The following is a 144,179-nucleotide window of genomic DNA, read 5'->3' as shown; positions in this document are numbered from 1 at the left end:
CATGGTTGTGGGTTGGGAGTTCTTCTTGCTTTGGTGATGTATGGTGTTATCGCTTCAGTTGTGCGCATGTTGTATCTGGTGGAGTTTGTCATTCTTCGTGATGTTGGTAGGTTGTTCAGTGTAGATGGTTTTGGCGTCGCGTTGTTTCGATCTGGTGAGTAGGTCTCAGTGAGGTATGGAGTTAGGTAAAGGGATTTGTCTCTTCTTTCAGTGTTGGTCCGATCTTTGAACCTGTCTGTGGGGGTGTGTTCTGTTGTTGCGGTTCTTAGTTGAAGTTTCGGGGTGTTTGTTCTTTCTTCTCTTCTTTCCCTCTGGGTGGGTCGTTTGCGCGGCATTGTACGATTCTGAGTTGTTTTAGTTTAGTTGTTGTCTTGGTCGGGGTGTAAGGGTGGAGTTAAGGGTTGTATAGTTATGTAGTTGGGTTCTAACAGTGGCTCTCTTTAGTCTCCGTCTCCCTTAGCGACAATGCAGATTTGGGCACGGCGGCCCTGCTAGGTTTGAGACACCTGTATAGTGTGGGAGTGGCCTATCAGTGCAGTTTGGAGAACAGACAATGCACTTTGGGCACGGCGGCCCAGCTAAATTTGAGGCAACTGTATAGAGGGGGAGGGGCCTATCAATGCAGTTTGGGGGACAGACAATGTAATTTGGGCGCGGTGGCACTGCTAAGTTTGAGACACATGTATAGTGGGAGAAAAGCCTATCAGTGTAGTCTGGAGAACAGGCAATGCAATTTGGGCACGGCGGCCCTGCTAGGTTTGAGACACCTGTATAGTGTGGGGTGGCCTATCAGTGCAGTTTGGAGAACAGAAAAATACACTTTGGGCACGGCCGCCCTGCTAAGTTTGAGACATCTGTACGGTGTGGGAGAGGCCTATCAGTGCAGTTTGGAGAACAGACAATACACTTTGGGCACGGCGGCCCAGCTAAATTTGAGACAACTGTATAGAGGGAGAGAGGCCTATCAATGCAGTTTGGAGAACAAACAATGCAATTTGGGCACGGTGGCCCTACTAAGTTTGAGACACCTGTATAGTGGGAGAAGAAGCCTATCAATGCAGTTTGGAGAATAGACAATACACTTTGGGCACGGCGGCCCAGCTAAATTTGAGACAACTGTATAGAGGGAGAGAGGCCTATCAATGTAGTTTGGAGAACAGACAATACACTTTGGGCACGGCGGCCCTGCTAGGTTTGAGACACCTGTATAGTGGGAGAAAAGCCTATCAATGCAGTTTGGAGAACAGACAATACACTTTGGGCACGGCGGCCCTGCTAAGTTTGAGACACCTGTATAGTGGGAGAAAAGCCTATCAATGCAGTTTGGAGAACAGACAATACACTTTGGGCACGGCGGCCCTGCTAAGTTTGAGACACCTGTATAGTGGGAGAAAAGCCTATCAATGCAGTTTGGAGAATAGACAATACACTTTGGGCACGGCGGCCCTGCTAAATTTGAGACACCTGTATAGTGGGAGAAAAGCCTATCAATGCAGTTTGGAGAACAGACAATACACTTTGGGCACGGCGGCCCTGCTAAGTTTGAGACACCTGTATAGTGGGAGAAAGGCCTATCAATGCAGTTTGGAGAATAGACAATACACTTTGGGCACGGCGGCCCTGCTAAGTTTGAGACACCTGTATAGTGGGAGAAAAGCCTATCAATGCAGTTTGGAGAACAGACAATACACTTTGGGCACGGCGGCCATGCTAAGTTTGAGACACCTGTGTAGTGGGAGAAAAAGCCTATCAATGCAGTTTGGAGAATAGACAATACACTTTGGGCACGGCGGCCCTGCTAAGTTTGAGACACCTGTATAGTGGGAGAAAAGCCTATCAATGCAGTTTGGAGAATAGACAGTACACTTTGGGCACGGCGGCCCTTCTATCAAATGCAATTTCACTTTTTGTTTGGTGAATAGCGTTTTTGGAGTTATTTGAAGCTGTGACAAATTTCTCATTGTTGACAGAGGATGTTTATTTTTACGTAGGCTTTTTAGACATTTAGTGAACCAGGTATTAAGATGAGCTGTCTGTTTGGCTTTGCACATTTTTAGCGGGGCAACTTTATCAACTGCCTGAGAAGATTTTTTTTTATGTAACTATACCATTGCCATCGGGGTTAAACTGTCAAGGTTAGGAGGGGCTGATAATACGATGGAGTAGGGGTAGTATCTTTTCTTCTATCATATTGTGTTTATTTCTGGTGAGGGCTGGAGGGGCCATACTGTGGCCAGGTTTTGCAGTAGGCTATTCATGGATAGTAAAAGTGATCAGCATAGTATTTGTAAGAATCTTGGTATTACAGTTAAGATTGGCAATTCAATCAAGCGTTCAGCCTTTGTTGTGAGTTGGGTTTGTAATGTGGTTCAGGAAACCTAGTTCTGTGATCTTATTAGCTAAGGTTAAGGCATCGTTATCTTTGGGGTCATTGAGACCTAGATTAAAGTCTCAAAGTAGGATGATTTCTGATCCTGGTTTGACATTATTGGTGAGGAGCTGGGTCATCTCTTCATCCAAGGATGATACTGTACATGGAGGTCTGTATTGAAGATGTATGTAGATTGAATTAACTGAGAGGGGTAGTTTCAAGGAAAGGATTTCCACTGAGGTGAATAATTGGTGGTTGAATATTTCTCTTACACCCATTTGTTTTTTAGTAATGAGTGCTACTCCACCTCATCAAGCATTTTCTCTGTCTGTTCTAAGGATCATTTAGTCATATGGTTTGGCCAGTGATAGAGCTGGACCGGCTGCAGCATGCAACCAAGTTTTGTTGCTTAGGATAAGATCAGTAACCTCAAGCGCATGTGCTGTGAGGGATCTCGCATTAATGAGAGCCCCATATATAACAGTTAACGCAGACTTGGGTATTTCCCTGTTGGTAATCAGAGATTAGAGTGTACACGCCGCTTGCTAGCAACATGGGTGCAAGTTGCATTGGTATTGGAGCGGGACGTGAGGGGTCTGTTGTAATTTTGAGTCCTAGGTTTAGTAGGATGCTTGTGGGGGATAGTACTTCTTGATCTTAGTCTAGTGTTCTAGTGGACAAGGTATGTTAGGCGTGGGCCCGGTCGCACACTTTTTCTGTGTTGTGCTTGTTGGACAGTGCTGTGAACTGGGCGACGATCACACTGGCAATCCACAGGACCTGTGTATGATGAATCGGCTGCAAGGAGTGATAACACTGCCCAGTGAGTGCAGAGTCAGCGATAGGTGGCACAAGCAACAGGACAGGGGGAGCTAAACAACCACCAGCACTGTGTCTGCACCCTACACTTCTGCCTCTCTATGCCCAGCCTAGTCTGGCTCAAAATGTTTCGTTATGCTGTCATTACCCTCTCTGTGTTGACACTGCCGGCTTGTATTGGTTCATAAACTGTGTGTGCACAGCCACTGGCTTCACCACCTGTGCCCTCCCTACCTGTCCATGACCCACCCCACATCTTACAAATGTTTTCTGAAAGCTGCCTTATTCCTGCTGTCCTGGTGGACCCCTGTCAATAGTACAGTTCACGGGACTGGTATTTCGTTCTATCCAGATCTGCTCATGCTGCTGGCAAATTAAGATCTCTGCACCAGGCATTCTTTGTAAGGGATTAACATCTTAAAGCGAGTAAACCCTTGCTGGAGAAATGAGAGTGGCCTTTTATCAAAATACATTGTAAGGATTGTTAGTAACCCACTTGTGTTTTTGATACTAAAAGTCCCTCTTTTAAGGTCTGGCTAGGAAGAATAAAGTAACGAAAGTGACACTCTAGTGAATCGGTAGTATGAATGTTTGCTGCACTTTTTCTGCCAAATTGCATTTTTGCAGAATGGATTCGTGCAGAATGTTCCACTTTTTTTACCACAAAGAGGGGGTGATCAACGCCCCCTGCCACCCACCACTTCACTCCTTCCCGTCTTACCATGGGCCTCATAATAAGGTTGGTGGTTGGACCAAAAACAGGGGTAATGCAATGGTAACTGCATCATGACTGAATTACCTCCACATTTTTGCCCTGTCGATCTTTGTTTTGGAGGTAAGGAGGAGGAAAAATCTCCAGCAAAATGCTGGAGGTAATTCAGCCAACTTACCACCAATAAACAGCCACTTCAACTGAATTACTGCCGGTGGTAATTCCACCAAAATCCCCATGGAGTCCTATGGACCCTATAAATGTGGAATAACGCCACCGTACAGCCGGACCAAGTGGCCCATTAATATCCCTTACACATCTCTTACCCATACTTACTATCTGCAGGTTTGTGGCAAAAAAGTGGAAAACAATTCAGCAAAAATGACATTTGGCAAAACTGGTGTATACCACTGAATCTTCTGCTATGAAGGGATCTCTTGTTTATCAATAATACCCAAGCGTTCTGTCTTATCAAAAAGTGTGATAAGCACACCCAGGATTGTAATGGTCCATGAAGTACTTGCGGTGCTCCCTCCGTTTGATTTTGGTGCCATGAAGATGGCCGATTTGCGTGCACTTTTAGCAACGTAGGTCCTTGATCGCAAAGGATATGTGTGTATCATTTCCTTATTATTGTGAAGAGAAAATTTATGAGTGCCTGATGTTTTTTTATTGGTGTTATGTAAACGGGTGATAGAATGCGTGACACTGGGGGGCCCTGAGGAATGTCAGATGATTAAACCCATGACTCTGGGCTGGGGTCATCTCTAGAAAACCATTGAGCACATTTTTTTTCTTCAGAAACGGACCATTCCAATGCAAGGCAATGTACTTTACTATCATTTGACTTCTTAATAGGTTTATGAAGCATTGATGGTCTACTGTATTCAAGGCAGCAGCCATGTCCAGCATCACCACCAGTAAGTGCTGGCTACCGATCTGTCACTGTAAGCAACTCATCCATGTGTTTCCAACAGAAACCTTGGTCATGTGAAGGTGGTGAAAACCATGTGACCCTGGATGATGCCTGGGAGCCTTCTCTTAATGATGATGGATTGGCAGAGTTCCCAAACTCACTCTCTCAATAGCACTCACGATTGTGGCAGGGATGTCAATTAATGCCAGGGGTAGCGGATATGGCATCACGCAGCCGTACACAGGCTTAATTGTGACCCCCAGTGAAATCACAGGAATTGATCATGCAACATGACATTTGGCCATGATCTCAGGATGTGACACCACAAATCTACAAAAAATAAGGTTCTGATTAATAAAATACCAAATAGTACTAATGCGAATACAGGTCTCTTTGGTTTTAACTGTAAATCAACTGAGGTTCTGCCTCGATGCGTCTTAATAACAATGGCATACCAAGCAGGACACTCACTGACCAGGGAACTGCCTACACATTTCTGCATAGTCTCACATGTCCACATGCTGCCATATTATGCTAAGTGCAGGCTGTAGTGCCCTGGTAGGGTCATCATATGCCATGTTAAGCCTCATATGCCACGTCTAGTCATCTTATGAAACCTGACAAGTGCCTAACATCAGCGTCAATTGCACATGTATTCCCATACTATGCAGTTAAATGCTGCTATGCCAGGAATAGCCTAAATATGCCACTGCTAATGAGGTGTGGTTGTCCGGTATTAAAATGATTCTCTGGGGAGAGTACGGCAAACGTTGCCATGTGATAATCGTATGCCGTTTTAAGCCTTATTTTCCCAGGCATGCCCTTTTTACCACTGGGCCGCCAGACCCTAGAAGCAGTGACAGATTTAAAACAAAGTTAGCCTGTAGAAAAGATTTCGGAAAGGGCTCAGGGCCTGGACGAGGGACATAAGATGGCACTGGGTCCTGAAGTAAGCCAATGTCAGATGGACTACAGCGTGACAATGTGGTATTTTTCAGGAAATTGTTTTTCTAGGTGCAAATCAAACTCAATTACATTGAAGTGATTTGCCCAGTATCACACTATTTGATCAAGTGTTGAAGCTGGGATTTGAACTGAGATGTACTGGCTAGTCAGACCCATTTCCTCTAATCTGCTGTTTAGTTTTACACCAAAGGTTGTCTGTCTTTCATTCAGCTGATTTGAAAAGTACAACATCACAAGCTATAGTCCCAGGTTTTCTAGGAAGGGGTGATGTGGTCTGTTTTCAGTGAAGAGGGGAAGATTCCAGGATGGATGGATGAGTTGACATTGTCCAGGATGCATATCAGTGTTTCTTGTAATTAGAGGTTTGATGATGGAGAATGGGAAATCATCCACAGCAGATGTTGCCTTGAGTGAGGTTATGATGTTGGCAAGCTCTTCTAGAATCAGTGGCTTAAAGCCTTGCCATGTGGAAACAATAAATGGGTGGGCAGTGTATGTAGGGTCATGTTTTAAGATCAATGTTATGTTTGCTTGTATCTTCTTTGGTAGTGAATGATAACTATTGGTTTATTTCCTGAGCGTGGGAAAGCACCCTTGTCAAACACCTTTATGAGTCATGATCGTTTTAATAAAGTTCCCTCCAGAATCTAGTCTCACTGGTATCCGGGAATTAGAAATAGAAGGAAAGAGAGAACTAGCACCTAACCAGAGACATTCCTTATTTGGAAGTGAATCATTCCCTAAAGGGAATTACCTCTATCCAGTCTACCGCTGGAGCTTTACATACCTGATTGTACTGTTCAGGGTGGGATCTGGAAGGGAAATGTTCAAACCACTTTGGTTTAATAAAACTGTGGTGCGACACGCAATATAACGGCCTACATGGATGGCATCTGGTCTATTGCATGAGAATCACATTTAGCCATTATCGGATATGTTGTCAGTTGAAATGCTATAATCAGTACACAATTTCCTGGGACCCACACAATCTGAGTTCAAGGTCACTTAAAACTATGCCTAAATCAGCATCAAATGTATACAGCATTCTATCTACATCTACCAGCCAACATATGAATCGCAGAACAGAGTAAGTATGGAATAAATGCAGTGATGAGAGTATTCTGTCATCTTTCTGGCCTACCATCTGAGAAAAAAGTCTTGCAATGCTGAATGGGGCGCCCTTAACCACTTACTGTATAACTTCTTCACTTTGAGATTTTGGGAGTCTATTTGGCCACTAATCCTACATGCATGTAAAATTAAAACACTGCTGAATATCATGTCAATCCTGTGTGCTCTCACTTTCATGGAAACAGCGCCCAGCGGACACGATTTGATACATTGATTGCCAAAGCCTTTACAATGATCACCTCAAACTGTGATCAGGGACTGCAGGTGCATCGGAGGACTATGATGAACCAGTGGGGAAATGGATGAACGACTTAGAGGGATTCACTCCTGAAGCGTCGAAAGGTACTTTTCCCAGGAAAGTTCAAAGCCACAAAAAGTCACTTTTATTGCTAAGGTTTCTTTTTTTGTCATTTCATACTTTTCCTGTGAAATACTGTGTTTTGGGAGCGGGGCTACGTTGCTGCTGGAGTATTAGAGGGGGGTATGCTGTTGTTTTGTTCATATAACAATGCAATAAACTGTCTCTTTTCATTGTTACTTTTCCAAATGATGTTGTGTCTGCTCAGATCCATCCACACCTGGTATTGGAATTACATGATGAGGTTCTGATTAGATTCAAGCAGTCCATGGGACAAAACCAATCCACTTTACCATGGACATGTGGACCAGTTCATTTGCCTTCCTCTTTCAGCCCAGAGGAGTCTCATCTGGGTGTGAGGGCTGGCAGGTGTATGTAATTCAGCAGCAGGCACATGTGTGCATGCAGTAGTTTCAGGGCAGAAGTTACATGGGAGCTGACATCTGGGAGAAGGTAGAGGCACAGTGATTCTTTTTAGCTCTGTTGGGTACAAGCCTGATGAGAATGAGCCATTGCAGAGTGGTGCTATGTAGGGCCTAGTAGGGATCTTTTCTTTTTCCCAAGCTGAAGTAAGCGTGAAGGCTTTGAATGTAGGGGGCGTGATGCTGGGGATGAGCTATGGGGTTTATCGAAGGATTGATTGAATTTGTTTAGTGTTCTGGAATTTCTTAATATCTGTTTGGAAAGCTAGAGCTATATTATCAGGACAATCCCGTGTAGGGGTGGGGTTGTTTTTCAAGGTTTCAGGGTTGGTGATTTTGTAGAATATTTTTAAGAGATCAGCTGTTTGGGAATCGAGCTCCAGTGAAAGTGGATTGAGAAACGTATTTGTTTTTTCTCTATTTGCCTTCCGTTTTTGCAAGTGCATGTTTATCAAGGTTAAGATCACAGTCAGACCATTTGTTGGATCTTTTTTCTAGAGACTTGAGTTAATGTTGTTATTATGCGAACGAGGGTGTCAAGTGAGGTGGCAATTACATGGTAAATGTTTTGCAAGATGTCTGTGCGGGTGGTGAGGGACTGTATGATGGAGTTGGAGGAAGATTTTGTTGATGTTTTGGCAGGTGATGTTTCATTGATCTGAAGAACATTTTCTGGGCTCTGCATTATTTTGTGTGCGAGATGGATGGAGTGTTGTGCGACCAGGTGTTAGCAAGGAGGTAAGGGTTGGTCACTCCATGCTAGTGCAGTCCAAGTTGCTTTGGGGAGAGGGAGGCTTGAAGATGAGATAATGTCAATAGAATACCATTTCTGGCATGAGAGCCTTGAAAGCGGAGGTCCATGTTATGGGCAGAGAGGCTGTTGTGGAAGGAGTGTGGTGTAGTGTAGTTGTGATCATTTAGTTTGATGTTGATATCGGCTAGTACAAGGAATTCATGTGTGCTGGTGGAGATGTTGGAAAGAGTCCCATTCAATTTGGGAGTGTGGGTTGGGGCCGGAAGATGTGTTGCTTATGACAATTGTTAGGGCAATTGTTTGGATGGTGGTGACACTAAGTGCGGTGCAAACCTTGTGGTATGGGAGAGCTATGCCTCTGCCTTTTTTAAGTCTCTTGTTGAGTGTTTTAACATTGAAGTCATTTGGAAGAAGAGATTTAAGAGTTGTCATGTAATTGTTTGTAAACCATATTACTGTTGTGGCCAATTCATCTAGATTAAAGTCTTCTATAAGAACCCAGGTGTGTGGTACGAATTTCATTGCTGATCTAGCATTGATTAAACAAATGTGAATTTGGCCTCGTATTTTGTTCGCGAGTGTAGTGAATGTAGAGAAGTTATGGTCTGGTGAGTAGTGTGGAGTTGTACTGTTTATGTGGCATTGGTTGTGAACTGAGTGGTGGGGCTCTTGTGCAATTTTAAAATGGGTGATAATGGGGTGGTACTGTGTAGTGCAGTGTTGTGGTGAAGCATGGCTTGTGGTATTGTGTGTTTGGGGGTGTTGTGCTGAATTTGATATATTCTATATCTGGATGTGGAGTGATTGATGGTGAATAATGAGATTGGTACTGGTTGGGTAGGGTGTAAGCTTTGTTGTTTTATATTTGTGTATTGTCTGTTTTTAGTACTTTTTGTTTGGGCTTATTGTAAAGACTGGAGGGGGGTAACTGTACTCATGCTCTCTATATAGCAGAGTCGTAGCACAGAGCACCCCAGCCAAGATTTTCTAAGTTATAAAAAGTGGCGAGCAATCAAGGCTTAGCTCTCAGGAGGTGATGCGGGCTGGTTCTTAAGTACAGTTTAGTCCCAAAGCACCCACAAAGGAATGTCCACACTATGTTATTGAAAACACAGTCTTTATATAAATAAGGTTCAAGTTATATACACAATCACAATAAAACTTTGTACTCTGGCAATACTATAACGGCAAATATATACAGGTCTACGTGGTTCAAATCTTAACTATTGATTCCTTTGAAATGGGCCCACAGCTAACAGCCCCAAATAGCATACGAATCAGATTGTAAGATGATTCAACGATAGACTACAGAAAGAAAGCAAGTTAAATCAAGCAATGGCAGAACAGTCTATCCCACTACCATGAGACAGTTCTGTGTGAGGATCCCCCTACCTGTGCAACCTATAAATAAAGCGTATTCGACAAGCCCAGTCCAATTATGCTCAATATAGTCTCGATTCTTCCTAAAAGGTTCCATGACCCCAAAGTACCTGGTTTCGTAGAGTTATTCGATGAGTGGTCGACAGCCCTTCTTGAGTGTACTCCCTTTAAGGCAGTGTTAAGATGGATTTCTGAACTCTGTCCTGGAGGGGCAGAGGTTCAGAAGGCCAGCCTAGTTTCTTGGAACAGGCTAACCTCTGGACAAGCCAGACCAATCAGGGTAGCGATCGCGGCGGTCAAGACTAGGTCTCAAGAGGGGTGAGGGTGACTGAAAGCCCGCAATGAGCACACTAAGCAAGGACACTTACAAATTCCTCCAAGCAGGTGTTATATTAAAAATATAGACACATTTATTACAAGGCCTTTGTAACATTGACCGTAGCGAGAAATCACAATAAAACTCAAGTAAACCAACACATACCAATCAAATCCAATATATATACAAATACAAACGAGTCTAATGAGTTAGACGCACGAAATGTGTAGACCACCTAGATGGGGAGGAAAACAGGCAGTGCGAATAATAATTAGACCCAGTCCGCCTTCAGAGGCACCTAACTAAAAGGAAGTCCGAGCTCTACGAAGAGTGGAGCCTTGTGCTCAAAAGTACCTGCACACGCGGGTGCCAACGGGCAAAAGGGGAGTCTCCTCGAGGGAATCAGGCAGTTCAGTTCGGTGAACAAATGAAGATGAACAGAGCTCCGTGACTCAAGCGCAGCCTCCACTTGTGGACAGAAGCAGAGCGCGAGTACGGAAAGGCGTGCTGTTTGACACAGCGGGGAAAAGCTATGGGCTACTGCAGTAGGGCGACCAGTTCCTAGCGATGCTACTCACTGGTCCCCGATGCATGCAGACCCAGGCTTCTCCGCGTCTGTTTCAGTGCTGGCAGGTTCAGATACGAGCAGGGGACGTCTCGGCGTCGTGTAGATTCCGCAGCAGCAGAAGTTAGAGTTGAGGATGTCCCAAACGCAGTGAACCCGCACAGTTTGTTACCACAGCAGGGCAACGGAGTGACCGTGTGTATTTCAGCCCAATGTACGCTACTCACTTCAGACCTGGGAATGCCAAGTGTACGAATCGTGTGAGAGTGACAAGGACTCGTAATACAACACAACCTGACGGCGGTTACAGAGCAAGACTCCTGACTAGGCTGGTCAGTCTGCTGGATGGCCCAGAGACACTTCCGAAGGCTTACGTGCAGGAGATGATGAAGATGCCGAGAATAGTTGTTCCCACTATTTCAAAGGGTCGAAGTACCAGTACAGGCCTTCTCGTTCGATCAGAGGTAGAAAGGGTTTCACCAAGCGACAGCAGTGCAGAGGAGCAGTCCTGCAGTGGGTCACCAGCGATTCCTCGGTTCAGCCTCGTAGTTGCATGATACTTGGCTCCTGTATTCCTTCGTTCGTGAGAACTCAGGAGATCGACATGGTATTGGTGTTTCCAGCCTCCTCTTATCCACGGTTCCCTTCGCGCCAAAACGGAGGGGACCCAATGGGAGATCTGGTCACAAAACACTCACACCATACGTGGACCTATCACGGACCACGGTGGTCCCAGGCATTCACGACACACTAGACTCTCTGGCACCCAGGATGTGTATTGGGACCAGACATCCCAGCCCACATCCTGGAGGCACACACAAGGCCTGTAGAAGCCCGCGAAAGCATCTGTGTTTCCCAGGAAAGTACATGCCCAAATAAGGAAGGCCCGGTTTCGGTTCGACCTGGGGAAGGTGAAGGGGGCAAGACGGTCAGCTGACAGGACAAAGAGCCTTGTGGTCTGGCCATTTTGGGAGCCAGGCCATCATTTTGGGCTAAGCGCGAGAAACGCGCTTAAACACCAAAAGGAGCTCAAAAACACAAAGAAACGATTGCTGCCACCAGTCTCTTCCGTGATTCACTTGCACCGTTCATTAACAATCCAAAGAGAGTATCTAGGGCCTGTAGAAGACTAGAGACCCAAGAGAGCAGTAACTTATCTTACCGTGCCCCCTTGTGCCATGTTGCGCGAAAGCTGCAACATGATAAAAGAACTACGGAAAACAACGTTTGCCGGTACTGACTGTCTTAAGGGCATGTCAGTTTCCCCGTAAGAATGGAGCGAAAGCCCAGAGGAGTGTGGCAGAAGGCTGCACTTCTCTGGCAAAGTCTAGATCATGGTGAAAACAACAGCAAAAAGTTTAGGGGTTGCCACATGGAAGGAAAATTACCCACAATTAAGAAATCTTTCCTAACAGGCAGGAGCCACAGGTCGTCGAGAGTCAGTGAAGAAAAGGGTGAACACTGTCGTTGTGGCAGCAGCTTTGGTTCTTGCGGTAGTCATTGACTATCAGTCAAAAACGTCCTGAAAGCTGAGGCATGTGGTGCACCTTGAAGATGAGAGTTTGTTGCTGCAAAGAGATAATTAAGAACTTTGGCCCCACAAGGGCGTCGAGTTGTAAGCGTTTCTGCGGTCTTTGGGTGGCGGGAAACCCAGCAGCAGATTTTCCTCGGTTGTCAGTGGCCTTGACTTTCTCCAGCGGCACAAAGCGGTCGTCGGGGATGAGCGAGGGAGTTCTTGTTTCAAATGTCTTAGGCACTGCGGGTACAGTCTTCGACGGAGGTCGTTGACGGTGATGGACTTCAATGTCCGGGCGCTTCGCTTTGTGATTCCGCGGTGGTCCCCTTCTCCGGTCGGCAGCCTTTGAAGGGTCTGACGTCCAGGGAGCTTTGGCAAAGATCAGCTGGTGCACAATGGTCCCTGGTAGCTCGGGAAGAGGTCTCCTAGCCAGGTCCTCTCTTGGATCAGTTCCTTGACACTCACACAGCTTTCAGATTAGCAAAGGACAGCAGCAGCAATTCTTCTTCTTCTTACAGCGTGATCAAGTATCAACTTCAGCTTCTGAACGATTTCCATCAGTGAGAGGTCCCCAGATATACTGTTGATCTCCAATTAACTTTGCTGGGTCACACTCAGGCAACCAATCACTCAGAAGGGCATTCAGGCAGGCAGGCAGCCAATCAGCCTCACAGGGCATTCAGGCCATTCTTCTCTGCCCAGACACAACACGCAATGTGGATTCGGACAAGCACTCTGCCATTCAGCACTCCACACTGCATTCATAGTAGTTTCAGGCAGGGCTGTCTCAGTCATTGTGTCAACCACCAGATACTAGACACCCATAACATGAAATGCGTATTCATCACACACTCCATTCACCCAGGTCCCATCCCACAGGCGTACCCACAACATACAGTCATTGGGAAGGAACCAGCCAGTCTGGCCTGGACTTCCCCCAATACCATATATGGAACTTCCACCCAACAGTCAGTCAGGGGGAAGGGACAGAGTCAGGGCTTCAAGGGACTTTGGAAAAAATGAGGTAACAGGCGACAGAAAACAAGAGGCCACAGGGGCCATCATGTTTCCTATTAGGAATCAACTGATTCCAATGGCAGGGCCTCGGTATCCCAAAATGGAGGATACTCAGAGCACCTGTCAAATTCAGCATGGAGCTGCCACCAGCCCATACCCTGCTCTATGGGCCACACACAGGTGCCCAAAAACATACACTAGGAGTACAGGGTTGTACTCCCACCCCTGGGTGCCAGAAGGGTATCCCAAGGGTCTGTTCACCATGACCAAAAAAGAGGAAGTGCTGCACTGCCAGAACATGCACGAAAAAGGACTACAGGACAAGGACAAGGAGGCCTGTTCCTCCAATGCATTTCCAGCATCACACTTATTGTGATTGTTGGAGAAAATTAATGGAATGGGAGTTGTTTGAATTAGTGAGTGTAGTTTTGGGTAGATTGTGATAACATCTGAGTATAGTTGAAATGGAACAGAAGGGTATCTCAGAAGCAGGATATACAGACAAAACAAACCCTATATGTGCATATCCACCTCAGAATTGTAAATTGTGACAGAATTTGACACTGACTCTGCCCTGAGTAATCTTCACCTCTCTATAACCAACACCCTTGATATCTTTGCTCCTGTCATGAGGATCCGCATGATGCCTGGCTCCAAGTTCAACTGCTGGTATGACTCCAACCTTGCCTCTCTGAAGCGCAAGTACAAAGTTGCTGAGCAGAAGTGGCGGGCTTCAGGCACATCCTCTGACAGACTGTCCTGCAGCCTGCTACAAAGGCAATACAGACTCTCCATCTGTTCGAAGAAGAGGGCCCATATCCAAGCCTGCATCTCTGGGGCCACTAACAACACAGCAAACTGTTTAAATTCTGCAACAAACTCGCCAATCCTACTGCAGTCTCCACTTCTTCCCTGCCATCCCTGAGCCTCTCTAATTCACCGGCTTCCGACTTCTTAACAAAAACTCAGGACATCCTGTCCTCACACTCCTCTACTCCCTTCCTGCCTCCCAACCCCCTGCCCCGCAGCTCTCAGGACTCCCTTCCCCCATACTCTCCTCTTTCTCTGCCATAGCACCGCATGAGGTTTCTAGTCCTCTCTATGAAAGTCTCCTCCAAACACGTGCTCCCCTGCTCCTCCAGAACTATCAAGGACAACATTGCCTTCCTTCCGCAAGCCATGGCCGATTTCTATAATCACTCCTTTGCCACTGGCTCCTTCCCACTAATCCTCAAGCGTTCCCCAGGCCTCCTGCCTGACTAACTGTTAGGCAAGATTGTATGCAGTACCCTTTGGGTGCACTACAACAACCCTGACTTCCTGGCAATAGCAACCAAACCTTTGGTATAAGTCTGTACTACACAGGTTGGTAGTGTGATGAGCAGCCAGGCTTATCTCAAGAGGGGTCAATGTGAGCTGTAGGGGAGTTACACAGAGATTCACAGTGACAAGTATTCAAATACACTCCTACACACAAGGTTTCTTGATTAAACAATTATTGATTTAACAGTCAGTTAGAGTAAGCCTTCTTCAGAAGGGGGCAATATAATAGTAACACACAAATACACTCCAAAATCCACACTCTTAATATTTCTGAACCAATAAGTACCCTTTTGGGATGGCACACAGACACTTCCTACACCCTCAGGTGACTTTAGTAACTAGGACACTGTGGACATTAATATAACACAGTTTGCATTTAGAATCAGACTTAAGAGTTTGGCAAAGAAAAAGGTTATTAGAACAGAACAAGAGATCACACACATATTCTGAAGCAGGTAAGTACTTTTTTTTATTTTCTTTCTTTTATTTGATTTAATTGTACAAAACTATTTTTACAAACGAAGAAGAAATGAAGAAAAAGAAAAGTCCAAAAATCAATCCTCCTAAAGAAGTACTTTTGGTAACCCCCAATGCAAAGTTAATTAACCCCCTCCTGAAAGGAAGACAAAACACAATGTCAGAGGGAAGAAGAGCCATTCAGTGAGCCAGGCTACGCCAAAGTTAATTGGGCAAAACTCTAGGTGAGCTAAAGCACTTCTTGCAGGTAAGTAAAAGTAATGCACAATGTTTTAGAAGTCTTTCTAGAGAAGAAAAATTCAAAGCAGGGCCACAAGCTGTTTAGGCTTGTGAATTAAAGAAGCTATCAGCAACTCTATAGAGCAACCACAACAGGTCTCACCAACAGAGAACAAGTGCAGTTACACAACAAGAGGTACGTTCTCTGAGACTGTACAGTACCTTTAGGTTGAAGAAAAAGGGCAGCAGATGACTTCAGTTCCTGTGCAGCTCTGCAGATCCTGTTGTTCCTGGGCCTCAGTCGTGGGGACAAAGGGGAAGATGTCTGGGGAATCCTGCACTGCAATGGATGGTCACCGACCGCAACCGGCAATCTTCAGACAAGTGGCACTTCAGTGTTTCTGCTCCTTACATCTACCGCAATTAGCAACACCGCGGTTCCTGGTTGTTGAGATGGGCTTTCCTTGCATCTGGGGTCCAGCACTCTGTTGAGGTGAATCAGGCTCGGTCAGTCCTGCTTCCTGGGAGTCCGGAGGATCTTCCTGGAGCTCTTGGCCAGCTTAAAAGCAATGCACACAATCTGGTGTTCCTCTCCCTGCCTATTTGGTTCCGACAGCAACTGCAGTGGAATTTCAACCAGCTCCAAGTGGATGTCCAGGTGGATTACTTTGGAGTTGATTGTTCCCACCAACTCAAAGGGAGAAGTTGTCTTTGCAGGGGCTTCTCTGTCGATACGAATTTGGAGTTTCAGCACAGCAGCAGGGCTTCACCGGGCAAACCAACAGTCCAGGAGTTGCAGCAGCCATCTCCTTCAAGTTCTTCTTCGGATTCCTTCGCCCAGTGGTCGACTCTGCTTTCCAAGTCAAAAAGCCTTTTATGCAGGTTTCTCCCATTCATCCCAGCCCAGCTGTCAGTCAACCAGCAGGGTGGCTGTCCTTACCCAATCACCTAAGAGTACATTGCTGTCTCCTAGGAGATTAAGCACAGGGAGTTGTGGGCACCTCCCTCGCTTCCTTCCCCCGCCAGACACCCTGGAGCCAGAGGGGGGCTTCACTCATGAATCCCAAACAAGACAAAAGGAAAAAAGGGACCAAACATGGTTTGGCGCGCAGAGTAAATCTGAAGAAGGACCTTTCCACCAAGAAATGGCTAAAAAAGAAGACTAGGCCACTTTGACAAAAATGGTACCCTTGGGTGCTTCACTGCAGCTGCTAATGCAGCCCATGGTAAAGGCACATGACGGTAGTTAAAAGTAAACTACTGCCACCAGCCATTCATCGAGGAAAGGGTAACATAAAAATGTTACATGAGAAGCTAGACAAAGGGGATACTAAGTATCCCCTCAAGCACCCGATTGTAAGATAGTGTGTGCTGGGTCTAGAAAGTTACAAGCGTAAGTAAAGTCAATTTCACTTCATTGCTCTTGGAAACAGTAGTTTATCCAAGAGAAGGTATTTAAAGCTTTGGGAAATCTGAAAGACTTCCCTTTGTCACTGCACTGAAGGTTCTGTGTGACACAATGCAAAAGATGATGCCTATGGAGTTTGTCAGACTCCACAACCAAAAGAAACACACAGTTCAAAATCACATTAAAATACATGAGAGAGTGGGAAAAAAAGGGTCTCACTCTCTCCAGGCAAGAAATTAAAGTCCTAGAGTCCAGAAAAAGAGCTGGGGGTCTCTAAGGTAGAAAGAAATTAGCACATTTCTGAGAATTCTCCCCAACACTACTGCCCTATCTCCATTACCGCCTTCCTGGGCAAACTCCTGGAGAAGCTGGTCATCTCCCAACTGATCCAGCACACTGAATATGTTGGTTGTCTCCACGACCATCATTCTGGCTTCAGAGCAGCCACAGGAAAGGAAACTGCTCTACTGAACGCACGTGATGACCTGCTCTCAAATCTCGATTCCATCCGTTCTTATCCTCCTGTATCTTTCCTCTGCCTTCGACATGGTCCATCTTGCCACCCTGGCAAATTGACTCTGTGACATCCATGGTATCACAGGCCTGCCACTGGACTGGTTGACCTCATTCCTCTCTGACCGACCTTCCCAGGTACAACTGGGGCCTTTTCTCTCCCCTATCCCACTCTCCACCTGCAGCGTCCCTCAAGGCTCTATCCTCTTGCAGTGGCTCTACAACATCTACCTTGCCCCTCTGGCCCACCTGATCTCTTCCTTCTTGCCTCACTCCCAGTGTTATGCAGATGACATGCCACTCTCCTTCAAGCTGCCCTCTAATGCCTCCTCTTCCTCCTCTCTCATCCCTGACTGCCTGACTGTTATTCATGCATTGAGTGCTGCCAATAATCTCTGCCTTAATGCCAGTAAGACTGAGATCGTTCTCATTGGGACCCCAGCCCCTTCCTTCCCTCCTACCCTCTGGCCGTCCTCTATGGGTCCCCTCCCCTCACCCTCTTGTCAGGTAAATAACATTGATGTCACCTTTGACTCCTCTCTCGCCCTCTCTCCTCACATCATGGACCTTGCTAAGAAGTCCCGCTATCAGCTGGGCCTCCTCTTGCCCCAAAAACTCTATGTCTTCAGAGCGCTGATCCTCTCTTGGCTGGACTACTACAACAGCCTCTTCCTCATACTCCCTTTTTCCTTCCTTCACCCCCTTCAACTAATCCAGAATAGTACTGCAAGACCTATCCTTGGCCTCAAGCCCAGGGACTGCATCTCTCCAGCCCTAACATTTCTTCACTGGCTGCTGGTTGCTGCTAGGATCAAGTTCAAGTTCCTCTGCATCATCATCAAGGCTTTCTGGGGCCTCAGACCCTGCTACATCCAACTCTCTCTCCCTAAATATCTTCCTGATAGAGCTCTTGGTCCTGTAGTTCCATCTCTCTGCAGATCAGATGCTTCTTTAAGCACACAGTTGGGGTTTGTCCTCTGGAATGGTCTCCCTGCCCCTCTCAGGCTTGAGCTGGATCTCCTTAAGTTCCTGAAGCTCCTCAAGACCCTACTTTTTCTTTCTACAGAGCACCAGACCCCCCTGCCCAGTCCACCCTCCTCCTCCCTCTTAGCATGGGACCCTCACCCCCTGCACCCCATGCAATCCCTGGCACTTGCCCTCCTAGCCCTCCTGGCCTCCCCTTAACACACGCTTAGCCGCTGTCTCCCTCTGCCCCTCCTCCTAGGCCCCATATCACTTGCACTCTTCCCCTCTTTACCCTGCACTTCTCCTCCCACCATAACACTACGTAATACACGCTGACCGGCACTCCCACCTCCCACCACACTTCTTGTTACTGCACTTGCATGATCCGAATGTCACAATGCCTAGTAGGACCATTATTGTTATCTTTCTCCCTTCTCCCCCCCTTTTTTTGTCTTGTCGTGCCTTGAAACACCATTTTTTGTGTAGGTGCCATACAAATGTCCAATAAATATATGTCTAACACAGCGAAAATCTGAAAAATATTCCTCACAATTAAAAAGATATCTAATTGAGCTTTTTTACAAAAAGAATACAGTATCACCCTACACAACATGTGTGATGTTGCACATCAACCTACAGGCACATTAATTTAAAAAAAACGATTGGTCCGATTTTTACATTGATGACAAAACATATTTCTACAAATATCCAATAATACACATGACAAAACTACAAATTAATGCATTCCATGTCCAAACGTGAACAGAAACATGATCCTACATGTTTCAATCTCATTTCTGGTGTGGGATTTCTATCAGGGGCAGAACATTTGATGGTGATTTCAAATAATCTAGAGAGAAAAATGAAAGCGAGGGAATAAACTAAAATAAAGTTTCTGATGAAGATTATTGATGAAAATAATGGTAAAAACATGACTTATGTTTGCTGTAAGGACCCAGCCCTAAATTGGCTTATTTAAATGTTTTTGAAGTACTTTCTAGTTTGTGCCTGGCAATAAGTAGGGGTAGGTGAACTAGGGGAAAAGAGAAAGAAGGACATTGGGCCTCATTCTGAGTATGCCAGTATCCTGGCGGTACAACCGCCAGGATACCAGCATTTGGTAATTACCTTTACTGGCACACGGTATGGCGTCATTCCAGCCGGATTACTAGTGCCGGAAGGACAGTGTAAATCTGCATTCATGGATTCCCATTGGACTCCAGGAGGGGATATGCTGTCATTACCCCCACTGGCAATGCCAGTGGCGGTAATTAGTTTTTTTTTTTGCTGGTAGGGTGCTTGCCTTACCTCCAGCTTTTAGTTTTAGCTGGGTGTAACCTGGGTGCCCCACCGGCAAACCCGTAGTGGGGCGGGCCAGTAAAGTGCTGGTATCCACGAATACCGGCACCTTTTTTTCCGCGCTGCCCAATATTTGTTCACACTTCTTTTTAAAGGTATCTCAATTTTGGGATAACTCAAGATCAGCATTCACTCACCTAAACAAGTCACTTCTTCTCTTGTGTGTATTTGCCACCTCAAATCAGTGTGTTCCAATTAACTCACTTGGCACCTGTGATCTGTATGCACATCGGGAAGTCTGGGGGCCTCATTACGACCCAGGCGGTAAGTTACCGCCTGGGTCGTACCTTTACCACCATGGCGTAAACTAAGTTTACGCCATGGTGGTTGGCGGACTTACCGCCCCATTCCGAGGTTGGCGGGGCGGTAAGTCCCCAATCCCCATTTACCCTTCCCCATTCCCATTTTTGCCCCATAGGGCATAATGGGAGTGGGGAAGGCGTTAATTACGCCACCGTAAATTACGGTGGCGTAATTAACATCAAGGTCCCTTAGCGCCATGGATTTTAACACCTGGGTGTTAAAACCTCCATGGCGCTAAGGGACCTCGGAATCAGGCGGTAAGGGTCGGCGCTGTTTACGCCGCCGTAAACCCCTTACCGCCTGAGTCGTAATGAGGCCCTGGGAGTTGTAGTCTATTTTCATTACATTTCTATTTGGCTCTGTCTCAGTAAGGAGACTGCACACTTCAACACTGCGCTGTCTAGTAACAGCTACTCACAGGTAGCTACCCACTGAGACACAGCCAAATAGAAATGCAAAGGAAAATAGACTACAACTCCCAGACTTCCTCTGCATTCACTCAATAAGCATGCATTGTGCATGCAGATCACAGGCGCAAAAGAATCTTTGCTAATGACCCGTTCTTCACAATAACAAACACTCCCTCTATGCCATCGGGCCTTTACTCACTGCTAGAGCACAGATGGAAGCCCCAGCCAGGAATATAATGTTGCAGTTATTAATTAAACATTTCAAGCAATTAGCATCCGAAGAACATCGCATAACGTGTCTGCAGCTCACAGCCCACAGCAGGGCTTGGGCTCGGCATAGGAGCAGGGCCTGCGAGCAGGCATTGTGTACACATCAATACAGTGTGCACTTAAACAACACTGCAAGCACAAGGGGCTGGGGAAGAGGCCCTCATCTCGATTTCCATTTAAGCCAGAGAAAGTTAGGGTGTGATTAGTACGCTTGAACTGTACGTGTATTACTATGGGATAGCAGTACGAGAGAGAGGGGCATTTTCTCTGCCACTGTCGATTCATTGGGCGCAAGTGTAGAAGAAGCTTAAACGTGCACGTCTTATGCTAGACAGCAGAGAGTGAAGCAAACCTTGTGCTGGCATTGCACATGAAGCAGAAAATGGTGTGTGAAAGAAGTTGTGTAGCCTTGGACCCATCCTTGGCAGTTAAATACTGAAGCGCTCTTGTGTCGCTGCAATCCTCCATCTGCCTGACTGCATGTCTACAGTGGGTAAGCATCTCAAAACGTGCAATCTAGTTTTATGCTCTTGTGACTCTTTCTGCTCGCCCCTACCAGCTGAGAATCTGCCAGCACAGTCATTCTGCGAGGCCCTACCTTGCACCTGTGTGCCTGCACTTTGAGGGGGGAGAGGAGGGATATGCAGTGGGGCGTGCACCCCATTCTAGCTTCAGATCCGAGCAATTGAAGAGACTCTGGAATGTGGAGAGCTGGCACGAACATTCTGCAATCTGGGTGAAAAACCGTGGTTACGTATGAGATTCCACACACAACCTGTGCAAATATTTCCATTTGCCGGTCTAGGCAAGGTGCCAAAGAAATCACAAACATGCAGACTGTGAAAAGATGCTGAATCCTTTCACAAGGCCAAGCATTTTTATGTTTTTATGTTGAAAAATGCTCTGCTCTCCAGCAGCAATCCCAGTAGCATGATTGTTGCCGCGAGAGCAAATAATTAACTTTTACAACTGAAACTGATTCAGCTTACAAAATGGTTGCGCCCAAGTGGCTGAAAATGAAGACTTTAACGGTCTCATTCGAAATGATTTCCCATAGGATCTTTTTTTTTAAACCATGCCAATGTATTTATTTTTAATTATTATGGACAACCTTTTTAAAACATAACATTTTTGAGTGAACTACCTCTTTAGGAAGTTCCTTGATGCGGGTTTACTGAGATCTAGAAGAGTTGACTTCCTGATGTGCCAAATTGGCACAATGGCACATTTGCCGCCATGCTATGTAATATTGAGAGAACCAGTGAAAGAGAACACAAATTACATAAAGTGAACAATTAATGTTGCCGAATTCAGGGGAAATTTCTGAGATGAAGAAGAGGTGATTTCAAATTTGGCAGCAACAGTGGGCATGGTCGAATGAAATATTGTGTAAAGTAAGGAGGAACTACATACTTATAATATCACAGGATTATTTTTATATATTTACAAAAAAATAAGAAAAGGGGTGAATCATTCAGTGATGTAAGTCAATAAATAAGTAATATCAGACAAATGCCAAATAGACTGCATGGAACAATTGCTTCCAAACAAAAATGTAACTCAAAAAGAAGAACTCATTCAGTCCTGTAATGTAACTCTTAGTTTTGAAAATAAGTCATTGCTCCAAAATGAAAAAAGACGATCTTCAACATTTGGATCCAACGTCATTGTTAGAATGGTCCACCTCATATTTTCCTTTGCGTGTCCTCTTAACAGGAAATGCTTGACCACTGGTGCATTAAAGTTCTTGGTGCGAATACAATTGTGATGTTTTGTGAGTCGAGTTTCTGTGCTTCCCATTGTCATGCCATACATATAATGGGGACAGAAGTATGTCTTGGGCATAGCCACATACCATGTCAGTAGAGAACTTCCAGCAAGCAGAGAGTGTATACTGTTTGGGCTTCATCAAGGGTATGCCCAAGCCTCAATACAATCAGGTAACATCTGTGAGTAAAGCAGGCAAGAGAAGTGTGCCGGATGCATGACTGTGGAAGATTCCATGTGTGCTACCCTCAACACATTGGACACCGCAGACAGTGACAGTGAGACTGTGCCACAGGCCATGGTCTGGGCAGAGTGCAAACCAGCTATGGTCACTGTACTTGAGCATGCTTACAGTGTTGTCTAGGAAAGCCCATGGGTATGACTAAAGATTGGTGAAATCACTGTGACCAGTGTTACACACTGCAGAGCTCATCTTCATTTTGGCGTAATGTAAAAGGAAGGTGTGCAATCCTTGAATAAGGCTTTAATGCCTTCCATTCATGCCACAACACATTTTCATTCATTTGCATGGTGGAGAGAGGGGGTGGGCGGAACACAACTTGCAGTGCAAACGTAGCGGCTCCCCATCGTCAAATTACACTTAGGACCATAATGAGCTCCTGAGTGTATTATATTGCGAAGTATAAACAAATCACTGAACAAAAAGGTGTAGGAAAAGTATGAGTGCAGTAACAGCGAGGCCAACTATAGCGTGTGTTGATGTTGGATACCAGCATTGTGTTGTTGGTGTGTAATAAAGACAGAAATTGATTATGTATACCTCATATTCGTTTTTTTACAGACTAGTCTACAGGCCTGTGTACATGGGCCAAAGTGCAGGTTTTCATTGACACAGTAGGTTCATTAAATACCCTAAGCCAACAGCTCCCTCTAGCAGTAGCAACAGGTGAAGCTACTGCATCGGACAAACATACAGGGACAAACATACATCTGGCCTTTTATTATATTGTTAGATTACTATGACCATTTCACTGTACAGTTTGATTCAAAATATGGTTTCATAAATGAAAAACAAACTAAACCTTGTTCTATGAAAAGTATTACTTACGTGCCAGTAGTGCAATGTATACCCATAAGTATATATTGTATTATTGCACAGTTTTTTTTCATCACCCAACTCAGTTAAGAATGTCAAACAACTGGTTAGCACAGAATGTATTACATCTCAAATAATAAATGCATATCAGAGTTTATGTGTGTTGGTGTCCATTAAAACATGTCAGGGTTTGGCTGACATTCACAAACCACTAAGGATTTGACCTTGTAGTTTTTCATCATATAACTAAAACGGCCAATGACATTATAGTACCTTAACATGATTTAAATACACAGAATTGAACTGAAAGGAAATAAATACCCAATAAAAGGAAGACTTGAGAACATAAGTCAGGAAAGACAATATTTGAAAGCATTTTTATTAAATGAAGATACAGTGCAAAGTAGTTCACAAAACCTTAACATCATCATAAAATAGGCAATAATATGGAATGCCTATAGAATCAGGTGCAAGATTTGCTGGTTGGCGCACAGAGAATTTAGGAAACCAGAATTTGGGATCCCTGGATATTTATTATTTACTGGGCAAATGGCCACTAATCCCACCCTTCACAAGAGACAGTTTATTGGAAAACTATCAAGTGAATTATATATCAGGTAATGCTAATGAAAACAGATCTTAGCTCAGCTACATATATTCAAGATGTGTAAAGTCCCAAACTGGGCATATTCAAACAATTTGAGACACCTAATCTGGGCAAAATATGAAGAACAGACTCATTAGCAACAGCAGTGGTATAGCTAGAAATATTTTCACTTTATTTATATTTTGCAGTGACTGGCACTTTAAGGGCGGAACGCTGTGAGATGATCTTCCAACACCGAACTGGGTCTCGAAAGCAAGTTGTGTATTAGTGTTGGGAGAACACTAATGTATGCAAGACGGCTGATCAGCACATCATTTGCAGTGGCACACAATCCCCTCAAGATGTGCAGGTGTTATTACCCAATTTGATCGAATAATATTTATCGAATGGTACATCTGACTGAATTCGACCAGTACCATTCGATCGATTTGATTGAATTAAATTGGGTAATGAATGCCAAACATGGGCAGTGGGGGTTGCGGGGGTATCCCCCGCTCCTCATGTTCAGTATTTTTGGCCTTGTGGGTTCCTGAAGATTGGAGGCGGGCAACAAAAAAAAAAGAAAAAACAAAAGGGGCCATTGTGCTGTCGAATCCGTCCCGCGTTAGAGGGACGGAACTGACACTGCAGGGTCAGGAGAGGCAGCGGATGTGGAAAAGGTAAGAGGGGGTGGAGGGATCTATAGTGGGGTGGGGGACATAGATTGGGTTAGTTTGGCTGCAGTAAAATTGTAGTCACAGCAAAATTGACTATGGTCAATTCCACCAAAAACAATTATCCCACGGTCAAACAACACAGATCCATGCAGGTCACCTTTGTGAATAAGGTGACAAGATAATTCCCTAAAACACGGAAACCTCAAACCTGACAACATGCACCATTAAACTAAACACAAGCACACACAGAGCACCCAGCCACAACCATAGATCAACACCACATGACGGCTACCAACCAGAAAATTCGCCATGGCTCAGTGACAGTTTTTTCCAAACTGAACTTGCCAACAGCACATCAAAGCTCCCTTGCTCTTCTCCCTCTCAATCACACTAAAAACCCCTCAAACCCTCTTCCTTTATAGATCTGCCAGAGCACCAAGAGACCACACATGTGCTAGCAGTGCACGGTACAAGACCACATAACATAACATATAAAAAAAGTGCATGCACTGCACAATTTGTGATGCCAGATTTTTTCAGAATTGGGCCCATGTTGTTCATTTTAGCACTCGTTTTGATTAATTTCTCTCTTTACTTGTGTTCCCGCATGAGATGCTGGGTCTGCATGGGAACAGTAAAGATGTTTAGAGGACTGCCATTAAGAATTACTTGATATCTTCATATTCTCAATGAAAATATGTACTAAAACATGAGATTTGGTTAGTGAAGTTAGGTTTGGTTGCTTCGCAGTAATTTCCTGTCGGAGCAGGAATCTGGGTCTGATGGCACCCCCACTCAGGATATAAATGGATGCACTTTGGATGGTAGAGAAGGAGGTTGTATCCTTCTGACCGCTCTGCCAGAGTGAGGTTCTTCCTAACACACATTTCATATTGTCTTCCAGCTGCAGATGCCCTTTGCATGTGGCGCACACATCATGTTCTGCTGCTGGTTCCCGGAGACACCACCTTCAAGGATGCACTGGTTAGGGTTAGACGCACACGGCGCCTCAGCACAACGGATGATCTAGCGCAGAGAAGGAGACAAAATAGGAGCTTTTTAACACAGTGAAATAAGAATCGCTCTGTAGGAACGGCAAAGAAATTAATTTTCATAATTATTCTTCGACTGAAAAATAAGATTGCTGTCTATGATGAAGTGGGGCTATATCGTAGGTATAACAAGACTTTCCATATTCACCAGGCCATTATTTACCTCAAGCTTCCTCCCTTATTTTTTACTATGTGTGTCTTTATAGCTTTTGCAGTGCAAAGCTCCATCCATATAACAAGTGGAGGTTAAATTATTTCCCATGCGTGAAAATTTTCCGTAGCCTCAAAAAGATGCCTGGGAATTGCAAAGGGGGAGAGAAGGTGAGCGGTGGTATGCTTGCATTCTCACCACCCTTGTGCAAGAATACAAAGAAGGGTCTTCAGTAAAAACGTGTTGTGCACAATTGTCCCCCATTGGGCTGCAGCATCGTGAACTACTACTGTCCCACATGCATTTCAATCCCTCAAACAGGCAAGCAAATGCATTTTTACAAACGAAAACGTATTGAAAAATACATGATTGGCAGGACTGTACTAATATTTGACTTTAATCTTGTACTAAAACATGATATTTTTCTGACTCATTTCTACCCCTTAACATGCGGTATTTAGAAAATAGATTTCCAATATGTTGCATGGGATAAATACTTCAAATCTCGGTTGCTACAGGAGGCATTTAACATCCCACCTGCTTTTGAAAATACGAGCATCCTCACACTGAGCCCCTTCAGTCTGTACTGAGCAATGAGCAGCTTCAGTAAAGATTCTACTCAGGATGGATTTGATTTGCTTAATCTGCTGGTTCAGCTCTCATGACGCACTTCTTTTGCCCTTCCCACTGACATGCCTGCTCTTAGGCATGTCCCTCTTCCCATTCCTCCTGACTTCATCTACCCCGTTCACTTCCCTTTTCCAATTATTTCTCTTTTTTGTTCAACAATGGATAGTGTTTTCAGGCACACTCACCTCACATCCACACCCTTTGGCATAGGCGTTCTGCATGCCTGCAATCTGCTTGGCGGGCATCTCACTTAGGAGCTTGACAAAGCTGCATAGGCCCAAAGACGCGTGACCATCACTGCTGGAAACTGCAAAGCAAAAAAAAAGGTCAAATATTCCACTAGCATCAGCCATCAAGCCTGTACATATTGCACTATCTCGTGAGAAATGTTCACATAATCTCTTCAATTTACTACGTCAGGGTTAGGCAACCTGTCACCCTCCAGATGTTTTGGCCCAAAACACCCTTCAACCGACTAACTATGCTTGCAGTGCCTGTTGGGAATTGTAGGCCAAACCTTCTGGAGGGCGACATGTTGCTTATCTGCCACCAACAGTACTTTGCTGCTGTATAAAATGCTGAGCCCGACTCTGGCACTGTCCTGGTGTAAAACACTCCGCTGCCCTTGATATAGGTTTGCGCTATAAATAATAAAATAAAAATATAATTAGAGAAGGTGCATATTCATGTTTTGCGAAAACCCATTGTGTAAGACATTTTTCAATGGTTAGAACTGTACAGACCCACTCTATGGGAAGAAGCCTGTTTGTAGCAGTAAATGGGTGGAATTCCGAATGTGTCTGTTTTTGGTTCCTGTCTAATGCTTCACTGACATCTGCTTAGACAGAAGACTAATGTAATAGGAGATAGGGCTATTAGGTGCAACAGACAATTTAGCCATTGTTGTTCTATGTGCCTTCACTGCATCTTTCAGGCTTCGGCCACCCTGCATATGTTTGGCATACCTAATGTCTCCCTGCCTTGTCTGCTTTTCCCAAAGCAGTTTCAGCGACAGAGATTGAGGGATTGAGGAAGGTGACAGGCGGGGCAGGCAAAAGCCGGAACATGGTGCTCCTCCCCAACAGGATGGGGGCAGGGAGGTGCCCCAGATCTGGTGATCCGCCAAGAGTCAGGCATAAGGGACAGGAATCCAGGGAATTGTTCTCCTGTAGGCATCCACATTGGGAGTCTCTTTTTCCTCCTGCTCACCACATCCTGGTGTGATGAGGATAACGGGAGAAACAGGTTTAGCATTCCTTGCTGAATGGCTTGCACAATGCCCTCTCCTTTCATAAAATCATGGAGCAAGGTTACATACTGCAAGTTAGTCTCCAAATCCATGTCATTGCACTGACCTATGGATGCTAAAGCTTTTTGCTCCTGTCTCTGCAAAGAAATGTGAAAACAACTGTGGAGAAAACCACTGTGTTCCGGCTCCCCTGAAAAGTGGCGTTTCTATGGCAAAGTGTTCACACAGAGGGAAACCACAAAGAGGGAGAGAGAGCAGTGTGCAGTTGGCAGGCCGGTGGCCAGCATGTATTGATAGGCTGCTGGCGGGCTGGCAAGTGGAGGGAAAGCTGTGCAGTGGGCAGAAGCAAGGCGGAGGGGCCGTTGCATGGGTCACATGCAGAAGTAGAAAGCAATTGCGGTTTGAACCCTTCCAACTCGCACCAGGTATCAGGAATGAGAATGAGAGCGTGTTCTCTCTTAGTAATAACTCAGAAATACATCACTGGTTGTGATGTCCAACAAGTATTTTAATTGCATAGCCGATACTCATTTCGACCCTCAGGGGTCATTTTCAAGGCAATTTGGTTATGAAGCTGGACAGCTGTTCCTGAGCTGGGTTTAGGGATGTCCCCAGTTATATGGCAGGTGGTTATACCACAAGGTTTGTGGATGCTGTATCGCCTGAAGGGCCATATGAGGCACGATCAGATCGCCGGGGAGTGGGGAGTGGGAACTTGCTGCCTCCTACCCTGTGTGGCTATGCACATAACAAAAGGAGAAATATGTATTGGAAATGCTGTTTGGCTCTGAAGACTACATCATTACCCAGAACCCTCAGCAGCACTTCTGTGTGCCATTGATTTTATAAAAAGACATGCTATGCCCTTCCCGGTTGCAGGTGATTGACGATCACAGCAAGGGCAGGACACGAATTTCTTCACTTGCACATTTTTTACACTTCCAGCATCTGAGACACATGGCTTTGACCTGCCTCTTCCATGGGTTCAGCATTTGCACATCAGTGCTGCAAGAGGGTGCCCAAGTGCGCTTCCCCACTTCCTGGCATTATATCCACCACAGCACGGAGTGGAGTCCAAGAAGAAATGGCATGGAACGAGTCTCTGCTTGCATTAGCCGTCTCACTCAGGGCCAACCATGCAAACCTCGCCTGAAGGCAACCAGCCGGGAAATCTGCACTATGTGTTCCTTGGCCCAAAGATAAGTAACCACCAGGGGTCAAATCATCAAAGATTTGCACGGGAGCAAAAAAGTGGAGCAAATGAATTTAGCACCAATTTGTCTGCTCTGATAATAAAGAATGGAGCAAAAAGGTATAGCCCCAATTGTTATTATCTCAGCATGTTTTCACCGGGGGAAATCGGCACACGCTGTTTAATTTGCTATGTTTGCTGCGTAGCATTGAAAGAAATGTAGTAGACACCTTTGGTTGCATTTTATGCAGCAAATATAGTGCAAAAACAGCCTGATTAAAGTTTGCCCTAGTGCACACGATTTTAGATAATACGGATGTGACGAAATCTGCTTGCTCCATTTTGCATTATCAAAGCATCTGCTCACTGTTTAGCACCAGTGCAAATCTTTGATAATCTGGCCTCAGTCTGCAAACGTAAAAGGGTAACAATAGCACGGTGAACCATACAACAGTGTGTGTTTATTTCTTGTCATAGATTATTAAATCCAGGACTCGCTTTTAAAGGAACAGGTGGTGTTTAAAGTCAATTAGATAAAACAAGGCGAACCGACTAATTTATGAACTGCTCAAAGGACCGCACTTCTGCCATGTATTGTTTGTAACACGTCATCATCATAATTACTTTATTTCGGTATGTAACCATAAAAGTACATAAAGAAGCTGTGCATAAAATGAAATCATTAAAGCATACAATTAATATACATGTCCTTAACCATCCACAAAACAATGGGCACATCTTTCTCACTACAAGTGCAAATCCTGATCATTATAAAATTGATAAGATTCTGCTACATAAATTAATATTAGTTTTACTTTTCATTTGTGCTACATTTTCCATATAAACAAAATAATTACACTCGTGATGTATACCTAAAAAACTACAGTAGACTCGCTATGCTGAGGGCTAATAATTGCTAGATTTTCTCTCCTCCAGGCCTTATCCAGATAGTAACAAACAGCAAAAGGAGATTTATTGCATTTGCCCTTTGACACAAGTCTTCTCTTTTAATCAAGCATTGAATACCTCTATTTAATAGGCAATTTTTCAAATTTCTACATCTGATGTCACTGTGCTGTGGACATAAAAAGAGAAAATGTTGTAGGAATTCCAGTTTTCAGGACAAAAAGGGCATGTATCTGCCAGGTTCTTGGGCCACCTGGCTTTGACTTTGGCTATAGGATGTACCAAAATACAGAAAAAGAAAATCCTGAACACAAAATGCTGAATTTCAAAGTGAGCATATCCTCAAAATGATATGATATGTGTGGGGATTGGGTGGGTTGGGGTAATATAACATATGACAGAAGTATGGGGGCTGTAGGGGGTCTCCCCCTGCATTTAATTGCAGTGCCACGTGTGGGGAGAAATAAATCGACATTTTCTTCTGGATTTATTTTCATAGTAATCACACAGATCCTAGTATATCTAGGCACATTTTTAAAACTAAAGGTCTCTTGAATGGGCTCTCGATATGTCACAGGTAATCTTCCATTAAATGTTTTTTTTTAAAAGAAATATCTGTATCCCATAGATGAATCCAAACATTTGGTTATATATTGGCCTATTAGAAAGTCCATGGGTGCGTCGATAACAGTTTGTCTGGTATTCCCATTAATGACCTCTGGTGAAAACCAGTGATATTCTCGTTTGAGAAAATGGAGATTCATTTAAATGTGTCTAAGCCATTTACAGGAAAGAACATTCTGGTAAGAAAGGATATTTTTTAGACCAGCCCTGAATTTTGAGGAGTCCCAAGACCAGATGCATATAGGTTTGAAAGCAATCTGGTTGCTGATGCATGTCACACTGTTAAGATGGATTTCTGAACTCTGTCCTGGAGGGGCAGAGGTTCAGAAGGCCAGCCTAGTGTCTTGGAACAGAGTAACCTCTGGACAAGCCAGACCAATCAAGGTAGCGATCGCAGCGGTCAAGACTAGGTCTCAAGAGGGGTGAGGGTGACAGAAAGCCCGCAATGAGCACACAAAGCAGGGACACTTACAAATCACTCCAAGCAGGTGTTATATTAAAAATATAGACACATTTATTACAAGGCCTCTGTAACATTGACCATAGTAAAGAATCACGGTAAAACTCAAGTAAACCAACACATCACAATCAAATACAATATATATACAATACCGAAGGGTCTAAAGAGTTAGAAGCACGAAATATACAGACCACCTAGATGGGGAGGAAAACAGGCAGTGCAAGTAATCGTTAGACCCAGTTCGCCTTCAGAGGACACCTAACTAGAAGGAAGTCCGAGCCCTACGAAGAGTGGAGCCTTGTGCTCAAAAGTACCTGCACACGCTGGTGCCAACGGGCCAAGGGGAGTTTCTTCAAGGAAATGAGGCAGTTCAGAGCGGTGAACAAAGGAGTGCGAACAGATCTCCGCTACTCAAGTGTGGCCTCCACTTGTGGGCAGAAGCAGAGCGCAAGTGCGAAAAAGGCGTGCTGTTTAACACAGCGAGGAAAAGCTACAGGCTACTGCAGGAGGGCGACCGGTTCCTAGTGTTGCTACTCACCGGTCCCCGATGCAGGCAGACCCAGGCTTCTCCGTGTCAGTTTCAGTGCTGGCAGGTTCAGATACAAGCAGGGGGCGTCTCGGCGTTGTGTAGATTCCGCGGCAGCAGAAGTTAGAGTTGAGGATGTCCCAAACACAGCGAACCCGCACAGTTTGTTACCACAGCAGGGCAACGAAGCGGCCGTGTGTATTTCAGCCCAATGCACACTTCTCACCTCAGACCTGGGAATGCCAAGTGTACGAATCGTGTGAGAGTGCTAAGGACTCGGAATACAACACAACCTGACGGCGGTAACAGAGCAAGACTCCTGTGTAGGCTGGTCAGTCTGCTGGATGGCCCAGGGACGCTTCCGAAGGGTTACGTGCAGGAGATGATGAAGATGCCGAGTATAGTTGTTCCCACTATTCCAAAGAGTCGAAGTACCAGTAGAGGCCTTCTCGTTCGATCAGGGGCAGAATGGTCTCACAGGGCGACAGGAGTGCAGATGAGCAGTCCTTCAGCGGGTCACCAGTGATTCCTCAGTTCAGCCTCGTAGTTGCAGTATACTTGGCTCCTATATCCCTTGTTCATGAGAACTCAGGAGATCGACATGGTAGTGGTGTTTCCAGCCTCCTCTTATCCAGGGTTCCCTTCGCGCCAAAACGGAGAGGACCCAATGGGAGATCTGCTCACAAAACACTCACACCATACATGGACCTATCACGGACCACTGTGATCCCAGGCGTTCAAGACACACTAGACTCTCTGGCACCCAGGATGTGTATTGGGACCAGACATCCCAGCCCACATCCTGGAGGCACACACAAGGCCTGTAGAAGCCTGCGAAAGCATCTGTGTTTCGCGGGAAATTATATGCCTAAATAAGGAAGGCCCCATGTCGGCTCGACCTGCGGAAGGTGAGGGGGCAAGACGGTCAGCGGACAGGACAAAGAGCCTCGTGGTCTGGCCATTTTGGAAGCCAGGCCACCATTTTGGGCTAAGCGCGAGAAACGCACTTAAACAGCCAAAAGGAGCTCAAAACACAAAGAAACGATCGCTGCCACTACAATCCAAAGAGAGTGTCTAGGGCCTGTAGAGTGACTAGAGACCCAAGAGAGCAGTAACTTAGCTTACAGTGCCCTCCTGTGTCATATTGCGTGAAAGCTGCAACATGAGAAATGAACTACGGAAAACAACGTTTCCCGGTACTGACTGTCTTAAGGGCATGTCAGTTTCCCCGTAAGAATGGGGCGAAAGCCCAGAGGAGTGCGGCAGAAGGCTGCGCTTCTCTGGCAAAGTCTAGATCAGGGTGTAAAACAACAGCAAAAAGTTTGGGGGTTGCCACATGGAAGGAAAATTATCTACAATTTGAAATCTTTACTAACACTCGCCCCTCCCAGAACTAATCCACCCCTGGATGAGTCTCTTGTTCAGGTCGGTTAAACATTCTGGACAACCCATCAGCATTGCTATGTTGGACACCTGGCCTATGTTCAATAGTGAAGTCAAAGCCTTGGAGGCTTATGGACCACCTAAGCAACTTTGGATTCTCTCCCTTCATGTTCATCAGGCACTTTAAGGGCTTATGCTCAGTTTGCACAGTGAAGTGGGTCCCATAGAGGTAGGGCCTCAGCTTCCGTAGGGCCCATACAACAGAGAAACATTCTTTCTCCACTGTGGACCATCTGAGCTCTCTGTCCTTAAGCTGGCGACTAATGAAACCAATAGGGTGTTCCTTACCCTTCTCATCTACTTGCGATAGTACAGCTCCTATTCCAGTGTCAGAGGTGTCTGTCTGCACAAAAAAAGGTCTTTGATAATCAGGGGCCCTGAGGACAGGGGCTTGGCACAAGGAGTCTTTTAAGCCGTTGAAGGCCTTCTCACATTCGTTGGTCCAAGTTACCTTCTTGGGTTTCTTCGGAGTGGTGAGGGCAGTCACAGGGGCAGCTATGGTACCATAGTCTGCCATGAAGTTGCGGTAATACCCCGTGAGTCCTAAGAAGGCTCTCACTTGGGTCTGTGTAGTGGGGGTAGGCCAGTCTTGTACTTCTTGTACTTTACTGGGTAGAGGCTGTATCCTCCATCCACCTACTTTATGTCCAAGGTAAACCACTGAGCCTTGTCTAATCTGGCATTTACTAGCCTTTATGGTCAAGTGTGCTTTCTGAAGAGCCTGTAGCACAATCCCGAGGTGTTTCTTATGGTCTTCCCAGGTGGCACTGAAAACTGCTATATCATCCAGATATGCAAGACAGAATTCATCCAACCCATTCAACACATGATTCACAAGCCTCTGGAAAGTGGCAGGTGCATTCTTCAACCCGAACGGCATTACCCTGAATTGGTAAAGGCCGTCTGGAGTGGAAAATGCTGTCTTCTCCTTGGCATGTTCTGCTAAGGCTATTTGCCAATAGCCCGCAGTGAGGTCAAACGTGCTGAGGTACTTGGAGGCACCCAAGGTATCCACCAGCTCATCTGTTCGAGGCAAGGGGTGTGCATCTGTCTTGGTGACAGCATTCAGTGCCCTGTAATCCATGCAGAACCTCAGTTCAGAAGGGCCTGCTTTTGGAACCAAAACCACAGGGCTGGACCAAGGACTACTAGCTGGTTCAATCACCCCAAGATCTAACATTTTGTTGAGCTCTGTCTTAATGTAAAAACATATTTTGTCTGACATCCTGTATCCTCTACTTTTGGTAGGAACGCTGTCTCCTGTGTCTATGTTATGTTTGCACCAAGGAGTCAAACCAGGGGACTGCGAAAACAGGGGGGAAAATTGCCTAAGCAAACTTTTCAACTCAGCTTGCTGATCAGAAGTCAGGTGAGGGGCCACTCAGACACCCTCAAAGGAGCTATCTGAAGGACCGCTTTGGAACAGGTCGGGGAGAGGTTTAGACTCCTCTTCCTCAACATCTGAAGCCAGTAGCAGTGCTGCGATTTCGACTCTTTGGACAAAAGCATTCAGCCTATTTATGTGGAACACTTTTGGAGCCTGTCCAGGCCTTCCAAGGTCCACTAAATAGTTAACCTCACCCAGGGGCTCCACCACTCTGTAAGGGCCTGACAATTTATCCTGTAAAGCTCTAGGCCTTATGGGATTCATGATCAGGACTTGCTGACCAGGTGTAAAGTTGATGAGGGAAGCTTTCTGGTCGTACCAATGTTTCACCAGCGCTTGTCCTGCCTTCAATTTATCACTAGCCAGACCCATCAGAAGTACCATCCGTTTTCTGAGCCCTAGCACATAGTCTACTACATTGGTAGTAATAGGGGGAGTGGGCATCTCCCATCCCTCCTTGACGATGGCTAAGGGTCCCCGTACAGGGTGACCAAACAGAAGTTCGAAGGGGCTGAAGCCAACACCCTCCTGTGGTACCTCTCGGTAGGCAAACAGTAAGCATGGTAAAAGAAGATCCCATTTTCTTCTCTGAGGTTCTTCCAGAGCCCCAATCATGCTCTTTAATGTTCTGTTGAAACATTCCACCAGACCATTGGTCTGGGGGTGGTATGCAGAAGAGAATTTGTAGGTAACCCCACATGCTTTCCACATAGCCTGCATATACTTTGACATAAAGTTGCTGCCTCTGTCAGACACAACTTTTTTAGGGAAGCCAACCCTAGCAAAAATGCCAAGTAACGCTTTTGCAAATGAATTGGCAGTTACAGTTTTCAATGGGATGGCCTCAGGATATCTGGTAGCATAGTCGACTAGCACCAGGATAAACCTATTGCCTGAGGATGTTTGCGGGTCAAGGGGACAAACAATGTCGATCCCTACCCTTTCAAATGGTATTCCCACAACTGGGAGTGGTACCAATGGAGCTTGGATTGTTGAGCCACTCTTACCAGAGAACTGGCAGGAGGCACAACTCCTGCAGTGACTTTCTACTTGCACCCCCATCTTGGGCCAGTAGAAGTGCATGGATAACCTTTGCTTGGTCCTCTTAATACCAAGGTGACCAGCAAGGGGCAATTCATGCGCCAGCTGCAGGAGGAAGGGTCTTACAGTAAGAGGAACCACCAACCTCCTATGGTCTCCTTCTGTAGACTAGTTGGGCTCACTATATAGGAGTCCACATTCCCAATAAATCTGATGCTTCCCAGGAGGTTCACCCCCAAGCTGGGAGCAGGCTTGTCTCCTTAGGCCTTCCAGAGATGGGCACTCACGTTGGCCTTTACTGAATTCTTCCCTGTCAGGACCACCTTCTACTAACAAGTCTTTTAGTTCAGGATGGTCATTTGGGTCAAATACTTCAGGCATCGCCACCTCCTCGTCAGGTCCGGGCGATTGACCAACTTCCTCCACCGCAGTGGTAGGTGAGTTCGGGGAATATTCTCTTTCCCTCGTTTTGATTTTCTTACTCCTTTAGCCTTGGGTTTCCCCTTTGGCTGTGGCAGCGCATTGGTCTTGGCCAATGCTGCCCCTGTTTGAGACCGTGTGCAGGGTCTGTCAGCAGTGTCTCCCACGAGCCCTAAAGCTCTGAGATCGTTGCCCAACAAGACCTTTCCTGGGATGTTTCTCTGAATGCTCACTGGAATCCTGACTGCTGTACCATTTAAAGTAAGATTTACAGGTATTACTGGAAACATGCGAGGTGGGCCGTCAGCCAACTTAGTGGGCATCAGAGTAGCTATGGCAACTTCCTCTGAGTCTACCAAGAAAGAATCCACTACAGTTCGACTGCACCCACTATCCCTAAGAGCTGGAGTATCTACTCCATTGATTAGCACACTGTCTTTAAAGTAGTGCTTGGAGTTATCTGGAATCCTAGCATAAGTCTCTGCGACTTTAGGCTCCCAGGAACCAAGGGAAACTAAAACTACCTCAGCTTCTATCCCACTGGGCAAGGAGTCTGAGGAGAAGGATGCTCCTGTAATCTCTTCTTCCTCGTAGGAGGAGAAGGCCAGATTAGTGGAGTGGACCCCCAAAGGTTTAACCTTACACCGGGGATCTCCCTTCACATGTTCAGTCGCTCCACAAGCAAACCAAGATCCATTGGGTCTGTTTACATAGGGAGGCTTACTATAACCAGAGTTCTGTTCGGAGGCTGACCTCCACTACCCTGTGAGTTCTCTTGTGTCTTACCCTTATTTTTCTTTTTGTGGCCCTTTTGAGAAGAAGATTTATCAGATTCTCCACCCTCCTTATCTTTGGACTTTTTCCCTTCCTCCTGCTTACCAGGATGAGTTTTGTCCTTATGGGACACTCGATGTGACACCCATAAATCTGCTGCAATGGCAAGTTTCTTTGGATCTATCTCCTTAGAATCAGCCAAATGCTGCTTAAGCTTCGGGGAAGAAGATGCAAAAATATGTTCCAGCATGACAAGACTTATCATGCCTTCAAACTTAGAAACCTTATAACCTTCGACCCAGCCAGTCAAGTTTTTTAAGGATTCGGTTAAATAAGATACCCAAGTACCACCTTGTTTTTTCTTATACTCTCAGAATCGTTTTAAATATTGGGCAGGAGTTTTCCAAACTTTAAAATGAGAGTTTGCTTCAATTTTGCAAAATCTGCTCGCTCAGCCTTCGACATTTCCATAATAGCACTACAGCCAGAATGGGGCAGTCTGCTGAGTAACCAGGCAATCTTTTCAGCATTGTCAACTTGTTGAACTTCACGTGCATACTCAAATGTATTCAGCCAGTCCATAATGTCATTCTTTTCCTCATACACACTGAGCAGATCTTTTGGAAACCTTGGATGAGAGGAGGCCCCAGACCCATGTCCATGACCCTTGGATCCATTTGCAACCTGAAGCTTGGCCAGGTCCAACTGGTGATCCCTGTCTTTCTGTTTTTCTGCTTGTTCGATTTTTAGTTTGGCCATGTTGAAATCAAGCTCCTTCTGCCTTAACAGCAGTTCTTGCTTCTTGAATTCAAGAATGGCCTCCCCATCAACACTGGCAGAGGAAACATTAGACATCACATCCTCCCTGTCCTCATGGTCGCGGTGGACCAGTGCAGTGGCAGAACCGTCGGTTCTGCCAGTGAGAGCAGCCCCACCTCCTTCTGCACTGTCCTCGGAAGTTATAGCGTCAAGCTGCGCTTCTTGCCACGCCACGATTCTTTGGATCATATCCAATTTGGTGCCTTGAGAGGAGACACCTCTCTCAGCACACATCTTTTTCAATGTTTCGGATTTAGAAGCATTTAAAGTTAATGTGGGGATGCGCCTCGGCGCCGGCAGCCTATGTTGGCTACAGCGGCGATCGGGGGCCCTGAGAGCCGCGGGTCGGCTCCCTCGCTCTCGGCGGTCATGAGCACCGAGAGCGAGGAAGCGCGAGCCGCGGCTCGGAACTGCGGCGCGTCACAGCTGCGCTCACCTGACGGGAGACCCGATCCCGAAGGAGGGGGAACGAGGGCGCAGACACTCCACGGCAGCCTGGTGTGGGGGCGACCGGCCCTTCAGCGTGGCGTGCCCCGCGGCGGCCCCGGAGCGGGCTGCGGCCGGAAGGCACACAGAGCACGCCCATACACAACGCGATCGCGGCTGCGATCACGTGATCAGCTCCGACATTCCCCAGGTCTCGGGAAACAGGAAAAGGCGTACGCTAACACGGCAGCCTTTAAGGGAGGCGGGACAAACCCTCAGCAGCCAATAAGGCGTAAGCCAGGCAAAGCTGATGCTGATTGGTGGGGACTTAAACCTAGGGAACCCTTTAAAAGCGCGCCAAAAGAAACTGACAGGGTGCTCTCATTTTCCAGGAAAGAGAAGAGGACGAGGAACGGAGATCGGAGTGGTGGGCCTATCCGGATACCACGAGATAGGATAAAGCTGGGAACTGCTTCAAATCTACTTTGGAAGGGTCAATCACTGGTGAAGGAAACCAGAGGACGATACTCTTTGTTTTGTTAAGGACCCTTAACCATTAGAATAAAATATTGTTTTGGCATCCACCGTCTCCTGAAGTTTACATTATCACACTGGCGACGAAGGTGGGATTACTGACAACGTCATGGAGGCCCTAATCAAAACGCTATCGGAGGGACAGCAGCAGCTACAACAATTGATACAGCTGCAAACCCAACAGGCGGCTGCCGATAGACAAGCCTTCCAGCAGGCCATCCAGCTGCAGGGCAACATACAAACCACAACCCAGGACAAACAACACGAGACCATAGCCCGTCTCACTGATGTGGTGGCCAACGTCAGAAACCAACCATTGGTGCCATCAGCTCTACTCCAGAAATATAAGGAGGGGGAAGATCCTGCCTTCTTTTTTACCAGTTTTGAGAGGATCGCCAGGAATGCGCAATGGCCTCCCGACCGCTGGGGACAGTATGTCGCCCCCCTTCTATCCGGGGTGATGCAGGGTGCCTATCAGGCGGTTAACCCTAATGGCAGCACTCCCTACGGAGAAATCAAGGCCGCAGTCCTGGATCGTCTAGGCCTAGATGAAGAAGCGTACCGGATACAGCTGAGAGAGACCAGACTCAGGGTGGGGGAAAGCCCGCGCCAGCTATACTATCGTATAAAAGACTTGGTCGAAAAATGGCTGCTACCTCCCACCCCAGCGAATCAACCCGTCCTCGACAAAATCATCCTGGAGCAATTCATCGAAGCCCTACCAGGACAAATGCAGAGGTGGGTTAGACAGCACCACCGGCCCTCCTTGACTGAGGCGGTAGATATCGCCTCCGCATACCAGAAGGTGGGTCACCACAAGATACAACCAACAGGAATAACAGCCCGGATAGCAATCCCGATGTCCGACCCCCTGGCATTCCGGAGTGGTAGGACCCTACCCATGAGGTGGAGACACACCGACGACAGCTCCAGAAAACCGGAAGAAAAAAGACCAGGAGGTGAAGAGAGACACCCATTGGCAGCACCAGGATACAAGCAACCGCAATGCTACGAGTGCAATGAATGGGGCCATATAGCCAGGTTCTGCCCTAGAAGGAGACCAGCCGAACCGATGGACATCGGATACCTGAGCCCTGGGTCGGAGGAGAGCCTCCCGGGTCCCTATGTGGTGGACATCCGGGTGGATGGCAGACCATCGCGCGCTCTACTCGACAGCGGCAGCCGGCAGACCGCCATATCACCAACCGTGAGTAGCGCTCCCTATTTGTCTAATATAACAGTACCCATTAGATGTATCCATGGGGATGTAAAGCGGTATCCAATGAAGAATGTGGTGGTAGAACTAAATGACAAAACCACTCCCTTGAGGGCTGCCGTCCTACCGTGTCTGCCTGCCCCGGTAGTAATAGGGACCGACCTGCCTGGCTTTGAACAGGCCATAAATGTCCTGGAGGGAAAGAAAATTCCATGCGATCTCGACGTCCCAGCGTCAGACTCTGCTTCCCTGACCCCTATACCAGGACGGAAAAGACGAACCCGGATGGAATGGTGTCAGGCTAGTTACATGACCAGACCCATCGATTGGAATTTGGAGGAGAATGAAACCACCCTTAGAAGGGAGACCCTAACTGACCCAACCCTACGGATAGCACGAGAAAGGGCAACACAAGAGGGGGAACCCGATCTAAGTAAGGGACCAGGGTTCCTATTACGACGGGGTCTACTATATCGAAGATATAAGGGCGAGGATGAAGTCACCAAAGAGCAATTGGTGCTACCAAAAAACCATCGGAACATAGTTGTACAACTGGCCCACAACCATCCCTGTGGCGGCCATATGGCTTCCCTCAAGACCCAGCAGAACTTATTGAAACGGTTTTACTGGCCGGGCATATACGGGGAAGTGGCGCAGTTCTGTAAAAACTGCCCCACATGCCAATTGACCAGCGGTGCCCTACCAGCAAAGGCGCCACTACAGAAAATGCCTCTCATAACAGTTCCCTTCCAGAGAATAGGCATGGATATTGTCGGGCCCTTGGAACCCGCTAGCAGGGGGTATAGATATCTGTTAGTGATTGTCGACTATGCCACCCGATACCCGGAAGCGTTTCCCCTAAAGGGGACATCTGCCAGAGTTTTGTGTGATCAGCTTATTCCGTTTTTTGCACGAGTGGGTTTGCCTTCGGAAATAATCACAGACCAGGGTACGAATTTCATGTCCACCCTCCTACGGCAAATATGTGAGAACCTCCAGATCAAGCAAATGAGAACCTCAGTATACCATCCCCAGACCGATGGACTGGTGGAACGGTATAACCAGACCATCAAGAAAATGTTGAAGAGAGTGACAGGGCCGGACATGAAGAATTGGGATCGGGTATTGCCTCTGGTGTTGATGGTATTACGGGATACACCCCAATCTTCCACTGGTTTCTCCCCCTTTGAACTTCTATTCGGAAGACAACCCCGGACGATATTGGATCTGGTGAAAGAAGAATGGGAAGCCAGCGGAGAGGTATCACTCACTGAATATACTGAGGAGCTAAAAACCCATCTGACAGCTCTGCGTAGCTTGGCCGAAGCAAACCTCAGCCAGGCCCAAACAACCCAAGAGAAGAACTATAATAAAGGGAGCCGAATGAGGACCTTCAAACCCGGAGACCAAGTACTGGTACTTCTGCCTACATCTGCAAACAAACTATTGGCCAGATGGAGAGGGCCATACAAAATCACGGACGTGCTCAGCCCAGTGACTTATCGGGTGCATCAACCTGATAGAACCACAACCGACAAGGTTTATCACATCAACCTTCTGAAGGAGTGGAGCGAACCAAGTCTGAGTGCCTTTACAGAACCCGAGGAGTCAGAATCAGAGGAAACCGTGAACACTGTTCCTGACACCCTCGAAGCCATCGGTTGGGGCGATGTCCTCTCCCCAACCATGAAAGCAGACGTCATGGACAAATTATTCCCCTATGCCAATGCTTTTTCTACATTGCCAGGTCGGACCAGAATATTGGAACACGGGATCAACACAGAACCCGGAAAAACCATAAGGCTTAGGCCATATCGAATCCCCGAAGCCAGACGAAGAGTCATCAGTTCAGAAGTAGACGAAATGCTACGAATGGATATCATTGAGCCATCCAACAGCGTATGGTCATCCCCCATAGTCCTGGTTCCCAAGCCGGACGGGTCCGTCCGCTTCTGTATGGACTACCGACAACTAAACACAATCTCCCAATACGAAGCATATCCTATGCCGCGGATGGACGAGCTCTTGGAAGGCCTCGGCGCGGCCCTCTTTCTGAGCACCCTAGATCTAACCAAGGGGTATTGGCAGATCCCCTTACGTTCTCAGGACAAGGAGAAAACTGCCTTTTCCACGCCAAGGGGACTCTATCAATACAAGGTCCTGCCCTTTGGACTACACGGCGCCCCCGCCACATTCCAAAGGTTAATGGATATCATCTTACGTCCACATGACGGATATGCAGCCGCTTATCTGGATGACATTGTGGTGTATAGCAAGTCCTGGGAAGCCCATATGAACCACCTGGAACTAGTGGTTGCCGATCTGCATAGGGCTGGTTTGCATATTAACCCAAGGAAAAGCACGATCGGAACGCATGAAACCAAATACCTGGGGCATATAGTAGGTGGGGGTGTCCTAAAACCACAACTATCCAAGACACAGGCCATACAAGATATTCCGACTCCCACCAACCGGAAACAGATCCGAGCATTCTTGGGGCTCGTTGGATATTACAGGAGGTTCATACCTGACTTCTCCTCGGTGGCTGCCCCCTTGACCGATGCTTTAAGGCTCAAAGGTGTTCCGAACCTAACCAACAACCCGAACGCCCTGAACGCCATAAAACTCCTGAAACATAGGATTTCATCGAATCCTGTACTTTGTTGCCCGGACTTTCAAAAACAATTTTACCTGCAAACTGACGCCTCGAACCAAGGTTTAGGGGCTGTACTCTCACAAGACCGGGGGGATGCCCTACGTCCTATATGCTTTATCAGCCGGAAGTTGCTGCCTCATGAGGCTGCCTATTCAACCATTGAGAAAGAATGTTTGGCCATCCGATGGGCCATCGACTCCCTTAAATACTACCTACTGGGCCGCCGGTTCACCTTGTACACGGACCACGCCCCCTTGCAGTGGCTTGCACAACATAAAGACACCAACCAGAGGGTGCTCCGCTGGTTCCTCTCCCTTCAGCCTTTTGACTTCCTTACATTACACAAACCAGCCAGGTTCCAGCTGGTGGCCGACTACCTATCTAGGTGTGCGACCCGGCCCGAACGGCCTGGGACTGGGGTGGGTATGTGTGGGGATGCGCCTCGGCGCCGGCAGCCTATGTTGGCTACAGCGGCGATCGGGGGCCCTGAGAGCCGCGGGTCGGCTCCCTCGCTCTCGGCGGTCATGAGCACCGAGAGCGAGGAAGCGCGAGCCGCGGCTCGGAACTGCGGCGCGTCACAGCTGCGCTCACCTGACGGGAGACCCGATCCCGAAGGAGGGGGAACGAGGGCGCAGACACTCCACGGCAGCCTGGTGTGGGGGCGACCGGCCCTTCAGCGTGGCGTGCCCCGCGGCGGCCCCGGAGCGGGCTGCGGCCGGAAGGCACACAGAGCACGCCCATACACAACGCGATCGCGGCTGCGATCACGTGATCAGCTCCGACATTCCCCAGGTCTCGGGAAACAGGAAAAGGCGTACGCTAACACGGCAGCCTTTAAGGGAGGCGGGACAAACCCTCAGCAGCCAATAAGGCGTAAGCCAGGCAAAGCTGATGCTGATTGGTGGGGACTTAAACCTAGGGAACCCTTTAAAAGCGCGCCAAAAGAAACTGACAGGGTGCTCTCATTTTCCAGGAAAGAGAAGAGGACGAGGAACGGAGATCGGAGTGGTGGGCCTATCCGGATACCACGAGATAGGATAAAGCTGGGAACTGCTTCAAATCTACTTTGGAAGGGTCAATCACTGGTGAAGGAAACCAGAGGACGATACTCTTTGTTTTGTTAAGGACCCTTAACCATTAGAATAAAATATTGTTTTGGCATCCACCGTCTCCTGAAGTTTACATTATCACAGTTAACAAGGTATTTGTTTCCATACTGTTAGATAGGACTATGGCCTTTTAAAAGTTATACTACAACAATTCACTACGTGTCCTGGTAGGAATAACTCGAAATACCTTCGCCTGTGCGCAACACTGGATACCTTGAGTCGTATCCCACTGCTTCCACCAATTTGTTAAGATGGATTTCTGAACTCTGTCCTGGAGGGGCAGAGGTTCAGAAGGCCAGCCTAGTTTCTTGGAACAGGGTAACCTCTGGACAAGCCAGACCAATCAAGGTAGCGATCGCGGCAGTCAAGACTAGGTCTCAAGAGGGGTGAGGGTGACTGAAAGCCCGCAATGAGCACACAAAGCAAGGACACTTACAAATCACTCCAAGCAGGTGTTATATTAACAATATAGACACATTTATTACAAGGCCTCTGTAACATTGACCATAGTAAAGAATCACGATAAAACTCAAGTAAACCAACACATTCCAATCAAATACAATATATACACAATACCGAAGGGTCTAAAGAGTTAGGAGGACGAAATCTGCAGACCACCTAGATGGGGAGGAAAACAGGCAGTGCAAGTAATCGTTAGACCCAGTTCGCCTTCAGAGGCCACCTAACTAGAAGGAAGTCCGAGCCCTACGAAGAGTGGAGCCTTGTGCTCAAAAGAACCTGCACACGCTGGTGCCAACGGGCCAAGGGGAGTCTCTTCAAGGAAATCAGGCAGTTCAGAGCGGTGAACAAAGGAGGGTGAACAGATCTCCGCTACTCAAGCGCGGCCTCCACTTGTGGGCAGAAGCAGAGCGCGAGTGCGAAAAAGGCGTGCTGTTTAACACAGCGAGGAAAAGCTACAGGCTACTGCAGGAGGGCGACCGGTTCCTAGCGTTGCTACTCACCGGTCCCCGATGCAGGCAGACCCAGGCTTCTCTGCGTCAGTTTCAGTGCTGGCAGGTTCAGATATGATCAGGGGACGTCTCGGCGTCGTGTAGATTCCGCGGCAGCAGAAGTTAGAGTTGAGGATGTCCCAAAAGCAGCGAACCCACACAGTTTGTTACCACAGCAGGGCAACGAAGCGGCCGTGTGTATTTCAGCCCAATGCACACTTCTCACATCAGACCTGGGAATGCCAAGTGTACGAATCGTGTGAGAGTGCTAAGGACTCGGAGTACAACAAAACCTGACGGCGGTAACAGAGCAAGACTCCTGTGTAGGCTGGTTAGTCCGCTGGATGGCCCAGGGACGCTTCCGAAGGCTTACGTGCAGGAGATGATGAAGATGCCGAGAATAGTTGTTCCCACTATTCCAAAGGGTCGAAGTACCAGTACATGCCTTCTCGTTCGATCAGGGGCAGAATGGTCTCACAGGGCGACAGCAGTGCAAAGGAGCAGTCCTTCAGCGGGTCACCAACGATTCCTCGGTTCAGCCTCGTAGTTGCAGCATACTTGGCTCCTATATCCCTTGTTCGTGCGAACTCAGGAGATCGACATGGTATTGGTATTTCCAGCCTCCTCTTATCCAGGGTTCCCTTCGCGCCAAAACGAAGAGGACCCAATGGGAGATCTGCTCACAAAACACTCACACCATACGTGGACCTATCACAGACCACTGTGGTCCCAGGCATTCAAGACACACTAGACTATCTGGCACCCAGGATGTGTATTGGAACCAGACATCCCAGCCCACATCCTGGAGGCACACACAAGGCCTGTAGAAGCCTGCGAAAGCATCTGTGTTTCACGGGAAAGTACATGCCCAAATAAGGAAGGCCCCAGGTCAGCTCGACCTGGGGAAGGTGAAGGGGGCAAGACGGTCGCGGACAGGACAAAGAGCCTCGTGGTCTGGCCATTTTGCAAGCCAGGCCATCATTTTGGGCTAAGCGCGAGAAACGCGCTTAAACAGCCAAAAGGAGCGCAAAACACAAAGAAACGATCACTGCCACCAGTCCCATCCGCGATTCACTTGCACTGTTCATTTACAATCCAAAGAGAGTGTCTGGGGCCTGTAGAGTGACTAGAGACCCAAGAGAGCAGTAACTTAGCTTACAGTGCCCTCTTGTGCCATGTTGCGCGAAAGCTGCAACATGAGAAATGAACTACGGAAAACAACGTTTCCCGGTACTGACTGTCTTAAGGGCATGTCAGTTTCCCCGTAAGAATGGAGCGAAAGCCCAGAGGAGTGCGGCAGAAGGCTGCGCTTCTCTGGCAAAGTCTAGATCAGGGTGTAAAACAACAGCAAAACGTTTGGGGGTTGCCACATGGAAGGAAAATTACCTACAATTTGAAATCTTTCCTAACACACACCAAGTACCATATATAACGGTGTAGTAGGCATATTTTCCGAGACCGGCAGTAATCTTTTTAGAACATTATTTTCTGTCACAGCAATGGCTGGGGCCTTTAGGTGTCCCCACAATTCTGCTCCATTCATGGTAGCTGCCATGACCTGTGCTCTATACATTTCTAATTCTGGACCTAAACGTTTTTTTGGCAAAGGATTTGAAAAACCTGTCATATCGTTAGACTTTCTAGCTAATGTCAGATGTGCAGTAGTGTGTTCCCTCAATAGTTTGTCTCATGCAATTCTAGCACTCAGGAAATCAAAGTAAGGGACCACTTCTATTTTCTTTTCATCGATCATAATATCTGTTCTTTGCAGGGACCACAATGTTTGCCGCATCTCATAATTGCTGTTTTGTTTGTATTAATTTCCAGATCTTGTCCCTTGCAAAACTTAACAAAATGGTCTGTCAGCCTAACACGGCCCGTCAGTGTGCGAGACATGATTACAACAATATTATCACCAAAAAGAAGAAAAAACATTCTATCACCACCTATAGTGGGAATATCCGATGTGTTACATGGGAGTTCCCTCAATACTCCATCAAAAAATAAGTTAAAAAGGAGGGGGGAAGAATACACCCTTGTCTTACCCCCTTAATACCTGGGAAGGTGTTAGTGCTCTCTCCTCCTAGGCCCACCTGAATTTTGCTGCCCTGTTCTCGTATAGCTCTATTATTGCCTTGAGCAATGGGGCGAGGGAGTGCTTGCCATAGTGCAGATCAGAACATTCTGGCTAATGGCACCCTTGATGTTAATGTATGTGTCCGGGATCATGGAGGGATTGTGCTCAACCATTTTGTAAACCCTGTGTGCAGATGACTTAAGGAATTGGTTTCTGTTACCCAATCCTCTAGTTTGATTTGAAGATTTTTGCCAAAACCTATACTACTGGCATCCAGTAGTGAGATTGGCCTATAATCTTTGAGTGTATAAGGTCCCCTGTTTGGAAGATTGCGGCAATCTTTGCTACATGTCAGGTAGGTGTTTTTTATGTGTCTTTAAGATGACATTGAAAAGAAGTTGGAGATATAGAGCCCATACACCTCGTTCACTCATATAATGGTCTGCCAGGGAATATGGACTGGGGGCCTTTCTTCATGATTGCATATGAATACTTCCTGCAATGTTAGTTCTAATGGGGCTATATTAAGATAATAATCACACAAGTTCAATATTTCCTGGTGATCTAGCTGAAAGTCTGCCCTATTTTCTACATATTGGCCGAGAAGTGCTCCAGCCAGGTATTCTCTTTGAGGACTGCTTGGATCCAATTCTTCTTGTTTCGATTTCTTTCGTAACTATCTTCCAGAAATCTTTAGAGTTATTTTCTTGGGTGCCTTCATCCGGCTTCCCAAGTCTCAAGCGATTTGCTTTTCGTTCTCATTAAGGAGAATATTATAGGATTTTCTATAGCTTGCAACTTCTTCTTTTATCCCTGCAGTGTTGGATTTCAGGGCCCTCAGTAACTTGGCCTTTGCAGCTCTACATTGCCTACCATGTCAGGTGTCTCTTGCCACCTGCAGGTCTGCCACATTTTTCATAGGTTTAGTAAAATATGGTGCTAATATTTCTGAAACTGAAGGGACTGAATCTAAAATAATATGGTCATCCACATAATACAAACTGAACTCTGTTTCCAGTAATGGGATAATGTCTTGGTAACCTTTGGCAGATTTTGTTTTAGATCAGGGTCCTCCTATGTTCCCCACTTCCTATGATTAGTATCCAGGGTTCCCTTCGCGCCAAAACGGAGAGGACCCAATGGGAGATCTGCTCACAAAACACTCACACCATACATGGACCTATCACGAGCCACTGTGATCCCAGGGGTTCAAGACACACTAGACTCTCTGGCACCCAGGATGTGTATTGGGACCAGACATCCCAGCCCACATCCTGGAGGCACACACAAGGCCTGTAGAAGCCTGCGAAAGCATCTGTGTTTTGCGGGAAATTATATGCCCAAATAAGGAAGGCCCCATGTCGGCTCGACCTGAGGAAGGTGAGGGGGCAAGACGGTCAGCGGACAGGACAAAGAGCCTCGTGGTCTGGCCATTTTGGAAGCCAGGCCACCATTTTGGGCTAAGCGCGAGAAACACACTTAAACAGCCAAAAGGAGCTCAAAACACAAAGAAACGATCGCTGCCACCACAATCCAAAGAGAGTGTCTAGGGCCTGTAGAGTGACTAGAGACCCAAGAGAGCAGTAACTTAGCTTACAGTGCCCTCCTGTGTCATATTGCGTGAAAGCTGCAACATGAGAAATGAACCACGGAAAACAACGTTTCTCGGTACTGACTGTTTTAAGGGCATGTCAGTTTCCCCGTAAGAATGGGGCGAAAGCCCAGAGGAGTGCGGCAGAAGGCTGCGCTTCTCTGGCAAAGTCTAGATCAGGGTGTAAAACAACAGCAAAAAGTTTGGGGGTTGCCACATGGAAGGAAAATTATCTACAATTTGAAATCTTTACTAACACTCGCCCCTCCCAGAACTAATCCACCCCTGGATGAGTCTCTTGTTCAGGTCGGTTAAACATTCTGGACAACCCATCAGCATTGCTATGTTGGACACCTGGCCTATGTTCAATAGTGAAGTCAAAGCCTTGGAGACTTATGGACCACCTAAGCAACTTTGGATTCTCTCCCTTCATGTTCATCATGCACTTTAAGGGCTTATGCTCAGTTTGCACAGTGAGGTGGGTCCCATAGAGGTAGGGCCTCAGCTTCCGTAGGGCCCATACAACAGAGAAACATTCTTTCTCCACTGTGGACCATCTGAGCTCTCTGTCCTTAAGCTGGCGACTAATGAAACCAATAGGGTGCTCCTTACCCTTCTCATCTACTTGCGATAGTACAGCTCCTATTCCAGTGTCAGAGGTGTCTGTCTGCACAAAAAAAGGTCTTTGATAATCAGGGGCCCTGAGGACAGGGGCTTGGCACAAGGAGTCTTTTAAGCCGTTGAAGGCCTTCTCACATTCGTTGGTCCAAGTTACCTTCTTAGGTTTCTTCGGAGTGGTGAGGGCAGTCAGAGGGGCAGCTATGGTACCATAGTCTGCCATGAAGTTGCGGTAATACCCCGTGAGTCCTAAGAAGGCTCTCACTTGGGTCTGTGTAGTGGGGGTAGGCCAGTCTTGTACTTCTTGTACTTTACTGGGTAGAGGCTGTATCCTCCCTCCACCTACTTTATGTCCAAGGTAAACCACTGAGCCTTGTCTAATCTGGCATTTACTAGCCTTTATGGTCAAGTGTGCTTTCTGAAGAGCCTGTAGCACAATCCCGAGGTGTTTCTTATGGTCTTCCCAGGTGGCACTGAAAACTGCTATATCATCCAGATATGCAAGACAGAACTCATCCAATCCATTCAACACATGATTCACAAACCTCTGGAAAGTGGCAGGTGCATTCTTCAACCCGAACGGCATTACCCTGAATTGGTAAAGGCTGTCTGGAGTGGAAAATGCTGTCTTCTCCTTGGCATGTTCTGCTGAGGCTATTTGCCAATAGCCCGCAGTGAGGTCAAACGTGCTGAGGTACTTGGAGGCACCCAAGGTATCCACCAGCTCATCTGTTCGAGGCAAGGGGTGTGCATCTGTCTTGGTGACAGCATTCAGTGCCCTGTAATCCATGCAGAACCTCAATTCAGAAGTGCCTGCTTTTGGAACCAAAACCACAGGGCTGGACCAAGGACTACTAGAGGGTTCAATCACCCCAAGATCTAACATTTTGTTGAGCTCTGTCTTAATGTAAAAACATATTTTGTCTGACATCCTGTATCCTCTACTTTTGGTAGGAACGCTGTCTCCTGTGTCTATGTTATGTTTGCACCAAGGAGTCAAACCAGGGGACTGCGAAAACAGGGGGGAAAATTGCCTAAGCAAACTTTTCAACTCAGCTTGCTGATCAGAAGTCAGGTGAGGGGCCACTCAGACACCCTCAAAGGAGCTATCTGAAGGACCGCTTTGGAACAGGTCGGGGAGAGGTTTAGACTCCTCTTCCTCAACATCTGAAGCCAGCAGCAGTGCTGCGATTTTGACTCTTTGGACAAAAGCCTTCAGCCTATTTATGTGGAACACTTTTGGAGCCTGTCCAGGCCTTCCAAGGTCCACTAAATAGTTAACCTCACCCAGGGGCTCCACCACTCTGTAAGGGCCTGACAATTTATCCTGTAAAGCTCTAGGCCTTATGGGATTCATGATCAGGTCTTGCTGACCAGGTGTAAAGTTGATGAGGGAAGCTTTCTGGTTGTACCAATGTTTCACCAGCGCTTGTCCTGCCTTCAATTTATCACTAGCCAGACCCATCAGAAGTACCATCCGTTTTCTGAGCCCTAGCACATAGTCTACTACATTGGTAGTAATAGGGGGAGTGGGCATCTCCCATCCCTCCTTGACGATGGCTAAGGGTCCCCGTACAGGATGACCAAACAGAAGTTCGAAGGGGCTGAAGCCAACACCCTCCTGTGGTACCTCTCGGTAGGCAAACAGTAAGCATGGTAAAAGAAGATCCCATTTTCTTCTCTGAGGTTCTTCCAGAGCCCCAATCATGCTCTTTAATGTTCTGTTGAAACGTTCCACCAGACCATTGGTCTGGGGGTGGTATGCAGAAGAGAATTTGTAGGTAACCCCACATTCTTTCCACATAGCCTGCATATACTTTGACATAAAGTTGCTGCCTCTGTCAGACACAACTTTTTTAGGGAAGCCAACCCTAGCAAAAATGCCAAGTAACGCTTTTGCAACTGAATTGGCAGTTACAGTTTTCAATGGGATGGCCTCAGGATATCTGGTAGCATAGTCGACTAGCACCAGGATAAACCTATTGCCTGAGGATGTTTGCGGGTCAAGGGGACAAACAATGTCGATCCCTACCCTTTCAAATGGTATTCCCACAACTGGGAGTGGTACCAATCGAGCTTGGATTGTTGAGCCACTCTTACCAGATAACTGGCAGGAGGCACAACTCCTGCAGTGACTTTCTACTTGCACCCCCATCTTGGGCCAGTAGAAGTGCATGGATAACCTTTGCTTGGTCCTCTTAATACCAAGGTGACCAGCAAGGGGCAATTCATGCGCCAGCTGCAGGAGGAAGGGTCTTACAGTAAGAGGAACCACCAACCTCCTATGGTCTCCTTCTGTAGACTAGTTGGGCTCACTATATAGGAGTCCACCTTCCCAATAAATCCGATGCTTCCCAGGAGGTTCACCCCCAAGCTGGGAGCAGGCTTGTCTCCTTAGGCCTTCCAGAGATGGGCACTCATGTTGGCCTTTACTGAATTCTTCCCTGTCAGGACCACCTTCTACTAACAAGTCTTTTAGTTCAGGATGGTCATTTGGGTCAAATACTTCAGGCATCGCCACCTCCTCGTCAGGTCCGGGCGATTGACCAACTTCCTCCACCGCAGTGGTAGGTGAGTTCGGGGAATATTCTCTTTCCCTCGTTTTGATTTTCTTACTCCTTTAGCCTTGGGTTTCCCCTTTGGCTGTGGCAGCGCATTGGTCTTGGCCAATGCTGCCCGTGTTTGAGACCGTGTGCAGGGTCTGTCAGCAGTGTCTCCCACGAGCCCTAAAGCTCTGAGATCGTTGCCCAACAAGACCTTTCCTGGGATGTTTCTCTGAATGCTCACTGGAATCCTGACTGCTGTACCATTTAAAGTAAGATTTACAGGTATTACTGGAAACATGCGAGGTGGGCCGTCAGCCAACTTAGTGGGCATCAGAGTAGCTATGGCAACTTCCTCTGAGTCTACCAAGAAAGAATCCACTACAGTTCGACTGCACCCACTATCCCTAAGAGCTGGAGTATCTACTCCATTGATTAGCACATTGTCTTTAAAGTAGTGCTTGGAGTTATCTGGAATCCTAGCATAAGTCTCTGCGACTTTAGGCTCCCAGGAACCAAGGGAAACTAAAACTACCTCAGCTTCTATCCCACTGGGGAAGGAGTCTGAGGAGAAGGATGCTCCTGTAATCTCTTCTTCCTCGTAGGAGGAGAAGGCCAGATTATTGGAGTGGACCCCCAAAGGTTTAACCTTACACCGGGGATCTCCCTTCACGTGTTCAGTCGCTCCACAAGCAAACCAAGATCCATTGGGTCTGTTTACATAGGGAGGCTTACTATAACCAGAGTTCTGTTCGGAGGCTGACCTCCACTACCCTGTGAGTTCTCTTGTGTCTTACCCTTATTTTTCTTTTTGTGGCCCTTTTGAGAAGAAGATTTATCAGATTCTCCACCCTCCTTATCTTTGGACTTTTTCCCTTCCTCCTGCTTACCAGGATGAGTTTTGTCCTTATGGGACACTCGATGTGACACCCATAAATCTGCTGCAATGGCAAGTTTCTTTGGATCTATCTCCTTAGAATCAGCCAAATGCTGCTTAAGCTTCGGGGAAGAAGATGCAAAAATATGTTCCAGCATGACAAGACTTATCATGCCTTCAAACTTAGAAACCTTATAACCTTCGACCCAGCCAGTCAAGTTTTTTAAGGATTCGGTTACATAAGATACCCAAGTACCACCTTCTTTATTCTTATACTCTCAGAATCGTTTTAAATATTGGGCAGGAGTTTTCCAAACTTTAAAATGAGAGTTTGCTTCAATTTTGCAAAATCTGCTCGCTCAGCCTTCGACATTTCCATAATAGCACTACAGCCAGAATGGGGCAGTCTGCTGAGTAACCAGGCAATCTTTTCAGCATTGTCAACTTGTTGAACTTCACGTGCATACTCAAATGTATTCAGCCAGTCCATAATGTCATTCTTTTCCTCATACACACTGAGCAGATCTTTTGGAAACCTTGGATGAGAGGAGGCCCCAGACCCATGTCCATGACCCTTGGATCCATTTGCAACCTGAAGCTTGGCCAGGTCCAACTGGTGATCCCTGTCTTTCTGTTTTTCTGCTTGTTCGATTTTTAGTTTGGCCATGTTGAAATCAAGCTCCTTCTGCCTTAACAGCAGTTCTTGCTTCTTGAATTCAAGAATGGCCTCCCCATCAACACTGGCAGAGGAAACATTAGACATCACATCCTCCCTGTCCTCATGGTCGCGGTGGAGCAGTGCAGTGGCAGAACCGTCGGTTCTGCCAGTGAGAGCAGCCCCACCTCCTTCTGCACTGTCCTCGGAAGTTATAGCGTCAAGCTGCGCTTCTTGCCACGCCACGATTCTTTGGATCATATCCAATTTGGTGCCTTGAGAGGAGACACCTCTCTCAGCACACATCTTTTTCAATGTTTCGGATTTAGAAGCATTTAAAGTTAACAAGGTATTTGTTTCCATACTGTTAGATAAGACTATGGCCTTTTAAAAGTTATACTACGACAATTCACTACGTGTCCTGGTAGGAATAACTCGAAATACCTTCGCCTGTGCGCAACACTGGATACCTTGAGTCGTATCCCACTGCTTCCACCAATTTGTTAAGATGGATTTCTGAACTCTGTCCTGGAGGGGCAGAGGTTCAGAAGGCCAGCCTAGTTTCTTGGAACAGGGTAACCTCTGGACAAGCCAGACCAATCAAGGTAGCGATCGCGGCAGTCAAGACTAGGTCTCAAGAGGGGTGAGGGTGACTGAAAGCCCGCAATGAGCACACAAAGCAAGGACACTTACAAATCACTCCAAGCAGGTGTTATATTAAAAATATAGACACATTTATTACAAGGCCTCTGTAACATTGACCATAGTAAAGAATCACGATAAAACTCAAGTAAACCAACACATTCCAATCAAATACAATATATACACAATACCGAAGGGTCTAAAGAGTTAGGAGGACGAAATCTGCAGACCACCTAGATGGGGAGGAAAACAGGCAGTGCAAGTAATCGTTAGACCCAGTTCGCCTTCAGAGGCCACCTAACTAGAAGGAAGTCCGAGCCCTACGAAGAGTGGAGCCTTGTGCTCAAAAGAACCTGCACAAGCTGGTGCCAACGGGCCAAGGGGAGTCTCTTCAAGGAAATCAGGCAGTTCAGAGCGGTGAACAAAGGAGGGTGAACAGATCTCCGCTACTCAAGCGCGGCCTCCACTTGTGGGCAGAAGCAGAGCGCGAGTGCGAAAAAGGCGTGCTGTTTAACACAGCGAGGAAAAGCTACAGGCTACTGCAGGAGGGCGACCGGTTCCTAGCGTTGCTACTCACCGGTCCCCGATGCAGGCAGACCCAGGCTTCTCCGCGTCAGTTTCAGTGCTGGCAGGTTCAGATATGATCAGGGGACGTCTCGGCGTCGTGTAGATTCCGCGGCAGCAGAAGTTAGAGTTGAGGATGTCCCAAACGCAGCGAACCCACACAGTTTGTTACCACAGCAGGGCAACGAAGCGGCCGTGTGTATTTCAGCCCAATGCACACTTCTCACATCAAACCTGGGAATGCCAAGTGTACGAATCGTGTGAGAGTTCTAAGGACTCGGAGTACAACAAAACCTGACGGCGGTAACAGAGCAAGACTCCTGTGTAGGCTGGTTAGTCCGCTGGATGGCCCAGGGACGCTTCCGAAGGCTTACGTGCAGGAGATGATGAAGATGCCGAGAATAGTTGTTCCCACTATTCCAAAGGGTCGAAGTACCAGTACATGCCTTCTCGTTCGATCAGGGGCAGAATGGTCTCACAGGGCGACAGCAGTGCAAAGGAGCAGTCCTTCAGCGGGTCACCAACGATTCCTCGGTTCAGCCTCCTAGTTGCAGCATACTTGGCTCCTATATCCCTTGTTCGTGCGAACTCAGGAGATCGACATGGTATTGGTATTTCCAGCCTCCTCTTATCCAGGGTTCCCTTCGCGCCAAAACGGAGAGGACCCAATGGGAGATCTGCTCACAAAACACTCACACCATACGTGGACCTATCACAGACCACTGTGGTCCCAGGCATTCAAGACACACTAGACTCTCTGGCACCCAGGATGTGTATTGGAACCAGACATCCCAGCCCACATCCTGGAGGCACACACAAGGCCTGTAGAAGCCTGCGAAAGCATCTGTGTTTCACGGGAAAGTACATGCCCAAATAAGGAAGGCCCCAGGTCAGCTCGACCTGGGGAAGGTGAAGGGGCCAAGATGGTCAGCGGACAGGACAAAGAGCCTCGTGGTCTGGCCATTTTGCAAGCCAGGCCACCATTTTGGGCTAAGCGCGAGAAACGCGCTTAAACAGCCAAAAGGAGCGCAAAACACAAAGAAACGATCACTGCCACCAGTCCCATCCGCGATTCACTTGCACTGTTCATTTACAATCCAAAGAGAGTGTCTAGGGCCTGTAGAGTGACTAGAGACCTAAGAGAGCAGTAACTTAGCTTACAGTGCCCTCTTGTGCCATGTTGCGCGAAAGCTGCAACATGAGAAATGAACTACGGAAAACAACGTTTCCCGGTACTGACTGTTTTAAGGGCATGTCAGTTTCCCCGTAAGAATGGAGCGAAAGCCCAGAGGAGTGCGGCAGAAGGCTGCGCTTCTCTGGCAAAGTCTAGATCAGGGTGTAAAACAACAGCAAAACGTTTGGGGGTTGCCACATGGAAGGAAAATTACCTACAATTTGAAATCTTTCCTAACACACACCAAGTACCATATATAACGGTGTAGTAGGCATATTTTCCGAGACCGGCAGTAATCTTTTTAGAACATTATTTTCTGTCACAGCAATGGCTGGGGCCTTTAGGTGTCCCCACAATTCTGCTCCATTCATGGTAGCTGCCATGACCTGTGCTCTATACATTTCTAATTCTGGACCTAAACGTTTTTTTGGCAAAGGATTTGAAAAACCTGTCATATCGTTAGACTTTCTAGCTAATGTCAGATGTGCAGTAGTGTGTTCCCTCAATAGTTTGTCTCATGCAATTCTAGCACTCAGGAAATCAAAGTAAGGGACCACTTCTATTTTCTTTTCATCGATCATAATATCTGTTCTTTGCAGGGACCACAATGTTTGCCGCATCTCATAATTGCTGTTTTGTTTGTATTAATTTCCAGATCTTGTCCCTTGCAAAACTTAACAAAATGGTCTGTCAGCCTAACACGGCCCGTCAGTGTGCGAGACATGATTACAACAATATTATCACCAAAAAGAAGAAAAAACATTCTATCACCACCTATAGTGTGAATATCCGATGTGTTACATGGGAGTTCCCTCAATACTCCATCAAAAAATAAGTTAAAAAGGAGGGGGGAAGAATACACCCTTGTCTTACCCCCTTAATACCTGGGAAGGTGTTAGTGCTCTCTCCTCCTAGGCCCACCTGACTTTTGCTGCCCTGTTCTCATATAGCTCTATTATTGCCTTGAGCAATGGGGCGAGGGAGTGCTTGCCATAGTGCAGATCAGAACATTCTGGCTAATGGCACCCTTGATGTTAATGTATGTGTCCGGGATCATGGAGGGATTGTGCTCAACCATTTTGTAAACCCTGTGTGCAGATGACTTAAGGAATTGGTTTCTGTTACCCAATCTTCTAGTTTGATTTGAAGATTTTTGCCAAAACCTATACTACTGGCATCCAGTAGTGAGATTGGCCTATAATCTTTGAGTGTATAAGGTCCCCTGTTTGGAAGATTGTGGCAATCTTTGCTACATGTGAGGTAGGTGTTTTTTATGTGTCTTTAAGATGACATTGAAAAGAAGTTGGAGATATAGAGCCCATACACCTCTTTCACTCATATAACGGTCTGCCAGGGAATATGGACTGGGGGCCTTTCTTCATGATTGCATATGAATACTTCCTGCAATGTTAGTTCTAATGGGGCTATATTAAGATAATAATCACACAAGTTCAATATTTCCTGGTGATCTAGCTGAAAGTCTGCCCTATTTTCTACATATTGGCCGAGAAGTGCTCCAGCCAGGTATTCTCTTTGAGGACTGCTTGGATCCAATTCTTCTTGGTTCGATTTCTTTCGTAACTATCTTCCAGAAATCTTTAGAGTTATTTTCTTGGGTGCCTTCATCAGGGCTTCCCAAGTCTCAAGCGATTTGCTTTTCGTTCTCATTATGGAGAATATTATAGGATTTTCTATAGCTTGCAACTTCTTCTTTTATCCCTGCAGTGTTGGATTTCAGGGCCCTCAGTAACTTGGCCTTTGCAGCTCTACATTGCCTACCATGTCAGGTGTCTCTTGCCACCTGCAGGTCTGCCACAGTTTTCATAGGTTTAGTAAAATATGGTGCTAATATTTCTGAAACTGAAGGGACTGAATCTAAAATAATATGGTCATCCACATAATACAAACTGAACTCTGTTTCCAGTAATGGGATAATGTCTTGGTAACCTTTGGCAGATTTTGTTTTAGATCAGGGTCCTCCTATGTTCCCCACTTCCTATGATTAGTAGGGTGTATAACACGATTTTCCTTAGTGGGAATGTTGCCAATATGTTGGATAATAAATGACAAACTTCTTAATGGTCACGTATACGTCTTGTTATAAATTCCAGAGACATTGCATTTTTCCAACTGGCCAGGTCCATGAATATATAGTCAATATGGCTTGCTTTGCCCCCCAAAAAGAATGTTTCTACTGGCGGTATATCTGGCTTTCATTTCATTCAGAGGTTTGATTTGTAGGTTCATACCCCCCAAGTATCAATATGATTGGGGATGTATCATGCCGCTGGGCCCACTTCTCCACCAGACATTCATCTTATTTAGAGTCTCCATTTCATCGGAAACATATGGTCTATTGTGTATATTGCATATTAAGAGTGTAGATTTATCCGATAGCTCTATGAGAAGCCCTTGCAAAATCGGGGGAGTTTATTTCCAGAGATGTATTCTTGCCATTAGAATTTTCCATAAACCATTTGCATAACCCCCCCGCCTCCCCAACCGCCCTCTAGGCAGTCCAATCTTACTAGTCAGCATAATAGCAGGTTTCAGATAATTAGAGTATCCAACCAATGAGTATGCTCTATATGCCCATGCTTCTGGGATGCATATTATATCTAGGGTCCTGATCATATTAACCCAGTCTTCTTTATAAAGATGTTTTGCCAAGGCCAGCTATATTCTAAGTTGCTGTTTTCAGATCACATATTTATTAATTTTATGTATTTATTGAGAATGTATTAGGCCCCCTGCACCACCACAGATATCCTTAGCATGTGATGTTTCACAATATGCACGAACTCCTGTGCAAATCCTAAGAACCAACAGGAGTTGATTGGACCTAACCACTATGCGTTCCTCCTAACAGATGTACCTAACAGGAAGGACGATTAGAGCATAGGGCTAATCAGCCCTCCCCACTCTATTTTCTACCTTCTTAAATGGACCGCAGAACAAGGCTACCAGCCCCCACGACCAGTCTCAATAAACCAAGCTTCTACCTTTCCAGGTGAGCATGCCCACCCGCTTCTAATGAACACTTCTCATATTTTTAAACTAAAGTGCGAATACCTTTGCACCCGACCCAGCTAACTCATTCTCCTCTACTTTTCCTTCCCTTGTGCTAACCCCTTTCTTGTTTCCATCAATGGATACATCTCACAATGCATGAATATATGTCTCTAACTCATTCTTAACCAATGTTTTTGATGATTGTGTGCTAACGACAACCCCCTATGAACCCCCGATCAAAGATTGATTCACTGTATGGGGATACCAAACCACATGATCATGCTTGTTCAACCCTTGCCTATATTTCCTAATAGCAATTATGCAATGTTTTAAAAATGTAATTTCACCAATACACGATCTCACTGATCACACTGCACATGTCACATAACGGTTTTTACACTGTGCATATGGACATATATGATGATGTTAGGCTTGATAAAGACCTGTATTTGCTCGAAACACGTGTCGGCACCTTTTGAGTCATAATAGAATGAAATAAAACACAAGCTATAAACCTAATACAAACGTGTGGACTGTACCTACATCACTCAAAAGAGTGCAAGAAACCAATCTTTATAATCTGAGGCACCAGTGCCATATGAGTAGAAACTCCAGCAGAACTGCATTTACCTATACCCTGGGCACCAAGAGTGTGGCCCCAACAGTTTTTACCAACTGGCTGCAAGAGCAACAAGGACCAAACTATTCAATAGTGATTAAGGCGCAGCAACCACTAGTTCCTAGTGCTCAAACTCCCCCTCTGAACTACTACCCTACAACATACACACAAATACGCAAACAGACAAATGCTTACCTGACAGTCAACTTGAGTTTTCCCCTGCCCGTCTAGGCTGTGTGTCACAGCCTTTGCGCGCACTTGTGGGCAAGAGGGGCATGGCAGATTTAGAAAGACCACTCTAACGGTCTCAGAGAGGTCTTTCTGAATCTTTTTTTGTGATTTTCACTCTATAACAGAAAATTATGTGAGAATCCGGATGTTTGCGGGAGGTACGTAGCACATGATTTGTGTGCTTGAAGTATATGTCCATATCGGACCTATAATGTGAATGCCTGAGATATAATGGCAATATCTAGTGACAAGGAAAACAATTCCAAAAAGAAAACACTCTTGGAAATCGACATTTTAAAGTGTGTTTAGAGGCTGCCAGCAAAGAGCTGTTGTGATATCTGCATTTGCACTGTGATATTTGCTCCCTGCTGAGTTGTGCCCTGTGAAATTAACACCCTGTTGATTCACACTGGGACATTTGCATCCTGCTGGTTTGCATCGTGTGATATTCAACCCTGCTGATTTTCACTTTGACATCTGCAGCATGTTGACTTCCATCCAGATTATATTTTCTCAATTGTTTGTATTCAAGTCATTTGAGCTGTGATATTCTGTACATTTGATTTGCAAATATTGTACTATATGATTGTTTTAAACCTCTTCCCTGAAGGCTTTCTCTGTTTGGTCTGGTTAGTGCTTTATAAATATAAATAAATAAATAAATAAATAAATAAATAAATAAATACAGCACTGTATTTGCATTTGCATATAACCACTTCCTCATATTCTACTCTACTACATACAGTAACTGTAGACATATACATTTTCACTTGCCAGTAGCAATCAGCAAGTGATAATCGACTCTTGGTGAGTAAGGGTTGGTGTGCTGCCTGCACTTAGATCATTTCAGGGGTAGTGTGATTTTTTATTTGTGACAAGTCACTTGCAACTTGAATTGTTTACCCCAAACAGTGTATGTGTCGCCACAAACTTAACATTTCACTCAGGGCTAGGTAATGAACCCGACTTGAAGACTGTCACTTAAGTCAGGAGTCGAGACAATTTTTAGCAACAACCTGCCTTACTAATGCAGTGGAATATCACTTAATCAGCGCACTCCTAATGTTTTAGTAAACCTTCAGAGATTTACATTCCATTGCAAAAGAGAATTTTGGTGCAGGGTCGGAATACCGGCTCTGGCACAAAGCCATAACAAAATATGAAACAAATTAGTGTCCAATCTATAGACAATCCCGTCCCCTGCACCCAACAACTTTTTTCGTTACCAAGGTAAATTCTATGCCCAAGCTTCTGGTACTTCATTGGTGCTCAATGGGGTTGGCCATGGCCCCTGCATACGCCAATATGTTTATGTATTTATTTGAGAGAATGTTTGCATTAGAGAATTCAGAGTGGTCGACTAAGATCTTAATTTGGACGAGGTATGTCGACGATATATTTGGAATCTGGTGTGGTTCTACACAAGATCTTACACTTTTATTGAATACCTAAATCAAGTGCATCCGCACATAAACGTTACTTTAGAGGTTGGGAATCCAACTCTACAGTTTCTAGATGTTCAATTATCTATTGTAGAAGAAAAAATAATTACTACTGTTTACCATAAACCGACGGCTGTAAATAACTTGTTACACTTTGCTACTTTACACCCTAAGGCCACAACATAGAGTTTACCCTACAGCCAGATGTTGAAGCTGAAAATAATTATTTCGATTCGTAAGTATACACAAAAGAAAGCTCAGAACTAGTCAACAGATTTGTCGAAAGAGGCTATCTTGAAGAAGTATTGGAGGAGGCGGAAGCAAGAGCAGCAACCATTCCTAAAGAGCAATTGTTCAAATCTAAGGAGAAAGGAACCTCTCCATTGGTACTGTATATCTCAAAATACTCCAGACAGAACTTGCAGATTGGCAATATAATTTAAAAAAATGGGAAATCCTACACCATGACCCGATACTCTTGAAATTGTTTCCAAAACCTCCTATGATGGCTTATAAACGTGAGAAGAATTTACGTGATAAGCTAGTTCGGGCAGAAAGACCATCTAGAGACAGGCAATCGATCCTAAGAACAGTAAAGAAGGGCACTTTCCCTTGTTTGGCGTGTAGTCATTGCAAGAATATATCTAAAGGAGGCAGCATCACACATCCCCACATGGGTAAAAAGATACTGCTCCTGGATTTTGCCACTTGCAGGACAGCAAGGGTAATCTACAGTATAAAATGTTCTTGTGGTCTATTATATATTGGAGAATCGTCCAGGACTGCACGAAAAGATGGACAGAACACATGTCCAACATACGGTGTATGAATTTGAAGTCACCAGTAGTTAAACATTTCAAGGAATTTAGGCACTCCATTGCACAGATTCCATTCACCATACTGGAGGTAGTGGAACGTCCCATCAGAGGGGGGATTAGAACACCCTTTTAGCACAGAGAGAAATGTTTTGGATACATTTATTAGACACTATACACTCTAGAGGAATGAATGAAGAGTTCTGTTTGAACTGCTTCATTTACCTCTGTCCACTTTGGGCATTGGCCTTGCCCAGTGGAACCCTTGACTCTATGCATGTGAAGTTTGTAGTGCCTTATGGAACTAGGTTACACCTTAAGTTAATTATACCATTGATTGAATGCACATTTTCCATCTCACCCTACAGGAGTGACCTCCTGCTATCTACTACTGCAGTACCATCGTTGTAGTAGAGTAGTGGATTCTAGCGTACATGTCCAAAACATTTTTGAACCAATAAGCAGTTTCTAGGCGGGTCGTCCACCGACTATTAAGGGATCTATACTGCTTGACAATTAATTTCATTGCAAACACGTGTGGATAACAGGGCTGGGGTGAGCTCCGACTTGGCCCTTGGCCCTTACGTTAACTTGAGGTTAACTCTTAGGCATCCTATATTGCAATGAGTGTACAATGGTTAAACGTTTCAAAAACGTTAAAGTGTAACGACTTTCAACATTTATGAGGGAGGAAGTGTGGCAGTTGTCATACTCTGCACCATAAGTATGAATTATATACATTATTCTAACGCCTTTTTTACAATTCACATGGGGGGTCGAGGCGAGTCCTCTTTTCTCCTGTAGAGGGAACGAGGTGCCGTATTTTGTGGCGATTGAGCAACATTGAATTTTATAACACAGGATTTCATATATTATACTGGGGTTGACCACGTAACCCACACTGCTCCCATGTGGAGGGTGGGGAGAGACCATGATGCCTCTACACTCTTGAGGCCGGTTGCTAGAGTTTACAAGATGCTATGTAAACGTTCTTCCAGATAACATCACGTGGCACAGCTCGTGATAGCAGTTATACTTTGTATCACCAGGGCACACCGAAGATAGGAAGTTACGTTTTTGGATGGGTAGAGGGATAGGAGACCCGGGAAGTCTTGAGGTAATATTAGTCCCACCAAAGGTATAGGTATCTACAACTAGTTAAACACAGGACGTCATGATTGAGCGGGAGGAGTATTCCATCTAGATCACACCCAAAAGGGCGAAGAGTGTAAGCTAAACTCTGTGCTGACTCGCACAAGATTCAGAGAAGAATTGCTTAGTTGTCCTTGAATAGGAACCTCATTCCTAATATACAGGTACAAATTGTTTACTTGGTCCAATAGGGCGACATAGCTGAAACAACAATATGGTCAGGAATAACAACTCTATGATTGTGTTCAATGTTAAGGACTCCAGTGTACCATTACATTGAAGATTACAAGATAGGATAGGCCTAATGGCATATGGAATCTTGTGAACCACTCTCTTTCGAATTTTCACGGGTGTTCAACATAGTCAGGGGAATGGTTTGACAAATATTCTCTGTTTGGACACGACACAGTCTTCATGGAATAAGTGGCATGCATTTAACATCAGAAGGGGTGGAGTGTGGATTGACATTCTCTTAATTGATTGTCATTGCATTGTGCATGGTCAACCAATTGGTGAATCAGTAGTAATGGACATTCAGCGTTGTCACATAATGCATATATCCAGATCCAGTAATGCACCTGGGTTGACGGTTGCTTTGAAATTGGTGGCACACTACTGATTACAGTGTTGTTGAGGCGAAGAGTTGCATAATTTGAAATCTGGGCCTTGTTTTGTTGTGTTCTGTTGTGTACCTACAGAAGTCCACTCATGAAGAATGGGATACAGCACGCACCCCGAAACACGTAGAGTAGGAAGGAATGTATATGAAAGATTTTCACTAGTGTAGAAGAAGACTACAAGACTGAAGTATAAGCAAAAATGTTTTGTTGATTTTAATTGCTATTGTAGTAAACCATATATCTATTTTGAATTCATTTGGCTGGCACTCAGCATTTGTGGTGTGCAGGGGGCGGGAGTGTCTATAGATAGGACACTATGTTGTTTCATTTATGCAGTGGCACAGAAGTGTGACAATTATGCAGCAGCTCACTCAACATTTTCCTATCAGCAAAATCAGCCCAAAACACCACTTCTACAATAGCCCAATAATGATGACCACACTCAATACCATAGGCCTACAAGCATCAGGAACCCCCACACCGCTGCATCACCTGACCATTCTATTATCGCTCTTCATGCTAGAGCCCAGCCTCTTACTTGCAGGAAAAGCACGTTGCCCCGGAGCTATCCTCCTGGCACAATGAAACAGGATCAAAGACACAACAGCAATACATTTTATTCAGCTTCCGCCATTAAAATACAATACAAAATGTTTAAATACTTTTTGTATTGTATTTTAATACATATAGTTAAAAAGACACATTACATGAAACCCTTTACATACAAAATCACTAACCAAATCTTTGATGCATCGTTGCATCAATAAAACGTGCCACATCGTAGTTAATCAGTATATCATGAGCTGCCAGAATTGTCGTTATAGCTTCCTGTCTTGTTCAGGTTACAAGACTTTAAAAAGACTTTTCCTAAAAACATATGTTTAGAGCAAAGCACTAAAAAGTGTGGTAAATCGTCAATAACAAAATTTCAGAGTCACAGATCTTATCAGCCATGGATCCAGTGGGCACGAGGCTTTGTCACCAGATTGAAGAACATTTAGTCACATATGAATTAAGAGAGATCTTAAACTCGGGGAGAATATTGAGATGAGAGAGTCTTCAGTGATTTGGTGATATTTCATTGTTACCAATGCTTTAAGGTGCTAGGATTATTTTCAAAAGCCAATCATCCTTTAGTAACATCATGGTGTTGGGAAGGTCCTATCGTGCACATAGAGTCAAAATATGAGCCCAACAAGGACAACATTTTATGAATCTCCTTAATTGAGTTCAAAAAGTGCATTTTTAACATTGTGTTTTATGAACTCAACTCAACTACAAGTTTTTAACTAACTATCTAAGCGGAAGAGCTGCAGTAAGGGATGCCAACCTGGGGATTCCTAACTGCAGCCTAATTGTACACATCGGAATTCAGTTCAGCGCACCCAGATTGATTTTAGGATCCGTTTTTGCATCATTCCCAGGGGGCCTCGGCCCAAGTATCCTCATACTTCAGCTCAGTAAAAGGCAACCGAAGATATTTTAGCATTGAGTGCCTCAATGCATTTCATGAGAACTTGAGCACCACATTTGTAATAACATTTTAGAAGTCCCCTGTCCTTAGATTAAAAAGATTGTTGACTCTCAATGTATGTCCTACCCAGGGCCCATTCTGTGAAAGAATAAAACCTAAATATGTATAATGTGTTGCAGCCTCTAAAGACCACTTAAATGAGGATTTTGTCCTTTCAAATGATAAAACTTTGGTTTTCAATAAATTAAATTCAGGCTTTAGAGCTTTAAAACAAGCCTTTGCAGCAGAAAAACCTTTCTGTATGCCTTTCAGAGTTAAGTACATCGAAATGTCATCAGCCTACAGCAAAGAACAATAATTTGTACCTTTAGGAGAAGGTGCTGCATGTTGATGACCAACCAAACATGACTCAAATTCTGCCAGCAATATTATAAATAGTAAAGGCGCTCATGGACAACCCTGTGTGACTCTCCTATTTGATTTAAAGGAGGCCAAAGACCCACTTTAGCGGAAGAGATGTGTTTTTATAAACAGACAGTATAACAGAGGGGGCTGACAAATTCAGAAGGAACAGAATTTTTTAATGTTAATATAATTTCCCCTTTGCATAATCAGCACTCTTCATCTTTAGTCAAATCCAAGCCAGATACATCTACTCATAGTCACAGAATGAAACTCAATTGTATTCATCTGAGCATAACCACCAGGAACTCCCTATGGTAAAAAAACAAATACTGGGTGTCCCAACCCAGCTCACTTAGATGCTCCCTCAAGCACAGATTGCTGCTGTTTCCGAGATGCAGACCTCAAAAACTTGGCTATCACATCTTGCCTTTTCCTCTACTCCCACTAATCCCATCCTTTTTCCCTCCTCGTTTTCAGAGCCAAATACATGTCAATCAGATGATATAGCTTTAAATTAGATTTAGTATCGAACAAAAAGAAACATTTTCAATTCTCTTTACCCATTCCTGCCTCATCAATAATCACCAACATCATAACCACTGCAATGTTCACATAGTGTTCTCATTTGACAATCCACAGTTTGTAAGAAATATTAGCATTAGGGGCAGGGGGTGGTTACCTCAGCCAATCAGGTTGAGCTGCTACACTCCTCTCAAGTCCAGAAGTCACCATGGGAATGGAAGACAGGCACCAACTGGAGCGTCATTTACATTTCCATAGCAGTCATGTTGGATTGGCATTTGATTAAAAGAACGGATTGCATGCTCGTCGCAGCCTGTTTTGTCAAAGAAATAAATGCCTACAAGCACCCTAGGACGTAAATCCCAGAAGCTTAACTCAGGCCGTAGTGCGTTACCATCCCCACAGCCTGGGTAACTCATCATTATGGCTGGCTATAGTATTGCCCTTTGAATGGTTCCTAGAACCCACAGATTGTTGATACCCCCACATTCCAATGTTTATGGCAGAGAGGTGCAAATATGATGCCAATTCCATGCAATGGACCAGGCAGATTTATGTACTAAAACCCCTTCGGTGGTCTCAGGGAATTGACTGAGGGACTATTAACATATATACTGTATACTTTAAAGCGTGGCATAAATAGCTTTATAGACCTGTTGGCCCGTACCAGGCATTATGGGCCAATAAACCTTGCTAGATGCCCTTCCTGCTTTCAGGTGTTAACAAGAGCTCCAGGGCCATTCCGACCCAGTTTAGCCTGCTTGTGAGGGCTTAAACCTTAAATGTAACATTTGGAATGTTGGGGGCTATTGTAAGCAAGAGGTCACCAAAAGGCCATAGACAACATTGTAAAGTTTGATGTTTCCTCTCCCAATTTTCCTCACGAATGCTCAGTGTCTGCCTTAGTCACCATTCTGCCAGGATAATGTTCACTGCAAGGTTCCAAGAACTAACTCCAAACTAGTTTCTACCTCTTCCCCGCTGCAAGTGCAGGGTGGCCGAGAGGAAGTGGGGGGCATTAGGTGCATCCTCTGACAAACTGGCCTGTCACCTGCTCCAAAGGCTACACAGACTGTATGTCCTGTCCACGAAGAGAGCCTACATCTAAGCACACATCTCTGCGGCCTCTAACAACACAGCCGAACTCTTCAAAATCTGCAAGGAGCTGGGCAATCCTGCTGCATCCTCCACCTCTCCATGTTCCCTCCCAGGCCCTCTGCACAGCACTGGTTTCTCACTTCACCACAAACACTCAGGACATCCTGTCCACTCTCTCCTCTTCCTCACCCTCTATCTCTCTCGGCCCCTCTCCGGCTATCATTCCCTCTCCTCCTCTGTTCTCCTCTTTCCCTGTTTTCACTCCTGACGATGTTTCTAGACAAGTTTTATCTATGAAAGTATCATCCAAGCAGTTGCTCCCCTGCTCCTCCAGCACCACCAAGGACCACATCGACACCCAGGCTTCAGCCTTGGCTTTCTGAAATCACTCTTTTGCCACAGGAACTTTCCCCTCCCCGTAAAGCACAACCTTTTGCACCGCCTCCTGAAGAAGCCTTCTGCTGATTCTTCCTCTCCAACAAACTACTGCCTGATCTCTATCACTCCTGTCTTGGGCAAACTCTTGGAAAAGCTGCTCATCTCCCAGCATACTCTCCATATTGAATCTGTTGGTTGTCTCCATGACCATCAGTGTGGCTTTAGAGCAGCCAGAAGCACAGAAACTGCTCTCCTGAACACCCGTGAAGACTTGCTCTCAAATCTCGACTCTAGCCTTCCTTCTGTCCTCATCCTCCTTGATCTTTCCTATGCTTTCGACATTCCTCAACCACACCATTCTGATCAATCGTCTCTGTGACAACATGGGAATCATGGATCAGGCCCTAGGCTGGTTTACGTCGTTCCTCTCTGATCTACCCTCCCAGGTCCAACTGGGGTCCTTTCTCTCCACCACTTCTCTCTCCACATGTAGTGTTCCCCACGGCTCTAACCTCTCACCCTGGCTCTTCAACTTTTACTTGGCACCTGTGGCCCATCTCATCTCTACCTTCTCTCCTAACTTTCAGTGTTATGTGAAGGACACTCAGCTTTACTTCAGGCTCCCCACAGCCTCCTCTCCTCTCTCACTCATTCCTGATTGTCTATCAGCGATTCAGGAATGGTGTGCCTCAAAAGATCTCTGCCTGAATGCCAATAAGACTGGGATCCTTCTCATTGAGACCCCTGCTCCCTCTTTCCCTCTTTCACTCTGGCTGCACTCCTTGGGACCTCTATCTGTGCCTACCTGCAAGGTAAAAAATGTTGGTTTCATCTTCAACTCGACCCTCTACTCCTCTCCTCACATCACGGATGTCTCTAAGAAGTCCCACTACCAGCTGCACCTCCTCAAAAGTATTCTTCCTTTTCTCACTTTCCCCCAGAAGCTCACTGTCTCCTGAGCGATGGTTCTATTGGGCTGGACTACTGCAACAGCCTCTTTATAAATCTGCCTGCCTCTACTCTTCGCCCTCTGCAACTAATCCGGAACAGGACTGCAAGACTTGTCCTTGGTATCAAGCCCAGGGATCGTATCTCTCCAGCCCTGAAATCTCTCCACAGGCTCCCAGTGGCTGCAATGATCAAGTTCAAGACCCTCTGCATTGTCCACAAGGCTTTCTGGGGCTGGGGACCACACTACATTCAACTCTCTGTTCCTAAGCACTTTCCTTCTCGAGCCTTCTGCTCATCCACCTCCAACTCTCTTAGGTTCAGACGCTTCTCCAGGCTGAGAGTTAGGGGGGGTAGATTTCTCTCCGTGGCTGGTGCCTCCCTCTGGAACAGCCTCTCTGCCTCTCTCAAACTTGAGCAGGACCAGGTTCCGGAATCAACTGAAGACCTTCCTTTTCGCTTCTGCTTTCTCTCTCTCTCTCTCTCTCTCTCTCTCTCCTCTGTTGATGTTCTTGTCTGCTGCACTAACTGGTTACCTGGCCTCCCTCTGAACCTTATGGGGACCAGGCTCCTTCACGACCAGTAGCCCCATGGGCCTGCCGTGCACTAGATACTGTATCTGCAACCCTACAGTCACCTGCCTCCTTGCACTTACTTAGAACCGGCCAACACGGGTGACTTACTTGGGCTTTGCTTTTGCACTCTCCCTTTCAGTCCCCCTGGCACTCTCCTCTCCCTTCCCCATGCACTTGCACGATCTGAATGACACAAGGCCTAGTAAGATTGTTTGTTTTGTCGTGCCTTTGTCTCCCCTTCCTTGTCTTGTTGCGCATAGAAACACTTGTGTACAAACGCGTTAGAAATGACTTATCATATCATACCATATAATTTGTCACCTACAATGAGGATTAAGCCCTTGATAGGGGGCTGTCACAGGTGTCATCATCCCTTACCTTCATCATGCAGCATCAGCTACTCCTCCAGATGTGGCCCTATCTAATCTGTTATAGCGTTCCCTTCTGGGCTGTAATGCCTCAATAAAGATTACAGAATGTTCTTTTGTTTCATGATCTCTGGATGGATTTTGTGACCTACTGTGACAATAGTTAATGGAATGTGACTTTGAAAAACAGCTCCATTTCTATTTTGAATTAAATGTTTTCCTGGTTGGTCTTGACACCTATGCTCATATATGTATCAGAAAGTGATATTAAAAATAACCCCATTGTTATTATGTATACAAACATTTGTGAAACTGAGAAGGGAAAGCCGAGGACATTTGTTTACAAAAATACAACAGTAACTTTGAATTGGACTGATCCATCGCCAGAGAATGCTTACCTGCGATAATGTACTCTTGATTGAAGTTGTCGGAATTAATGCGACGTTCACAGGAGGTCCCAGCCATTGTACTGACGAAGGTCATGGTTTTAAAATTCTCAGAGCCTTTCAATACCTAACACAAGACATGAACAATGACTTGGCATGTTAGTAAACCTTCAAACATCAAATTCGATTTTGGCTGTGCAGCTGCCGAAGAAGCATGTGGACAAACTCAAATCCTACTCTCCCCTCTTTCATCAGGGCCACAGCCACTTGATTGAACAGAAAAAGACTTTGGGGCAAGATGCTCATTGATACAGCTCACCCGCATTACCACGTGCAATGTTTTTCTGTGCATTTTTTTAATGCATAGTATTTGTCAACAATGATGTCCAGGGTGGGTTGCACCAAGCAGTAGTAGCCCACTGCCAGAGTTCATAGACCTGAGTGAAGCAAAGTCCTTTAACAAGGGTAGGTAGAGCACTTAAAAGTTGGAACAAACCTTGTGCAATTGCTTCTATTTTTGGGGAACGGGTTGGTGTAAGGGGGTACCCCCAAATGGAAAACAATCTACACATTATGTTGCTACTACGTTTGAAGAGAGAGCTCATTCATAAACAAGCAAAACTTGTATAATTTTAGTGCATGCATAAGGAGGGTAAAACACATCAGTTAAGATTAAATAGTAGCTAATTGCGGGTTCAGTGGCAGGGGGCCAGACAGAGACAAATGAGGTATGGGAGGAGTATTCCACAGGGAAGAATGAAGGTGGTGACAGGGGAGGATGGAGGCAGGGGAGGTGAAGAGAGAGATAAACAGCCAGCTTGCAACATGTGCTTATACCACGCGAAAAAGCATGCACTCCGAGCTTACTGGAGGGCTAAACTCGCCACGCTTAGTGCTAATGTAAAGTACAGTTCAAATCCTCGATTCTAAGAATTTCACATTATATAAATATATATGTACCTAAAAGCCCATGTAGACTGACATTGCAATCTCGTCAGACCGTTTTCATGCATTTTGAGAACCCCGAAATTAGATAATTATCTGCGATGCTGGTAATAAAAACAGAACACCAAGGAGCTGCAAGCTCTCTTTGCTGTGGTACTGATGTTCAGTCGCACCTCTGTCTTATGGCAGCATTCAGTAAACTAGAAAGAGTCTCAGAGAGTTCAGTGAAAACAGCAATCTTCTTCATACTAATCAATGACATGTCTGGGACCTTAGGAGCGCTAAGGCCAGCTTATTAGTTATGACTGACACAATTATTGATGCCTTACCCCAAAATAGTAAGCATAAATGCACCAGTTCGAGGTAAAGCCAAAGCCTCCATATTTGAGAGACTTCAAGCTAGTCCAACTTTTTGGCGTTTTTCCAAAGGTTTGATTAGTCCCTACCTCACATCTCTAGAGGAGCATATGAAGGGCAGCCGACAGCCGCGTTTGAATTAATAGGAGAAAATCCATAGAGCACTATATAGCAAAGGGAATGTGCCTAGTCTAGCGGAGTAGTGTAGGCTTGTGATATCAGTCAGGATAGAGTAGTTTGAAGTCAAAAATATGGCCTGCTAGAGTTTTGGGATATTGGAGCACATGTTTTGCTGCTGAAGAGGCATCATTTTCCCATTGGGAGCCAGCATGCCAAAAGAAATCATATTCAATCTTTATTTTTGTAGGTGGGCAGAGGGCACACCAAAACATTCTTGGTCACATTTTTATTTTGTGGCAGAGGAGAGCGCACAAAAAACATTCTTAGGCCCACACCATTTATGTAAGTGGGAAGAGCTCATACCAAAGCATTCTCAGTCCTACATTCATTTTATAGACAGAGTGGGCCACGCTAAATCATTCTATGCAGAAATCACTGAATAGAATACCACACGTAAACATTCTTAGTTTCAAATCATATCATAGGTGTAGCAGAGCACGCCAAAGCATTGGTGGTCACACTACATTTGTGTAAGTAGTCAGAGAACACACACAACATGCTTAGTCATATGTTTATTTTATAGGTGGAGTAAAGCATGTCAAATAATTTTATAGGTGGAGTGAAGCACACCAAGACAGTCTTCGGCTCACATCATAATTGTAGGTGGGAGAGAGCATGCCAGAGCATTCTTAGTGACACATTCATTGTATAGGCTGAGGAGAAAGCATGCCAAAGCATTATTACTCAAACTCATGTAATAGGCGATGGAGAGAGAAGGCCAAATCATTCTTAGGCACACATAATTTGTGCAGGTGGGAAGAGAATGGTTTGCCATTCATAGACATGTGTCATTTTATAGGCTGAGGGGGTGTATGAAAAACATTCTTATACACACGTCATTTTAGTAGGGGAAAGAGACCTTGGGAAAAGCATTTTTAGTTGCATGTCTTTTGATAGGAGGAAAAGGGAAAGCCAAAACATTCATAGGCGCACATTGTTTTATAGTTGGGAAGCGAGCATTCTCAGTCACCGATCATTTTATAGGTGAAGGAGAGCACTTGAAACCATTCTTAGTCACACACCTTTTTTAGACGAAGAGAAATCAAACCAAAGAATTCCTAATCACACATTCATTTTATAGCCAAATGGGAGCACACCAAAGCATTCTTAGTCACAGATCATTTTAAGGTATAGGTGAGCATGCATAAACATTCTTAGGCACACATAGTTTTTGTAGGTGAGAAAGACCAGCACAAGGCCTTCTTGGTTTTCTATTTGTTTAGGTGGAGGAGAGAAAGCCAAAACATTCTTAGGTGCATGCCATTTTTGTATTTCAGAAGGGAGCTTGAAAAGCATCCTTGGGAACACTATGTGTGACAACCCTTTAAACATCAAACTAACCTGTGCCTACAGTAGGGCCAAGATAAACTTCTTATATATGGACATCTTCAATAGAACTACAACATTTAGGAGGTCCACAGAGGTCAATTGCATCCTATACGCAGGGAGTGGTCATTAACAAAGTACAATAGTGAATAAGCCTATTGGTGAAATTCTCAGAGCCAGGAAGAATTGTAGTGAGATAGAAGACTTAAAAAAAGAAGCAACCATGATAAGTAATAGATTCAAAAAGAGAGGTTACCAAGGTAAATATATCTAAGAGGCCATTGTGAAGCCAAGTAATTCAGATAGATTAAAATTGCTAAGCCAAATAGCTAAACGCAATGCCACTAACAACTAGCTTTTAAGGTTTGTTACTAAACGACTGCAATATTTTACTCCTCAACTAGGTTTTCAGTCAATATATAAGAGACACATTTGAACTGGTTTTGAAAAAAGCTGCGACTATAGCACTCAGAACCAGTCCCAGTTGTTGCAAGCTTACAAAAAGGGCAGCAGACTATACCCTCTGGCACAACACTGGTTCTCTGAACATGGGAATTATGACATCAAGCTAATACGATTCTGAGGTATCAAATGACTTGTTCGGGAGTCTAAAGAAGGCAACAGAGAAGCTGAAATGAGAAGGAAAGAAACCAGAAATGTTTGTACAAAAACAGGATTTTTTTACATCAATCATATTTAAGGTCAGGTGAACATAATGCGATGAGAGGAATTGCATAGCTCCAGCAGTTTGTTTCAAAAACATCACTATGCACCTTACAATTATTGCGCGTTATATTATCCCTATCACACATATCAATAATACCTCCTAGGAAACCACCAGATTAGAGGTCACCCGTTCAAAAAATAGTTATTATATCAAAACAGCTGAAAATAGGTCAATAATGTACTTTTCAAGACAACACAGAAAATGATCGCTCCAAAACGATGTTTTAATATACTCTTCTTAACAGTATAACTTTCATACAACACAATTAGCATTTTAGGTATTTGTATATGCTATCCTTGGTATTCTGCCCAAAACAATGTATATCTGAACAAGAATGGAATACTTATTTTGGCATATTTCGTGGATTATACATATTATGACTCTACTACTTAATACAGTCCAATATCCATGCATATATTACAAAATGGGTCTATATCATGCTAGCTATATGCTACCTATTTGACGGTGATGTGCCATACCATGTTCCATTTTGAATATGCACATTTATTACTTGCACAACATGGCGCGTGTGCTAGAATGCTACATCTGTCCGCTGTGAAGGCATAAGGTAAGCGGTGCTCAGCATTTGAATTAGCTCATTCTAATATAGAATCACCCAAGTCTCCCTTACAAGAAACAAAACCTAACTTGCTTATATCAATTATTCTACAGGGTAAACCCTTAAGATTCGTGTTATAAGACATGGTCAAATCAATCAACTGCACAATTTTAATTTTAGGAATGATCATGATAAAAGCACCCTTTAGAGTGCCCAGTAAAATCATTGAACCAAGTTAATTCTGTACAAATCGATATCTACATACATTTTTTCGATGATATACCCTTGACTTGAAAAATGTAACCTTCATTGTATATTTAATACAGAAGCACTGCACTGAACAGAAACAAGATGGAAACAACCAGTATCATTAATTAAGTAGCAACAAGGTACAATAACATTTAGGATTATGTACCTTGCACAGCTTTGAGAATGTTTAGGCATTAACTATAACACAGTTCCGAGGCACTACTCACTCACCTTTAGCTCAATCGGTCAACCAAGTGGAACACGTCACTTCAGTAGTATAGCTCCTTTTGTCAGGACACACCTATATATGCACAGAGACTATTACTTGATAGGGTGCACCATGCTCTATTTTGTTGAACTGTTTGCTGGCTTACAACTGCCTTGTAAAATAATCCTTTATCATTTGGGAGATCTAACGTTTCACAACAACAAAACTTTAACAGGTAATATAGAATAATGAAATTAACTATTTTTCCAGGTTTTTTTCTCTCTATCAAATTATTTGACTTTCTCCAATTCCACAACCTTGTGTAGGTTTTTTCTCTACTTAAAAAAAGTCCTTTGTATGTTATTATGATTTGAATTATTCATATCTATCTTTATGTTGAACTGTTCAGATTATCTATTATTTTTAAAAATGTGTTTTCTCTTGCATATTATTACCATTTCATTCATGTGCATCTATCATTAAGTTGAGCTAACTGTTGGAAATTGTACACACATGTACATAAACCAAATTGCTTATTTCCATACAGGCATTTCAACTATATAGGTTCACATGCAAGAATGTGTATAAATCTAAAATTAATTATTTAAACATTTGTCTATGTTGATCCTGAGGAAGAGCTTGAAACATGTGTACGCTTTATCAGTACTAAACATTTGGCAAGCTGCCACAATAAGAATATCTCACAACACTATATAAATATACAGATTTGTGATGGCATACTTTGTTTAGACACTGACTTTCTGGGATGAAATATTTGTGTATAATTCCTAGAAACACATTCATTTCATAAGTGGAGGAGAGCATGTTACAACATTCTTATGCACAGACTTTTTTGTGGATGGGAAAAGAGCATGCCAAACCATTCTTAGGAACACATCATGTTGGTAGTTGGGAAAAGAGCACGCCAAAGCATTCTTAGTTAAATGTCATTTTATATGCAGAGGAACACATGGCAAATAGTTCATAGGTGCATGCCATTTTTGTATTTGGGAATAAATCATTCCAAAGCATTCTTAGGCATATATTCATTGTATAGGTGGCAGAGAGCACTCCAAAGAATTCTTAGTCACGCATTAATTTTATAATTAGAGGAGTTGAGCATGCAAATGTTTTTGTGCAGTCTGCCTATTTTAACTACAGTAGAGTTTCATAGATATCATGGTTTAATCTGCTGCAGTACACATACATGATAGGGGACAGGATATGGGCTGAGCAGGAATGAATATGTTTGGTGTTTTCCTCCTGCTACAACAGTAACAAAATGCATTGGAGAAACCCAGAAAGTGCATGGGTCTGTGCACCAGCCACACTGATCAACACATGCACGAAGAACTATGGCATCTGCCTCAATTAAATCAGAAGCATTGTCAAGACATGCAATCATGCATGCAGCATTGTCACACTTGCAATCAGCAATTGGGGAGGAAGTTCAGATTGCGAAAGGTGAGCGGCCACCATCCGAGGCACAAGAGAGCACTCAGAGCGATCACTTCTGGAAGAAAGAGAACAATCCAGATGAAGAACAAAAGAGGACCAATGTACATTCTCCAGCTCTGGGCTAGGGCAAGCATAATTGTAGATTAAATCTGGACACCTCTTCTTTGATGATACCAAAGATAGCGAGGAAGACAACAAGACAGTGCAAGAAAGGGCAGGCATTGATGCAGCCATAGCATTATCAAGTTCAACTGTGCACAGTAAGCAAGATTCAGAACCTCCTCATGATTCAATGTGACAAGGCAGTCATAAGACACCCATGATAGTGGTTGTTCATGTTTGCAGACAGTCACACCAAAACCTTGGCATAATCAGAAATCACACACTGCAAAGATCACTAATTAGACCACAAGATGGAAGAGACAAGGTTAGGGCCTTTCTCAGCTCTCAAACAAAGCCTGCTGTGCTAAGTTATTTCACAGCTGAAAAGCAGTAGCACCATATTGCCACCTGCCATATCTGCAAAATAAGCATTATACAAGGGAAGCCAATGACACATTTGGGTACCTTTTGCCTGTGGATGAACATGAGATCGCATCATGCACATGTCTGGCAATTGGAAAAGGTGACAGGTCATTCTCCTACCTCTCTAATACAGGCAATAGACACATTAACAACACTATCATGCACCATCACACCAGAATATCTTGCAAATAAAACGCTTTTTAAATGCCCTCTTGGAACGCTATCTTGGCCAGAAGGTTTTTAAGGCATACACACAGGTTATGCCCCCCTTAATATGCCCGCACACAGCTCCTGAGACTTTGAGAATGTACCAAAATATAAGAAAGGATTTGTAAAAATGTGTCGCTTCAATGACAACTTTGCTGTAATATTGGCAGTAGATTTGCTGCACAAGTCCTTTGTGGAAAACCCAGACTTGAGGTGGCTTTTTGGCTTCATTGATTCCTGCTGGAAAATTCTGAGTCGATGATGTTTCACATGTGTAGTGATTTATGTACTTGACTGTGAGTGTGATGAGTTCATGAGATAAGAGGCCCTATAGCATGGTGTGATGTAGGTGGAACCTCAGTGTGCCCAGTGTTCCTGAAATTACTGTTTTGGACTAGAGAGTAAGAGATGATACTTGAAGGATGCACCTAACCTGTTACCTTACCTTCTACCTATGCTGTAACTAAGAAATAATGAAGAAACATCCTTTTATACAGACCTGGGTCTAGCCTGATTCCTGCATCATCACTGGCTTACCTGCGACCCAGGATACTTCAACTTGCACTGCAGTCCCACACCGTGTCAAGCATGTTCTAGAAGCAGTAGACATGAGACTGGACCATTTTGAGGCTAAAAATGTTTGAAGTCACTAAAGGTCTCTTTTCAGGCAACTCACCGGGAGCGTTTACTTTCCGACCAGTGTCAGAAACTGAGATAACTAGTATTGTATCACAGCTGAAACCAACTACTTGCAAAGTTAATTATTGTCCGGCGATCGTGGTGAAAGCATGCTTGCTGGCATTGATACCAATCATCACCAAGTTCATTAACATCTCCTTTGCGGAGGGTCAGGTGCCATCCATGATAAAACAGGCATGGATTTTCCCTGTTAAAAAAGCCATCTCTGGACCCCAGTATTGTGACTAACTATTGGCCTGTTTAATGTGCCTTTTATCTTAAAAATCCTAGATTGAGCTGCATATTTTTCAGATTCAGGAACATCTAATGAACAACAGCATCTTGGGCACGTGGCAGCCTGGTTTCAGTCAGACACATGGGAGAGATAAAATGTTGTTAGATGTAAAGGCAAATATAATGCAAGCAATGGATCAGGGCAGTATTATGTTATTAATGTTACTGGACCTATTGGCTGCATTCGATCTAGTTGACCATGCTATTCTGGTTGAAAAGTTAATACACTCGGCTGACTTCACATTGTCAGTGGAAAATTGGTTAGAGTCCTTTCTATCAGACCGATCAGCTAAGGTATTCAATAGTACCGCAGTAACTATGGTGTTCCACAGGGATCCTGTTTATCACCCACACTGCACCATGCCATTTTTCGCACTGCTGGATAAGAGTGGGATAATATTTGTCCAACTACACTGATAACACACAGTTCCTGCTCTCCATTTTGGGTTACTTTGAGAAGGACTACAAACTCTTCAACCAAGTTTACACCCTTATTCAAAATTGGATGTTTACTAACCATATTTCCCTGAATGACTCAAAAACCAAGCTGATGCTAGCAGGAACAGCCAACAGATTAACTGAACTCAGTGCTGAATATAACAGCTTTCCCATGGCTGTGTGCACCATTTCAATGCTTAAAAAAGTAAAAACTTTGGGTATTGACTGGAGCATGAAAGTGCAGGCAAACAATATAGTCTCCACATCCACTTACTATCTGAAACTGCTGAGACAGCTATGACCTTTCTTGTCTTAGAGAATCTGCAATGTGATAGCCAGAGTAATAATTAATGCTAAACTGGACCATTGCAGGAGTCTAATTCTAGGAATCAGTAAGCCTGAGATCTCAGAGCTGCAAATTATTCAGAACAGCACAGTTTTCATAATAGAGGGGCGAGGTAGGATGGAGCAAGTATTGGAAGCAAGGAGAGGACTCCACTGGTTACCAGTGGAAGAATGTATTCTCTTTTGAGATTTGACATTAAGGCTTAAGTGACTTTTTGGTATTAGCCCAAGCTATCTCTCAAAAAGCATCTCTAGATTGCAAGTTCACGGAAACTTAAGATCTAATTTTCCAAACCTTGAGCAAAATTGGATGCTGTGAGCAAGGGAGCCTTTTTTAAGCCAGATCCTAAATTGTGTAATGCTCTACTGCCTGAAATGAGGGGTTGTAGGTCCCTAGCTTTGTTCAATCAAACGTCTCCTGAAGACTCACCTATTTAGAAATGCACTTGGTATGTACTTTGATCTTTGTCTCTGGTAAGGCATATGCAGTCTTTTGAATTAATATGTTTATATGTTGTTCTGATGCCCATGGCGGCTTGTCTTGGCGTTATATAAATAATATAAATAAAGCACAGATTTCATGGCCGTCGCCAAACACTTTGGTCACCTTCCCAATACATCTCAGCAGCAGGTCCTGGAGTTACAGTGCCTGAAATGTGTTAGGATAACTGCAGGTGTCTCACCATCTCCCTAATACAAGCTAAAAACTGCAATGCTAACTCAGTGGAATTCAAACCTCCATACACTGGGGTGTTTGTCAGGACAGTGCAATGCAGTAGCTGACTACTGCAAAGACAATAGCCTGCAACTGGAGGGTGACTACCTAACACTGACACAGTGGCAAATGTTGGGTCAATGTTTGGTCTTTACTACAGCCTTTTGAAGAGGGTTCCCAGTGAGTTAGCCTCCATGGTACGTCACTTAGGGGAGTTTTGCCACTGAGCTATCTTTTAGAATTAGAAATATCCAACACATTAAATGAACATGACATGTCTGTTGATGCAGAAACAAGGGGAACGGCTTTGAAACTACTCTCAACCTTATGACAAGATCCATGCATTGTTGGCCTGAGGGGGAATATGTAGGACCTCCTGACATCTTTCCTTGACCCATGGTTAAAAGTCAAGATAGGAATGTTTATATAAAAACATACATTAGACCTAAAATGAGGACAGCAAAGGGAGGATCTGTTTTGCAAGTGGACATGCTAACCATGTCCATGGATGTACGTAAGAGTCATTTAATGACCTAGCTAGAAGACGAATAGTGAGACAAAGGTCAGAGAACAACAAACCAGTGTGGTACACCTCATCTGGAAGTAGGTTATTGGACTGTGTATCCTCAGTTTCTTACATTACTTCAGGACCTTGCACAATGAGCCTATGAGCAGTGTAAAACTGTGAGACAAAAAGTTTGGCAGTCAATGCCACGTTCAAAGAAATCTTGGAATAATGGATGTTAATCCTCCCCTTTCCCTCTGCTATGCCAATGACCCCGAACTGAACCAACACAAGCTTGAACTACCTAGGGAGAATGTGTGACAACAATGGAGAGCCAGGTTGCTACTTCTTGTGGCATCATGTATAACAATACAACAGACTCCAATTAATACCGGCACTTGCTCCATATTTCTAGCTCTGGTGGATTGCATCGTTTCTCAAACTACAGGTGTGTATGCGAGTTCTAGATATTACCCTACAGGAAGGAATGATCAGGCAAGTGAAATTCCTAGGAGGGAATGAGACAGGCCCTATTCCAGAGGGAAGGGTCTGCAAGCACACTATGGCAAATAACAGAAGAGAGCAGGGAAGTCTGCAGAGAAAAGAGTTCACAGAATGTGCATGGAAGGAAATTAAAATACCATAGCATGGGTGCATGGTAGAGATAGGGAATGGGAACGTGTCTGAATCCTGAGAAATCAAGGCAAGAATATTATGAGAAATGAAGATCATTATTAAGCATGGTTCTGTTTTTATTGCCTGCTTATGAATGTAAAATGGCTGCTTTGATGCAGAATCACTTTCAACAACTAATGGTAACCACTAGTCAGGATCTTGGAATGGGGTACCCCTCTATAGCTTCCTGTGAAAAATCCAGGGAAATCACCCCTTCGACACAAGCGTGTGCCACTCTGTTTGGCACTAGGGAGGTGAGCCCGCTATGCAATATCCTCCCTAGGGAACAGGACAATCCTTAGTAGGGATATTATCCCACCTTCCCTTACATCAACCGCCCCCCATGTGTTTTGGTTATATGGGAGTTGAACAGGGCAAACACATATAGGGCCCCCTTAAAGTGGAAAGCTTGGATTCTGACTTAGATTTGTCCCCACCTCTTTAAACAAAGTGGGACAATGGAGTACTCCCTTCCATTCCATGGAGGGACTCAAATACAATGGAACATCAAGCCAGAGGGATAAAATCTGCTGGAGAGCAGTAGACTGTGGCCTTCGCGAATGTGCAATGGTGGGGGATGCTTCTAGTCATGAGGAGCTGACAATCATGTAGTCAGCATGACAGGCTGAGCCCCACAAAAGCCTGTGGAGCGCTGCTGCTCTAGGGAAACCAAGACTCCCATAAAGTAGGGAACCACAGGAGAACAAACAGAACCGTGAGTAACAAGACACGTTGATGACATCCTACACTGACTCCGACACCCAGCAATGAAAGAGGTACTGCTGGGCAGGTGACGGTGCAAACTAAAGCAAGAGGAAGAACACTGACTCACAGGGGTCACAACGACTGACTCTAGATCAGAGCAGCACCGCTGGCTCACAGGTATTCAGCAATACCCAAGAGAAAGTTGGAGTGTGGTGAGGCCGTATTGAAGTCCACAAGGGACTACCTACCGGAATAGCCAAGAAGGGGCTGGAATAGTTGGATCATTAGCACTGCATGGGACTTGGGCTTGCTCAGCCCTGTTTGGTTGGTTGCTGCTTCCACCCCCTTACCGACACTGCAAATGTCGGGTCTAACAAATGTGAATGGAATGAGGTTTTTGGTTAGTGTATATGTAATCAGCGTAAGGTCAATTACGATGTCATATGAGCATGAAACTGATTAAATGATTAGCAAGGATTAAAATACTTGGCCAAAATTGTGGTTATGCAAGCCACATTGCTGCAATTATTTTAAAGTATTGAAATATCTAAACCAGGTGGACAGTTTATTATAACTCAATGTACATTATATGATTATATTATAATTGAATGATTGATATTTATGTTTGATTTTTTCTGTAGATACATTTTGAAAGCATTATTTGCCCCTGAAGATGAGAATTGTCTCGAAACGTGTTGGCTACATAATTGTTATTAAAAAATGTTATGTTAAAATCAGAACTATTGGTGAAGTCTACTATTCCCAACAAAATTGTGAAAACAGCTGGAATTATTTTTACAGACCACAGGAGACCCCTCAAGCACACACAAGTGAAAAAGTTTACTTTCATAAAAATAGATAAGCTTCTTATCTTTGAAGACGATGGAAGGAGGGCACACCAGGACCAGGAGATGGAAGATCAAACACAGGAATCATCACATTAATTAAAGTTTAATTATTTACTTTAAAGTTTTATTTTCTGTTCCTTTTTTTATTTTCCCACCCAGTTTTTGGCTTCATTTTATGTAGGTTCTTCCTCAATCTAGGTTCAGCCCCACCAAGACTCCATGGTCAGATTCACTGTAAAACCCCTAGACTCAGCCCATACCAAAGATGCTAAGTCACTTGTGGTTTTGCTGCAGTCTATTTGGCTCTACCTAGCAGTGTTGCCCTATTCATGCTTCTTCTTTCTGTTACCCAGTAAACTGTGACATTGTCCATCCTGGTGGCTGTGCCTCAGTCCTTTTGGTGTACCTACCAGTGGAAATTCATCCAGAAGAGCCTGACTTTCTTGATGGGTACATTTCGGGAAGTTTGAGCATGATTACAAAATTGATAGGTGCCACTGATCTTGTTGGACCTTTCTGCAGGTTCTGCTACTGTCATTCATTCTCATCTCACAGAGAGACTCGGACTTGGCATGGGTCTCCAGGGCAGTGCCCTTAACTGGATTAAAATCCACTCACATACAGACATACAGAGCTACTTAAGTAAAAATGAGGGCCTTCTAATCAATCAGCCGTCCGACCCATTTTAGGATGTAGTGGCTCACATAGCTCTATTATTTCCTCATGCCTGTTCAACAAGCATGTTAAATTGTTACCAGACCTTATTGAGCAGTCAATACCACCTTTCGAATAAATGCTAATGTTTCTAGAGCCCATTGGATTTATATTCATTGGAATTGGATAATTGCCCTATCTCAGACTTCCTTTGGACAAGTGTTTTGGACCACAAGATCCAAGATCCCTCCCATTTTTCTGGCCGCCACTGTGGGGTACATCTTTCACTCCTTTCAAGAAAGCCATGAACCAAGGAATAATCTTTGAATATTAACTTTCATTTGCCTCACAAATCGACCATGTAGAACAAAAACATGTCAACTACACATGATTAAAAAAACATACTTAATATATAGATGCCTAAGAAAATGGCGGTATCCATAACAGCTCAATGTACGTGGATTTAATTATAACACCTTCAAGGACGAACAGAAGAATGATTATGATTGTTGCAACAAAACCATGGGATGCAATCATCACCGAGCTGGAAACTTTAAGATTGCTGCCCATTTTCCAAAGAATCACCCCTAATGTATTTATTTATGAATTGTGCATTTGTAAGGTGCTTATACATCAAGTCATTTGTGTTTCAAAGCACCCACATGGAAATGAAAGGCAAATATAACTATGAAAGAGAGAGGCGGTCCTACTAGGCTTTGTGAGCATTCAGAACGTGCAAGTGCAGAGAGAGAAATCTCGTTGTACTCTCCATAAAGCATTCCAGAATGCCAGACCTACATGCATGAGCACCAGCATACACAGACACCAACCGAGGACAAATCCTAGATGAGCCACCCTCAATCAGCTGTCATTCCACCTATCAGAAGGAATCAATACGGAGTCGACGTTTCTGTTACCCAGTTAGCTGTGGCATTGTACTTCCTGGTGGATCTGCCTCAGTTCTTTTGGTGTACCTACCAGTGGAACTGCAACCTAGTACTTAACTGTCAAACTGGTGGTTCTGCCTCAATATAAACATTGAAATAAGCTGCCAATGGATATCAGGACTGAACCCAACCACAAAAGATTCAATGACAGACAAAGAGAAGGTTGCCTTTGCAAGTCTCTGAGCTATTTCCTTTGCTAGTGACAGCAGCTTGGGGGATCATATATATGCTTTTGTAGCCAGAAAGTCTCTCATAATCTGTGAATCTCACAAGTCCTTTTCAGTGTTTATCCCTCCTTTGTAAATCTTTATGAAGCTGTATTTGTACTCAGTAATTATTCTTGTCCTCTTGCATTATGATCGATTGCCATTGCAACTTTGTTTTACCTCCTTTCATACCCTACCCTTTTCCACGACTTCACTCATGCTGCAAAGAGAATTGTACTGCAATTTGGCGCATTGCAAAACCTCCAGTACTGTTAAACAAAACAAAAAAAAGTGGAAGCGTGGCGTGCCGTGTAGATGTAGGGTTTGGTTGTCAAATCAAATGCAAAGTTGACTCTTAAATAAGTATGTTTGATTACTTGCTCTTTATGCTTGCTCAATTTTGCCCTTAGCTGGGTTGGAATGGGCCATAAAATTGTCTCAGGCACCAATGAAAAAGTGGCCCACAATTGAAAATGGCTATTCATTCCTTCTGTGACACTATTTGAATAGTACCGAAGGGAGGGGGAGTTTTTTGATAAAATGTGATGCAAATTGTGCATTTTAAAGTATATTTATTCAGCAACACTGGTCAAAACTATTAGCCGCATAGTGAAGTAACTCATCAAACTTGCCCACATTGGCCAAAAAAGTGTCCCACTATGACAAAAAAAACTGCCCCACACCAGCATTTTGTGTTTTTGGTTCGGCCATGGGCCTATTGGCCTACAGGCCACAACGAACCTGGCTTGAAAGTGAAATCATAGATTTTCTTGTTCACAACAAACCAATACAGAAGATCCTTACAATCCTAGTACATAGTGACAAGAATGAACCCACAGCACATATTAAATGTTTTGTGCCTTGCTCATGTGGGCATAGGATCGTTTGCCATGCATCAGACATGGGTAATCCCTTTCCAGGATGTGCTTGTTGAAGCAGTTCCATCTGGAAATAGTTCTCCTTTCCCATTGCTGAGCAGGTCATATTGGTGTGCTCGGAATGTACATGGTTCCTCTTTGCTAAATTACTTGGCCAATCCCTTGCTCCTTAGGTTCTGATTGACTTGTATTGACTCCATTCGCAATTCTGTCCTTTCTATATTATGCATTTCTTGGTCTATATACTGTGGCGGCACATTTGTTAGAGTGGAAGGTCGCCACTGCCTTTGTTCTATGCACTAGGTGAACGATTGATTTAAAACGACCTCTTTCGCAACTAGTTTAAAATTGCAAGCTGCAAACATGCAGTGAGCAGCAGCAGTGTTTTATCAAGCCCACATATGCCTGCCTGCAGTGCTGATGGCAAGACCCTGATTGTGCTCGAGGCCTGAGCAGGGGTGTGTCCAACGGCAAGACTGCCCTGCTTTTCTTGTTACACAGAGCCTGAAGAACTTGAGCAGGTGCCGTAAACTTTGAAGATTACATGCTATTGGGTCCAGGAAGGTATCAGGCAGTGTGGACCATTGGTCTAAATAAAAGGCTCTGGGTTAACACATTAATGAACCAGCAAAGATTCAACAGTGCAAGGGAACCAGCATTTCAATAACAGCAGCACTGCAATGCTCACTCCCCTCGTTAGCACTGTACCTCTGCTCAGGACTTGCTTCTAGTGCACATGTGTAATATTAAGTTAGAGAGTGGGAATGTGCATGGGGTGTGAGTTAGGTCAGGTTAAGCAAAGGACAAAAGGCATGGGTTGGATTTAGGCAGTGCAGATTTAGATGAACTGAAATAGCAGGTTCAACGGAGGAGCATGTGCTGGTCAAGGGTGGTGAGGTTGTTTAAGGTACTCATCGGGGTAACCGCGGGGCATGCCTGCCTTTGAACCGAGAAGTATGTTGGACTCTAGTAATTTGTCCCAACCCACTCCCATGCCCCTGCAGAGAGGGGATATTGCTGCATGAACACACCTTTTATGCAGAAACTTTTAACTCTGATCTATAGTGTCATCTGTATATATAAAACAAAGTAGTGTTTGTGGGTTTGTACGTGGAGTTGATCTTCGGGACATAACTCCTCATGAACGGTGAGGTCTAGCGTCATGAATTTTGCATGGAATATTCTTTATTTCATTGCTGAATAAATGCCCCTATTTCTATCTCAATAGGTCATCCCATTCCCGAGATAATTAACTTTTTTGGTTTTTCAGCATTACGTTTTGTGGTGTTCTGCACAACATTTACAGGTAATTTGTCGAAAGATCTCATCATAGCGCTGTCTGTGCTGAACTGGTCTTGCGTTTTATTTGTTTTCAAATTTTTTGGTGGGTTTGGCAGCGACAATGGCCACTACTGCTAACAACACTGCAAATAATCAGAGTAAGCATACACATGTGATATTCATGTGAGAATTTAAATCAGAGATAAATGAATGATAGTATTCCAATATAGTAGGTTGTGTTAATCCCTTGACTTGGCTCTCAACGCTATTTCAAAATTCAAATTGAAAGAAATTCCATGAAACATCAGTATGATTGTTGCATAAATTGAGGTACAGTTTATTCTTTGATGTCCCACATAACAACAGCCTACACGTGTTTTGACAAGGTCATCATTAGTGCAGAATCAGAGATCAGTTGACTGATTGCCATGTTACTGTCACAAACTGAGGGCAATTCACCTATCAATAATGCAGGTTTGTTATGACCGGTGTCCACATTGGGATAGAAAAGCAGCAGTTTCTATCCAAATGTGGACACTGGTCATAATAAATAGTTAAGGGATTAGCACAACCTATTGTTTAATCGTTTTGTGTAGCCTTGGGTCCAGTCACCATTAATCCCCAGCTGTGCAGCTCACAGACTCATAATTTAATTGAAGCTTTAGCCATAACCCTGGAATGGTCCCACCCTTTTTGCATATTCCAACATAGTGCAGAATTAAAGAGGGTGTTATTTTTCGACCTAGCACCTGAGAGTTCCATTATATTCCCAGCCTAATTAAACAGCATGTCACATTCTATTACTGCTGAAAGCTTAAGTAAGACAAACTCTCTTACTAAGTCAGCCACTTAATGCAGATGCAAAGCGACTTCCAACGCTCTAAAATAGCAGTACAGGAGGGTGGTCTGGTTAGTCTATCTGGGACTCGTGTTTATCGGGGATTAACAAAAAATAAATGCATATATTTTACATTACTCCTGGTTTTCAATTTTAATCAGATTGTCATTTATGATTCCGCCTCCCCTTCCTCTCTGCCGTACACATTTCCTCTATGCACGCAAATACTCCAGCATTTACATCAGTATGACATTTTAATGCTGACATAAATACTGTACATTCTTGTGGAATCCAACTTCTTTTTACACCAGACGATTTCATAGGAAAGCATTCTAGATGCTGCCTGCCATGCTGAAAAGGCATGCAACGTTTACTCAGTGTGCATGGCAGAGTCGTATAGGTGATTTTTGCCTCCAATTTACACCTCCATTTTTAACTCTGAGGTGCAAATGGTGAAAATTATGCTGAAGGGATTTTGCACCAAAATGCAAATGTTAACAGGTCCCCTCTGCGTAATGTACAGGGATTTTCAAAATGAGCCTTGTGTGTTTCAAAATCCCCCAGGAACAACCCTTGCCCCTGCCCTGGCACTGTGACGAGAGCTGCATGGTTTAGAAATGTGATAATGGATTTTCTTTGCTAACCTTCCAATAGAAACCAGCAGAGAAACCCATGGAAGTGTTCAGCACACAAGCTGATGTGCAAGAGAGAAGGTAATACATTACCTTTTTGACTTTGATGATGTATCCTTTCTGTGAGGATTGTGTTCCACTTGACAGGAATTCTATTTTAAGAACTGTCAGATAAAAAAAAAAAAAAAAAAAAAACAGAACATTAGGGCCAAATACATACAGCTCAACACATGTCTATCAGTTACAGAAGAGGAGAAAACACAATTGAGGAGGACGCAGCTCTGATTGGTGAGTTCTCTGTGTCTTATTCACTATTCGGTCCACCAGCATTGTACATTGTGGCCAACTTTACACAATGGCACTTCCGCATACTTTACACATTGTGGCTCACAAGAAGCAGTTTGTGGTGCGTGCAGTTCCATTTGTTGTCATACACATTGCTCCTTTCCCCCAATCTGCTTTTTTGATAAGATTAGTGGTAACTGACATTTAACACATGCTCAGCACAAAAATATAACGAAACTGTAAGACTGTTATGCATGTGAAATGACGAGTACATAGAACCGATGGAGTGCATATGATGGATGGAGTGCATGGGACGGATGGAATGCGTGTGACGGATGGAGTGCATAGAACTGATGGAGTAGATGGAACGGATGGAGTAGATGCAACGGATGGAGTAGATGGAACGGATGGAGTGGATGGACAGATGGAGTGGATGGAGCGGGTGGAGTGGACGGAACGGATGGAATGGAACGATCGAATCGAGATGGCGGAACGGATGGAGTGGATAGAACACATGGATTAGGCACAACGGATAGAGTGGGCAGAACCGGATGGAGATGGCCGAACAGTTTATTTAGATAAACGACCGAATGATAGAATGAATGGAATGACTAGTAAACCAAATAAAGAACCAGACGAAATGTGCGAACGGACAAAGCCGATTGAACAGACCGAGTGAATGAAACAGATAGAATAAATGGATAGAATAAATGGTTCAGATGTGCGCTCAATCTCAAGCACCTACTGAAAACCACCATATCACATCACCACGCTTACTCTCTCCTATACACCACCACTCACCTAGAACACAGCGATACTGTGACACATTCAGTATAGCTGTTCTCATACCAACACCTACCACATACTCCCCATCATCCTAACCAAACATAGCTGGCTTCACACCCGCCTAGGCGTCTCCTCAGGCCTAACGCAGCCAGAAATCAGTCTAGCTATCACCCTCCCAGAATGAACACATACTCCTGATCTCCCAACCACCACACCTACCGCTAAGAAGCAGCTATCATATGAGTGGCACACCAGCTGCACACATATCTGGTGCTCCCATGCACCTTATGACTCCCTCTCTCGCTCTACTGACTTGAACTATGGTTCCTGAGGGCATTCAACCTACCCGCACCTTGAGATCATACCAATGGTATATAAGGCGCTATATAAATGCAAAGTAACATAACATAACATAACATGGCGTGCACTGACTCTACATTAATCTGCAGGATCTGTTTTATGATATGGTTGCCCTGTACATCAAAAGACATGCGTGTCTCTGAATTTGATTTTTCTTTGATCTAATCAGACGTGATGTCCCAGGTAAGCATACTCTATGACATTAACCGCCACTATATTATATATGTAGCAGCATTACGGTCTAATATACCATGAGGGATGCATACTGCATGGAGTGGAAGCCACATTTTATAACATGAGAGGTTTTAAACACAACTTCATAAGCATGTCTCGGTATTTCTGTCAAAGAGATTTTGGGGATAACGTAAAACGCTGCATTTTAAAGTGAATGAAGACTGGCAGTGGTGCCAGCAGACCCTAAAATGTTTGCCCTTCTTTAGCACTAGAAATGAGAATTGGATTGTCTGGCAATACCCACCCCCTGTAGAACAAAGAGCCAAATAAATGGGCAAGATATCTGGTGCTCTCCAGGTATTATTGTGCCTTTGCTATCAAGCTCCCATCAAACAAGAAGGAAAATGAGGCACTAATCCACGGATTCAGAGAACACAGATGAAAGGATGGAGTGGTGGCTGTGGATGCAGCCCAGAGGAACTAGGTGTGGAGGCGGGGATCAATACCAATTAGTAGGGGTATCACATGAAGCACCCGGAGCAGGGTTCTGGAATTTACTCTAAAGAGGGTCATCAAAGAGACATGGAGGGATTTGCAGGAGACAATTTATGTCCAAGAAGCAAGAGCTCATGTACTGCAGGGGAAGGACTTATTGGAGGCAGTCAAAAATACGCTCTCAAGCAGGAACTTGGGCAAGTGATTTACCAAAAAGTGGAGTCAAAGCAGAAGTCAGAAGAGTCCCTTTACTGAGACTAAAGAGATGGGAGGAAATTACCCAGCCCTCCAAGAAAGGAAAGAACATTTTCAATCAGACCCTAAAGCACCATCCCAGTAAAGGTCAGATGTTTCTCAATTTGCAACCCCTGCACAAACAGCAAGATGTATAGGATTTAGAGATTATCCACCAGGTGTGACTAGGGGTTTCCTAAATTCCCAATTCACGCAGATATTACACAATGCTAGTAAAAGGTTTGGACAGTCTCCACATACCCAGTAAAGGATACTATCAGCTTCTGCATGCCAGCATGCCAGTATGAATAGTTCACACCTGTCCATATCCAGTCATATCCGGCCCCCACATGCCCAGGAATGCATATGGCATTCGCCACATGGACTGCAACTGGTATGTGTTGCATCTTCATACCCAAAAACTGTGTTCACCAGCATGCATATGCCCAGTAGCACATATGGCTAGCCTCCACTTGCTGAGTAAACGGTTTAGCCAATCTCTACATATATGTCAGAATCTATAAGCATAAAAGCAATAAACAGTGGGCCCACAGGTTTTATAAACCCAAGCAATGCCAGGGCCTTAACACCAGCCTCTGATGTCATTACCAGCCCCTGAAGTCCATGGGCCCAGTGATTATTGCTATTAGCACCCAAGATTGAAAGTCTGGGGTGCTGATAACAATGTATCTTTTTATTTATTTATTTATTTATGTATTTATTCATTTATTTTGTCATTTGTAAAGTGCACCTAACCCTGAAGCATCTGGGAGCTGTTTTTTTAACAGACATTGCAGCATAAAGTACATACATATATGCGTAACGATTCTGAGTAGTGAATACGGTAACGGTTCTGGGAAGAATTCAGAGTAATGCAACACGGTTGTCAGTTCTGAATATAGTAGATATTTCAGGTGGTGTGTGAGAGAGCCATTTATCAGCTTTTGTGTGAAAAGCCTGGTGTTCAAGCTTTTGCGGAAGGACCAAAAGGGGAGTCAGATCTTAGTGGTAATGGAAGAGTGTTCCAATGTTTGGCAGCTACCACTGGAAGGCTGCGACCCCCTGCTTTCTGCTGAGTGAATTTATGTATGGTGAGTAGGTTGAAATGGGCTGAGTGAGTGGGTCTTTTGGATTGGTTTTTAGTCAATTTGTTGGATAGGTACTTAGGGGCTGAATTGGACAGACATTTGTGTGTCAAGGAGAGGATTTTGAACAGGATCCGTTTGTGGAATGGCAGTTTAAAAGAATGGGTCACATGCTCCCTGTGACTCATTCCTCAAGCAAACACCCCACTCCCCGTACAACCATGGGTTATTTCCAGTGTGGAGATTTGCCACTCAGTCCAGTCCCGTCTAGGCCCTGACAGGACAGGAGAGGCAAACCAGAGCACTTTAAATCCTGTGATTGGGTGGTCTTGTGAGAAGAAATGTAACTTTTTTTTTTTTTCTTTGCATTTGGTTACAAAATCCTTTTACAAAAAGCATTGATGAAGGTTAAACAAGGAACATCACGAAAAAAAAAAAATATATGATTAAAACTCTCAAATTCAAGACCAGAATGATAAAAAAAACCTCAAAATTCGAACATGATGAAGAGAATATCAACTACAATCATCAATTTTCAACTATTCCTGGTAACCTAGTGGGACTAAGTCAAGACATGTCTTTCTGACCCCCAGACCACCACATTTACATTTTTTTAATTTTTGTCAGTACCTGAACCACTGCAGTTGTCAACACTCTGTCATATCCCAAGATCAATCAAACCCAAAACATGTCTGGCAGGAAACTCTCTTCACCCACTCCAAACCTGGCAAACAATAGTGATGTTACTGGCCATTTACCCTCGCAATATACCAGCAGATGTTTAAGAGATTGATTGGTTGGGTTTTTACAAACGTTGCACAAAATCTTAGCAGCATCAACTTGACCCCTTTTGTTCAAAACCTCACCAGTGTGCGCTATGTTCAAAAAATTCTCAGAAAACATTTTCTGATCTTCCAGTCGGGTAACTTCACCAGGTATCTCGGGAGACAACCCAGTTTCTTATCAACCTTCAGAAAGGAATTATCAAAGGACATGGAGCGCATATTCTCGATTGTAATGATTCAGTTCATCGTATCCAAGGCTTTTTTGGCCTTCATAGGATTACTGATAAGAGTCTCGATGTTTGAGTCTGCTCTAGTGAGGACCATTTTAACCCTCTCATACAGGATTGATAACATTTTGGATTTAAGGGCTATTAAATGGGCTATTAAATGGGCTATTAAATGGGCTATTAAATGGGCCCTGATGTCATCGCATAGTGTATGATCTTGATTGGTGAGAATAAGCCTGGACACTCAATGATTTCAAACCCAATTCAAATCTTAAACTCGAGATGGAGAGGCTCATAGGGCGATTGAGAACTCTCTTCCAAATCATTGCTTCCAGTTTTTTCCAGTCAATGGCTCAAAGAAATGGTTTGGCCTCCAGTCCATAAAGCATCATTGGAACGACCTTGGCCGAGGAATATTTGACCAGTGGTATGAGTGAGAATTTACAGTATCTTGAAAACACCTTTTTCATCTGGGGTACCAACTGCGCTATTTTCCTTTTTACATCCTGCTCCACTTTACTAAAAGAGGGCAATGCATATACCTTATAGCCCAGATAAACTAGTTCTTCAGCTCGCGGGATGATGTGGCCTAAGAGTTCCCAATGAGGATGACTCACCTTTTTATTTGCGTGTCTGAAAATAGCCACTTTAGATTTCATTGGGTTCACCGATAACCCATTCGCCATAGCATATTCATCCAACTTATTGAGAAGGCGATGTAGCCCCACTGCTGTATTGTTCAGCAGGACCACATTGTCAGCATAAGACAGCCAATAGATCTTACTCCCATTGATTACTTGGCTAGCCAGAGCCGATGATTCCAGGAATCACCCATGCCCGCCAAATCAAGATTGAAAAAAAATGGAGCCCACAGGCAGCCCTGGTGGACACCTCTTTCCACTTTGATGGATTCAGAGAGATGTCCTTCATCATCTAATCACACCCTTATAATTGTATCCTTATGCAGCTCAACAAGCATGGAAATAATTTCCTCCTTGATACCCCACTTCTTAAGCTTAGCCCAAAGGCAATCTCTGTTAACCTGATCAAAGGCCTTTGAAAAGTCCACCCATGCCCCATAAAGTTGTAGCTCTCCCTTGTTTCTTGTGTTTTTGCTTATCAGGTTCAGAGCCACACCATTCAGGGCAGTAGAAAGGCCTCTTCTAAATCCAGTTTGGTATTCATATAAGATGTTACTGGTTTTCACCCACTCTTCCAATTCATATAGGAGAATCCTCATGAAGAGCTTGCTGTCTATATCAAGGAGTGCGATCAGCCAATAATTCGCTGATAGTGATCGATCGACCCGCTTGATAAGTGGATTAATTATGGCAGATTTCCATGAGGCTGGAAACTTTTGTTTTCTGACGATATCCCTGAAAAGCCGACAAAGTAATTTGGCCCAAAGGGTTATATTATTCTTCAAGACTTGGTAAGTCAACCCATTTTGGCCAGCAGCTTTCGAGGTGGAGGAGGTGGTAATCAGGTCTGCCAAAACCTGTTCATCGAGCTAAAGGTTCCAAACGACATCCCTGGGGGTCCTGTATGTTATCGCCCCTTTCAAAATTAGCTGTTAAATATTCAATCCACCTTTCCTCTGGCACCAGATTACACTGGGAATTGCGAGAGTGTTCTTCCAATTGGTGGATGACAGACCAGAAATGTCTGGAGTCTTTGTTCCTAATAATGTTCAACATCAATTGGCTGTCCTGTTGTAATCGCTGCATCCTTCTACTGACAGACCAATATTTGTAGTCCTGGCTTAGAATTCTAGCCTCCCTCCTATAGTCCTCCAAGCTGAGATCCAAATTCTTTAGTTTTCTCTTTTGCTGTTTTAAGAGCTTTTTTTCTGCCACATCACCTCATCAAATATGTGGCAATGCGCTTGTTTATTCGTCCCTCCCGCCATACTTGGTGGACAAATGCACCAAACATACTTGACAAATGTCTCTCACTGGCAGTTCTTCTGCCATTCTCTGTCATGGATACTTACCAGGACATTATTCAATAAACTACCCTCTCATTTATACTTTGAGAGATGCAGTCTGCCCTTTCTACTCATCAGGTGCTGGGCTTGTTTTTCTGGTAGACAGGAGGTTATGTCAGAGAAAGTTAATTCTAAGTGGGAATGGTCACTGCCTTCTTCCGCCTTAAGACTCAAAGATACCTTTCTAGTGAAGAGACCTGCTGACATAAAGATATAATCTAGGGTTGATATAGAATTCCCTCGGTACCAGATCAGCGAGACTGTGAGTCTCCAGTTCAGGCCCCAACTAACAAAATAATCCACCCAACTTCTCCCGTTGTTCGAAACTTTGCGCAAATTCTCAATTGCTTGATCCTTTATCAAGGGGATAAATTGTGAATTCAAGTCTCTTGCAAGGATAATGTGAGCACCCCCGTAAAACAATTTAATAATTTCTAACAGAGCTGAAAGAGCTTCCAGAAAAACTTGTAATTTGGAGTAGGCCGGATTCCAATAAATATTTATCACAATCACCTCGAGAGCTGGCTTCTGACATTTAAGTAGGAGCCTACAGGCTGGAATACCTAATTTATAATTACGGATCGCCATAGCATTTCCATTTGTAGTGTTATTGAGAGCCATTAGCAGCCCCCCTGAGGGCCTGCCTTTGAATGTCTGCTTGGCTGGTTGTACAAATACTGTATACCCCTCAATGGCTATGGGTTCACCAGCCAAGTTTCCTGGAGAATGATAACATCTGTATCCCGGAACAGAAGCTCTTTCATTTTCTTCAAGGTGAAAGTATTGGGGCCCCGGGTATTCCAACTCACAGGGTGCAATTCAGTCTGTCTATAGGGACCGCAGACCCACTCCCAATTTCTGCAGAACTTCCAGCAGAATTTCAGGCAGCAATGCAAGAGTATTGTCTTGGGAATTGTCTCTGGCTTCATTTCTGCATCTACCGGGTGTCTCAGATCTTGAGACCTCCACCTGTCCCGATGTAGGATGAAGTGGCCTTGATTGGAGTCTGATGACTTGCCCCGGCCATTTCGGATGGAGCTAATGGAGATACCAAAAGACCTTGGTCCATCAATTCCCTTGAGGCCCCCCAAGATAGCATCAAGTGCTTTTCTTGACGTCGAACCAACCTCTACCAAGAAGGGATTGTGACTAACTGAAAATCGCATATACTCCATGTCCTTTGCACCAAACAGATAGAGGTCGGGCCATTTTTAAAGTGCGACAAAATTGCACTTCTACAAAGGGACTTGTATTTGATGTTCTTAGCTACTGACATGAGCCAAACGTTCGCCACGTTGAACATTAATGAGACTTCTTCCTTGTTCTTATACGGGACAGTTGACTGCATCTGATCTGGGATAAATGGGATAGCCTGAATATCGTCCTTCCTCACTTCCCCTGCACTCATATTTTTTCTCGTCTCCTTACTCAGATGTTTTAAGACTATTGGTGCAATATTCACTTTTGACCCCATTGTGACAAGAACTGCAGGGGTTAGCTTTGATCTTGATGGCTGTGAGGGCCGTTTATTAAACAAAAAGATCGGGGCCAATGGCAGCTCAGCTCTTTTTATGACCTGATGGCTAGGCAGCAGTAGGGGGGTTGCCATTTCCGCCAATGACCAAGTCTAACCCTTCTGGTTATTTAACACGGACTGGTGATCTCTGTTTTTGTACCATTGATCTTGCAGATCTGTTTGGAGCCAATGCTTACATTTATGATTTCAATCATTTGTTGTGGCCCACCAGCATGGTTCATCATCTTAGACTTTTGCTTTTTTGTTTTTTGGTTCCTGCTTCTCTTCATTACTCGTAATATCAATTGGATGTGTCCTGGTGGTAGCTGTAAAGTTAAGGTTATCAGCTCTCCCCGAATCCTCTACTCTAGATGTTTTCGAGAGTGCTTTGAAGAAGGCATTTGTTTCTGATTTCTTCAGTCTTATACTTTTTTGCTTATTTGTTTTTTTGCCTCTTTCGCCGATGACACTAGAGTCTTGTTTGAACTCTGCTTCTTGAATTCTAATGACCTGTCTCTGTCCTTTCTTGTGAGGGTGCCTCCAAATCCTGAGCACGGTCCACTGGTACTGGCTGTGGGGAGATTGTGGGGAGATTGTCTCTCCTTCCAGAGTCCCCTCAACCACATTGGCCAGCCTTCCAAATTCTTTGATTCACAAATGGGGTAAAGGGGGGATTCAGTCAAGCAGAACATTTGAATCCTCCACCCTCACCCCCACTTCTTCACTTGCCTGTGGAAGACTTTTGGGTTTCAGTTGTGATAGCAATTCTTGTAAGAGCTGATTATTAGTTTCTTCCTCTTTCCTTCATATTGACAGAGATGCCTGAATGGCCAAAATGTCCAGAACTTGTTTTGCTACCTCCAACCATATATCCTTCAAGGACGGGACCAACACAGAATTTATAACATTGTTCATCCCAACTAAAGTGGAATTACAGTTCCCTGTTTCCTTAGTGAGTTCCAGCAAGACTCCTGCCGGTGACTGCACTTCTGTCTTTAGCAGTTCAAAAACAGACACCAAGGAATTCAGGACGAAATTCAAAGCTGATAGTGTTTCTCACCTCTCTTCTTCTTCTATTGGGTCCCATGGACGTCAGTGCAACGCTCTTCCCAAGTGGCTCTAGTGTCCAGGTCCTCCCTTTTCACAAGATAGTTCACTCTGCAATATGGCCCAGCCTGATATGCTTTTTCCCCATTCTCTTATTTCTTGCCATGCTGATAAGGGCAAAGCAGAGGTCAGAGCCTTGTTGTCATTTATGCTTTTACTCCTTTGTCTTCCAAAATGTTCATCGATTCTTTTTTTAATTTGGTTTGTGGTCACTCTATCCTAGAGGCCACGTTTCTATGATTTCTTATGGTTTGCTGATTTTCATTAGCTGAGACCCCGGCCTGTGGTGTGTGGTGCAACTGCTGCATATGTACTTGAGCTTGAATCCTGTGGGTGGGTTAACCACCAAATTATTCTCAGTCACCAATACAGGCAGTGAGGCCAAAGCAGGTAGAGGCTCTATGAAGGAACCATCCCATTGTGGGGATATTTTGTTGTCCTGTAGAATTGTACTGCAGAGCTTCATGATGTTAAGCTCCAACAGATGCTCTTGTAAGACTGGGCAAATCGAAACAGTAACAGTAGGGGATAACTGTGTTTAACTGAGCTTAGCCCAGTGCACCCACTCACAGTGCGGGGAGGCTAATTGTCTCTTAAAAGTCTCTCCCGCCTTGAAGAAATCCAATAAGGGTGGCAACGAAGACAATATAGATAGATCAAAGGAGCTTTTTTATTTTTTCACAGCTGCCAAACTTTGCTCTTTTTTTCTTTTTTTGAGCACGGAGGATATCAAATTCGAGACGCTTCTATTTGCAGCGACAAAATAGCACTTGTCGGCCTCAAAGCAGACCAGGCAGGGACCCGCGATGCAGATAACCAGATGTGGACGGGTAGTTGCTAAAAGTCTGTGGAGAGACTATGATGAATAATGGGTATGCTGAGAGGGGTATAATAGGGGTCGAGCGAGGACCAGGTGAGCGGTGGAAACAGGAAGTCCTTATTTGCTGGCCCCATATCTAGATTTGAGTTGGTTGGTTACTGATCATTTCTGAAGCGGAAAAACTCTAATCCGCAATCCAAATCTAAATCCCCCAGGTCCCAGTCCCAAGCTTACTGCTAGTTTATTGTGTCATGCCTCTTCCTCCTTCAGGCGGGTTTCAGAGATGAATCAATTTTTAGATGTAGACCAGCTGACTTCTCCTGTGTTTGTCGAAGACCGGAGCCTTCTTTTATTCCTCAGACTCGCTGACACAAAGACACAAAGACTCAGCAACCGACTCTGTGGCTGCTTCGCAGCGTAAGAGCCCATTTGAAGGTGAGGGATGGAAGACAGCAAAATGGGACTACGGTCCCGGTCCCAGGCACAGCAGTATCAGCAGCAATAGCAGAGTCTCCCACACAAAGACTCAGCAACCGACTCCACAGCCGCTCCACGACATCAGAGCCCTTTTGAAGGTGAAAGATGGTAGACAGCAAAATGGGACTATGGTCCCGGTTCCTGGCACAGCTGTATCAGCAGCAATAGTAGAGTCTCCAACACAAAGACTCAGCAACGACTCTGCAGCGGCTCCACTGCGTCGGCGCACTTTTGAAGGTGAGGGATGGTAGACAGCAAAATGGGACTACGGTCCCGGTCCCAGGCACAGCAGTATCAGCAGCAATGGCAGAGTCTCCCACACAAAGACTCAGCAACCGACTACAAAAGGTAACTCCTCTCAGGTGGGATCCCCTAAAATTTCATAACTGACAGAGGACCCCATGTCATCGCTATGGCTGTGCAGGCAGACACCACACAAACATCAGTAAGCCTCTGTATGGCAAACCACTTTTCAGCGCTGGAAAGCGAGTTTAAGCAGGACCCTATTTCTAGAACTCCCAGGCTATGGGTAGGGAAAGGTGAGCCTGAAAGGCACATGTAAAACTGGAACTGTAGTGGAATCAGTGCATCTGAGCCTAGATGTTGCTGATCGACTCATTGCTTGCCTTCACAGGTGGCTGATGGGATTATAGAAAAACTGGGCCATGGTTCATAAAAGCCCAGAATTTTGACACAGGAAAATCTCTCCACAGAGAGTTAAAATGGATGTGCTACCTAAGTCTGGATCTAAACATGCTTGTACAGATGGCACCTCTGAAGTAGGGGATAATCCTACCCAAAAACGCTGCTATTACAAGGGTAGTCATCTGGATGTTCTTGGAGACCCTGTGGCAAGAGGGGCAATCTGAAAGGTTGTGCATTGATAGTACATGGTGCAAGGAAGGAACATCTTCTGAGCCATTTGCCAAAGCCTAGTTTAGAAATATGCTTGGACACTTAAAACAAACATGAGATTGTGATCTCAATGCAGGATGCATACCATGGTCTTGATGACCTGGAAGTGTTTGTGGATTTGAAAAGAGGTTGGAAATTGATGTATTACTCCATTTTGACACTATCACCTGAGAATTCCCTCTGTTGGCCCCCCAACTTCTTTAGGTAGTGCTCCAACCTCTCTTTACAGAGAATTAAAAAGGTGTTGAACTAATTATCTGCATCATGTTCTCTGTTGTGTCCATCTTGAATCTGGGACTACTTCTATGGCAAACCGCAAGTTCTGGGTATATATAGCCAGGGCAATAAACAGAGGTGTGCTAGATTTAGTGATGAAAGTATTTCCATTAGTGTTAAGGCAAGCACAATAACCAAAGTTGTGCTGGTGTTAGTTCTAAATCTAACCCTTGTGAAAATGTTATCACTCCAGCTGTGCTGGGACTACATTTAACAATGCAAGTGCCATGGCACAATTTGATCTGTCTGTTAGAGAAATTGTGCTGGTGCTTCCAATGGTACAAACATTGTGCCTGTTCAAAACCTTGACATAAGTTTACGGACACCACAACCATCTCAAACACAGTCACTTCACCAGACTTAAGATCAGAGCAAACTGGGACTTGCAGTGATTTGTGTATTATACAGAAGTTCTCAGATGGAAGTGCTGCCAGAGAACCAACCCAGACTTGTCTTCTTGCAGGCTGGGAAGGTCAGACCAGGCCTGGCAATATCAAAAACTGTCAGGGCAGACTCGTTACATTGCTGTTTTCCCCTCTTGGTGCAGTCTCACTGCTTGCTGAGGCCCCAAACTTCCACGAAGATCATTATCCTCCATATGCAAAAAGGTATGTGAAATAATATTGTCCATTGAATAGATTTTAGAATATGTGCGCATCTTGAAGTAATATCTGCAGAGTGGAACACAGGTACTCTCCAAGGAGGTCAATGTATGTATACATTAGGTACTTAGACTCATGACTTTTGTATCAAATCAACTTGGGAATTCAGTCTACCAACCCTGGGCCTCCTGCTTACACACCTGAGTAATTTGTAAAAAGGCTTTCATGCAAAATCACCCTGAACATTTCTTTTTAACCTTTGGCACCATTGCTTAGACACCCATCTCATGTCAAATTGAAAAATGTTCTTGTGCAAACTCACTAGCCTTTGCTTTGCAGAAAACCGTCTGTGGGTGACTTGGCACACATGTACAAGCCTCAGCAGGGGAGTAACACCCCAGGAATAGCACAGATGCCATGAAGGTTATCAAAATTCTGATGTCCATTGTATTCCGCAAGGCAAGTGGTGGTAGCTTTGCTGTGGCTGCCGTCTGTTGGAGAGAAGAAGGAAGAGGTTAAATAGAGCTGAAATAGTCATGCCAATGTCTGCATACTGAAGCACTGTAACAAACTGCACCAGGCCAGGGGAACTCTTATGTAGGTTTGCCAATGGAACCCACTTTTGCTGGGCTGTCACAAAGGGGTTTTCCAATTACCTCATGGCCGATGCACTGATTTAAGGCTCCCCAGTTGAAATGCCATCTTGGTGGTGCCAGGTTTTGTGTTTTTGGAACGAAACAGTGGGACCCCGCAACCACCCTACTGGTGGTCCTAAATTAGAGGGAAACGGATTCACTATACTCCTATCTTTACTGGCATCCACAGAGGCTAATGATAGCTGCAGGTGTGTTGACTATAATCTGCCCTGCCAGCTGACTGAGGCTTATGATAGTTGCTCACCCATTGGATCACGGAAGCACAAACCTCAAAACTTTCCACAGAATCGTTCTGCAGCAAATGGTCACTGCCTCAACCTCATCGCCACTCCACATCGCTGCTCTTATGGTGGCATCGACCCTCCTACCTCTTGAGATAAAGCCGAGCAGACATGAATAGAGTAAACCATTGGCAGTATCCAACCAAGGAGATCAGCATGACTCCAACAACTGACCAAACTCCCGAGGGTAGTGTCTCGGTATCGCCAGACTACAACTGCCTTTGACCTTTCCTGTTACTCCATGTTGCTGAGAAAAGCCTTATGAATCTAGCCGTATGATGTGCTCCACGGAGCCCAACTGTTCACTCCAGGTATTATTCATAAGGGGTTGTCTCATCCGAAGAGAAACTTATCTTACTGGCTAAAATGAGGGGAGGAAATGAGAATAATCTTATTGAGTATAAAGCTCCAGGAGCATATGACAGACGCATTTCAGGGACTCCAATAAGAGCCTTTAGGTGACTGCTGGCATCTAGCATGTTATGCTGTGGCTCAAAAAGTGCAGATCTTCCCTACGAAAATTCTCAACCTACAAAATCTGGAACTGAGGGTCCGGGAACAGAGTTAGAGAAGCATTTCATAATGCTGTAAAACACAGCATATTTACCTTTTCACTGTGTGCTTGTCATCAGAACCCAATCCAGTCACACATCATCCTTGTCCTTGCCTTGTTCCTCCAGCACCCCTCTTATGTGTTATTCAATCGAGAACAGAGCTGCTTTTGCCACTCCACTGAACCTTTAACTTTATCACTATTTCCATTGCTGATTTGCTGGGTATCACCAATATTTTGGAAGAAGCCCCACCCCATACCTTTTCCAGACCTTGTTCTGCTCACATCTATACAATTTTCAGGACTGACATGGATTAATCAAAATGTTGGAGGAGTCCCCCCTTATTTTCCCGGATGCTGTAAATATGCAAGTCCAACGTGCTAGAGGTGTGCGCAAGAATAGACTAAGAAAACTTCTTTAGACAGGTATCAGGCCCCTGGTAGTGACGTTGGGGTCACATGATTTTCTGGGTGGGTCATTGTAGTCAGGGTATATGTAGCTTTGTCACACTTCAGGGAGCTTTCAGGCTATGTGCTGCATAGAACAAGTGCAGATAGAAAAACAGACTTGCAGCAAAACATCTCTCTGCATTCCTTTCACAACACTTATATTATTATATATAGGTAAATAGTTTGAATTTGGATTGTGCAAGTTGAGCTTTAGTAGGTGTAGTTGATAGTTGTTAGTTGGTATATTATGTTAAAATACACCATTGCTAAAGGCTGCAGATTTTGTCATTCTAGTGTGCAAGGCCGCATTTCTGAGCTATAGACATTTGGTTGAATTTGGTTTGCTGACAGGCAGAAAGCTCCAAGTAGCCATGCCAGGGTGGAAGGAGGTGCCAAACAGTGTTACTCTAATTGTTTCAAGGGAGAACAAGTCCTGAAATGAGGCATCAGGAGTTGGCAGCATGTCTCAAGATGGGAGTTGCAGGTGCAAGGGGAGGAAGGCCAAAGGGCCAATCATGGGGAAGGGATTGTGCTTGTTCCAGGAGGTGCAACAAAGTTTGGACCTCACTGATTTGAAGCACAATACCATTAGTCCATCTTGGTGGGATGCTATAGCCTTAATTGTCCCATGGATCATTACCCAAACCGGACAGACTTTTTTGTCAACTGTATTCCGAAGAGTGGCAACCAATGGCAACGACACACTTTTTGCTGACTGTTAGATTATGTCATGTTTGAGGAGTGGTATTTTAATTGTTTCATCGAAAAAAGAAGTAAAACTCCTATCAGACTGGTTAATGTATAGTGGTCTTTAGGGTTCAATGAAGAATAGCCAATGAAAAATGTTAGAGCTGTAATTAATGTTGCATTTGTAGAGTATTATAATTAGGCGATTTACCTTCAATATTGCAGCCCGGAATGGACGTGTTGAGTTTTTTTGCAGTTCAGTTCCACGGAACTGCCTGACATTCTTCCAGCCGTATTTGCAAATAAAAGGGTGTCTTTTCTTGCAAGCTGTGCACTCCATTTTTTATTGTTTTTGTGTCATTGTCTTGGATTAGTTTGGAGGACTCCAACTTTACATTTTGGAGCCTCAGCAAGATCTACAGTACCCCCGAAGAGCTGGGCTCTCCCTGCTGCACACCTTTGGTGAGTGGTGCTGGCCTGCACAGACCAGTTTGTGGGCCTTCATCACGAGTCTGGTGGTAACCCTTAAATGTGGCGGTAGCGCTATTACTGCCACATTTAAGGGTCCGCCAGATCATGGCCTTGGTGGATTTCCCCCCCAGCTCTCAGCTGGGGGGAAATCTGCGGCAAATTTGCTGTTTTTCTGGTGCTATTACCGCCGGCGAGAAATCCACCGGCGGTAATAGCGCAAATTTTCCCCATTGGGCCCAATGGGGAATGAGGAATTCCCGAATGGGCCCAATGGGCACTAACCGTTCCGCCAAACCTGTGATCTGGCGCTAATAGCGCCGGGGGGTTTGGCGGTAGGGCTAATAGCACCTGCGGTGATAGCGCCAGAGTTGCTGCCCAACTCGTGATGAGGCCTGTGTGTGCACAACTGAGTCTGTGATGTTAGAAACCAAAGGGTGTCTCACTGCTCAGTCCCCGGGGAGCCATCATACAGGTGGCCAGAACACATCCATCCCTTTTGGATCCAGTTCCTGGGGGTGGACCAATGCAGCAGGATCACCAGGATGGGGTTCCTGGGCAGTGGGAGTGGGGCACCCGGAGGAGAGACGCTGTATCCCTGTTCCCATTTCCCTGTAGAGCACCCTCATTCCATTTTCTATCTAAGAACTTTACTTCCCCCTTTCCTACACACACTCTGTGACACGGACCAAGCCCTGGAAGAGAAGACAGACTCACACACAGCCAGTCTGGTTGACATGTCCCAGTATCCGGATCAGGCAGAGTCAGGCACTTGATCCTGATGACTCACACCTGAATCATGTTACCTTTCCCGACTGTGACAAAATGCAGAGCATGAAAAGACCTGTTGAGCAAGGCAAGGAGGGCAATCAAATCGAGCAAGACCAGAAGAATGAAAGGACAGGAATTCCCGGGAAGGCGACATGACCATGGCAGCGGAGCAGACGGGAACAGGAGGTGAACGAAAGGCAGTTGTCCTACTAGCTGTGGGGTGAAGGTCGCTGTGGAATCCCAAAGAGGCAACTCCCTGCTACTGCAGAAGGTCATGGCAGTACCTCAATCATGCGTAGTGTGAGGACTCGAAAGGAGGCGAGCCGCGCTGGTGCAAAAGCCTTGACTAGACTGAAGGTCTTGATAAACTGTATCAGCCATTGCCGGTGAGTGAAATGGGAGACTGGCTTGTGTCGATAAATGAAAAGGACATTAACGTTTGAAGTGCTAGTTGAGTTGTCGAGAAACCGCGAGCAAAAAGCACATTGTGGAAAGAATGAAGAATGCTGAGATTGTGAGAGAAGCCGCAAAAGAAATCTGAAGCACTTGAGAGTCAAAGTGGTCCTACGAGTGTAAAGTCAAGGGTACAAGCCCCCCTCGTACAGTCGAAAGTCTTTGACAAGGTGAAACTAAGTATAACGCTAACCTAAGGAATTATTAGCCCTGTGATGTTAACTAAGAACTGCAGATACCAAAATGCCTCGGAAGAGGAGGCCGGTATAAATCTTTGAACTGTATCCAGTATTGTGGGTTGTACATAGGACGGCAGCCGTGAGAAAGAGAAGTCATTGTTGAAAGTAAACGCACTTGCTACAGTATAGCAGAGTGACCTGAAGAGACGTGATCGCCTATCGAAATTCTCTGTATTGAGCTGGCAAGTACTTGAAGTGAAAGCGTAGTAACAAGTGTGATGCTAACAGTTTCAAGACACGTGCCCAATCAAGGGAAGCCAGAACAGCATACAGAGGAAGGTCTGAGCCCGAAGGAGGAGGAACTGAGTGAATCAGTGAAAGTGAACCACTTATTTGTTATAAAAGACATTAAGAGCTCTTGAGTGTTATAAGCTAGTAGAACAGGTAAAGTTAACCAAACTGTGATTATAAGGATACACTGAACCAGACATTGATTCGAGGGATCCTGAATTTTCTGAAGAAACTGCTCACAGTCATGCCACCGTTCTGCCTTGTCCCATGATATAGCGTGGGGAAGGGAGTGCACGAGTTCAGCAGTCCTGAACTACTGAAACCCTTTTGGACATTTCAGTTTGCACTACACTCTTTTGTTACACATATCATTGTCCCACACGCTTTTGTTATGTAGAGTAAGGATTTGGCAATGGGTTTATTAGTATAGGCCATTTTGTTTTGATACCACACCACTAGGACATTGTTTCCACTTCGATTGACATAGCATGCGTCCTTCTTAGATTTAAATTTCCGTTTGGCGTTTTTCTCACCCAATAAAGACCCTTGGATTGTACTCCTTGTGTCTGTCGTACTTCTGACAATCATGCCTTCCTTACAGTGAGCAGACGACAAGTTGCCCGGAAGTCTGCCTTACCCCTTAATTGGTAAGTAGATTAAGTTGGAAGGGAACTCCTCTGTTGGGGGAAAGATCGCACTGTGCAGTATTGTATTGTGCATAGTTTTTATTACACCTTGAAGGGACCTCCTCCGTTGTGGGGAAATATGACATCATAAGAAGAATAGTGTTTTGAATTGAGGTGGGATCTCCTCTTATATGGGGAAGACAGCGCTGTGTAGAAGTAGAAAGGTATCCCTCGTTCCCTTTATGGGAGGGGCTGGAGGAAGATATTGCTGTATATATTAGTGTTGGAGTATTATAGTTAGAGGTTTTTTGTTAAGTTTTGTTAGAATGGTGTAGTTAGCGGTTTTTGTGTGGAGATATGAATGATGTCATTGATCTGAGGAATGTGTGAGTAAGAAGAGCTTAGTTTGATGTGTGTGTGTAGGTATTTTTGAGAAAAAATTTAAAACGGTACATTATTGGATTTTTTGCAAATTGGAGTTTGTTGGGACCAATTGGGTTTTTGTAAATGTATTTATTGTTGGTACATAGAGGTTTGGGCATATATGACACGGCTGCAACAATGTTGGTGGATTTTGGGTAGGGAGTGTAAGGATTTATTGACATTATGGACACGCCGTTGCAACACATGTATGAAGTTCTCTGCAGTATAGGCATACAATATAAAAATACCAAGCAGAGTGAGTACAGGTAATGGCAGGAAACATGTTTAAATCCTGGCCCACGCATGTAAAGGATGTTTTAGAACACATGTATACATATTTATGGTCTACAGACAAAGGGAAAAATCTGAAGAGTAGACAAAGGATATTAGAATTGTGGTAAATGTTTGAAGTGTAGAACGCTCCTAATAACAAGGCATAAGAAAATTACAGTGCCTTACTCTCTGCCCCCTTATGGACGATTTCCTCTGCAGCCCACTGTAGCATAAACCAATCCCGTTATGCACCTGCAGGTGATGATTAAAAAAGGGCTGACAAGGAAGCTGGCAGGGACGATTATAAAAACATCAACAGACACTGTTGATGATACAACACTGAACACTGTTAAAAATCCAGTACTTTTAGAAATAGGGAAGCAAGTGTGAAGGCAGATAGATACAATTTTAAAAGAAGCAAAAGAAGAGATTGTCAGAGCAGCACAGGAGCAGGGGCAGTGCACAGTGGTAGCAGCAGACAAGTGGACATCAGGAATGATTATGTTTAAAATGGAGAGTAAACCTGTCAACAACCTTCCTATAATAGAATAAGGGGGTGGCGATTCAGTGTGTGGTGAAGTGCAAGCAGAAAGCGATGTTGGCGGAATGTAACGGAAGATATAGTGGACAGTGTGTTTTGGGACGAAGTAGAGTATTATGGCCTAAGGAGGGCAGAAATATAATACCATCTTGGTTGGGGAAGCACACCAAAATAGCTGTAGTAAGCAGCAAGAACAAAGAGGAGAAAGGGCAGCTTCAAATGCAGGGGACTCAGTTTCCCCATTACAGAAAGGCGAGGGGGCCCAGTATGTACCTTGGCCAAAAATGGATAAGGAAAATTTAATAAACAGCTTGCCATCCCTCACACCAGGGGCATGCAAGTGGATTTATGCCCTTGAGAAACAGACAGCAAGGATTACCCTGGCTGTAAGGGATATGAAAAGTTTGTTCACCTCGTTATTGAGTGTACAAGCAGACGCAATTTGGAAAAAGGCAGGAGATGATGGATTAACATTAAAAAGTAATGTCCGTGACTGCACGCCATTCACTAACTGCCAAGCACATGTATAGAAAGTACTAAGAGAAATGTGGCCAGATATCTCAGACATGCAGTCTATCCTAGTGTGACTATGAGACCAGATGAGGAGCCCACAGAGTACATTCAGCTGATACAGAAGATGTGGAGGTAAGAAACACAACAAGCATGGGATAGAAATACCCCCTTCTTTTACCAAATACTAGTCAGGGATCTCCCCAAAGCAGTACAGGCAGAAATGGTGAAAGTGGTAGGAATAGAGACGAAAGGATCGCCCCAGTACAAGCACATATAGTACACATAGAAGCAAAATTGACTCAGCACATAAGGCAGAAGTGAAGCTAGAGCAAAGGAAATTGGCTACATCCCAGAAGGGCAGTCTGAGTACATCTAACAGCAGGTAGGGAAAGTGGAGTTTGGTATCTTCCACAGACAGACTATCCACAGCAAGTAGGGTATCCTCCACAAGCACCACAAGTATGGGAACCTTCGACAGGGGGGTATTTTCCACAAGCAAGGAGTGGCTTTCAGAAAGGTAGGGGGACTGGAGTTGGATATGGGGGAGCAAGACCAAGGATTGGAGGACCGTGCTTTATTTGTGGGAGAATGGGACACTTTGCGCAAAACTATAGGAGCAGAAATCAAGTACAGAATGGTGCTGGTGGTATCCCTTCTTACCAGAATGTAATATATTCCACACAACTGTTCTCTAGCACCTTCACGTGTGCTAGATGTGATTACCAATAAAGATCTCAGACCAATAACTGGACAGACTCAAGAAATGTGGCAAAGTATTACTCAATTTAATAAAGTAGGGTCAACTGGCAGACGTTGGACTGATGCATGCACAATCACACAGAAACTTGATTACACTGAGGTTTTAAACCCCAATATGTGTCATCTATGATGTCATCCTACCTGGCAAACTTTAAAACACATTGGGGGTCATTACGACCCTGGTGCTAAGGGGTTAACGGCGCCGTAAAAGGCTGAAGCGCCGTTAACCCCTTAGCGCCTAATTACGAGGTCCCTTTGCAGGATCCGACCTGAACGGCTGGTATGGACAAGCCATTAAAGTAGGGACCCGCAAAGGGACCTTCGAGGTAATTACGGTACCGCAATTTGCGGTACCGTAATTACAACCTTCCCCAGTCCCATTGAGCCCTATGGGGCAAAAATGGGAATGGCGAAGGGCCAATGTTCAATGGGGAATTACCGCCCCGCCAACCTTGGAATGGGGTTGTAATTCCCCATTGAACATTGGTGCTAATAGCGCCATGGGTTACCGCCAGTGTTGTAATGAGGGCCATTGATGGGAGGGATGGGTTAGGGGAACATATCTAACATATCTACTTATAGAATACATATGGGTTAGTACTTCATTGACGATCTTGAACTACCTCTAAATACGTATAATACTGATTATAGTGGACAAAATAGCAGCAGATTTGTCCAAGCAGCGTGGTATAGTAGGTTGCCCCATAGACCCACTGATTGGTTGGCATTCCTACCCAACCTTGGCCTTTCAGCAAAATATAACCCAAGTGCTTGAGTCACATCAGATTACTCCCCACTTTCACAATTAGTCCATCATCTCTCACCAGTTTGGCCATGAGCCAGAGTTTCCCATTTGTAGTTGGCCTTGAAGCCTGCTCTCTGTTCTGGGGCATTTAATGGAGTGTAAGCACATCACTATCTTCATCCACATCTTAATGAATAGCCCTTGTTTTCAAATTCTGGTCACGTATGAGGAGACCGCAAATTTGTCAATTTTGACCTCCTATTTACTGCTATTTGATTTAATTATGCTGGGTGTGATTGCTCCTCCTGGCCTCTAGAGACTTGCTCAATCCATCTTATAGGAACCTTATTCATTGTTACAATACTTTGCCACATTTTTTCTTCTTCTTTAATCTAAGAGAAATATGTCTCACATCCATGACTTATTTGTCTGCCTCCCTTTGTGCTTTAGAGCTATTTCTTGAAATAGCATCCTTGATCCCAGGCCAACAGAGACTCCTCTCCATTTTGCACACAAAGCTAATTCTCTAACATCTCCTGACTGTGCAGCACTGGTCTGTTCCTGAAGTAGCTGAATGTAATCTTTGCTCAAGCCAGCATCCATTTTCTTATCATGGCCGTCCTTGCCACGTTATATTTTCCTCTATAGCAACCTTCTATGTGTTTCATCTACCTTGCGTTGCTGCATATTTACACTTATTGGTCAACAAGTTACTAAATTCTTCTTTGTATACACTTTATTATTTATATTGTTTCTCTTATCACTTCAGTTATGATATCCAGTGGTGCGTGCTGACATCCTTCCACTCCTTCAGCGCGGGGATACATTTGAATGGTTGTCTGAGTGCATATCGTCTCTCGTATCTTGATGCAGGATAGGCATAACAAATGGAGTCCCATAGAGGGCCCTTCTCCTGCAGTTCCAGTATGACGGCGGTGAGGGGGCAGGAGTTAGGAATAATGCATCCACCTGCTCCTCTACACAGTCACAGATGCAACCCCAACAAATGCAATTCCCATGTCCCCCAAGTGTTCAAAACACCCAGCAGCAGATGCCCCCAGTTACCCACGTCGAGCAACAGGTGATCCCAGTTACCCAGATTACCCCAGTTTCCCAAACACTACAGAGTAGGGCTCAACAGCAGCAGCTGACCCAATAAGCACAGATGAATGCTCTCCAAGTAAAATAAAAAGCACCTGCTCAACAATGGGATAAAAATGTGTTACCCCAAGACGCAGTACCAGACAACACACGAGTGACAGTGTTGTGAGGGAAACCTTCCACATTCCCAGGCACAGACAAGAATATCCAATACGATAGCCCAGTTCTATCAGTGACTACAGCCCCTAAAGAGGAACCCCAGGTAGCAGTAAAGATAGGCGACAGGGCATTCTTGTTTTTGATTGACACATGGGCTACCAGATCTTGTGTTAATTAAGGAAAGTTTCCTTTGTCGGACAAAATAATGGACATGCAGGGCTATTCTGGGGCTGTTGTGAGGGTTCATTTCACTGAGGATTTGCCCCTTACCAAATGGCACACAAGAAGTTGTAGCACCCTTTGTTGTTTTCAAAACAGACACCGATTAGCATATTGGGTAGAGATATTATGAGCAACCTAAACATGGCAATTTTATTTTCCGAAAAGGTCATATTGTGTTCCACCCCAGGCGTGTATTACAGCTGGGTCGCTGCAATCATAAAAGCATTCTTCGCCCACAGTGGTCTGTGAGGTGCACCACTTCATCTAGGGTTATTCCTTTCCGGGTTGCAGACACTGTTAGGAGGGATGCCCAGGATCAAAGGGCACACACTCTGATTATCCACAGAATTCTTGTTCAGACCAGCAGTTCACAAGAAAGTGGTGCCAGGCACCAATATCACAATACATTTAGAAGCAGTCATAACAAAGAAAGACCAACTAGTTTTGCATGGCACAGACAATGATGGTATTGAATGGCACACTGTCTTATGCAGTGAAACAGCACAACTCTTGACAAACTTGACTGACAACCAGCTTATTACAAACTATGATGATGTAGGGGAGATGACGTTTCAGATATGCATACCATATCAGGTGGTTGTAGAACACAGAAAGGTTCCACAAAAAATACCTCTTACAAAAACACTATCAGCACACTTATAAGAGTGCTTGAACAAGGTGCCGAAAGAAACATGGAACAGCAGACCACTTGATGTGGGTCTCTTGGGATCCGGTCATTTTTTCGAATGCATATTTTTTTAAATGCAATTATCTCGAAAACATTTTGTTGAAATCTTTTTTTCCAATGTATTATTTTTTTATTTACTATGTTTTTTTGGGGTTTTATAAGTAAAAAAAAGTGTTAAAAAAACGGGGGTTTTGGGGGAACCCCTCAATTAAAAAAATAAATAAATAAAATAAACATTCCACATTTTTTTTCAACAAAATGGTGTCGAGAAAATGGCATTCAAACATATGTTATTCGAAAAAATCACTATAAACCAGGTCTCTTGAAAGGAATAGGGGCCATCCACATCAAGCTGAAACCAGGGGCGATATTTCCCTGGTTCAAACAGTACCCCATGTCATGGGAAGCGGATGAGGGAATTTATGACACCATTGTAGCTTTGTGGTGACAAGGCATCATGCAGCCATCAGAATCCCCATGCAACATGGCTATGTATCATGTGAAAAAGCCAAAGGGGTCTTGGTGGATGGTTCAGGATCTGCACCCTTTAAATAAAATTGTAGAAGCAGAATTTCCAGTGGTTTCAAATGCAGCCACCATTGTGTGCAGCATTCCAACAGAAGCAACTTACTTTACCATATTTGACCTTAAGAACGCATTTGTTTCTATTCCATTGCACCAAGATTCTCAGCACCTCACTGTGCAAACCTACTGCGGACAAAGGTTCCAACACACTCGGTCACCACAAGGGTATTCCGAGTCTATAAGCATCTTTAACATAGTTTTACAAATGGATTTTGGACATTTGCAAATACAGAGCACAGTGATACAATATGTGGATGACCTCCTGGTGTGTAGCACCACAAAAGAACAGTGTGTATAGAAGATACAGTGACAATCTTGACATTGTTTGCAGAAAAGGGGTACAAGGTTGTGAAAGAAAAGCTGCAGTGCCACCAGAAATAGGTAGTCAATCTAGGGAAGATAATATCATCAGCTCGGAAGAGCGTTATTCCAGAAACGGCGGCAGCGGTGTAAACCATACCACAACCAAGCACAGTGTCGGAGATGCAATGGTTGTTGGGTCTATGCAACTATTGCCGGTCTCTGATCTTTGATAATTCCAGTTACGCCAAGCCCCTCCTACAGGGGTTGAACAAGCACAGAAAGTGAAGGACCCTCTGATATGGACACCTGAAATGATCAATACATTCAAAGAATTAAATAATGTACTTAGTATTCCACATGTTTTAGCTACTCCAGATTATACTAAGCAATTTTTCCTTTTTTCACATTCTAATGGTAAGGTTATGATGTCTGTTCTCACACATAAAACTTCACAGGAACACAAGTCTTTGGCTTATTACAGTTGTCTTTTGGACCCAGTAATGCAGGGACATTTTCCATGTGAGTAGTCACCAGCTGCAGCCCTTTTTCCATTCAAAAATCTTGACAATTACCATGGGCTGCCCAGTGACACTGAATGTAGAGCATACATCCAAGTCTACCCTTACCACCCAATGAGCTTCTGGATATGAGGTGATACTATTCAATCCCTCCATTAATATAGTGAGGTGTCACATTGTTAATCCAGCAACATTCATTGAAGAACAAGTGCAGCTAGGTGACTATGTACACAATTGGAGTACATATCAGGAGGTCTCGGATAGCCTAGCACATGTTAGGGAAGACCCCTTAGAGGAAGGAGGGATACTTTTTGTTGATGGATCATCGACAATCGATCACAACACTGGTTACAGATACATGGGGCGGCAGTGGTATGATATGAGGATGGGGAGTTTGAAGTCATGTCAAAGATGAGACTTCCACTACTCGGCACAAGCAGCAGAACTAGTGGCACTAATAACAGCAATGGAAATGTCAAAACGATGTATGTGTCACCATTTATTGAGATTCGGCATATTTATTGCATCAACAGTGCACTCAGGGTTGTCCAAATGGAAGGGGAGATGGTTTAAAAAATCAGAATGCATACCCAAGCAACATGCAGATTTACATTCCAGATTTATAGAAGCATTGTCTCCTCCGTCAGCATTATCGTTAGTGAAAAGTGCTCACCATACAAGGTACAGATTTAATATCTCAGGGCAATGATGTAGCAGATACAGCAGCAAAAGAAGCAGCATATTTACCACACGTTCCAGAAAAATGTACCACAGTTCCACACATTCCACAACAGCAAGTACAACTTACTGAAACATACAATGCCATCTCTGTGGCAAAAATAAACAAATTACAAGGATGTGCCCCCCAATAAGAGCAGGCACTATAGACAAAGAGAGGGTGTTTGTTATTCCCCACATTTTTGATATGGAGGAATAGAATTTCTGGGAAACCGATCATGCCCAAGGAATTACAAAACAATGCCATTGAACAATTGCATCACCCAGCACACACCGCCAAAGAATTTACTTGAGACTGATTATAAGAGCAGCCCAGATCCACACACCATACATTTTCTCAAATACTCTTTAGCGCCCAGAGTTGTCTTTGCAATGTCCCAATATTTACATAGAGTCTGGATGCAAAGAACAACGGTCCAAAAACAGGCAGCTCCTGAGATTGTGGGGGCAGAAGGTACATGAACTTATGATGCACAAAACTATTAATGGGACACTCGAGTCTGCAAGCATGCACTCCTCGCAAATGTTCTCTTTTTGGTACATTGTAAACCTGTTTTACCTCTTTGTACTGTTGAAATTTAGTATTTTCTTTTCATCTCGACCGTCGGACTTTGATTATGTATTTTATTCACATTTAAGGTCAAATTTGGAACTGAGTTTTAGTAACTGTTTAACACCCAATTCAGAAGGTTTTATCTCGTTTTATCTTCTCACTAACCTTTGTTGGCAATCGTTCCAATTACTGTGGCCAATGATGAAATGAAAAAGTGTTTCTTACTTGTGTTTTGTACTTGAAGGTTTTTATGCCAAGTTATTTGACACACTGACTGATAGCCCAAATGAAGGTCTGTAGCTTCCCCCCGAGCTTGTGTCATAGAGAGTTTTAAAAAAATGAATTTTCATTTTTGTAACACACCAACTAACCAATAGGTCTCAGAGGACAACAATATAACCAATTATACATAAAACATCAATAAGGACAGATATAACTCAGTCAATTACAATTCTTAAATTCATGGTAGTTGACAGTTTTCCCAGCCTATTAGAATAGCTCAGAAAGGATGGAAGGTTACTACGGCCGCAGCCGATGACAATACAATCTGAGCCATTCATCCGGGACCAGTCCTTGATTTGGACCCTCCACAGAAGTCTAAAATTCAGAGTTCTAGTACAGCTCTCCCCATCTTTAGACCATAGCCAAGCCAAGACTTTATTCTACAGGGCTTCTCTAGGCTCCGGTTTTTCCAATTTATTAACGTTCATAATTACCATATTTCTTCATTCCTCAATCAATCCATTTAGAAATGGGGCCATGATCTCCAGCACTGAGAAGTTTCTAATTCATAAATCTCTTCTCAGTGGGGGTCAAAACGATTTATTCAAGACCTCCTGGGTTCCGGGAGTTTTGAACAATGTATGGTCACTTCAGAGATTGGGGCGTTAGAGCCATCCCGGGCAACTATGCCAAGGACTGAGTCCTGTGATGCTTAATTTGCAATCAGTAGATTAGTAGCAGAATTCTGATCAGTTTGGCAACTTGCCTCCATCTTATTGGTGACTATCCGTATTGTAAAGTAATCTGTCTGACACTCTCCATCCATCCTGTCAAAAGAATCAACCCAACTTATTTTAACATTGTGTTTTTAAACTCTGCATTTAAAAACTGAAAACCTAAATTGTCAGCCTGCCTAGATTTGAATTTCTTATTGTGCCCAACCTTCCCTAGAAAACTGAAACACACAGCTTGCACGCCACATGCGTTACATTAGCTGAAACTACAACTCCCAAGGGAGCTGTAGTCCTTGTTGGTATATTTTTGCCCACCAAGCACTACAGCGCTGGCGCGACATCATCAAGCCAGTCTATGGCGGTCCGTGGTGTACAGGTGTACGCCTAATTCTTTTCTTGCGGCTACTCATTTGGCAAGGTTACATATCTTTGCATCAAATGTTTTGCATCAAGGGTGTTTTCCATCAAATTATTTGCAATGGAAAAATGTGCATCAAATGCATTTTTTTACATTTTATTTTTGGGGGGGGACCCCATCAAACCCCCCATTGTTTACCCTTAAAAACTGACCCCAAACAAAATTAACCCTTTACCCCACAAAAATATGCATTTGATGCACATATTTTTGTTGGAAAATCCTCGATGTAAAAGCCTTGGATGGAAATATATTTGATGCAAAGACTGCATACCGTTTGGTGAGTCTACTGCTGCTGGTTGTATTTCTTTCTCTATTGTACACTGCCGAACACTTATTGTTGAGGCATCTTTAGTAAGTGGTAAAGTTCGGTAATACTTGCATATGTAAATCACTATGCATAAATACTATGCCAGAGATATATTTCTATCCCTCAGGGAATCAAAGTGAGGCAGTCTCTGACTCCGCACTTTGAATAAGTTCAGGTACTTAAATATTTCCTGTGATCGTTATGTGATTACCTCAGAATCCATCACAGCGATCACCCTCACAGTGGCTCTGATAAATGCCAGATCGGCTATTAAAAATGCCACTGCTCCAAATAATTGTATCCTATCCAGTGACCCAGATATTTTTTTAATGACTGGGTCCTGTATTACAACTTCCTGTGTGACATCCTTTCACTTTCTGGTACTGCACAATTACCAGATTAATTGGCTCAACAGGGAACAGCAAAAGGGGGACGGGGGTGCTATTCTGTCTACAAATACTTTGTAACTTCAGAATGTTCATACTCTAAACTGGGATACTACATCCCAGGTACTGGCCTGCACCTGTCAGTTCACTACTAATGACTCTTGTCAAGTAATGTTATGCTATAGACCCCCTGGATCAGCCATTCTCTTTCTAGACACTATGGATGCCTATTTGGGGACAGAAACACTCTGCTACTCAAAGCTAATTATTTTAGGAGATTCAAACATCTGGTGCAATGAGTCTGATGATGTTGACTGCAGACATCTGAATGATATCCTTGAATCACATAATCCTTGTATTCTTTCTAATATATTAACACATAGAAGTGGGCATTGTCTGGACACTATGCTGTCCACAAGCCCAAGCTTACACCACCTTGATTATGAATACGTTTTACCATGGTCACTAACCACACTTTTGGTAGAATGATGGTAAATACAAGTGCAGAACTATGTTGCCAAAAAAAAAAGATCTCGATCACATCTCAGACAACAAGATTTTGCGCAATTTACCAGCAGCACAATTCGAAACTACTTGTGCAGCTTTATAAATGAACCTGATGCAACAGTTGCAAGTTGACTGTGACACGACTGCTCCTTTAAAAAAGGGTTGAAATTTCTCAAGGGTTTATATCGGAAAACTGAGAGAAATGGCTCAGTACCAGAGCTGACCCTAATGACATTAAGGCTAAGTTTGCATTAAAGACTTACAAGGAAGAGATTCTATTGGCTAAATCCCTATGACTTCAAAAATAGGTTAACCTTGCAGACAATAGGCCAAAAGCCTTGTTTGTGGCCATCAGAAATGCCTCTAATACTATCTGCATAAATGCTAGCTTACTGAAATCTCAAAAGATGGCCAATGATGTCAATGATTTTTATTTTAGAAATAATTGACCAGATTAGACTTAACATTGATGCTCAGGCTTTGATCCCTCATATTGAGGCCGTCACTGATCATGTGGTAGACAGTAAAACAGTTGTATCCGAGTCAGGGCTTGCAAAATCTACTAGCACACTCGCATTGGCTAGGAGATTATTTGAAGGGCGTGTACCATTTTCATGGTACCTTGCTGGCGAGTATAGAGGTGTTGGAAACTTTTATTATGTGGTGAGACAAATGACTCGAATCTGGATAGAAGAAAATTAGCCAGAAAAGAGAGAGAATTTCTTCCTCACAAAAAGTACGGAGGTAGGCCTTAATGAGAGAACAGAGTGAGATTTTTCTAACCCGGTCAAGATAGGGACTATACGGCTAACTGCAAGAGGTGATAAAGATAAATAACAGCAAACTTTATAAAGGGTACGATCACCACCACAGTAGAAGATGGTCGAAAGTATGCCCCTCTTAACATCGGGTAGTCCAAAAGAGAAGATAAACATATACCAAAGACTCTGATTCAATTGGAATGAGTATTAATAAACGGACTCTCCAACATGGACAAGTAGCCCGCAGTGAGGCAAAAGACGAATATTTGATACTCCACGGAAATGTAACTGCATAGAATGATTATAGAGCCACACAAAGCCTCTATAGGTACTTCCAACATTTACCTGTGCTTACCAGACGTGAGCGTGGGCCACTGTGGTTCGCGGAGGGTGGTGCCGTAGTGAATGGGGAGTGTTGCGGCGCAGGGACTCCGCGTGGAGGCGGTGGAATCTGTGGACGCCGCGTGTTCGGGCTTGGAGCGTTGTGCTTCCTCCCCGGCTTCCCGACTTGCGATTGCAGAGCCCCCGAGACGGAAGACTAAGGGGCCGAAAGCTAACGCAGGAATGCCAACGAGTCTATAAAGAGGGTGAGTGACGTACACAGCGTCAACAAATCACGTGACAAATGGATCACATGGTCAGTCTAAAAGTATAAAAAGCCGGTCATTTCCATTTGAAAAAAACAGAGGAGAACACAAAAGGCAGGACATGGGAAGACATGAGAGCAGCATCTGTTAACGAGGGAGAGCCCCGGACAAACGAAGGTGAAACCGAAATCAAGGACCCCGAATGGAGTAACACAGAGGAGAATAGCTACAGGTAAGATAAATGAACCTTAATGTGTGGAGCCAGTTAGATAGATCAGAGACTGCCTGGAGGTGCATAGGTTATAAACAACAATACTTAATGCTGTGATATCCCTTTAACCGTAGACAAATAGAAGCTGAGGCATACGCGACAAAAGAAGGATTGGCTAATACAGTGCTGGTCGAACAGTAGGCAGTAAGAGCCCAGAAGTCTTGAGCCCAACACAGTATTGGGAATCGGATAAATACACCAATAAAGCAGGTCAGTACGAGCAGACCTAAACGGACAGGATGCAGGAAGCTAATAGATATAATAATAATTAATGGATTTTAAACAAAAGGAAAATGTTGAAAATAATCACATATGTATTGCTTTAAATAGTGGAAGAGCGGGGAGGAATGTCCCAGATGGTATTCGGGAATTAGCTATCCAGGTGGATATAGCAAAGTATCCTGGAGTTGAAGGTGATACACTAAGAAGATAGACAAAGTACCATCTAACAGGATCAAGGTAATTATATGCGAAAGAATACCTAGATAATGCAAAGACTGGCAATAAGCCAGCTAGTGGGCGTATTGATTTTGAGACTAATTGGAGCCAATCACTAAAAGATACCGGGTCAGGAAATATGTGACTTGTAGCCTGTGTGTATTGAAATGGAGAGAATGGGCCTCATTATACGGTAGGCGGTGAGCCATGGCGCTATTAGCGCCATGGCTCATGCCGGTAAAATACCGGCACCGCCTTGGCGGAAAGGGGATTTACCGCCCCATTCCAAGGTTGGAGGGGCGGTAAATCCCCCTTCCGCCATTGCCCTTCCCCATAGGGCTCTATGGGAATGGGGAAGGCGCTAATTATGGCACTGCAATTTTGCGGTGCCGTAATTAGCTCCGAGGTCCCTTAGCGGCTTGGATTTTAACGTCTGCAAAATCCCCCAACCCGCAAAGGGACCTCGTAGTAAGGCGATAGGGATTTACCGGTACCGGTATTTTACCGGTACCGGTAAATCCCTACCGCCATCCGTGTAATGAGGCCCATAGTGTTGCAATCGATGTGCATTAGGAGCTAGTTAAAAAATGTTACTCCTTAACACTATTAGTAAGGACAATAGGTTATATGTAATAGAAGCGTAAACCTGGAGGTGATTCGAACATTAAAAATTTGAATATCCCTTCTCTTGCTTCCTTTATCTATCCGTTTGACGGTTGGACCTCAGTGAATGGCAAATGGAACCTCATTTATAGTGGATCCATAGAAAGAACTCTAAAAAAGAAGACAAACAAAATTGCACATCTGAATGAAATGTGGTATAAAGAAGTTTTTACTCCTGAAGAATTTCCTTGTTAGTGGTATGAAAGTGTGTAAGGAATTAAACATGTCTGGTATGGTCTGAATGCAGTATGAAAGTAAGCATGGGTGATAGTGATACAGAGTAAAGTGGTTTTGGGACTGGGAGGCACCTCTCTATGACAGAGGGGAGCAAACAACAGATCCTTAGGATATTTTTATCTTGAAAAAACTTTAAAAAAATGCATTTCTACAAATTATTGGATGTGCACAATGAAACTGAAAAGTATTGACATATATGTTTGTTTGTCAACCAATTGTATTGATTTCTCTCACAATTGAACAAAAAGAAAAAAAGAAGAGTGTCGAAAAGTGTTTTACATAATGTGTTTTAAGAAAAATAAATAAATTGCTATTTTTGATAAAAAACTGGTGTGATATATGACAATATAATGATCATAAAACATATAAGAGAGGAATAACCAAGAGGTGATAGTGGGGAAGCAAGTGACCCTTTAAACAAGGTGTATTGTGTGAATCAAAGTCTATTGGAGGGCTGTTTATAAGTGGTCGGTAAAAAAGTACCTCCAGTCTCTCTGAGTTATAGTGTGGAAACTTTTATTTGCCATACACTGCAAAAAAATGTTTTTGCAGTAAATGGCAAATACATGTTTCAATGTGCATTGCTAGCATTAGAGTGGCAGCATTGCACGAAATATGAAGTGTGCTTACGGTGACGTGCACCATTTCACAGAATGAACCGTTAAACATTTTGTCACCGTCACCATGGGGAGAGTGCATTCTCTTAGTTTGAGTACGTTCACTAAGGAACTTGCCCTGCAGGTCTAATGGGATTTTTAACAATTTGCAAGGCCTGCAAGTTTACCTTCTCTCTGGTGACAGAAAAAAGTATTGAGAAATTGTCAACCTCAAACCCACTAATCACAGATATGACTCTATTCCGAACTATTTGGCCAAACAACATGCACATAGTCTGAGTAAGCCCATACACACATTGGTGAATGCCTCCCTAATTCAAGGCAGTGTACTTGTTGAACAAAAAAAAATAATGTATTTATTTATTGTTAATGTGATTTAGTTTAAACAATAAACTGTACACATATTAACATACAATCCAGTTGTAAACTATAAAAAATATAATTTCTTACAAATCAATAAAAACCAATAACATAGGAAAAACATAATATAAAACAATGAATTGTTACTAAACAAAAATAATTATCGAATTATGCATTATACAATAATTCATTCGCAAAACCCTCCATTTCTTTCTTATGCTACAAATAACTTTACATAAGCAGTAACTTTGAAACTTCAAAGTTCCTTCCTTAAATACATTGATTAAAGCTGTATAGCAGCCAGATACTGTGGTTCTGCACAGGGAAAGAGGAAGGAAATCTAAGTCCCATGTATTCCTATATTAGTTTGATAGGGTTCATCCCCTGACTTCTCAGCCTAATGGGACTTATTCCCCAGTATGTACTCAATAGTACTGCAGTAGGTGTTGCTTTTAGTCAAAAATGCAAGTTCCTTATATAGCAATACCCAAAATGGTTTCAATCTTCAACCAGACATTATAGAGTGCAGTCGGATACTGGTAGTGTTGGTGCAACGGAGCCAGAAACACATTTCCCCAATTGTTTCCAGATTGCGAACATAAGTGCCAATATAGCGCTCATATGTTTTGGACATTGTGGGGCATTCAGTCAGAAGATGTTTAGCCGATCCTGGCATTTAATGGTTATTACAGAGTCGACAAAACCGGTCTTCCTTGGGAGTCTTACTGACGATGCCCGTCACGGTCAAGGTGGGAAGTTGTGCTACTCTCATTAGTAATATAAAATGCCTATGTCTCTTAGAGGGACAGAGGTTAAGGTAGTACTGAGGCTTCTTGAATGTATGTAGCCTGTGTGTCACAAACAAATATTTGTCTAGCTCACTCAGGTGGGCATAATTCTCCAGCAAATCCCAGATTTCTACTCACTTGGCTAGGGAAATCTCCATTTTCACTATCGTTCCCCCCTCTGGGTGACCAGCATATCTCAGCGAAGAATGTATCCATAATATCTTTCAATAAAAGGGCTGAGTGGAATTTAGATATTTCCTGGTAAATATCTGTCACCAGGGCATTCTTTGTGCTAAAGCACATCTTCAGGTAAAGGTCTGCTCTCTTTTTCAATACGATGGCTTTTAGAGAAATTAATCCTAACTCCAGTCTTATACAGGCCATCAGAACGCAGACCGGTAGGCCTAAGATCTTCCACCAAAATTGACCCTCAATAATTTGCAGCCAATTCAAATCTATATGTAATAAGGCTTCTAGACCATAGGTTATCATTGGAGTGAAGACTTGGATATACAGTTGATGAGTACCCCACCAAGTAAAACCTCCTTGTTTATTAGTGAAGTTGTAAATCAATGCGGTAACCTGTGCAGCTCTTGTATTACGTCCTTGTTTGCAAGTAGTATAATCGCATTTAGGATCAAATTCAATACCAATGTATTTGTAATGGGGAGCTTACAGAATTTCTGCATCGCATATGGTAAGTCTTAGGCGAGCAGTTTTCTTACTAGTAAATATCATAATTTGGGTCTGTCCCAGATTAATTGTGAGACCATTATGATCTGCATACTCCCATAAGGCTGGGCTGATATATGTATGTCACTAAATGTATGGTAAAAAATAATCAGGTCGTCTGCATAGGCGAGAACTGGGCAGGACGCCTGGAAAGTTCTAGTGGGACAGTTTTGGGCTAATACAATTGCCTCTGGGATATTATAAACATACAGATTGTAAATCAGGGGGGTGGTAACACACCCCTGTTTAACCCCTCTGTTCTGCATTACCTGATCCGTCATATGACCCACCTTGTCCAATTTGAGTGATACAGAAGTATTGTGATGTAATAATCTAAGGTAATAAAGCAGTCCCTCCGGGCAGCCCATAGCATTTAATTTAGACCATCATTTTCCAATCATCATTTGTAGACCAATATTGAATCGAATGCGGCTTTGAAATCTACATACAGTGCGTATAATGGTGGATTCTCGGTCTTCCTAGTCTAGTCCGCAATATATCCATAATAACGAGGTTATGTGTGGTGGTGTATCCATGTCTGAAACTGCTTTGAAATTTACATAGAATACATGATTTACTAGCCCATGATTGTAACTCAGTGAGTAAGAGGGAAGCACAAAGTTTGCTGTTAGAGTCAAGCATAGATAGTAAACCATAGTTATTGCGATCTAGTTTATTAACCTTTTTGAACAAAGGGACTAATATGGCCGTCTGCCAAGATGGTGGTATTTTACCTTCTGATAGAACTTTCTCAAACATAATTGTTAATAATTTGGCCCAAAATTCCGGTTAGCTCTTAATCACTACATTGGCCAACCCATTTAGGCCAGGGGCTTGAGAAGATTTTAGCTGCTTGATCTTTCCAAGTACTGATTCATACGACACATCAATGCAAGGGAGAAGTGAAACACTACTCAATGGGAGTGGATGCTCCTCATTCTCAGATGCATTATGGCTCTCGAGGAAGCCCACCCATTCCACTGGACCAATTGGGTTAATTAATTGACCATTCCCTGTGCCCCTGGCTTCGCCTAAAGGGGACCAGATACTCCTAGCGGTTTTCAAGCATATGGTTTGTGCCAATCTCTGCCATCATAGGTTTCTCTCAGAGCTTTTCCTAAGTTTGATAGCCGCTCTGTATCTGTTTTTAATAGTCCTAGCGATGGCATAATAAAACTCGAAAGATACATTTGTTTTCTTAGCAAGTCGGAGCATGGCCCTTAGTTTTCTTTTGGCATCCCTGATTTGTCTATCGTAGGGCACATTCTTATTTGCTGCTCTCATCATCATACTCACAACAGTGGTTGTGTGCGCACCTGAGAATGAGCAGATCCAATTTGCAATTGAATTTGAAGACATAGCGTAAAACTAAGAGAAGTTGGAAGACCAATCTTCAGATTATGCTCCAGCCAATTGTCTTATGTTCCTGTCTGACCAACAAATTCTCATAGCAGCCCGATTTGCATGCAGGTTCCCCATGGGTTTACAGTCAAAGTACTTTTTAGGTATATTAAAAGTACAGAGTAGAGCATTGTGGTGGCGCCACGCATTGGACATAACTGTCATGTCATTAACCTGCAATGCCATTCTCGGGCTGACAAACATATAGTCTAATGTGCTACGGCGCAGGCCGCTCTTCCATGTATAGTTCCCTGGGCAGTCATTAATAGTTCTACCATTAATAATCTCAAGTTCCCAATAATCAACAAACTGCAACCAACCTAATCACTCAATATCATTTTTAGTGTGGCGCATAGTACATTTAGTTATCAATTTGGGGTTAATGGATTTACCCCCATACCTATCGTGTGACAATTAAAGTCTCCCACTTCCACCACAGCTCTGTTATCAGGGGCCATTGACCAAGATGCCAATAAATCTTACCCCACTGTTAAAGCCCACATTGGACCATAAAATTATCATACTATTGCAGGTCTCTTATGGCCAGACAAAATCCGGGAGAAAATTGTGACCACTCAGTTGCAGGTTTCCTAGAAGAAAACAAAGTTCTGGACTCTTACCAGTCAGAATTTAGGCCAGGTCATGGCACTGAGACAGCCCTATAGGTTGCCTGGGATGACCTCCTCGAAAATGCCGACAAGGGTGACATAAGCATTCTTGTCATGCTTGACTTGTTGGCAGACTTCGACACAGTTGGCTTTGGCATACTTTAATCCAGATTGTCATCCCTGGCATATATATCTGAAGAGGCCCTTAAATGTTTCAATTCACTTTTGACCAATCGATCTCAACAGGTTAAGGCTGGGCCTTACCTCTCTGAAGCACTGCCGGTCATCTGCAGAGTGCCACAGGGGTCATCTATGTCGCCTCTACTATTCAATGTGTACATCCGCTCACTGCTTAACATCTTTGCTGAATTTTATTTGCAGTATCATTCAAATGCAGATGATACACAGATTTATGTTCGTTTAAAGCAACCCTTGGAGGCAGTGAAACAAGTCCTAAAGGGCGCTGAAAAAATACAGCTCTGGATGCTGGGAAATAAAGTCCAATTAAAGCCCTCTAAAACCGAGATTATTGTTGTTGGCCCTAAAAAGAAATTGGCTAATGTGTTACATCTGGTTCCCTGCCCAACCTTGTTTGGAATTGCAACTAAATGCACCCAGTCAGTAAAAATCTAGGCTGCATCTGGCAGTCAGTTTGAACTGTAATCTACAAATTAATCAAATTATCAAGCCCTTCTACTTTCAATTCCAACACCAGAACTTGTATCCGGGAACATCTGAGTGATGTTTACATAGCACCACATAGGCTGGTATCATGGACAGTCCAAGAGCACTTTTTCTAACAAGAACATGAATTCTGGTAAGTTGGACAGGGCAAATGTTGTTTACCTAGCACAACCAACAAGACTGCTACAAGGGAAAGTGGGAATGCTGTTTACCTACAACCACATCGGCTAGTATCAGGAACAGAACAAGTGCTGTTTAGTAAGTACAAACATCAGGCATTGGTATTCAACACTGTCCAAATGTTTTTGACCGAGCACAAAAACAAGAGCTCGTATCCGGGACAGACCAAATGTATTTTACCTTGGATCCCAAGGGTTGGTTTCAAGAATGAAGTGAGTTATTTTTTAGCTGGCACCCCCAGTGCGGGTATCCAGGACACTCCGAATTCTGTTTACCTAGCCCCACCACTTGTGTTGGTAGCAGGGATATTGACCGTGCCAGTTACCTATCACCCTCAAGGATAGTGTAACGGACAGTTTGAACACTGTTTACCTGGCACCACCACAAAAACCTGTATTGAGAACAGTCCAAATGCAGTTTACCTAGCACCCCATGTACTAGTAACATGGACAGTCTGAGTGTTGTTTACCAAGCACAAACACCAGGGCTGCTAAGTGGGACAGTCAGAATACTATTTACTTACCAATTCCAGCACTTGTTTCAAGGGCAGTGTGAAAACTGTTTGCTGAAAACAACCACAAACGCTAGTATCTGGGACAGTCCAAATTATGTTTGCCTAATACCCCATGGGCAGGTAACAGGGAGAGTCTTAGTGCTGTTTACCTATCACCATCATCATAGCTGGTTTCCAGGGCAGTAGGAATGCTGTTTTCCTATTACCCTGAGGGCTGGTATTGATGGCAGTCAAAATTCAGTTTATCGGGCACCAAGCTCCCCCCTAGCTGGAATCAAGGATTGTCCAAATGATGTTTACTAGCACCAAAACCAAGGTTTGTATTGAGAATGTCCAAATGCTATGTATCTGGTATCCAGGACTTTCCAGGTTCTGTTGACCTAGCATGCCTTTTTCTGCTATGAAAATACTTTAAGTGTGTTGTTCCCCTGGCACCACAAAGGCTAGTTTCTCAAGAGTGATAATTGCATTTATTTAACATCAACACCAGGAATGATTTTAGGCACATTATGAAATATGCTTTGTAGTGAAAGCTCTAAGGCTTGTTTTTGGTACAGTCCAACTGTATTTTACCTAATACTCCAGAGCTGTTATCAGGGACAGTCTGAATGATGTTTACCTAGCATTAACACCAGAGCTGGCATGTAAGATAGTCAAGTTCTGTTTATCCCAACCCATTGGTCGATGATAGGGACAACACTCAAATTCAAACAGTACAAGTGTTGTATACATATCATGGAGAGTCGTAATGATGCATATCTAGCACCCCTCTCAGAGCTGATATCTGGGACCCTCCATTTCCTGTTTACCTTGCACTCACATGGTTGGTATAAGTGATAGGATTAAAAGTGTTTACCTATCACCACCACCAGAAATGTTATCTTTGACAGTGTGAGTGAAGTTTATCATCCCTTGTGCTGTTTACCTAGCTTGAACAACAAGGCTGATAGGCAGGATATACCAGATATGTGTATCTAGCACTAAGGCCAGTGTTGATATCCAGAAAACTCAATATTCAATTAACCTAGCACCTCTATAGCTTGTATGAGGAACACTCTGAGTGGTGTTTAGCTGCCACTCCAATGGCTATTATCCCAGAGAAATAGAATGTATTCAACAAGCATCATCACTGGGGCTAGTATCTGGGACACTAAAAATGTTGTTTACCTAGCACCACTGCCAAGCCTGTTGTCTGGGATAGTCATAATGATGTTTACCTAGAAGCCAGCATGCTAGTATTGGGGACAAGCTGAATGCTTTTCAGCTAGTGCCACAACTGGGACTGGTATCTAGGACAGTCCAAATGCTTTTTAGCTAGCAGTGCATTGCCCGCTACTAGGCACAGTATGAGTGCTGTTTGTCTAACACCCAAACCAGGGCTTCTTTCTGGAACAGTTTGCATGTTGTTTACATAGCAACCATAGGGCTGTTACCAGTGATAGTTCAAATGCTGTTTGCATAACACAACCACCATGGTTGTTTTCTCAGACAAGCTGAGTCTTGTTAACTTAACACCTGATTGGCTAGTATCATCGACAGTGCAGGTGATGTTGACCTTCCCCCATCCCAGAGCTGGTGTCCGAGACTGTCCAAATGTTGTTTGCCTAGCACAAACACCAAGACTCGTATCAGGGTCAGTACATATGTTGTATACCTAGTCCCACAAAAGCTGGTATCTGGACAATTATGAATGCTATTTACCTGACACCACCCAGGCTGAGAGGGGCAATTGGAAATCTGTTTACCTAGCAGCACCACCAGGACGGGAATCCAGGACATTCTGAATGCTGTTTACCTAGCACTACATGGCAAGTAACAGGGAACATCTGAATGTTGTATACTAGCACCAACCTCAAAGCTGTTATAACAGTCAGAATACTGTTTATCTACCACCCTTTGGATGGTATATCAGACAATCTGAGTTCTGTTTAGCTAGCCTCACTCTCAGGGCTGACATTTGGGACAGACCAAATACTGATTAGCTAGCTCCACCATCGATGGCATCAGGGAAATCCTGCTTACCTAGGACCAACAGCATGGCTCATATCTGGGACAGCCTAAGTGTTGTTTACTTACCAACATCACCACAAATGGTTTTCAAGTCTGTCAAAGTGTTGTTTACATAGCAATGTGAGTGTTGGTATCATGGACAGTCTGAATGCTGTTTGCTGGCCACCACCAGCAGGACTGATATCCGGGTCAATCTGAACGTTTCAGCAGCAGTGGCAGCAGGTGAATTGTTTAATTGGAGGGGTATACATGTCTTTCACAAACATGCATGAGAGACCAAGCATAGCAAGGAAGCTTGAACCAACCAAGATGGGTTCAGGGTGGGAGTCCTCTCCCACAAGAAGATTTTTAAATTAACGGCTTAAAATGGCACATTGTGCAGTACAGAAAATAGGGCATAGCACCTTGGACTACTTTTCTGCAACTCATCACACATACATACACTCCTGAAGACATGTATGTAATCCCGCCTGTGCAATGATTATCCCATTTCTGAACTCAGGATTCAATTATAGAGATACGGAATAGGGAGCGTGTCTATGCTTATCCTGTCTACGTGGGCCCTATCCCTGGTGAGCTTTGTCGTGCCGCCTGTCTAATAGGTTGCTTTCCCCGATGTAGATCAGAAAAGTCTTCGTAGACACTTTTAGTAGTAGTTGGTGTTTTTTTTAAAGTAGTTGCACCCCCAAACTATCATCCAATAAAGTTGCTTTGCCCTAAATAGTATTCTGTGACCCCCCCCCCACACATTATTTTAATCATGAACGGGATGACTGAGGTTGAGATGCAGTGAAGTGATAGAATAACAATCACTGACTTACACCAGATAGTAGATCCCGCCTAAAAAGTAAAAAAATAGAAAAGTACAATGTTAGTGTGCAAGGAGCTCTATCTTTCTTCTTTTCATATCCACCTTTAGACAAGTGGCATGACAGCGCTCACTAGGGATAACACCCATGTAGTCAGGATAAGCTTTGATCCCACTCCCTGTCCCCTATCGCTATAATTGAGCCCCGAGTGCAGAAACGGAATAGTGATTGCACAGGCGGGATCCGATGTATCTCTTCACGAGTGTGTGTATGTGTGGTGTGGTGGAAAAAAAAGCCCCAGGTGCTTTTGCCTATTTTTTGTGTTATAGAATCAGTTGCCAGGGCTTACCCTGTCCCTATGCCACAAACCAGAAGGGAGAGAGCAATCGGCACCCTCTCCTGAAGCACAGAAGCCTAATGGAATCGACCCTTTCACCGTGATTGGCACAGGTTCCTGATGTTAGAGGCACAGGTGACCACGTGGCAGCTAATTGGGGGAAAAGGGATTAGGGGGAGGTTGTGGATAGGGAGGGGATGTTAGGGTAACCAGGAAAAGGTTTAGATTAGCACAATGGATGGGTAGGGGGACAATAGGAAAAGAAACTCCTAACACACCATACCATACATATTCCTCTAATCTGATTTGCCAATGCCTCTGCCTGACACACAAACCTCAGTCACCTGACCCACTCTCCCTGACTCACAGCATGAGTTAACCATGTATACATAACATGGTTTTTCTAGAATTTCACCTTCCTTCACTCCCCAATATGAGTAACCTACAAAATTGCTTACACCCTCAAGCATGAAGAGCACAGCTGGTTAGTCACATTGAATGAACATAGCAAGCGTAATGGAACATAGAGCTGGGCTTCTGCCCACGTGATACACAAGACGCATGGCCTAAAATGCAAAGCATGACATAAGCTGAAAAACAAAACACATAGCATGTTGCAACAAAAGGAGTCCATTTTAAAACGGGTTCACCCTAGCTGGGAACGTGAATCTCCACACGTTCTGATTTGGGAACACATTTGCCTTCAGACATTCCTTTATGTAGTTATAAGGTTCATAGCAAGAAAGTCCTAACATAATCTGTTGTTCTGTTCAACCTTATGCAGTGTTAGACGTATTCGTTTTAGTAACATAAGCCAAACAAACACTTAACTGAAGTCCGGGACCCCCCCGAGAGGCTTCCCAGAAGATGAAACTGCTGCCAAATGAACCAGAGCCACTGGAATTCACCATGGCCCGGATCCTGCTGCTCTTTTCTCCATTTCCCCATAGGTCACCAGCATAACTGTCTTGTTTCCGTGCTGCGTGCCGCCCATGCCAAAATCCTCAATAATCTACACCTGGCACCGGTGGGCGCTGGCTCAAAATACACCCAGCTGATTGCGTGCAGCTGTGGTAGGCCTGCACACGTGGCCCACGAGAGACCTCGGAAATGTAGTTTCCGGATTCCACGCGTCGCAATGCCAGAGCCTGTTGGCTCTAATGGGATGCCGGCACCAACACCCCACCATTCTCCTGGCAACCTAACATAGTTGTCCTCCCATACAATTGTTGGCAATGTACAGTACACCTTACCTGGAAGTAAAAAGCCACACATGCAATTGATTTTGTAGGGTAACTCATTAAATAACAGACGCGAGCCTCCAACACATCACATAAGTATTTTCCAATGCTCTTTCATGATGCCTTTTCCTTCAATATAAACCAGTGTAAAAACAATCTTCATAATGTTATGTTATGTTACTTTGCATTTATATAGCGCCTTATGTACCATTGGTATGGTCTCAAGGCGCTGGGAGGTTGAACGCCCTCGGGAACCGAAGTTCAAGTCAGTAGAGAGAGTAGAGAGAGTCAAAAGGTGCGTGTGAGCACCGTATATGTGTGCAGCTGGTGTGGCATTCAAGTGATAGCTGCTTCATAGCGGTAGATGTGGTGGTTGAGGGATGAAGCGTATGTGTTCGTTCTGGCCGGTTGCTATCCAGACCAATCCTGGCTGCGTTAGGCCTGAGGAGAACGCCTAGGCTGGAGGGTGTATAACCAGCAGTGTTTAGTTAGGGTGATGTGATGGTATGAGAACAGTTATACCGAATGGTGTCATAGTATCGCTGTGTTCTATTTGAGTGGTGGTGAAAAGAAGGGAGTAAGTATGGGGCGTGATATGGTGGTTTACCTTCGGTGGTTGAGATCGCACCCATTCCAATAGATCCAGGTTCACCACCCGTTCCATGTACTCAGACTGTTCCGTCCACATACATCACCCGTTCCGTCCACATACATCACCTGTTCCGTCCACATGCTTCATTTTCCATCTACATACTACACTCTTTCCTTCCACATATTTCTTCCGTTCCACCCAGTTCGTCCGTTCCACTCACATACTTCACCTGTTCCAACCTCATACTTCCTCGTTCCAACCACATTTTCATTTGATCCATCGATTTCACCAGTTCCTTCCAGGTGCTTTTGCCCATACATTTCCATGCTGGCCGTACTGACATAAGACAGTATTCCCATTTCAGAACATACTCATGCTTGCTTTGCGCATAATGATAGTAATGATACTATAAGAAAACATCTTCATGCTAACTCTGCCAGTATATGCCAGCATCCCCATGTGAGAACATACTCCACTTGGCTTTTCCATTAAAAATGGTAAGCCGCAATAAGAAAACATGTCCAGACTGGCTAAATCAGTGTAGGCCAGTCTAGTCACATAATAACATTTATCAGTTTTGCTTTACTATTTATTCCAAGTAAAAGATGCCATGCCACAGTAAGAACCTGTGGCCAGACTGACTGCACCAATGTAGGCCAGTTTAGACACATAATAATACTTATAATATTGGCTTTTAACGTGCTGCCCAGTAAAAATACCATTGCACAGTAAGAACAAATTGCCAGGCTGGCTGCACCAAAGTAGGGCAGTGCAGCCTATGTGATGAATCAAACGTTTTTGCCCCTTCTCCCCAATGGGAAAGCACCGCCTTTGAGGGTAGGGAGGTGAGCCCACTCTGCAAGACCCTCCCTAGGTGCTTGGGCAAGTGGGATCTCACTGGGAATGACACCACCTTAGGGGACAAGGACTCCCATTCCTATGAGGAGTTCCCTAGAATTCCCAACACATCAGCCTATATTGGACTGCCTGCTGGGAAGAAGAGTGTAACATACTTATATTTGGCTGCAGGCAATGCTGAACTGAATCCATCAGAAAAAGGTAAAGAGAATGGGCTTCATTATTAGTTTGCCAACCGGAATTAAAGTGTTGGTATTAATGTTTACTGGAACTATTCCGGACCAGCCAACTTTTGCCTCTTTTACCTCCAGCTAAAATCTGGAGCTATATCAGGCAGCACACTGGCAAGAAACAGCCGGTATTACTGGCACCTGTATTACCGGTGCCAGTTAAACAGGCATTCCTCCCATGTAGTCATATGGACTCCATGGAAAGAGAAATTGCTTACCATTGCCGGCACCTGTTATCTGCCAGTAATACTGACAAATCAGGTGCCAATAACGGTAATACCATTTGCTGGTTTCCTGGCACTATTACCACCAGGATACTGGAAGAAATGTAATGAGGCCAATGTCTCTTTAAGAAATGACATGTATTTAACTGAGACGAGGGGAGGAAGGAGAAGGAGACGAGAGTATGATACGAAGGTCCAAGTAGACGGCAGCTGTTGGGAGCGGTGATCCTCTACTTTTTTGGTATTTTATGAATTGTAAGCTTATGTGTGAATTTTATACCTGTCAGTGACTTCAGGTCATGCTGTCAAACTTAAATGTCATGTGATGTTATTTCATGTGATGTCATTTGGGCCAAAGGTCATATGACATCACTTCCTGTGATGCCATTGGATGTGTGATGTCACGTCCGCTACCCCTGGCATGTTGGTGAATTGACGTCTCAGCTCCCATTCCTGGCAGCAGCCACTGCCTATACACCACAGAGAGGCATATCTTTCTCCATTTACATGTGAGTTTCTGACACACCCCCTCAGGTTCCAATTATCAGATTTGGGCTTGATTGAAACTAATTGAATTGTCATGCTGTTAGCTAACTCTCATGTTGCTTTCTTTGACAATAACATCAGCCAGTACCTTGAATCTGGATTTCGCACCGTCTCAGTTTCCTGGAAAATTACATTGTGCTCTTGGAAAATGTGTCTGGAAATCCAATCTGTGAGTTGATGGACTCAGGTTGCATAGCAATGCAGGAAGCGGCTAGAGTTGGAGACCTACTCATGATTGATTGATTGATTGAGAGTTTTATATTGTGCTACTGGGATGTACCAAATCGAATCTAGGTGCAGCTGTTATAAAAATTAATCAACAAAGTAGTCATAGTTCAGAGTCCATCGTCACTATTTAAACAGATAGGTTATTATCTTTTTTCAGAAATGGGCGAAGGATTCTACTTTCCTAAGCTTCATTTGAAGGTTGTTCCAGAGCTTACCTCCAAATACAGAAAATCTGTGATCTCCTCTGGACACACAAAAAGAGGGAGGAATCGTCAGCAGTAACTTTTTCCCTGCTCTAAGGGTCTGTGTTTGTTGGTAAGGGCTTAACTTATCTACCAAATATGAGGGGCTAGATTATTCAAACATTTTAATATCATACACTCAAACTTAACCTTTATCTTGTTTCTCACGGCCTGCCAGTGGATGGATCGATGCAACCCTGAAATAGGAGAGGACTTACTCCAAACATCACTCTAACCGCCGCATTTTGCACCTTCTTCAGCTGATGTAGTTGTCTGGCAGGAGCCCTGGCTAGAAGACTATTGCAGTAGTCCAGTTGTGAATTTACCAGGCCTTCTACCACTGTTGCATGATCCTTCTGAGGTACGAAGGGAAGAGCGTGCCGTAGCTGCTGCAAGCTGTTAAAGACGGCCTTAACTGTGGCCCCAATTTGGCCTTCGCAACTAAGATCACTCTGCCATACACACCCATGCTTTTTAATCCTGGCAACATACTTCAGTTCTCATCCCAGTAGGAAGGGAGGAAGGCATTTCCTTCTGGGGGGGCAGGGTTGTGATCAGGGGGGCACACATTCCATTGGGTGTGGGTCTAGGAGTACCCTAAACATCGTGCTGGCATTGATCCACATTTCCCAGATCCGTGATCCAGCAAAAAATGTCTTTTCCTAGATCTGCAGCAATACATTTGCACCCCTCTATACAACACTGTACATAGCAAAAGAGAAGCAAGGAAAATAGTGTTGCAGCATCAATCTACCTATCTTCCCTTCCCATCTGCTCTCCCCTGTCTGTTATATCTGATCCTCCTTCACCTTTCACCATCCAGTCACCTTCCTTCAGCTTCCCTAGCCAACATTCTCATGTACCTCCCCTCCCACCTATTCACACCAGCACCCAGCATGCCTTTACTGGACTGGCTTGGGAGAATTGAGGGTGATGCCTCCCCCTCCTCCACTGAGAGGGCTGTGCAGTGAGGCCCCCAGTCTTTGTACCAACTCAGATGGTGTCTGCCCAACAATACCTTCCTGAGAACTGTGGCTACTCCCAGCATGCCCCGGAGGAGATGCTTGTGGTCACTCCATCTTGTTGTGAAAGATAGATCCCCCACCCAGAATACTGCAGCTAGCAATAGGAGATTTTGTTTCCAACAAAATTACATTTTTTTTTAATTTCAAACTTAAAATTTCAAGAACAGAACATACCATGTCCAATCAATACACGTAGTCTTGTTGATCGTAACAATATTTCGAGCACAACATATCCTCCAATAACATACACATGTATACAATCCTCCCTTCACCCACCCATTCCACAACCCCCCCTCCTTTCCAACTGAACCCATACAGTAGTCCCATTCTGAATGTTTCCCATCAATGGTTCATGTCCAAAATTACATTTTAAACACTAAATGTTATTTTTTGTTGCATTTTTGCAGCACATTTTAATTGAGTTGAGAGTGCAAGGGAGTGCTAGGGCTGTAAAAGCTTCATCAGGAGGCAGACCGTGCTGGTTGAGGGTTGCGGCCTCCTGGTATCGCTCTGGGTGGGGCGTGCCCCTGTACATCATTGTCTGGTACATTCTGTTGATATACTGGTTTAATATGAAATTGTCCTTGATGACTCTTTGTTTGATGTGTTTACTTTGATTTGCTGTTGAATGACACAATTGTGTTTAATAAATACGGCCCGGATATTTTCAAAGTTAGATGTGTGTGTGTGTCCTAATCCCTGTGCTGCCCATCTATTAAACCATGAGTGAAGCTTTTTTGGAATAGCTTATATTGCGAACTGATTCCCTTCTAGTTGCACCTAATTTTAACAGGTAAGGCATAGTGAAATTAAAAAATATGCCCAGGATCACACTCTTTGGTCAAGTGGTAAAGCCATAATTTGAGCTAGCCTGAAATTTAGATACTTGACCACACATCTTCGGAGCTCAAGTTAGTACAAATATGTATTGAAGTTTGGCTTTGAATACCTAAAATAATACTAAATTGTATACAGATTACTTTAAAAAAGCACGTCACATGATAAACCAACCTGACAATGTATTCATCATTGTAGAAACATGTTGATGACAAGATTAAAGGGGGCATTTTTTTGTTTTTATCCTACATTGCACAGATCGGAATTCTCCTGTTTGCACTTATTTGATGAAGGGGCCATTCATTAATTTTTATTGTTTCCACCAAGTACTGGAAAAGTAAAGAGTAAAATACAGGCGAAAATCACCTTTGCTCTTTACTTTACCACTACGTGTCTGGAAAAGTGTAAATCACTTCCACAATTAACGACTGTGGGAGCCATCCACAATGGATTCCTTTGGACTGTGCCCGCTTTTTCCAGGTGTAAATGTCAGGCAAGTCCCGTAGGAATCTATTGGTGTTCCTCCAATGTAAAAATATATGCTGGTGGAATTTGGCAGAGGGACCTTGTTAAGTTCGATCTGCTCTCCAACTTCACCTGTCAAATCATACAAAATCTTGCAGCTCATAAAAAGTGGCGCTACAAGCATTTAGCGCCACTTATTGCACCATGCTTGACCTGGAAAAAGATCCCCTATGACTGTAGCTTTATTTTCCCCATCTTGAATGGAAGCTTACAAGCTCCAGCATAGCAATTAATGAGAACTTACAACAAATCTCATACAGACACAAAGTGAAATGAAATGCATCACAAGGGTATTGTTTCACACAGCTTGTTCTGTATCCCATTACTTACTAATCACCCAACAATCACACTTAAATAGCTTCTTAAAACCCTATATCATTATCTTTTAAAGTGCCACAGCAATGGTCACTGCCTTTTTACCTTTTCTCATCTCTAATCACTCCCTGTTGTAAATAATATGCCTCTGAGACACGTTAAAAAGATAAGATCTCACTGGTAGGGCCTGATCAGCCCTGCTTTTTCTTTTTCAGGGGAGTGAGTAGAGCAGGGGGGGCATTGGCATTTGTCCCTTGTCCATGTGTTAAATCCATCCCTGATTGCATTCTTTAGAAAATATTTAAATACTGCTTTTAAGTTATAAAAGATGCACATCTTTTATACTTTGCCCGCAACATTATAGAAAACGCTCTTCTTTTTTGTTATTTTACGGGTGTTCATGTTTCATTTCCGGCACTACCTAAACACCCAGCACCCAGGATTTACATTGTACTTTCCAAACAAATCCCACAACACACATGACGTATTCTGTTTGCATGCAAACTCTGTAAAGTTCCTCAAACAGAATGAGATTATCAAGTCAGTACGTATACACATATAAGGGAATAAAACAAGGATGTGCATTTGCTGCATTGCTGTTTGTTCTCTGTATGGCGGATATAGAAATATCTCAAAGGACGATTAGAGCTTTCCCCCCGAAAATAAACAAAGAAGTGATCCCATGGATCTTATATGCAGACGATCTGGTCTTTATAGACCAGACGGCAATTGGTCTGAAAAGACGTTTCAATGCATTTAAAGACTACCTTGATGCTAATAACATGAAGATTAATGTCAAAAAATCAAAGGTATTGATCATGAGCTCAGCACATGGCGACAGGAAAAACGAGAAAATCTGGAAAAAGGTGAATTCCATCATCTTCCGTGGAGTCAGAATCAATAAGAATATAAACGAGCTGGGTCAATATCAGCTGATTAAAGACAAACTAACAAACCTGAACAATCAAGGCAGAGTGATTCATAACCGATATAGAACCTTCTCCATGATACCCATCATAACCTTCTACAAACAAAAGGTGGTGGGGGTGTTGACATATGGAGCCGAGGCCCTACTTAACTTATCTTGGAAGACGTGGGAAATCTGTGAGGGATTCTTCTGGAGAAAGGTTCTAAGGTTACCAAATTGTCTTCCGCGATATATGATTAGGCATGAACTCAGACTCCAACCCTTGAAGTCGATAACCACGTGGAAAACCATCTCTTTATACTGGAAATGTATAATAGACTCTCCGCCAACACCATTTAAGGTTTTGAATAATCAAAGTGAGAAACAAGATAAATACCTCACACATTGGAAAAATCATTCCAATGAATGTTTAGAGGCAAATAACATCGAAATAGAGACCTTAAGAATAAACCTCGAGAAAGTCTGAGAAAGTCAAGAAATCATTCCAGAAAAAAGACTGGATAAACTCTCTAGAGATGAGGTACAATGATAAATGCTGCCCTTATCTAACATGGGAACTGAAGCAGTTAAATCAGCCCCCGAAATATCTGCAAAAGGTTCCCCTCAGCCCACTTACTTTTGAGGTGTAGAATGTCCATCCTACTTATGAGGGAAGTTATGTATAAGAGAAAACAGATTGAACGCCAGGACGCAAGTTGCTGGTTCTGTAAAAAACAGGAGAATATTGGAATATTGCAACATATAATATTGGCATGTCCTGCACTGATGGACCGACGATCACAACTTCTAGGCAACAACTCCTCTCCTCTCTGTATGACTCCAATTCTGAAGAAATGTGGTGGGAGTGGATATTATCAGCAGATAAAAATGGCCTTAAAATTGTGGTGCTTAAATTACTGGAGAAATCACTTCTGGATTAGGTACATTGATGAACAGTGCTATGGAAATAGACAGGGGACTCTGTGTTGAAATGTACTTTTGAGTATGAGATGATGAAATGTTAAAGGTTTAAAATGTATTAACCAATAATAAAAAAAGAACAATAAAAAGTATCAGTTTGAATCATGACATGTTCTGTCAGAGTAGACAAGGCTTCCAGACAAAGATACGTTCTATTTAGGTTCAGAGCCCCACTGGTAAGTATGCATGAAATGATCTGAAACTGGTCGATACTTGCCAACCTAGCCTTATCATTTTCAGGTAGGGCCTTGTTTGACCAGCTCAGTGAGGTGCAGCCTGATTCCCTAGGTGTAGCAAGCAGGATACCCACATCTGGGCATATACACATTCACGTAGGGTGACAAACGGAAGCCAACATGCATTGGCAAAGCCAACAGCTTGGGCTTTTGATTAGGCATGGATAGGCATTTGCCAGGCACTGCCATAAGGGTACCACCTGACCATAAAATGGAAACAGCTGGAAAACGGTGCCAGTAACTGGGCATATGATGGCATTGCTTGGCAAATGTCTGCTAATAGCTATACGCAAGCCAAAACTGCTGGCTTTGTGAATGCTTGTTTAAGAACGGACTTCAGTGCAAGTCACAGAGGCATTGACAAATATATCGCTTATAAAATCAACTGGCTGAAGACACACATTAAGAGAATTGTACTTCACCAGGAGTTCATTTACAGAGGCAATTAAGTAATTAAACACTCAAAAGAATGCTAAGATATAACACTCGCAGGCCCTATACAGCAACACGTTTGGTGTTACTTTATGATAGAGCTTTCTCAAACAGTTTTAGAAAGGTTAGGTTTTGGTGGTGAGGCACTGACATAGCCATGGCTAATCATTAGGTGGGTTAATGACCAGACACACCCATAGGATGTGAGTTTCTCCTCACATTTTATTGCCATCCTATCTGTGTTCCACAGCATGCGTTCTGGTTGTACCTAATAGGTAAAAAATTCTCTGAATCATTTAGAACCACTGTCATTGCTCTTGCCAGCCTTCCATACCATTTTTTGCATATCAGCCTTGGCCCTGTCACTAATGTCAGGAGCCCATCCAAAACTGCTATACCACAGGGCCTACAAATTCATATTGTTGCTTGTTTTCCAGTGCAGATGGAACACAGCCTAGCAATTGAGATTGAACTGCACCTTTTGGTGGCAGCACCAAATGTCATTTGCTAATGGCTTGTCCCCTTCTCTAATCGCACAGACATTCTACAGAATTATGGCATGGAATGTTGAGCAGAGCTTTGCATTTATCACTTTTTGATTTTACCACACTCTCCCCTCCAGAATTACATTTTTGTTACTACCAACCTTATCTTGTCACTTATACTCAAGTAGTTCATGCAGCAGAATATATACTTGGAATGTAATTTGTATGGGCCCCCAGCCAGTTGACGTACCTTCTGTGGAAATCTGTGTTCAAGCTCCTTTTTTAATCTGTCATTTATTGTTTGATATAGTTACTAATTTAATTAAGCATGATGTGAAAAACCACTATATTCCCACAAAAAATTAACATGCTTTAAATCACAGAAACCAAAATTGTGATTTTAGATTTTAGAAAATAGGTGTAGGCAGCCTGCGTAAATAAGTGTGCTACCTTACTTAGAGGTGTGAATGGTCCTCCATCTGCCTGGTCATTTGTACTTTTATGGCGGTGGGGCATAGATCATTGTCTAGGGCAAGAAAACAAACCCTGGCCAGGCCTCCTGCAATTCAGCCTCTCAGAATGATGTGTCTGAAGTTGCTGAATGTTTAGAATGACATCCACCCCCTCTCCCTCGGTTACCAGTGGTGTATAACACCACTGACATGGCCTCTTTTCTAGTGCGGGCTAGAGGCTGGCTCTGGGGGGGGCCTGCCCCTCCAGCCCCCCGCTGGAGCCGGGCCTGTGCTCCACCCTGATTCATGGGATATTGTGAGGAATTCACATTTCACTGTTTTCACCTTTTCTTCTGCGCATCTCATCATGAATAGCACCTGCATCAAAAGTTTCAATAAAAGATGTAAATGTGCACGTGCACTGCTTAAAAGGAGTTTGAGGCCTGTGCAAGAGAATGGGAAGACGGCTGGAGAAACGACCATAGATGTAAGCCCCTGCCCCAATCATTTATGGAAGGGTTTTTCATAATGGCAAAATCCCATAGGAAAACGTTCCATGAATCAGGTGACAAATGTTGTACAAGCAAAAGCCCCAACTGGTCACTGAACACAGGGAGGGTTGGGGCGACTTTCAGCCTGCCAAACAACAAACTAAGAAACAAAGAACGATTTTCAAATTTCAGTCAGAACTTTCTCTGAACGCTCATGTCTCCCATAACACTTAGCACGTCCCTTGTGGTGATAAATTGAGTCTGCAGACTGCCTCCTCCACTGCCAATGGCCACATTATTGATGAATGGGTGCAATGTACCTGTTTTAGGCAGAGAAAGAGTGAGGGCGAGGGAGATAGGAAGAGGGATAAGGTTTGACAGTAGTAAGGTGAGAAAGTGAAATTAAAGCTGTCTGCAGAGGCCAGTGGTTTGAGCAGGCTTTACTGAGTGTGCTGGCCTGGAAATAATCTGAGAACTCTCCAATTTGCTTCAAATGCTGACCTGAATTTCTGGGCAATATCCTATGATAGAGCCCGAGAAATGACAGATTGCATGTGGCAAGAATATACAGACCTGCTCAGAATAAAGCTCTCTGGGTCTCCAATCCAGTGCCTTCCAGCTCAGCCGTTCAATCCTGGATCCTCAGTGCTGGGGCAGCTTCTGTATCCAGGCCAGCGTTGGGTGAGAATATATTGTGGCTGATGCCAATTATATAGGATTCTCAGGGAGAGGCACACAGATTTGACGTGTACCAGCAGGAAAGGTTACATGGACACTCCTATCAAATATTAACAGACACTCCTATGACACGTAGCCAAGGGAAATGCCAAGAAGGGTGAAGGTTAGGAAGACAGGGAGTAATTTGCGTTCATGGCGTAACTTCAGCCAAGCAATACGCTCTTGTGTTTCTCTCATGCCTTCCATTGTAAAGTACTGCTGGGGAATCAGCAGAGGTTACACAGGCAGAAGAGACACACCTTTTCTTTTGACGTCAGACAATGTACACGCTTTCTTGTCTTACTGAATCAGTCCCATATATACATCATACACAAAAAGAGTGTTCCCAACTTAAGTTCCCAATTTGCCCACACATGAAAGCCACCACAATTTATTACATCAAAAAACAATTCTTTATTTCATAACAAACAGATGACCATAAAAACAATGCATTTCTCCCTCTACCTGAGAGTTCTTCACAGATTAGATTATACTAAATAAAGGCAGGCATGCGTGAATATTTAAAATATATGGTCCTTCCAATTCATGCATTGGCTACAAACACGTTCATCTTTTTTGCTGCAGCTTCACCAGATAGAGGCCATTGTGTACACTAGATTGTAAAGGGCATCCTTGATTTCGACTGTTTGATAGCAGCCAGACAGCATAATCTTTAACCGCTTTTAAAATAGCAGCTTTCTTATGCCGAGCAAGATATGTATATACTATTTCCAACCCCATGGGTATCAACCACATTTCAAATGATTTTATTAAAATTTATTTTCATAATGTCCTCCCAATAATACAGAAACACACTTTACTAATTTGTATTTGTCGTCATTTACATTTAAGAGAATGATAAATACTATCTTGTTAAACTATATCACACACAAAAAACGATATATAACAATCACTGCTTAATAAAGGGGGGTTTGTCTAAAAACACTTGGGGAACAAAAATAAACATTCAAAAGAAAAAGCCCCAAAAAAGATATCCACAGATCTTACCCATGCTCATCTCTAAAACCATAAGATGACAATATGAAAGCAACTATAGTAAATTGGCCCATTTGTGTGCTTCAGTTACACTCCCTTAGAGGTGCAGGCTCACCTGAGTAGAAACCACTCAAATTGCGCAGAACAAGTTTGAAAGTGAGGCAGTTTGCCCACCCGACTTTCATAAAAAAATCCATTCACCTTAAGGTCTTGGAATGTTGACAAGGCCCGTGGTGTTTCCCCTAGAATATGGAAGTACGTCACAGTTTCACTATTCCCCTTCTGATGCTGGTACTATCACCTCAGTTGAAACATTCAAAAAGTTTTGACTTTTTTTTTCAAGCGCTAGTGCCGAAGGAAAAGAAGCTCTTTCTTTGAACTCGATCAGCATTCCAAATACTTTGGTAAAAATAAGCTGCGTGTTGATGAGGAAGTGAACAACTCTGTGAACTAGTTGATTTAAACTGAATTTCTATTACATGTGTGTCCGCAGTATTATCATTGAAAGTGTAATGTAGATTCTGCAAGCCAGTGGAGGGTGATTAGAGTGGAGGCGTGTATTACCTGGCTACAGCATGATGGCCATCCAGAGACCATTCTCAGCTGTACCACTGAAGTATTAAGATATATATGTTAATTTTAACGTTTAAAGTATTTGTACCGCGCACCATCACCTATTGAATTGGTCCCCAGGTGCTCAGGCGGATCTGCAAACAAGAGGGTGGGGGGTGGTTGGTCAGGTGGAGAGGGAGTAGGAAAGTGAGATGGTGGTGTCCTGTTGGAAGCTTCAGTTTGGTTTTCACTGTGCGCCGAGCTTGGGTGCGAATATCAGATCGATGCCATACATCGTGTGCTGTTGGTGTGGCTTATGTGTTGATTTTGTGCTGCGATGTGCAAAGCGTGTGTGGTTTGCTGTGCAGGAGGGTGGTTACGTGGATTTTTGGGTAAGATAAGCATGCAGAAGTTTGAGCTTATGGGTCAGTGAATTATTTACAATTCCTGGTTCCCTTCCTTTCTTTGGGTAAGGTAAGTATGCAGAGGTTTGGGCTATTGGGTTAGTGGGTTATTTGCAGTCCCTGGTTCCCTTCCTGTCTATTCCTTGTTGGTGATCCATTGCTGCCTGTGTTTACTTTGCAGGCCAAGATATTACTGACATATCATTGTTGCACTTCCATCCTGATCTGTCCCTGATCGTTTCTTGATACGATTGTAGCTTTCCATCTTTCAATTGCTAAATATGCCGTACATTGGTCTTCTCTTACTTAAGTAGATGGGCGGTAGGTTGGGCAGATGGGGGGATCGGCACGCTCTCTCAGATTTGTTTAGATGTGTAAGTGCCCACTAGCCATTCTTTCTAGTTATGGGGTACAGAGCCAAGATTTGAGGAGTTTTCCGAATAGGATGTGATCTGTTGTGTTACATATGTTCTTTGGTAGATCGTTCCAGGTTTTTGGGGCAAGGTGGGAAAAGGAAGATCCTCCGAATGTTCTTTTGTTGTATGATTTTGGTTCCAAACGGATGTCGCTGCTGGATCTAAGTGGCCTTGTTGGGTGGTGTACATTTAAGTTTTCTCTTAGGAACTCAGCACCTTGGCCCTGGATTGCTCTGTGCGTTATGAACATTGATTTGAATTTGATTTGCTGTTTTATTGGTAGCTAGTGCAGCCTTTTCAGTGCTGGTCTGATGTTTTCTCTTCGAGGTAATTTCAAGAGTAGTTGAGCTGCCGCATTTTGTATGCGTTGGAGTTTTTTTAAGAGTTGTTCTGGCATGCCCAGATATAGGCTATTGGCGTAGTCTACTCTGGACATGACAAGAGCGATGACGGAGAGTGTTTTGTTAGCGAATGACAGGAATGGTAGGATCCTTATTACTGCCCGCAGGAGAAAGAAGCATTTCTTGATTAGAGCATTTACTTGTGGCTCCAGTGTAAGGTTGTTGTCCATCAAGTCTCCCAGGTTTTTTACAATTGATGATGGAGGCGGGGTTGGGCCAGGTTCTGCTGGCCAGGGAATGTAGTGGTTGTCTTCTCTGTTTTTTGTGAAAATCATAATGTCTGTTTGCCTGGGTTTAGTTTTAGGCAGTTTGAGTTCATCCAGTTGTAGGTTTCACAGAGGCAATTCTCCAACATTGTGTTTTCTTCTTGTGCGTTTTGTATTTTGTAAACTATTTGTGTGTCGTCAGCATAGTTGAGGATGTGTCTTCTAATGATCCTGAATAGTTGAGACAGGTAGATGTTGAATAATAGTGGGGAGAAGGATGATCATTGTGGTACTCAGCATAAGGACTCTCTTGGGCTGGATTTGAAAGGTTTGATCCATATGGTTTCTGTTCCGTTTGTTAGGAAGTATTTGATACATATATGATATGATAGGTTATTTATAACATGTTTAATACCCAGAGGTTTCTAAGCGTGGACCCGGGGATCGAACCTGTGTTGCTCCTTGTCGTCTTGTTTCCGAGGCGAGCATGTTGCCACTGAGCTATCCTACCAATATATGACATGCTCTCTGTTGGTTAAAATCTGCTGTAGATATGTCTTGAATATGCAAGAAACCTGGAATTAGGAACAAACAGGCAGTGGTTGACTGCCTTATGCTGCCGGATGAGGTGGAAGTGTGGGTGGTCATAAACAAATATCTGTGAGAGGTATGGGAAACCAATAAGTTACTCATATGTTTTGAACAACACTCACTTAGCTTTTGGCGACGTGAGGGAAATGGGAGTGTTTCACTCAAGGCTGCACTATGTTATTAAAGTATGATGATGACATTTGTAATGTTAATGGCTTAGTTGGCTGAATCATTTTTTTGAATCTTTGTTTTCGCAACAGGAAGCAACATAAGGGAAGACAAACCTGACTAACATTTGGGATTTTCCCATTCATAGCAATAATTATTTCAAAGACAGTTTTCTTAATGTGCCAACATATATTTAGCTTGCAATTCCAGGAACCGCTTTGGCTTTCTTGGTCACTTTCCAGCTTCGTTGTTCCCTGAAAGCTGTATCAAACCATGCCTATTCTTCTAGAAGGACCGCAGAAATTGGAAAAGAAACCGGAGTGAATGGTCCCTGTGAGTACTCACATAAGCCGACTGAAAGTACAGTGACTTCCTTGGTACATTTGTTTTCTGGGGCTGCAACTCAAGTATTGGATTTTAGAATTCTGAGTCCTATGCCAAGCTTTAACTGGTTAATAGGATAGAGAATCCACTCAGAGTGATGGTCAGTGATTGCATAAGATCTGCTCTAGTACAACCGTATAACATTTAAGGCTGGTCAAGTAAGTGCAATGAGCTTGTGAGTGCAGGCAGTGGCAATCACAGGGACAGTTATAACAACCCTGTTTCTAAGGTTAAGTTGGACTCCCCATATGTAGAACACTACTGCAGATGCTAATAACTTTTGGCCCATTTGATGAATCTCCAGTATATACGAAGTATATACCTAATTTTTGGAAGGTGTCAGGGCTGAGGGCTGATCAGACAATGTATGCTCTGACAGTATTAACTGCTGAACAGAGTGGATGCCAAACCTTCGTAAGGACCTCACACCTCATCTGATTTGGGATCCTTTCGGCTTGAAAAACATTGCTCCACTGGTTTGTTTTTAAACTGGGCAGAAGTGAGCAAACATGGCCTAGTGTTTGGGGTTTTGGGCAGATTGATTGCTGATCCAACTCTCGAAAAGGATAGTTGGCAATAATGCTGAAAATAATAGTGATACAGCCAAATTAGGGAGACGTTATTCCCCTCTAAAATCCTGTTTCAAAATCCATTGGTTGTAAAGCATAAAATACATATGTATTGTAATACCAATTCCCTTTTTCTGCTGAAGATCCTAGACAGGGTGGCCTATCAGGAAATACTAGACCATCTGTCAAAGCATGATGTCCTCAACACGTGTCAGTCAGGTTTTAGACCAGGTTTCAGTTCCGAATTGGCTCTATTCTAAGTCCAAAATGATGCGTAATATGCTACCTATGCTGCACCCAATCCTGACATACCAAGACATAGGTACCAACGACCCCTCCATGATGGCTGAACTCTACAACAAAAGAGTTCTCACAGCCATTGACAGTCTGGCCCCTCTCTGCATGTGCAAAGCCAGACCAGCAGCGCATATCAACTCCTGGTTCACGTCAACCCTCAAAGCTTTGAGAAGCTCTAAAGTTGCCAGTGCAGCCCACCAATAAAAACAGGCTATCTTCCAAACTAAAATCTCATCCGATAAAGCTGGTGCACTAACATCCAGAAAGCACTCTCTGACATAATTGAGCTACTTCAAACTCAAACCAAAATTGAACCCAAAAGGTCCACCATCCAACCTGACCAATCACCTTATCAAACTTTAACACTCCTTGGCAATAGTACTATACACCAATTCAAATTCTCCCCGGTCTCGAATGCGGAAGTCCTTAAAATCATCACTAGCCTCAAACCTTCAAACAGTCAAAGTGACCCTTGCCCAGCAATGGTCATCAAGGATTGTGTAACTGAAAGTACTCCATTCATTACAAGCCCAATTAACACCTCCTTTGAAAACAGTACTGTCCCCACCAACCTAGAAAATGCATGGGTTCTCCCGCTACTTAAAAAGTCTTCACTCAACCCCAATATACCAACAAACTACTGGCCTATTATCACAGTGCCCTTTCAAATACTGGATAGAGTAGCATATCTTCAGCTACAAAACTACCTGGAAGTCAACAAACTCCTTGCCCTCCACCAATCCGTCTTCTGCCCTAGACATGGAACGGAAACTGCTCTCCTAGATCTGAAAATGCAAGTGGATGATTTCTTAGACAAATTCAAACTGGCCCTGCTCCTCTTATTAAACCTCTCTGCAGCATTTGATCTGGTTAATTATAAAATTCTGTGCAATCATCTGGAATCAGCAGCCCACTTCTCACCTAAAGCCATCCAGTGGATACAATAATTCCTCACTGACAGAACGATGAATGTCTTCTCCCTGAGCGCAGCAGCCCAACCTAGTCCAGTCACTTGTGGCGTTCCACAAGGCTCACGTGTCTCTCTGACCCTAAACAACATTTTTACTAAGCCCCTATTTGACCA

The 144,179-nt window shown here is 44.0% G+C and overlaps 1 protein-coding gene across 1 annotated transcript; it reads right to left on the bottom strand.

Moving 5' to 3' along the window:
* Positions 1–23,665: 23,665 nt before the first annotated feature.
* Positions 23,666–138,108, bottom strand: LOC138569456 (metalloproteinase inhibitor 1-like). Its single transcript, XM_069647437.1, has 6 exons — positions 137,968–138,108; positions 98,763–98,931; positions 86,403–86,473; positions 68,942–69,056; positions 26,597–26,718; positions 23,666–25,604 (listed from the first exon to the last, which is right to left on the bottom strand). The coding sequence occupies exons 2-6, from the start codon at positions 98,884–98,886 to the stop codon at positions 25,467–25,469; spliced, it is 570 nt and encodes a 189-aa protein (XP_069503538.1). The 5' UTR covers positions 98,887–98,931; positions 137,968–138,108; the 3' UTR covers positions 23,666–25,466.
* Between the last annotated feature and the right edge of the window lie 6,071 nt (positions 138,109–144,179).

Source organism: Ambystoma mexicanum, chromosome 2q (assembly GCF_040938575.1).
Source record: "Ambystoma mexicanum isolate Mex_15411 chromosome 2q, UKY_AmexF1_1, whole genome shotgun sequence".
Taxonomy (NCBI): domain Eukaryota; kingdom Metazoa; phylum Chordata; class Amphibia; order Caudata; family Ambystomatidae; genus Ambystoma; species Ambystoma mexicanum.
This window is presented reverse-complemented; position numbering and strand designations above follow the sequence as displayed.

What these genes read in the sequence shown, in the direction of transcription:
- LOC138569456 (XM_069647437.1), bottom strand. Translation starts at nt 98,886, where the DNA reads ATGGACATCAGAATTTTGATAACCTTCATGGCATCTGTGCTATTCCTG. An exon ending in TTTCTGCAAAGCAAAGGCTA is followed by an intron (nt 86,474 to 98,762) that starts GTGAGTTTGCAC and finishes TTTATCTGACAG; the next exon opens with TTCTTAAAATAGAATTCCTG. An exon ending in ACATCATCAAAGTCAAAAAG is followed by an intron (nt 69,057 to 86,402) that starts GTAATGTATTAC and finishes GTCTTGTGTTAG; the next exon opens with GTATTGAAAGGCTCTGAGAA.